This window comes from Antechinus flavipes, chromosome 3 (assembly GCF_016432865.1).
Source record: "Antechinus flavipes isolate AdamAnt ecotype Samford, QLD, Australia chromosome 3, AdamAnt_v2, whole genome shotgun sequence".
Taxonomy (NCBI): domain Eukaryota; kingdom Metazoa; phylum Chordata; class Mammalia; order Dasyuromorphia; family Dasyuridae; genus Antechinus; species Antechinus flavipes.
This window is the reverse complement of record NC_067400.1, coordinates 278,817,588-278,961,766: the sequence shown is the minus strand read 5'-3', so window position 1 is coordinate 278,961,766 and position 144,179 is coordinate 278,817,588.

Genomic DNA, 144,179 nt, shown 5'->3' with positions numbered 1-144,179 from the left:
ATTGTTCCAAAAGATTAAATGATTTACCTAAGGTTAGATAGATGAAAAGTGTCAGATAAAAATGAATTTAAACAGGTTCTCAGATTATATATCTTTACACTATAAAAGAATTTCTCCTGTTTGCTCCTTTCTCCAAAAATTAACACCCTTTTTCAAACCAACTACAATAAAATAATAACAATCCAACATCTGAATCTAATTCTCAAGTATTATATATGGATTATTTATCTAACTATAAATGTATCTATCATTTATTAATCTTTTTTTATGGTAATCTATTTCTAAATTGCCAGTCAGAAGTGATGAAGATGGACTTGGAAATTAAGTCCTTAGATTACAAATCTTTACAATGCACCACAGTGCTTTCTGCTGACTTGAGATTTGTTTCGTTTTTCCCCTTCCCTCCACTAAATAGCTTTTTCTGAGCAAATCACAACAAAATAATATAGATTTATGACATATAAATATAAATATAGATGTAACAAATAATTTCTGTTGTGTGAGGAAGATGCTTAAAGGGTCAAACTCTATTACAAGTGTAGACATGTTTATATACTTCCCTCTATTCTTCATGTCTCCTGTATAATTCTGTTAAAGTGCAGAATGCTGGCCATCTGGCTATTACATTTTGAGCAAATTACTGCAATCTGGAGTTTGGATTTTTGTTACAATAAGTATGGAATTGGGATTCCATGTTTTCTTTTTTAAGCTACTAGGTTGATATGTATAGCTTTGCTATATTATATGCATTGGCTAAAGTTGGCACTCATTTGTGGAGTTTTCATGTTGTTTGGATTCTTGGTGCTTTAGACCATGAAGAGAAAAAAGACTTATTTGTCTTGGGTGTATAATTTCTATTTTGAAGAAATTTAAGAGATTATGGGGATCAGGAAAAAATGTCTAGTCTTTCACATTAATCACATAACTCAGAAATGCTCTTTTTTAGAAAGCACTCTTACATTCACTTCTTGTTCCTGATCTTGTTCTTCTCCTTGTCATTATTATTTTTTTTTATTCTTTTTCTTGTGCTTCATAGTGATGGTAGCAGTTTTAGTGATCATCATTGTTATCATGGTGGTAGTGATTATAGTAATAAACACCTGTTAGATTCTTTCAACTCTACAAGTTATTGCAGAATGTTAATATTCTCTAATAAGTCAATTCATATCTTTAGAAGGAATGTTAATAAATGAAAATGGAACTGTAGATTCTAGTATTCACTAACAGTATAAGAATGTCAAGAATTCTTAAATCCAGACTGATTTTAAAACATAAAAAATTTCTAAGACTAATAAAAAAAATCTTTTTAAAGCTATTTAATGGAGCAAGAAGAAAAACTAGGAAGACATCAATGTACTGTTTGACTTAAATTGTATAATATTCATGGGTGACAAAGAGAAATCAGAAGCCCTCAACTTTCACTTTCAATTTTTTTTTTCCAGTCAGGGAGATTTATCTTCAACTTAAAAAGAGAAAACAAAAATGTTTAAGAATTGAAGGCAATATTAAGTCAGGAGACAATAAGAGATCTCTTATTTGATTTAAATTAGTTTAAACCTTTAAATTTAATTGAATTATATCCCAGAGTTGAATTCTAGGTTCATAATATTGGTCAAATCCATCTCTATTTATACTTCTAGCACTGGAGTTCAAGACTTTATTACTGTGTTGTTGGAATGATTATATCAGCCTCCTATAGAGCTGCACAGTATGTCTCCTGTTTCTCTTCTAGTTTGCACATCTACTGGGGACAAATATTCATAATAGACAGTTTTAATCATATTATTTTCCAGCTAAAAATATTCAGTGGCTCCCTATTAATTGACTTAATAATTAAGTCCATTGTATGAAAGTTATAAAGAAGCATTTAAAGTTCAATATCGGAAAGGATTTCTGACAGAGAAAAAAAGCATGAAATAATAGAAAGATGCTAGTTGTGAGTCAATAGAAATTTGCATTCCCATCTCATCTCTAATGCTTATTAGCCCCTTTACCTAATTGTAAAGTACAAACTCTTCCCTCAGTTATTAAAGTACCTGCATACTATGAGACAAAAATCTAGAAAGCTATCATGAAATACAGTATATCCAGAGAAGAGTAATAGGATCTAGCCAGGGTTATGAGAGGAAGTTGAAGGAAGTAGAAGTAATTAACCTAGAAAATTCAATTTTTCCCATTTTGTCATACTTTGAGGGGATGTAATTGCTGTTGTCAAATAGAGTGTGTAATCTTAGTATACTTTTCAACTAATAAAATTTCATTAAGACTTTTGAGATATCCTGTATATGTCAGATTTATATCTGTAAGAATTGTATTTATTTTGTGGCTATTCAGAGGGAAGAAATTAGTCCATTGTATGAAAGTTATAAAGAAGCATTTAAAGTTCAATATCAGAAAGGATTTCTGACAAAGAAAAAAAGCATGAAATAATAGAAAGATGCTAGTTGTGAGTCAATAGAAATTTGCATTCCCATCTCATCTCTAATGCTTATTAGCCCCTTTACCTTTAGCTTAAGCAAGCCATTGAATCTCTTTCAGTTTCACTTTTTCCTTATCTGTAATATAGGGATACTAATAGTTCTAGTATATTTTTCTCAAGTAATTCTTCCCTGACTCAGGTCTTAGTATCACCAAATGCTAAAGGATAAAGAATGGAGAAGAAAAGAAAAAAAAATGTATACTGATTTGTGGATAGAGTTTAAATATAAGGAACCTGGAGAAAATTGCTGTGCTACCTTAGAATTCTTAAAAGTCAAGAATGGACTACTAATCACATTTCAACTTCTCAGATTAGGGATCCCCTGAACTCATCTACTTGAGATACTATATTCTCTAAAACCATTGGTGTATATAGGAGGTCCTGAATATGTCAAAAGTGTATCCCCTACCCTCAAAATGATGAGCTTGTTGTTTGCATTCCAAGATGGCTTCCCTGTGTGTCATTGAAACTAAAGGCTGATGCCAGTTAGTCTGCATGAGACTGATAAAATATCTGTGTAGCCAGCACCCTTATATAAAAGCAAACCATCATATCTTAATAGTCTACCAGTTCCCAAGGGAAAAGAATGCTGCTTTTATTATTTTACTTGTCCATGATTTCTACTCCCCTTTGGAATGGAATAAGTTATTGGTCACAAGTACTGCTATTTCCTTCCTCCAATGTCACTCCCATTTAGGAGAAAATTAGTGTTCCTCCTCCTCTTTTTATTGTAAATATTCTACTTCTGTTTGGATCATTAACTCCTTGCACTTGGAATTCTATATCAATGTTCATTTCTCTTGTAATGAATTCAATTCTATGTCTCATGAACTTGTAATATACATATTTGTGTACTTGAACAAGAGAAATAATAATTAGCTTCTCATAGCCCTGTATAATAAGTTGCTGTTGTTATTTTTTAATTGGAAGTTCTATGTGTCAGATATTCCTTATATTAACAAGAGAAAGAACTCCTTTTTGGGGGGAAGGGAAGGGGACTTTTAGATGATGAGACACTCCCTATTGTAAAACTTCAAAGAGAAATTGTATGATCACTAGTCAGGAATGTTGCAGAAGACCTCCCTGTATACAATTCAACAGGTTCTTATTAAGTAAGCACACACATACTTTATGCTTTTTCTATGTACCTTGAACTAGTGACTGAAGATATATAGATACAAAAAGGATTCTAGATTAATTTATAATCAGATTCCACAAATGACTATAATACAACAATGACCTATGGAAGAACTTGAGCACATTATGATTAAATGCAAAATGGGTAATTTTGATTACTTTAATTTAAAGAGGTTTTGCACAAACAAAACCAAATGCAGGAAATATTAGATAGGAAGCAGAGAGCTGAAAAATAATTTTTATAGCCAATGAAACCAATGCAGCAAAGATTAGAAGGGAAGCAGAAAGTTGGGGAATATTTTTACAGCCAGTGTTTCTACTAAAGGATTCATTTCTAAAATATATAGAGAAATAAATTTATAGCGATACAAATTATTCCCCAATTGATAAATGGTCAAAGGATATGAACAATTTTCAGATAACAAAATTAAAACCATAGTCATATGAAAAATGCTCTAAATAATTTTTGATTAGAAAAATGCAAATTAAGACAATTCTGAGATACCACTTCAAACCTCTCATATTGGCTAAGATGACAGGAAAAGATATTGCTAAATGTAAATGTTGTAATGTAAATGTAACATTTGTTAAATGCTAAATATTGGAAAGAATGTGGCAAAACTAGGATACTAAATGCATTGTTGGTGGAGTTGTGAAATGATTCTTATTCTGGAGAGCAATATGGAACTGTGTCGAAAAGGCTGTCAAATTGTGGGTACCCTTTTATCCTGCAATATGTCTGTCTGTATCCCAAAGAAAACATAAAGTAGTGAAAAAGACTTACGTGTGGCAAAAATGTTTGTAGCAATCCTTTTTGTAGTGGCAAGCAACTGGAAATTGAATGAATACCCATCAGTTGAGGAATGCCTGAATAATTTATGGTATATGAATGTTATAGAGTATTATTATTCTATAAGAAATGGTGATTTCAGAAAGAAAGGCTGACTTCAAAGGCTATGAAGGAAATAAGAGGGAATAAGGCAGTGGGTACAATTGAAGGAGTTAATCTTAGTAAACCATCTGCTACTTTGTCCTGTTAGAATGGAAGGGAAGAGTGGTATATTAGCGAGTGCACTGAAAATTTTATATATATAGAACAAGAAAGTTAAAGGAAATAATTCAAATGTCCTCAATCTCTGTAAAGTAGAAAGTAAAAGTCATCTTCTGAAAATGATTGGGGAATTGTTGAACTGCAGATTTGAGTATAGAGAATTAGCTTGGAAGAGCTATTGTGAAGAGTATGATGAAGTCAATAAAAAATGACTAAGAATATAACCATATTGCAGTGAGGGCAGTTAGAGATTACTGAATATTGTGGAAGATGAAATCAGATGACAGGTGGGGTCATTTTCAGCTTTTGATTCTATGATTCACAGTTCACCTCATACTAACCTATTGATGTTATTAAGTCACTGACAGCTTTCTCTCTCTCAGATGAAATGATCTCACATTAACCTTTCTTTTTATGTATCATTCTATCAATTTTCAATGCAACTTAAATGACTATTATGAATTTTTTCTTTCTTTTTTTTTCACTAACATTTTAGAGACAATAATTTATCAAAAAGCTGGGGAATTGTTAAATTGTTAAATCAGAATAAACCTTAGAGATTATCTCCCCATCCTCTTCATTTTCCAGATAACTTAAATGAGTCCCAGAGTGGTTATGTGACCTATAGGAGTTCACAGTGGAAATCTTGGGACTAAGAACCAAACTTTCTAACCTGTGATCCTTTATACAGCATCACAATAACCTAATTGGCTGTAGAAGGAGTCTTGTATTTTAATAGTTATCTACAGGGTCTGAAATAATACAGCATATTTTTCTTCAAAGATACTTTAGTTTATCTTGTCATAACTGTATTCTGTCAAATTAAATCTATTAAAAAGAGGAAGGAATGCAGTAATTATCACCTGGGTTGCTAAAAGTGTCCAATCCAACATTTTAGTTTGGGAACAAGAGTGCTGAGCTTTGCCTCTTAACTGCAAATATCATGTGCCTTAGTACTACTCAAGTAAAATTGCTTCAGAATTGCTTCTGAGAGAGATCATTTTTTTCCCAACACAAAAATCCTCTTGAAAATTATAGGTTTCTAAGTTTAGAATAAAACTTGAAACTTAGGAGGAACAAAATACCACTTGGCTCAGAACTCCTAAAATTAATTCAATTCTTAGGTCAACCTAGAAGCAGGAGCAACTTTCATTTTTAGAGTTAAGTGACTGCTTTTAGAGTGTGGTTTCCTTTTTCATAGTGAGTTCCCTTTAAAAATAGAAAATGTTCCTAAAAAATATTTCGTCACTTGGTCTTTGCCCTTAAAAAATTAAAATCATAAATGCTGAGTTCTCCATATTAATTAGTCAAGGAAAAAAATTTTAACTACCTATTATGTTCCAAACATTCAGCTTAGTGCTGATTATACAAAGGAAGCAAAACCTAGTATTTATTCTCAAGGAATCCACTGTGTAATAGGAGAAACAACATGCCAACAACTGTATACACACAAGATATATACAACATGCATAATTACCAATAGGAAAACAATAGTATTGAGAAGAATGTAGAAGGGGGTTTGGAATTAGGTGGAACTTAAAGGAAACCAGAAAAGTATAGTGATAGAGATAATGGAGAAAAATCCAGATAAAGGAGATAGCTATTTTAAAACCTATGGATTAAAGAGATTTTGTATTTTGTGCAAAGGACAGGAAGGAAGCCAGTATTATTGGATAAGCAGAGGTAATAGGATGTAAGAAGAAGTAAGAAGATGAGGTCTAAGAAGACTTGAAAGATAAAAGGAGAACAATTTATGAAGGGCTTTGAATCCAAAGAGAAAGGATTGGGGAAGGGGGTGCAGAGCCAAGCTAGTGAAGAATGGATATGGCTTTCTGTGACCTACTCTGACCTTCTCTCAAACCAATAATAGGTTAAGCCTCTAAACTGGTTTTGGAGAGACAGAACCCACAAATATATGGAGCACAACACATTTCCAGAAGAAGATACTTGGCATGAACTTCAGAAAGTGGTCTGTTTCAATCTGGCAGCTGACAGTTTGCTAAACCCAAACCACAGCACAAGGAGCCCAGGGGAAGTAGCTTGAGCAGGGAGTCAGAATGTTGCAACATCCACAAAGGAATTTTAGATGAGGCTCTTAGGCTACTCTGAACTGGTTGCAATAAGGTCTTAGCATATTTATTATAAAACACCCAAAAGCAAATAGCCAATGAAATAATTCACCAATCACCTCCTGAAAGAGACTCCCAAAATTAAAACTTCAAAGAACATTGTGGCTAAATTTAAGAAATATAAGACCAAGGGAAAAAATATTGTAAGCAGCCAGAAAGAAACAATTTAAACAAGGAGGCACAATCAGGATTATCCAACACCAAGTAGCTTCTACCTTAAAGGATCAAAGAGCCTGAAATCTGATATTCTGAAAGGAAAAGGAACTTGGATTACAGCCAAAAATAAGCTATCCAGCTAAAATGAGCATTATCTTTCAGAGAAGAATATGGACATTCAATGATCAAGGTGAATTTCATCTATTTCTGATGAAAAGACTAGAGCTGAACAAAAGACTTGATCTCCAAACATAGAACTCAAGAGAAGCATAAAAAGGAAAGAACTTTTGAGAACTATATTTCTGTTATAAATATACTTAGAGATAGCAGGTATAATTTGATTTTATTATCTTAATATGAAAAAGAAACTAAAAGTAGAAGATTATACTGGAAAAAAGAGAAAAAAGGAGGTAAAATAAGGGAAATCACATTTCATGAAAAGACAAGGAAGACCTATAATAATTGAGGGGAAAAAGGGAAGGATATGAGCATTGTGTGAATCTTACTCTCATCAGATTTGGCTCAAAGAGAGAATATCAGGCATATTTGGTTTCACAGAGAAACTTGCCTCACTTTAAAGGAAAATGGAAGGAAAGAGGAAATGAAAGGGGAAGGTTAATAGAAGGGAAAACAGAAGTAGTAGGGAAAAGGTGTAAGAAAGGGGTAGGAGTTTTAAAAGGGGAGGGCTAGTTGAGAGAGGTGGTGATCAGAAGCAAAATACTAGGGAGGAGAGAAGGGGGAAAGGAAAAAAAAAAGCATAACAGGGTAAATAAGATGGCAGGAAATACAGAATTATTTTAATTGTGAATGTAAATAGGATGAACTCTCCCATAAAAAGGAAGCTGATAGCAGACTGAATTAAAAGCTAGAATCCTACAATACATTTTTACAAGATACACATTTAAAACAGAGTGATACAGAGGGAAGGTAAAGGGCTGGAGCAAAATTTATTATTCTTCAAATGAAGTTGAAAAAAAAAAAAAAGCAGGTATAAGCAATCCAGATCTCAGATTAAGCAAAGATAGATCTAATTAAAAGAGATAAGGAAGCACATGATATCTTGCAAATATACTCTGTATCTTACTAAAGAATACCATAAATAATGTAGCAATATCAATACTAAGCATATATGTACCAAGGAGTATAGCATACAAATACCTAGAGGAGAAGTTTAGAAAGATGCAAGAAGAAATAGACAAGAAAAATATATTAATGGGGAATCTCAATCTTGCTCTCTGAGAACAAGATAAATTGAACCACAAAATAAAAAAAAAGAAGTTAAGGAGGTAAAGAGAATGTTAGAAAAGTTAGGTCTGATTGATCTTTGGAGAAAATTGAATGGAAACAGAAAGGAGTGTTTTCTTGGCAGTTCATGGATCCTATCCAAAAATTGACTATATATTAGAGCACAAAAATTTCAACATCAAATATAGAAAGACAAAAATAGAAAATGATTTTTTTTTCAGATCATGATGCAACAAAAACCAGATACAATAAAAGACCAGGAGAAAATAGACGAAAAATTATTTGGAAACTAAATAATCTAATTATAAAGAATGAATGGAAAAAATCATAGACACAATCAATAACTTTATCAAAGGGAATGACAATAATGAAACACATACAAAAATTTTTGTGATGCAGCCAAATCAGTTATTGAGGGAAATTTTATATCTCTAAATAATTACTTGCATAAAATAGAGAAAGAGAAAATCAATGAATTGGGCTTACAACTGAAAAAGCTAGAAAAAGAAAAAATTAAAAACCTTAAATTAAATACCAAATTTGAAATTCTGAAAACAAAAGGGGAGATTAATAAAATTGAAAATTAGAAAACTATTGAATTAATTAATAAAACTAAGAGTTGGTTTTATGAAAAAACCAACAAAGTAGATAAAATTTTAGTTTATTTGATTACAAAAAGGAAAGAAGAAAATTAAATTTTTAGTCTCAAAAATGAAAAGTGAAAACTTTCCATCAATGAAGAGGAAATTAGAGCAATAATTAGGAGTTATTTTTTCCAACTATCTGTCAATAAACTTGATAATCTAATTGAAATGGAGGAATTACCTAAAATATAGATTGATGAAGTTAACAGAAGAGGAAATAAGTTTTTTCCAATATTCCCACTTTAGAAAAAGAAATAGAACAAGCCTAAGAAAAAATCTCCGGGACCAGATGAATTTACATGTGAATTCTACCAAATATTTAAAGAAAAATTAATTCCAATACTATATAAACTATTTGAATAAATAGGGAAAGAAGGACTCCAATGGAGTTCCTTTTATGTCACAAATACGGTGCTGATACCTAAACCACGTAGAGTGAAAACAGAGAAAGAAAGTTCTAGACCAATTTCCCTAATGAATATCGATGCAAAAAATATTAAATAAAATATAAGCAAAGAGATTACAGAAAGTCATCCCCAGAATGATACATTATGACCAAATAAGATTTATACCAGAAATGCAGGGCTGGTTCAATATTAGGAAAACTATTAACATAATTGACTATATCATTAACCAAATTAATAAAAACCATATGATTATCTCAATAGATGCAGAAAAAGCATTTAATAAAATCCTACCCATTCCTATTAAAAACACTAGAGAGTGTAGAAATAGACTTTTTAAAAAAAAATGATTAGTTACATCTATTTAAAATCATCAGCAAGCATCATATATAATGAGTTAAAATTAGAACCATTTCCAGTAAGATCAGGAGTGAAATAAAATTTACCACTGTCACCATTACTATCCAAGATTGTATTAGAAATGATAGCTTTGGCAATAAGAGAAGAAAAAGAGATGAAAGGAATTAGAATAGCTAATGAGGAAACCAAATTATTAGTTGTTGCAGATGATATGATGGTATACTTAGAGAACCCTAGAGAATCATTTAAAAAACTGCTGGAAACAATTCACAACTTTAGCAAAGTTGCAGAATACAAAATAAATCCACATAAATTATCAGCATTTTTATATATTACCAAAAAGTCCAGCAGAAAGAGCTACAAAGAGAAAGTCTATTCAAAATAACTGTCGATAGTATAAAATATTTGGGAATTTATCTGCCAAGGGAAAGTCATGAACTATATGAATGCAACTACAAAACACTTTCCACAAAAATAAAGTCAAATCTGATAAATTGGAAAAATATCAAGTGCTCATGGGTAGGCTGAGTGAATATAATAAAAATGACAATACTACTAGATTAATCTACTTATTCAGTGCCATACCAAACAAACTTCTAAGAAATTATTTTACAGAGCTAGAAAAAATAATAACAAAGTTCATCTGGAAGGAAAAACCATCAAGAATTTCAAGTGAATTAATGGAAAAAATATGCCAATGATCATGGTCTAGCTGTGCTAGACCTAAAACTATACTATAAAGCAGTGGTCATCAAAATAATTTGGTACTGGCTAAGAAATAGAGTAGTTGATCAATGGAATAGGTTAGGTTTACGGTCAAACAGTAAATAACTATAGCAATCTAGTGTTTGACAAACCCAACACTTCGGCTTGGGGGATAAGAATTCACTGCTTGAGAAAAACTGTTGAGAAAATTGGAAACTAGTATGGCAGAAATTAGGCACTGACCCACAACTAATATCATATACCAAGAGAAGAAGATGGGTTCATGATTTAGACATAAAAAGTGATATTATAAGCAAATTAGAAGAACATAAGATAGTTTACCTCTCAGATCTGTGGAGAACTAAGGAATTTGTCAGCAAAGAAGAACTAGAACTCATTATTGAACACCAAATAGATAATTTTGATTATATTAAGTTTAAAAGTTTTTGTACAAACAAAAAATGCAGACAAGATTAGAAGGGAAGGAATAAATTGGGAAAACATTTTTACATTTAAGAGTTCTAATAAAGTCACTTGGTGCAGTGAATAGAGCTCCAGTCCTGAAGTCAGGAGATCCTGGGTTCATATCTGGTCTCAGACACTTAATACTTTTTGGCTGTGTGACCTTGGCAAGTCACTTAATCCCAATTGCCTCAAGGGGAAAAAAAAAAGAAAAAAAGAGTTCTGATAAAGGTCTCATTTCTGAAACATATAGAGAATTGACTCAAATTTATAAGAATTCAAGCCATTCTCCAATTGATAGTCAAAAAATATGAACAGATATTTTTCAGATGAAATTGAAACCATTTCTAGTCATATGAAAAGAAGCTCTAAGTCGCTATTGATCAGATAAATGCAAATTAAGACAACTCTGAGGTACCACTACAAACCTCAGATTAGCTAAGATGATAGGAAAAGATAATGAGGAATGTTGGAGGGCATGTGGGAAACCTAGGACACTGATATATTGTTGGTGGAACTGTGAATGCATCTAACCATTCTGGAGAACAATTTAGAACTATGCTCAAAAAGTTATCAAACTGTGCATACCCTTTGACCTAGCAGTGTTTCTCCTTGGATTATATCCCAAAGAGATATTAAAGGAGATTAAGGGACTTATATGTGCAAAAATGTTTGTGGTAGCCCTCTTTATAATGGCAAGGAACTAGAAACTGAATGGATGCCCATCAATTGGAGAATGATTGAATAAGTTATGTATTATGAATATTATGGAATTTTATTGTTCCATAAGAAATGATCAGCAGGATGATTTTAGAGGGTCCTGAAGAGACTTACGTGAACTGATGCTAAGTGAAATGAGCAGAACCAGGAGATCATTATACATGGCAACAGAAATATTATGCGATAATCAGTTCTGATGGATGTGACTCTTTCCAACACTGAGATGACTGAGACCAGTTCCAGTGATCTTTCAATGAAGAGAGTCTTCTACACTCAGATAGAAGACTGTGGAAACTGAGTATGGATCACAACCTAACATTCTTACTCTATTTGTTATTGTTCACTTGCATTTTGTTTTCTTACTCATTTTCTTTACTTTTTGATATGATTTTTCTTATGCAGAAATATAATTGTATAAATATGTTTATATATATATATATATATGATTTAACATAAAAAGCTATCTATGCATGTATTTGGAAAAATAAAATACTATTGAGAACTTAAAAAAAAAAAAACAAAGAGAGGGAATTATATTTTTCTATAAGTATCCACTGGAGTTTATTGACTAGCAAGGGGATGATAATCACATTCATAGTCAATGAAGTTCTCTAGGAAGATGAATTTGACAGTGAAAAGGTGGATACATTAGAATAGGCAGAGACTTGCATCAATAATGCCAACCAGAAGGTCACTGCAATGCTCTAAGTGATAAGGGTCTTCAAGGGGCAGATTTCTGTGTCAAAGGGAATAAGGATGCATAAACAAAAGTATGATACTTGGGCAAAATTGAAAGGATTTGGAACCAGATTAGTTGTGGGGAGAGAGAGAGAGACAGTGACAGAGAGGGAGAGAGAGAGAGAGAGAGAGAGAGAGAGAGAGAGAGAGAGAGAGAGAAGGGTTTATAATAATATTTAGGTTGTAAACATGGATGACTGGGAGGAAAGTGATATACCTGGGAGTAAAGGGAGAGTTACAAACAGGGAAGAATTTGGGTGGAAAGGTAATAAATTCAATTTTGTACATGTGAATTTAAGATCTCTGAAGTACATCTAAAGTAACCAAGTGGAAATGGAAGTCTAAAAGTCAGGAGAGAAGTTTGGGCTTGTTGAATAAATGTGTTATCTACATAACAATGACAGTTGAAGCTATTAGATCACCAAGATAAATGGTTTAGTTTAAAAAAAACAAAAAAAAAAAAAAACAGAAGCCCAGAGAAAAGTGAGTATCCAGGAAGAAGAAAATAATAGTGTGAAAACTATAATGGAATAAAGAATAAAATTTGAGAAAGTCTTTACATTTAGCATTTAAGCAATGACAGGTAAATTTGAATAGACTAATTTCATGTGAATTATTAGGTCAAAAGCCAGAATAGTAGAGAGGATGAACAAAGGAAGTGGAGGCACTAATTCTTTTTTTTTTTTTTTTTAAGGAGGTTAGCCACAAAAAAGAGGAGAGATATGGGATGATATTGGGGTTGAGTGAATCCAGGGAGAGTTTTTTGAGGAGGGGAGGGGTGACATTTTCATAGGCAGTAGATAAAGCCATAATGAGATTTAAAATAAGGGGAAAGATTGGTATGATAGAGGGGAAACCAGAGGAAATATGTTGCAAAATGATAACTTGTACATGTACAGTTTGACCAAAAGAAATTTCCCCCCATCACATGAAAAAGGATTAAGGAGGAGATAATAGTGAAAAGTCATGTGAGATGAGGAGGGAAAAAAGAGAACATTTTATGAATGGCCTCAGTTTTTCTAAGAGAAGAGACAAAGTTTTCACTGAGTACAAAAGCATTTCTTTTTCCCTTACCTAAAAGCCTTTTATAAAATTGACACTTATCAATAATGCAGTTTTTTTCCCCCAGATTGATTCATTTAGGAGTAGACCATGTTGCTGAGCTATTTTAAATCACTAGACCATTAAAACTTCTCTTTATGGTCTTCCTCTCTCTCTCTCTCTCTCTCTCTCTCTCTCTCCCTCTCCCTGTCCAACAGTTGGTTTCCTTAATCCTGTTTCAATGTTTCTCCTTGTCGAGCTTTCAGAACTGCTCTGGATGGTTGTGAGGAGCAGGTAATTAGGAATTGAGAAATGAATGGTAGTGCAAAGTCATTATGAGAGAAAATAGATAAAATTTTATATAGACAAATTAAAATTCTAACACACAGGTCAAGAAGTAAACTGCAGAAGGATTAGATTTAGGGAGATATAATTCATTGCTAGTCATTTTTTAAAGCAAAATAACAAAAACAACTTTGTGAGATTTCAGTGAATTTTGAGATTAGTGTGTCAAAAGGGTCATACAGTTGCCAAATAATCTAATGTAATATTTGACTATATTGATAGGTAAAGTAAGGAAAACTGAGAAAGTGTTAGTCCCAATGTACTGTATTCTGCTCTGATCTTACCACATAAAGAATATTATCTTCAGTCTTGTGTATTGTATTTAGAAAGAAAGCTACAGGAATCTAGAAGGTAACCCGTGTATTGAAAAGCCATATGAGAAATGAGAATGGTTTTGTTTATTGGACATTCCAAACTAAATATCCCATACATATCTCCAAATGAAAACATCCAAAACAGATCTTCTTCTCTCTCCTTCCCAAACCCATTCCCAAACTTGCCTATTTCTGTTAAAGGCACAACCATTTTCTATGTGTATAGGATTCTTCATCTCCTTTCTACTCCACATAACTAATTAATTGACAGCCCTTACTATTTTTCCTCTGAAATACCTCTGGCACCCACGCTTTCTAAACAATTAAATAATTATTATCTTGATTTAAGCTTTTAGTACCTCTTAGCAAGATTGTTATAAAAGCCTCCTAATTCAACTTCCTATCTCAAGTATTTCCCCACTTCTGTCCATCTTTCACATTTTTATAAAAGTGATTTCCTCTAGAATACAGAATAAGCTCCTCTGTTTATTTTTTAAAACACTTCATAACTTTGCCTCCAATAATCTATCTACATTCTTTGGGTATATTTTTTACTCCCACATAATGTGATCTTGCCAAACTGGACTTCTTTCTGTTTTGCATACAGACTCTACAGTTTCTGTGCCTTTATACTGAGGGTTTCTTATGTTATTATTATATATATGAAATCCTGATATGCTCAATTGCTAATGTTTGCTTTCTCAAACCACCATATAATTAAGAAATTTGCATTTATTTGTAATTGTTCTTTATATTTATTCTGCAAAATTAGCTTATTAAGTTCCATATTGACACCTGGGCTTTTAGAGTTTATAAGTTATTTCTTTCTTTTCCTAACTGAAAGAAGAGGATTCAAGATTATGGGAGTTAGAAAACCTAAAAGAGAAAGATAGAAAGTTTATGTCAGGGTATGTATAAATATGCACCAGTATCAATAATTATTTGATAGTTATCTAAATATAATTATAAATTATTGGAGCCCTATTTGGTTTACTGAATAATGTAAGGAGATATCTACTTAGATAGAATTTACTGCTGCTCTGGTAACAGGTGATAAATTTTTTCTCTATGTCCACATCCTTTTCCTCCTCTGCTTCACTGTGGCCTGGAATACTATCTTTATATCTTGTTTATTAACTGCTTATACTTTTGTAATATAGTTTGTTTCCAAGAAGATAAGTTCATTTTTCATTATTTTCTGAGTGTTGGCTATAAATGAGTGGATCCCATTGTTGGAATCCTTACAAACTGCTAACTAATTAGAGTTGATCTAATCTTACAAGAAGATGTTTTGGGCAGAACCTGAAACAAGGTACTAAGTAGAACTAATTAGTACAATGCTTGTGTTTGCACCTTTACTCATTGGAGTTCACAAGTATGCCAGCTTCACAAAGTAAACTTTGTATCTTTGTAAGTTCACACCTCCCTTGAAGCTCTTTGGGCCAGAGAGCACTATGGGAGAAAACCCATAATCCCTCTCTCTCTTTTATCCCACAATTCCTCCCTCTTGGATAAAAGAAACAGACAGAGGCTCTCGGTCAGATTTTCAGCGGAGTTACGCCAGAAGCCCTCTCTCCGAGGCAAGGCAGAAAATTTTCCACTTGGCTGGCTGGTGGCAGAAGAAGAGTTTTCAGAGGATAAAGCTAAGAGTGGAGAGTTCAGTGGACAACCAGATTCATCTTCATCTCACACCACTGTAGTTGGGGGCTGGGCTCCTGCATGCCCCTGGCTGAGACCAAGCTGGTCTGAAAGGCTCACCAGAAAGCTAGCCGAGCCGCAAGTGAAGGAGACAAGAGATTCATTCCATCTCTGTGTTGGTTGGAGGCTGAAGAAAGCAGAGGCAGAAGCTGAAGGACAAAACCTTTGGATTTGGCGACATTCGGAGGGAGCTCTTGGAACCAAGCAGAGAGATAGACCTCTAAACTAACCGGGCTATATTGGAGATAATAAAAGATCTGAACTTTTATCACCTGGCTGAGTTTTGAGAAGAAAAAGCTCACCACATCCCATTATGAAGAGAGACAAAAGATAAATTTTGGACAAATATCCCTATTCTTAACCACCAATCTATCTTTAAGTTTTATCTCTCAAGAAACACAAAGAGGGATTTCACTTTTTTACATTCTTTTCTTCCATATTAGAATGCAAATTCTTTGCAAGTAAAAATTTTTTCATTCATTGCATTTTTAATCCAAAGAAGCTGTCAGAATACCTGGCAAACAGTAAATATTTAATGAATATTTTTATATGATTGCTAATTAATTTAGCTAAAAAATAGAAAAATGCATCTTTGTGTATACACACATATACATCATGATAGAAACTGACAGATCCTCTAGATTGTTCATTAGTTGATCCTTTAGTTCTCATGATATGACTCATCCACCTCCTTTTCTTTGCCATAAATTTTTATGATGAAATCCTTTACAATACTTTCCCCATAATTCTTTAATTGCAATATGTTTTAGGATATTCATACAAATGATGTTCATTTCCATTGCCTCCTAATTGACTCACAGTTTAATTTTGCTATTTTCTCCCCATCCTTTATCCATTCAAAAGTTTGCCCAGGATATACAATATAAATTGATGAACCAACTCAGTGCATTATTTAACTAATAACATATTATTATCTGAACAGTAACCTTTTTATTCAGTTGTTTAAGAGTTGTTTAACTCTTTCTTCTATTAGAGATCTCATTTAGGAAACTCTTTTGACTTTTGATATAATCAGCACAATATCATCAACATCTGGAGAAAATCATTTATATAAATCTTTATTATTTGGATTTTACACTAATATTTTCCAAGAAAATGAATGAAAAACATCTCTGATAATATGCAAACTTCTTTATAAAACAGATTATTAAAGGAAATTGTATGAGTTTAATTATGGCTCCACCACATTTGCATTTTGTTTTTGTTTTTTTCCTTGTTGTGAATAATATTTTCACTTGTGCTAGGTGTTTTGGAATTTGGTTTGGGTATTCCTGTAGGTTTTCCTTGAAGAATCTATTTCAGACAGTGACTTGTTCATTATTTTCATATCTGTTTTTCCCCTTTGCTCGAATACTTCAGGACAATTTTCTTTAATTATTTCTTGTATTGTTACATCAAGATTCTTTTTTTTTTAATCATAGGTTTCAAGTAATCTGATTATTCTTATGTTTTCTCTTTTAGATCTGTTCTCCACATCTGTTTTTTTTTTCCTTATAAGATATTTCACATTGTCTTTTATTTTTTCAATCTTTATATTTACTTATTTCTTGGCCTCTTATAACTTCATTGACTTCCTCTTGCCCAATTCTAATTTTTCAAGGAGTAATTTTCTTTTTTTAAATTGTGGATCTCCTTTTACACTTGGTAGTCCTTCTTTTCATAATCTTTTTTTTTTTCTTGTATTTTTTTTTAAGTATCCTCAGTGTTTCTCATTTGATTTTAAAATTCTTTTAAACGTTCTTCTAAGAATTCTTTTTGGGCAAGTGACCATTTGACATTACTTTTTGGAATAGCACAGGGATTTTTTTGTTTCAGTATTCCTATCTGAAGATGAACCCTGGTCTTCTCTATTCCCATAGTGATTTTCTCTGGTTGGGTTCTTTCTCATTAATATATATATATATATATACATATATATATATATATATAGATAGATAGATAGATAGATAGATAGATATAGATATATAGATATATAGATTAGATATAGATATAGATATAGATATAGATATAGATATAGATATAGATATAGATATAGATATAGATATAGATATATATCAATAGTTTGTTATTGTAATCACCTCTAGTGTTAGGGGATGGAGAATGGTGCTTCTTGCCACAGGTCCCTCTTTGTTCTTTTCTTTGGCCTGGAACTTGTGTTGTGATCTAGTTCAGATGGATCTGAATCAGTCCCTGTTCGGGCGCCAAAATGTGGTGAGCTTTTTTCTTCTCAAAACGCAGCCAGGTGATAAAAGTTCAGATCTTTTATTATCTCCAATATAGCCCAGTTAACTTAGAGGCCTATCTCTCTGCTTGGTTCCAAGAGCTCTCTCCGAATGTGGCCAAATCCAAAGGTCTGGTCTTTCAGCCTCTGCCTCTGCTTTCTTCAGCCTCCAGCCAGCTCCACTCTTCATGTCATTCCGGTGAAATCTGACTGAGAGCCTCTGTCTGTTTCTTTTATCCAAGAGGGAGGAATTGTGGGATATAAGAGAGAGGGATTATGGGTTTTCTCCCACAGTGCTCTCTGGCCCAAAGAGCTTCAAGGGAGGTGTGAACTCATAAAGGTACAAAGTTTACTTTGTGAAGCTGGCATACTTGTGAACTCCAATGAGTAAAGGTGTGAACACAAGCCTTGTATTAATTAGTCCTACTTAGTACCTGCCCAAAACATCTTGTAAGATTAGATCAACTCTAATTAGTTAGCAGTTTGTAAGGATTCCAACAAACCTGAACCCAAGAAGTTTTGTTTCCTTTAAGTGCCTATAAATAGCAGCATACCTATCTCAGTTTTTGCACTTACTCATCATGTGTCGGTTCCTTCATGGCCACATTTGGGCAATAAAGCTGGGCGTGGTTTCTTTTGTCAGCAGAGACTTTTTCAATCTTCCTCTGCTCTGAGGCCTTACTCCCCACACTGATTAAGAGATAAAAATTCCTGTGGCTGAGCCTACCTCCCTAGCCAGGTGGAGCCAGTGGTTAGCCTGAAGGTTTTTACACTTGACACAGGTCAAACCACCATCCTAGTATCTTTCTTTGGATTTTCTTCAATTGTCCCTGAAGGATGGCTGTTCTACCCCAATTTTTCTTTACTTTTCTGCTTTACATTCACAGGAGAAGCTTTTTTTTTTTTTTTTTTTCTTAATTTGTCAGGGAAATCTGGAGAGTTTGGGATTTTCTGACCTATTGCTCCATCTTCCCAAAATCCTCTTAGAATTACATTTTTAGAAGAATATTAATTGAGCTATAGGTGAAAATAGAAAGTAGTACTATAATAGTGGAGGGTTTTAATTTTCTCTCAGAATTAAATAAATTTAACTTAAAAATAACAAAGAAATGAAGAAAGTGAATAGAATTTTAGATAAGCTAGATGTGATAGATAACTGGAGAAAAATTGAAGGAATAGAAAGGAATTCATTGTTTTTTTCATGGTACCTTTCCAAAGACTGATCTTTTATTAAGGCATAAAATTTTTGTAGTTAAAAACATAAAAGCAGATATACTAAAAACATTCTTAAAATTATATTTCTTAAGGGACCATAACTAATTGGAGACTGAACAATCTAATCTTAATGATTGAATGTGTAAAAGAACAAATCCTTGAAACAATCATTAATTTCAATAGAGAATGACAATAATAAGACAAAATAACAAAATCTATGGGATAAAGCAGAAGCAGTAATCAATTAAATTTATATCTCTAAATCAATAATACATCAACAAACTAGGAAAATAATAGAACAATGAATTGGGTATGTAATTAAAATAAACTGAAGAAAGGACAAACAAAAAATCCCCCGAAAATCATTAATTTGAAATTCTGAAAATGAGAGAGAATAATAAAACTGTGTGTAAAAACTATTGAATTAATAAATTAAACTATGAATTTTTTTGAAAAAAAAAAAAAACAGATGAACCAAAAACAAAAAGAGAAGAAAACAAAAAGATGAATAAACCATTAGGAAATGTAAAAGCAAATAAAATAGTTGTATTTTGCCCAATTATATGCCAATTAATTTTTAGATGTTATTTTAAATTTATGAAATAAAACAAACATTTCTATAACATAGTACAGAAATAGTATTTTAAATGAAACTGCAAATCTACTATGTACAACTTGCTATTCATTTTAAATTTGCAACAAGATTATCATATATGTATTTTCCCCCCCTCTCCCAAAAGATAGCTACCATTAAACAAATACACACACATAAAATTATTATATGCATGCTTCTTTCTCCGAATGCAGATAGTCTTCTTTTATATGTATAATTATAATAGACAAAATAAATCATTTGCTCAAAGTTGCTCTTAAAACAATATTGCTGTTACTATATACAATGTTCTTGTGGTTCTACTCATTTCACTATTCATTATTTTGCACAAGTCTTTCCTTGTTTTTCTAAGATCAATGAGTGTAATGACCATGCTAGCACCCAGGACGCCCCAGAATCAGCCGGAGTCAGGATAAGCAAAAGTCCTCAGTCTTTATTCTTGGTCCCCAGATGCAGGATTGAACAGGATGGAAGCAGATTCTCCGCAACCACCTTCTCCTTCATCTACCACCGAGAGTGTGTCCCTGACTAGTTTTACTCCATCCCCTAGTCTCTCCTACAATCCTCTACACACCAATCATTGAGCCAGTATGGATAATGGAAAAGACCATTTTCCAAGCATATGCCCATAGAGTACTGTCCAATCAGTAGTTAGCCTCAAATACTCAGCAGTCCTGACCTCAGTGCATTGATTCAATAGTTTCAGCCCTCTACAAATGAGATAATTATTTCTTATAGCATAGTAATATTCCATCACAATTATATATACCACAAATTGTTCAGTCTTTTTCCAGTTGATAGGCATCCTCACAATTTCTAGTTCTTTGCCACCACAAAGAAAACAACAATAAACATTTAGAAGCTAGATTGTTGTTTTTTCCTTTCCTCCTAATTTTCTTTGGAAAGAGATGAAGTAGGGTATTATTGAGTCAAAGAGTATAAAGAAGTTTAAACTTTAAGGCAAAATTCCAGACTTCTCTCCCAAATGGTTCGATCGTTTTACAATTCCATCAAGAATGAATTAATGTCCCATTTTTTTTTTAATTTCTCTCCAAAATTGGTCATTTTAGTAAATTTGGTAGGTATAAAATGACTCCTCAAAGTTGTTTTAATCTGCATTTCCCTAATCAATCCCTAATCCCTAATCAATCCCTAAATCCCTAATCAATAATGATTTGGAGCATTTTCATATGACTATAAGTTGTTTTTTATTTACCTGTTCATTTCCTTTGATCATTTATCTGTTGGGAAATGGGAAATGGGAAATGAGAAATATATTCTTATAGTTTTGACAAAGTTTTTCATGCATTTTAGATATGAGACTTTTATCTAATAAACTGAACATAAATTTGCCACCCCCCCCACACATCAATTTTCTGCTTTCCTCTTAACTTGACTATATTTGTTTTATTTGTAAATAAAATAAAGTGATTTAGTGTAATTTAAATTATCCAACAAATTTAATAATTTTAGTGAAATATAAGAAGGTTAATAAACATTATAAACTGACTAGATTAAAAGATTCAGAAATAGAAATATTTAAATAGTTCTATTTTAGAAAAAAAAAACAGAGAAAAATCACCAGGATCATATGTGGCTGCAATTGGATTCTAACAAACATTTAAAGACCAACTAATTCCAATATAATATATATTATTTAGAATAACATGAAAAACAGAAATCCTACCAAGCTCCTTTTGTTATTTTTATTATTGATTTCATAATTATTTTTTGTTTTCTTAATTTACTTTTATCAGTGATGTCCTCATCCAGCATGAGTTCATTATTCATCACAATACATACTAAATAAATACTTGTCAGTGAATTGGTTTTCAACTTACAAAGTTAAAATATTAGAAATTTACAGTTGCCAGGAACTTTGGCAATCATATACTGCAACTACCTTATTTTGTAGATGAAGAGATTGAAATTCATATCTATATGATGATTTATCTGAATTCAGATATTATATTAATAGTTCACCTGAGACTAGCATTTTGATTCCCAGTTCAACATGTTATCTATTACAGCACACTGCTTCTCTGAATTCATGTAATGTGAATTCATGTGATGATTTTATTACAATGTTATATTCTAAGTTAATATTTTAAGTAAAAACATATCCTTCTAAAATATGGATCAAATACATTTTAATAACCTTCAGGGATTGTCTGTTCAACCACAAAAATCAGTATCTTAAATTTTGAATCAGTTCTATTGGCAGTTCTATTTCTAAGAAGCTCTCATAATGTGATGACATGCATTCAATCAACATATTTTCAGGCAGAATAAGATATTAATTGCTCAGTTTTAAATTCATTCATTTAAACAATGTTAATAGCTTTTTACATGTTTATCAGTAGAAACTATACATTTGGTAAGTCTAAAATTTATTATTTTGTTCAATTTTTGTATATGAGTCCATAATGACAAGTTAATGATTTGTGGTTCCACCCCTATCTAAACATGTGTGCTTAGGAAGAAGTTTCTTTGAAGATCTCATTTACTCTTAATTTCAATTCATGAACTTTTATTTTAAGAAATATTTTGGTAGCTATTTATGTGGTGAGTTTTCTTTATGTTCACATATATACATATAAACATAAAGAATGTGTTTATATTCACACATATGCAAAAAGGAAATTTATATTCATTTGTATGTATATACACATAGATACATTTGTATCCATGTGTATATTCATGGGATGATTTATTTTGTTTTCTCAATTTATAAATCCTTTATTTCATTGGAGAAATACCTGTCCCAGAAACTACAAAAGGGAGTATCTATGAGATTATACAAAGTCAGCTTAATTGGAGGATAAAGGTGGAGTTTAATCCTAAAGAGAAGATTTAGGTCTTTTTTTTTTTTTTTTTAATACTTAAGTCTTTGCTCTTAGTTCGTGGATGTACGGCATGTATGAATGTACACATATACACATCCATGTATGTATATATTACATGATTGTCATATAATTCCTTGTATATATGAATATATACAGACATGTGTGTATGTTTGTGTGTATTTTCTCTACCTTGGAAAACATGTCAAAAATATTCAAATATAGAAAAGATAAAATATTTTATATCTTAGATGTCAGAGAAAGTTAGTAGGACTACTTATTTGATATTAAGTGATATTACATACTCAACTAAGACTAGTTTGAACAGCTCTTCTGCTTTGGATTTTCTTTAGTCTTTTAACTATAGTCTATGCACATATGCATATATATTTAAAGAAACATTATGCTGTTAATAGAAGGAACAAAGAATCTTCAAAGTATTTTTAATTGCTGGGGCTTTTAGTTTAAACAAATCACATCTCACTCTACAGCCATGTTCCCACTCAAAAATTCAATAATAAAAGATGAAGCCTCCACACATGGAATCATCCATTTCTCAGGATTGCCAGTTTTTACCCCCCTCTATTATGAGAACAAAACAGAACGTTAGTAGCAATACAGAGTTTATGCAGGGTCCCATCTTAAAATGACCTAGAAAGACATATTTTTCCACTACTATGTGTTTGTAGTCATTGTTTCAGGTGATATAAGAAAGAGAAATTTATTCCCTGCCACTTTGTTTGCTGTACTAAAGAGAGAAAATATTGGAAGAGTCAAGAAAAAAGGCTATAAAAGAATCAGAAATGTTTCTTTTATAGGTTACTGAGGTGAAAACTTCTTCTTATAGGAGTATATAACATACCTCTACTCCTACCCCAGTGATACACCATCTTCAATCAGTTCCCCACTGATAGGAACTAATCAGCAATTCACTGAGTTTTTAAAAATACACTTTTTTTATTGGAAACAACTAGATTAGAAGATCAACTCCATAGAAAGAGTCCTAATTCTAATATATCAAGAGTTTTCTTTATAGTCTTATTCTATGTAGATGGGAAAATTGAGACTTATTGCAATTGTTAATTGCAATATAATAACTAGGTAAAAAAAATGGCGAAACTAGAATTTAAGATTACTCCAATTTCAACTTGCCAAGATTAACCACTTGTCTATAAAATCAAAGTATTTCCCTTTCTTTGACATTAGACTAAATTATTCCATTAAAAATCATACTGTATGTACTATATAATACAATAATTGATTCTGTTGGATTTTAAGGGATAAGTAAAGTTGGATTTTAAAGTGGTTAAATGGGGAAGGAAACATGAGAACTGCAAAATGAATGATGGGGGCCAACTAGAGTGTGCTAGGGCATAAATCAATATGTTATATGTAGTTTAATGTGTAGATAGAAATGGGATTGGATAGCAGGGAGAAAGGAAAACAAAGAGAAACTATTACAAAGTACTGGAATACAAAAGTGTGCAGTACAATAGAATATAAACCAATACTAATGATCATTTCCTAGTATACTCTGTGAGTGCATTGATAATGTGCTTATTTTGACATTACAATTTTGAAAAATTAATTTATATAGGTTATTCTAGAATTCAGTGCAGTTTTAAGCTCTCATATCTTAAGCAACTTAAAAATGCACTAGTACTCCAGGATGCCTTGTACTTAGGATTAATTAGAACTAATTAGGAATAGTTATTATTATAACTTTTTTATTTAGTAAAAAAGTGAGGAAAAAAGTGAATCAATTGCTATAGGTCAAACATTATGTCTGTAGGAGAAGTAAAAGTCTGAGCTGTGATTTTCAGTTATTGTCTGAGATTCTTACCATGTAGTCAGCTAGTACACACACACACACACACACACACACACACACACACACACAATAAGAAAGGATTCCTGATATAATGGTAAAAATTTCAGAGTCCAAAGAACAGGATTTTAACCACAGATTTGCAAATAATTAGTTTTATGTCCCTTAGTAAATCATTTTACTGCTCTGGAATTTTCATTTTCTTACCTATTAAATGAGAAGGCTGGACTATGTTTATCTTTAAGGATCATCCAAACTCTAAAAGTGTAATAACATTCTATTCATTGTCCAAATATAGAATTGGTAGTATAATCAAAATCATAGATTTATTTCAGTCAAAATCATGTGTTTTTGTTTTGCTTTGCTTAATATCATAGATTCAGATTTAAAAATGGAAGGTACTTTTCAAATCATTTAGGTTACAATCCTTTTAGTTTATAGATGAGAACCCCAGAGAAGTTAAATAATTTGTCTAAGTCAGACAGTTTGGAGACTTAGTTAAATTAAGGTCTTCTAATTTCATGTCTAGTGTGTTTTTCATTGAACTGTTCTGTTCTCATTTGAAAATAGTATTTTGAATTTTAAAAATTAGGAAGGTGAAAGGAATGTCAAAATTCATTTCTCTTACTTTATTTTGAAGAAACTGAGTCTTAGATGCATTAATTTATTTATCTTATATCACACAGCACATGGCAAACCCATAATTAGAATCCTCTAAATTTTATACTATACTATACAATATCATAGCAGAATCAACACAAATACATACTAAAAATATATCATTTTGTGGAAAACAAAATACACTTTCAAACTACATAAAGAACAAGAGAATTTTTTTAATGCTTCTGACAACAGGAAGCAGCATAATCGTCTAGTGTGTGTTTGCATATTTGCTTTCTAATAATAAAGGTATCCTTGTCTGGGAAGTCTGTCCACTAAAGCAGATTTCAGATCCATCTAATTGTCTGGGACTCCAAGAAGATAAATAATTTCTGTACACTCTACACAGCTAGTGAATTTCAATTAGTCATTGAACCTGTGTATTCCTGATTCCATGTTGTGCTTTTCATCAAGTATTTCACTATGTGGCAAGCTCTTATTTCACACTTAGACTAATTCAGTAGTCCCCTGGTTGTTCTTTTTGCCTTAAGTCTCTCTTTATTCCAATGTATCATTAATTCATCAAAGGGCTTTTTTAAAAAAAGATTCTTTAATAGTATTTTATTTTTCCAAAAACATGAAAAGATAGTTTTCAACATTCATTCTTGAAAAACTATATATGTGAGGGACCTCAAACTTCTCCTCTCAGAATCAGACAAATCTAATCATAAGTTAATTAAGAAAGAAGTAAGAAAGGTTAATAGAATCCTAGAAAAGCTAGATATGAGAGACCTCTGGAGAAAATTGAAAAGGGACAGAAAGGAACACACCTTTCTCTCGGTTTATGTGACACCTACACAAAAATTGACCATGTATTAAGGCATAAAAATCTCACAGTCAAATGCAGAAAGGCAGAAATAGTAAATGCACATTGCATTAAAATTATATTCAATAAAGGGCTAAGGGAAAATAAACTAAAAATCATTTTGAAATTAAATAATCTAATTGTAAAGAATGAGTTGGTCAAACAACAAATCACAGAAATAATCATAATTTCATTCAAGAGAATGACAATAATGAGACAACATACCAGAATGGATGGTATTCAGCCAAAGAAGTGCTTAGGGAGATTTTATGTCTCTAAGTAGTTACATGAAGAAAATAGACAAAAAAGAGATCAATGAATTGGGCATGCAAATAAAAAATCTAGAAAAAGAAAAAAAATTAAAACCCCAATTAACTACAAAATTAGAAATTCTGAAACTCAAAGGAGAAATCAATAAAATTGAAACTAAGAAAACTATTGAACTAATTAATAAAACTAAGAGTTGGTTTTATGAAAAAAACAACAAAATAGATAAACCTTTTCTTAATTTTATGAGAAAAAGGAAAGAAAAAAACAAATTACAAACATCAAAAATGAAAAGTATGACAATCTAATCAAATGGATGGATATTTACAAAAATATAAATTGACTAGATTAATAAAAGACTAAATAAATTACTTAAATTGGCTCATTCTAGAAAAAAGAATTTGAACAATACATCAAAGTTCTCCCTAATAAAACTCTCCAAGGCCAGATGGATTTACAAGTGAACTTTACCAAATATTTAAGGAGCAATGAATTCCAATATTATGTAAACTATTTGGAAAAATAGGTAAAGCAGGAGTCCTGCTCAATTTCTTCTATGACATAAATATGGCACTGATACTTAAATCAGAAAGAACCAAAACAGAGAAAGAAAACTAGAGACCAATCTCTCTAATAAATATTGATGTAAAAATTTTAAATAAAATATTAACAAAGATATTTCAAGAACTTATCAGCAGGATAACACACTATAACCAAGAGAGATTTGTAGCAGAAATGCAGGAAATCTATTTTTTTAAGCAAGAATCAGAAAAACTATTGCCATAATTGACCATATAATAACAAAAACAAAAGAATCAGAAATGAAATGATAATTTTAAAAGATGCAGAAAAAGTTTTTGACAAAATACAGCACTCATTCCTATTAAAAACACTAGAGAGCATAGGAATAAAAGAAGCTTTCCTTAAGATAATAAACAGTATCTATCTAAAATCAACAATAAGTGTTGTTTGTAATGGAGAGAAGCTGGATGGATTTGTTGTAAGATTGAGATGAAACAAGAATGCACATTATCACCACTATTATTCAATATTGTACTAGAAATGTTGTCTTTAACAATAAGAAAAAAAATTGACAGAATTAGAATAGGCAATGAGAAGATAAAAGTATCACTCTGTTGATGATGTGATAGTACAATCAGAGAATCCTGGAAAAATCACTGAAAAATCTGCTTGAAAAAGCAGGAACAGCTTTAGCAAAGTTATATGATATAAAATAAACCCACACAAATCATAAGCATTTCTACATATTAGTGATAAAGTCCAGGAGCAAGAGATACAAAGAAAAATTCCATTTAAATAGTTATAGATAAAAGATGGCCCTTATTTGGGTGAGTACCTGCCAAGACAAACCCAGGAACTATATGAACATAATTACAAAACATTTCTCACACAAATCGAGTCAGATAAAAAAAAAAAAAAAAAAAAAAACTGGAAAAATTTCAATTGCTTATGGGTTGGCTGAGCTAAAATAATAAAAATGACAGTTTAACCTAAATGGGTCTACTTAATCAGCATCATACCAATATAGAGCTAGAAAAAAAATAATAAAATTCATCTGGAAGAACAAAAGATCAAGAATATCAAGGGCATTAATGAAAAAATGCAAAACCTAGCAAAACTAGATATAAAAACTGTATTATAAAGCAATAGTCATCAAAACCATTTAGAAATAATTAAGAAATAGAGTGGTTTACCAGTAGAATAGAATAGAATAGACACACACAATACAATAATCAATGAGTACAAACTCTAGCTTCTGGAATAAAAGCTCACTATTTCATGAAAATTGCTGGGGAAACTTCCAAATAAATATTTCAAAAACTCAGCATAGACCTACATCTCCTCATATAACAAAATATCAAGATAGGTACATGATTTGGATGTAAAGGGCTATACCATAAGCAAATTAGAAGAGCAAGGATTAATTTACCTACTAAATCTTTGGAGAAGGGAGGAATTTATGACCAAAGAAGAACTAGAGAAGATGATGAAGTGCAAAATGGATAACTTATATTACATTAAATTAACATTTTTTACACAAACAAGATTAAAAAAGTACAAAACAGAGAAAAAATTAAATGCAGTGTTTCTGATAAAGGTCCTATTTCTAAAATATATAAAGAACTGTGTCAAATGTATAAAAATACATGTAATTCTCACTTGATAAAAGATCAAAGGATATGAATAGACAATTTTCAGATAATGAAATTAAAACCATCTATAGTCAAATGAAAAAAAATGCTTTAAATCACTCTTAAGTAGAGAAAAGCAAATTAAAACAACTCTGAGGTACTACCTCACATCTCTCAGATTGGTTGAGCTGATAGGAAAACATAATAAATGTTGGAAGGAAAACTGGGACACAGATATATTGTTGGTGGAGTTGTGAAGTGATTCAACCATTCTGAAGAGCAATTTGGAATTATGCCCAAAGGGCTATAAAATTGCATATTCTTTGAACCAGCAGTGTCACTACTAAGTCTGTATCCAAAGGAAATCATAAAGAGGGGGAAAGGATCCACATGTGCAGAATTGTTTGTAGCAGTTCTTTTTGTGATAGCAAAGAACTGGAAAATGAGTAGATGCCTTCAGTTGAGGAATGACTAATTAAAGTTGTGGTATATAAAGATAATGGAATATTATTGTTCTATAAAAAATGATGAGCAAGCTGATTTTAGAAAGGCCTGAAACGATCTACATGAACTGATGCTGAGTGCAACAAGCAGAACCAGAAATACATTTTCCATGGTAACAGCAATATTACATGATGATCAACTATGAAAGCCTTAGTTCTTTTCAGTGATTCAGTGATCCAAGAAATTCCAATAAATTTGGATAGAAAACGCCCTTTGCCTCTAGAAAGAGAATTATCAAGATTGAATGTAAACCAATACATATTATTTTCACTTCTTTTTTTTTTTTTCCTCTCCTGCAATCACATATGTTGGCAATCAAAAGAACTAGGCCTGTCAAAACTATCTATATTATTGAAGGAAAAACAAATGAATGTTTTACAAACCTACAGACTGTCAGGACTTTCAACCAAACCTAAACTCAGTAGAAAACATATGAGAGTTAATATCAAAGATTAATTTCAAGGAACTTAACATGGACATAACTAATATGATTTTTTACATGGACATAATATACATTGTATACCATATGTTCAAGATTCAACAATTGGGGCTCAAAAGAAAGATTGGAGCAGAATTGGGAATGATCTGAGTCTAAAAAGCAAAACTGCCTAGGAAAAGATGAAAATAATAATTATGTTATACAAATGAGGTGCAGAGGAGGATTAGACACAGAGACATTAGAAGGGGGAGAAGAGCTCATAGTTATGAAAACCTACTCACATTAGGAATAAGTTAAGTAGATAATACTACATATACACAATGAAGGGTATAGGACACTCCAAAATCTTTAATGAAATATGGGAGGAAGTGTTCGGGCACCAAAATGTTATGAGTTCAAATGTGGGGTCCCTGTTCTGGCGCCAAATGTTATGAATTCAAATGTTGGAGTTCTTGTTCTTCTCAAAACACAGCCGGTTTAGAGGCTTAGAGCCCTCCAAATATCTCCAAATCCAAAGGTTCTGGTCTTCAGCCTCTGCCTCTGCTTTCTTCAGCCTCCAACGAACACAGAGATGGAATGTCTCTCTTGTCTCCTTCTGGGGAGCCCAGCCACCAACTACAATGGTGTGAGATGAAGATGAATCTGGTTGTCCACTGAACTCTCCACTCGTAGCTTTATCCTCTGAAAACCCTTCGTCTGCCACCAGAGTCGCTCCTCTCGAGGCCAGCTGAACTCTCTTCTGCGACCAGCCAGCCAAGAGAAAAAAAAATGTATTCCCGAATAGCTCTCTCTCATTATATGCGGATCTTCTGAGAGAATGGGATTATGAGTTTTCTCCCATAGTGCTCTCTGGCCCAAAGAGCTTTAAGGGAGGTGTGAACTCCCTTGAAGTTAGAAAGTTTACTTTGTGAAGCTAGCATACTTGTGAACTCCAATGAGTAAAGGTGTGAACACAAGCCTTGTATTAATTAGTTCTACTTAGTACCTTGTTTCAGGTTCTGGCCAAAATCTTCTTGTAAGATTAGATCAACTCTAATTAGTTAGCAGTTAGTAAGGATTCCAACAAGGAAGGATGGGCATGGGGAAGGAAGCAAAGGGTGGGGAAAAAAGAAAAGGAATGGATCCATGGATGAGGGGAGTGTAAGTAATAGCAAAACAAATTAAGGAGCAATATTAAAGCAGAAGACTTTGCAGCAATAGGAAAGAAGGGATGTACATAAATATTACAACAAGGATCAGTAGTAGAATTTATTAGGAAAAAAAAAAGTATGGTTAGATAATAGATCTTAGACAAAGTCAAACTTAAAGATTCAATCGAGAGAAATCTACATTATATGTCAGCCATACTAACATTGTTGTAGAAACATGTTTATATATTGTTAAATGTGTCTGTGTGCATATATATGTGTGTGTGTGTGTATTATATATATAATATATAATACACATATTTAAATGTATTTATTTTGTGTGTGTATTTATACAGACATATATGGATATATGGATCAGTATATATAGATATCTATGCATGTTGCCTATGTATGTGTGTACATAGGTATAAGTAAGTGTGTGAGTCTATGGGTAGGTGTGAATATATATGTATGTGTAAATATAAATATATAAGTATATATATATTGGATGTAGGTGTGTGTTTATATGTATACATCTATATATGTATATATAATTATATCTGTGCTTAACTATAGCCTGCTTGGCAGACATAGCAGGATTAAAAGGGGAAAAGAAGAATAAAGTTAAAAAAAAGTGCACAGCAGAGAAAAAAAGAATTTGCAAAGAAGCAAAGATGAACAAAAATGAATATAATTTCTTCTATTATATATCCTTTCTAGAACTGGTAATTTGTTGTTATATATTTTGAATTCTCTCTGATGTTCTGCTGGGCACATGACAATAGTTTGCTTTGTTTTGTTTTGTTTTCCTTTTCAATTTTTCTTTTTTCTGTTTTTTTTAAAAAAAAAAGAATAAAAATGCAAAAAAAAAATTAAAACCACATAAAACTGCAAACTACAGAAAACTACAAAAAAGAAAAAGTATCAAAAAGTATGATGTGTTTTCCTTCTAAAGTGTTTGTGATTTTGAGGAAGTCAAAGTGATGAATGCTGTGCTCATGGCTGAAGAAAAGAAATCTTTTGATTTTCCATTATAAAAGTGTCATCACTAAGGGGCTTGTATTTCTCTTGGGAAGCCATTTCTACACTGCCCCCCTTTGGCCACAAGATACTAAGGAGAGAATTGTGAGGGAATACAACCAATGGTGTCAGGCACTGAGCTTTAAACAGTGTCAACTGTCTATAAGTCAAGATTTCATCGACCCAGGAAGTTGTAGACAATCCATAGACAGCTATGTCTTCTTGTAATTAATGTGATGGATTATCAAAACATGACACAGTAATGTTTCTTCTTATTACAAATGCTGTGTAAGGTACACCATTGTAAGTCTCACTGAAATTAGCATGTATTTCTACAAAATTGCTTTCCCAGTGTGAAATGCCATTTGTGGAAAAGGAAACTTAAACCTAATTCTTAAATACTGCATGGGGTCTAAGCCACCTGCCATTCTCTGAGTTTAATGCTACTCTCTAAGCAGCACTTGGAAATCTCAGGTTTTACTGTCCAAATATAGTAAGAATCTTTCTCACATTAGTAAAATGAATGTTTTAATGAAATATGCCTCGTTCATATTCTGAACCAGTAAACTATAAAATGCCTTTGTGAGAAACAACTTGTCTCTTTCTCTCCATATATTTATACATATACACATACATACACACTCCCACACCCCTCCACACACACTGTTTTGAATAGGGAATTTACCATTATCTATGAAGAAACCAGTAAATATATAGTTCATTTGACACCTATGAAAATACTCTACCAATTACTGAATCCAGAATTCACTCCATGGTTCCTTATGTGATAAAACTACATTAAAACAACAACAACAACAACAACAACAAGAAGAAGAAAAAAACAAATCCTGGTTAAGATTTCAGGTCCCTGTCTTCATTTTCTGTTCTTCATCAATCTTTCTACTGAATATTTTGTTTGTAGTCTCTCCTTTGACCTTCAACCATAACTATCTATCTCCTTTTCATTCTCTTTATGAGTTTTAATATTCCATAACTGTTTGCTGATCACAAATTATTTCCTTTTGAAGGTTTTTTACTCAGAGGGATGCTAGTGATGTGATATCTTGTTCCTCTATAAGGCCCCGAAGACAAAGAGATTCTTTGTTTGAAAAGTTAAAGAGAAGTCCCTCTTGTTGGTGTTCAGTTTGGGTAATGGCATATCTAAGATTTGTTCCTCTTGGTGTTTTCTAGAAAGAACAGTTTTTGCACAGAATAATTACCTCCTCTTGCATAAGACTGAAGTAACATAAGCAAAAAACACTTGCTGCAGGTCAACTATGCCAACAAAAGCACAAAAAAGTTATAATTAAAATTTCCAGTCTAAAAGGGACCTAAAAGATAAAGCAAAATGAACCAAAGTATTCTCTTACCCAAACATAAATGAAACATAAATTGTTCTTAGACTATCACTTAAGAATTGAACATACTCTTCATAAAAACTTTCCAGGAAATGAATTTACTACCTAGTGACAAAGTTCAATCCATTTAGGAACAATAAAGTAACTTGGTCAAAGAAACACTGGAAAGTTATTGGTAGATAAGCGATAAGAATCCTGGTCTTTTATTTAACAAAAAAGTGTTGTTTTGGTTTTGCCACACTAACAAAAATCACAATATTTCAGACCTAAATCTCCAAAAAAAAAAAAAAAAAAAGCTAAGGGAAAAATTAATACTTTAATTGTTCAATATTATTTCAACAAACAAACAATTATTACATTCTTTCAATGAATCAGATTTTGCTCTAAATTCTAAGAAAATAAATAAATGTTCCCTGCCCTTAAGAAGCCGCTGTTCTATTGAAAATAAAGAGCAAGGCATTTAGAAAGTTTATACACTAAATAAAATATAATGTTCTCTTTATAGATTATTGCTTAGTTATCTCTACTCATGCTCTCAATAGAATTTGTTTATTTTTTAATTAATTTTTTAATGTTTTCCAATTATATGTAAAAACAAATTGTAACATTCAGTAATTTTGAATTATTAATTCTCTCTTTCCCTCTTATTTCTCCTACTTCATTAAGAAGACTTTCCAAAAATATCTTACCTAAAATTGTACACAATAATCCATATTATATAGAGTTCCATAGGTCAATGACATCCCTAGTTTTAGACAATTTGTTTTTCTAATATTGTAAGGAAGCATTGACTTTCCTGGCTATTATAAGTCTGAGTTTTGGATTATTATTATTATTATTTTTTGTTTAGATGATTCTGGTAGTATCAATATTGTATTTATAAAATTGAATTTTGAAACCAAATGTAAAAAATTATGTTTCCTTTTGATTAATTTTATTGGATTTGGTACAATATTATTGTTTGTCAAGACTTTTTTAAAATTCCAATTGTCATTCAATGTGTTAGTTATCTTTCACAATTCTGTTATAGTTTGGAATTGATAAGTATCTATTTACCTATTTATCTATTTAACTAAAGCATTGATAAAAATATTATATAGCAGAAGACCAAGTATAAAAACGTAGAGCATTCCATTTCAGGCCCTCTTGTTTATTTGACACCAACCAATTATTGACTGCACAATGTGTCTAATTTTTCAATTAAAAATCCACTTGGCTATACTATTGTTTAGCCTACAACTCTCTCCCCTCCTCCTTTTTTTTTTTTTTTTTTTTTTTAAATAAGAATAGCCTGGGAGAAAGATAAGGTCAAAACGATTGCATGATTAGAGAGAAAGAATGATATCCTAGGCAAATTAGAAGAATAATGAATAGCTTATCTGTCAGCGCTACAAACAAGGGAAAAATTTTTGAAAAAACAAGATTTATGAAGAAACAAATGTAAAATAGAGAACTTTGATTATATTAAGTAAAAACTTTTTTTGTACAAAGAAACCCAATATAACCAACAAACCAAAATTAGACGGAAAGAAAAAAGCTAAAAAATAATTACTAAGTGTCCCTGATGAGAGAATTGAGTCAAATTTGCGAAAATACAAGGCATTCCTCAGTTAATAGTCAAAAGATTTGAACATTTTTGGATGAAAAAGTCAAAGCTATCTTTAGACATATGAAAAAGCTGAAAAATGCAAATTAAGATAACTCTATAAGATTGGCTACTATGACAAAAAAAGAAAAATGATAAACATGAGAGAGAATGTTGGAAAATTGAGACACTAATGCACAGTTGGTAGAATTGTGAATTGATCTAAAAATTTTTGGGAAGAATTTGGAACTATGCTCAAAGGGCTATAAAACTGTGCATACCCTATAACCTGGCCAAATACCATTACTGTCTGTATCCTAAAGAAATCATAAGAAGGGGGGAAGGATCTACATGTAAAAAAAATTTAAAACAGCTCTTTTTGTGGTGGCAAAAAATTAGAAATTTGAAGGGGTGTCCTTCAATTAGTGAATGGTTGAAGAAACTGTGTTATATGAATGCAATGAAATATGCAATAAGAAATGATGAGAAGACTGGTTTCAGAAAATAACAGACAAAAAACTTTGAATAACTTATATGAACTGATGCAAAGTTAAATGAGCAGAGACAATGTACTGTGTACATTGTACACAGTAACAACAACATTCTGCGATGATCAACTATGAATGACTTAGCTCTTTTCAATAATATGATAATACAAGACAATTACAAAGGACTTATGATGGAAAATACTATCCATATTCAGAGAAAGAATTGAGGTACTCTAAACGCAGCCTAAAGTATACTATTTTCACTTTAATTTTTCATAGATTTTTTCTCTTTTAATCTGTTTTTTTCATATCTGTGATAAATTTCAAAATATGCTTTATGTGACTGCAAATATATAATTTATTTTGAATTGTTTATCGTTGTAGGAAAAGGAGAAAGGATGGAGCAAGAAAAATTTGTAACTCAAAATTTTGTAAAAATAAATGCTAAAAATTATCATTATATATATATTTGGAAAAATTAAAATACTATCTTTTTTGTTTGCAAACAACCTTTTTTATTTTTTTATATTATAACTTTTTATTGACAGTAAATATGAATGGGTAATTTTTTACAACATTATCCCTTGCACTCACTTATGTTTTGATTTTTCCTCTCCCTCCCTCCATCCCTTCCCACAAATGGCAAGCAGTCTTATACATGTTAAATATGTTATAGTATATCCCAGATACAATATATGTGTGCAGAACTGAACAGTTCTCTTGTTGCACAGGAAGAATTGGATTCAGAAGGTAAAAATAACCTGGGAAGAAAAACAAAAATGCAAGTAGTCCACATTCATTTCCCAGTGTTCCTTCTCTGGGTGTAGCTGGTTCTGTCCATCATTGATCAAATGGAACTGAATTAGATCTTCTCTTTGTCAAAGAAATCCACTTCCATCAGAATACATCCTCATACAGTATCATTGTTGAAGTATATAATGATCTCCTTGTTCTGCTCATTTCACTCAACATCAGTTCATGTAAGTCTTTCCAAGTCTCTATTCATCCTGATGATCATTTCTTATAGAACAATAATATTCTATAACATTCATATACCACAATTTACCCAACTATTCTCCAATTGATGGGCATCCATTCATTGTCCAGTTTCTGGCCACTACAAAAAGGGCTGCTACAAACATTAAAATACTATCTTAAAAAGAATAGCATGGATAACTTTTTTTGCCTTTTTCCCTTTTTTTGTGAGTAAAATCTAGATAAGTCCTAAAGCTTTAAATAGTAATTAAAAAGAAAAAGAAATAGTTACTCCGTTTTTATTTGGCCTTAAAGCCATGTCCTCTTTTTGAAATCAATATGTTTGTTTGTTTCTTGGATGTTCACCAAACTGTCTCTTCACTGAGCCAATTTAAAATTTTATCAGGTTCCAGGATTTTGTTTTTTCCTATTAAGGACTTAAGGAGTCAGTTTCAAGTGCATAAGAAATTGCTCCTTCTCAAATTGCTTTATAAGCTATATATGTTGCCCTAGGGATAAGCACTGATATGGAGGCATGCACTTTGTAATAGATACTATCTGTCATTATCATTTTGAGGGTCAGACTTGTCATTTTTTTTTAAATAAGTAATTTTGATTTTGATTTCCTTCATTGGATTCATTTCTTGCCTGTGTGTCAAAGTTTCTCATAATATGCATTAGCTCTCTTCTATTATTTTACTTGTTTTGGAGCTTAATGCTCCTGATTGGTACATAATATTTTAAATCTCACAAATGTCCTTTGACCTAGCAGAAAAGGAAGATTAATGATTACTAATTAAGTACTATTTTCTGCAACTGTAATTAAGTTCACAAGGAAATCAAATTAAGAACTTTGATGGACTTTGCATGCTATTAAATATCTCAAAGTTATTGAAGAACAAATGACACAACTCAAGACAACAATCTTCTTTATGCCAAAAACTGTAACCTAAAAGGACTGAAGTTGCTTTGCTTTATCTAACCTGAAGATTAGTAAACCCTAGTTTTGTGATATGCTGACAAAAAGCCCACAACACTAGCTTTATTCTTAACCTGTAGAAAGAAATTTTTAGTTCTTGGATGTGGTTGTTAATGTTTTCATTGAATCCATTGTAGTAAGAAATTAGCGGCATTCCTAAAAAAAAAAAAAAAAAAAGACATTTATTTTTAATATGATTTATTTATTTTGTGCAACAGTTTGAGTTTAGAATATTTTATTCATGTGATAAACTGCTTAACTATGCCAGTAGACATTTAAAAAGTGACAAGAATTCAAAAATAGCAACTGTGAACATAATTTCAGTTTTTAAAACATTTAAACTTAAGTTTTTTAGTGACTTAAGCCTAAATCTTTATCATTGCTTTTTTGCACATTTTGTAGAAAAGCAAACTAAGAAAATTTTAGTTATTAGAATGCCAGATTATTTACTTATATTGATAGCTGTCATCTTTAAAAGAAATTCCATTAATTATCCTCTTTTTGCATATTTTAAATGAGGCAATTGAGGTCAAGTGGCTTGCTAGGATCACACAGCTATTAAATGTTAAATATCTGAGGCTGGATTTGAATTCAGGCCTTCCTGATTCCAGGATCAGTGTTTTAGCCACTGACTCATCTAGCTATCCACTATTGATTTATTTCTACTGAAAATTTGGGAACTTGTTTCAATAACAATGATAATGTTAAAGACAAGCTGATTCTAATAAATATGTGGTAAATGACAGTCCTAGCCTTTATCCAAATGTTCTGTGTGCTCATTCTCATTTCTTGTTTAGATGCTGAGTTCTAATGATGCTTGCTCTCTGGTAATTAGACTATTTTCTCCATAGAAAAAGATCATACAGTGTAGTTCAAGCAATAGCCAATTCTTTTTTTTTCTGAAACCAAATTCCTTCAAGCTAAGGGCTTCATTATAAGGAATTGCAATGATAATTTTTCTACCACTTTTTCAGGAACTGAAACTCCTTTAAAGGAGCTACATGTACATACATGTACACACAAACACATGTACATACTTTTTTTTATATGTATGTATATGCATATTATAAATATGTGTACATATACTCTATATAGACATATGGAAATAATTCTAAAGCTATATGATTTATACATTTTTGACAAATTCTTACAATCTTGCAGGTGACATGCTTTGACAGCTGAATTGTATACAGTAAAGGTTTGAGGCTTTCTCTTCATATTATGAGAAGCAAATTAATATGATCAATGTGTGTCAATGGTAGAACGAAACAATCCAGATAATCCAGTAGCACAAGGACTTCAAAGAGTGTATATTCTGATATTGGGGAAACTTAATTTCATCCAAGAAGTCATGAATCAAATTTAACAATAAAAATTTTAAAGAATCATAAGAATAACTCATTCAATAAGCATTTATTAATTCTTTATTATGTATAAAACACATGGTCAGGTGCTAAGATTAAAAAATTAAAAAAAAAAAACAAAGTAAAAGTCGTTGCTATCTATAAGGAGTTTTTTTAAAAAATTCTGTTGAATGGAGAAAATAGGTACTTATATGTATAAAGAAAATATGTATAAAGTGAATATTATGTAATTAGAGATTACTATGCTGTGTTAACAACTAGGAAAATTAATAATACCCTACTATCATTGAATGCTCACACTTTTATTGACTACCAGGTAATGTGCTAAGTTTTGTGGCTACAAAGAATGCCAAAAACTTGCTCCCTGCCTTCAGAGTTCACATTTTATTGGGGATGAACTATATACAATATAAAAGAAGGAAAAATCAGAGGGAACGTTCTAGTGATGGTAGAACTAAGAAAGCCGTTAAATAGAAATTGGGATATAAATTGAAATGTGAATAACCAGAAGAGGTGGAAGTTAGGAAGAAAGTGCATTCTATTAATGGACAACTGAGTGTATAAAGACAAAGGAAGGCAAAAAAGAAGGAAGGAAGGAAGAAAAGAAGGAAGGAAAGAAGAAAAAAGGAAAGGAGGAAGGAAGGAAGAATGGAAGAGAGAAATAAAGAAAAAAAGGAAAGAAGAAAAGAAGGAAGGAAGAGAGAAAGAAAAAAGGAAAGAAGGAAGGAACTTGGCCAAACAGCAAAAAAGGCACAGAAATTCACTGAAGAGAAGAACTAAAAAAGCAGATTGGCCAAATTAAAAAAAAAAGAGATACGAAAATTCATTGAAGGAAAAAAATCTGCTTAAAAAAATAAAAATAAAATTGGCCAAATGGAAAATCAGGTACAAAAATTCACTAAAGAAAATATTTCCTTAAATATAAAATTGGCCAGGTGGAAGTAAATGAATCCATGACATGTCAAGAAACAATAAAACAAAGTAAAAATAGTGAAAAAGAAGAAAATGTAAAATACCTTATTGGAAAAATAATTGACTTTAAAATAAATTCAGGAGAGGTAATTTAAGAATTATTAGACTACAAGAAAGCTATGATTTAAAAACAGAGCCTGAATATTATATTTGGGAAAAAATCATAAAACAAAACTTCCCTGTATCAAAAATGGAAAGAATCTACCAACTACATCCTGAAAGAGATCCCAAAATAAAAGTACCCAAGACTATTATAGCCAAATCTCAGCTTAAGGAGAAAATATCACAAGAAGCCACGAAGGGGAAAAATCAATCAAAATATTATGAATTCACAGAATAACACAAGAAGCTCCTCTATTAAAAGACTAGAAGGCTTGCAATAGAATATTCCAAAAGGCAAAGGAGCTGGGATTAAAACCGAAAAAGGATATACCCAGCAAAACAGTATAATCCTACATAGAGGTAGCAAAGGGTGGAAGGAAGAATGAATATTTAATGAAACAGAAGACATTCAAGTATTTTTGATGAAAAGAACAAAACAAAAGAGAACATTTGGCTTTCAAATACAAAACTCAAAAGAGGCAAGAAAAGGTAAACAGCAAAGAGAAATCATAAAGGATTCAATAAGGTAAAACTCTTTATATACCTATATTGGAAGACCATATATTTAATTTCTAATGATAAGATGCTTTTTAAAAAAGTGTGAAAAATAAAATTGCTTGAGAGACCTGGGAAAGGAAATGTATAGTGCTTAAGCTCTTTCACATAAAAGATGCATGAAACAGCTTTTCCAGAGAAAGGGAAAAGGTATGGTGGCAAGCAATATTTGAATCTTACTTTTTAAGGAATTGCCTCAAAGAGAAAATAACATACACATTCAACTGCGTATAAAAATCTATTTTATTCTATAGGAGTGGTAGGTGAATGATGAAATGACTGGAAACAAAAAGTTGTTATTCTGAGCATATCAATTTACTAAGCAATGCATGTCCTGCAATACCAGGTCTACTCCACTTAGACCTTGAGCTTTTTCACAAGAGGAAAGAGACATTTATTCAATAAAATACAATCAAAATCAATTAATTAAAAGGAAAAATATAAAATTAGGTAATCTGATTTCTAATTGAAAGAAAGATTAGGGACTTTTCAAATTTGCAGGGGAGAGTGAATAGGCACAGTTCCCTGAATTCAGAAGAAGAGAGTTCCCACTTCCCCCAAGTATATAGATATGGAAACATAATTTTTTTATTAAAGCTTTATATTTTCAAAACATATGCATGGACAATATTTCAATACTGACCTTTGCAAAACCTTGTGTTCCAACTTCCCTCCACCATCTCCTCCAGATGGCAAGTAATCCAATATATATTAAACATAAAATAAATGTTAAATCCAATATATGCATACATATTTATAAAATTATCTTGATGCACAAGAAAAATCAGATCAAAAAGGAAAAAAAAATAAGAAAACAAAGTGCAAGCAAACCACAACAAAAAGAGTTAAAATGCTATGTTGTGATCCACTTTCAGTCCCCACAGTCCTCTCTAGGTGTAGATAGCGCTCATCATCATGAGATCATTGGAACTGTCCTTAATCACCTCATTGCTGGAAAGAGCCAAGTTCATCAGAATTGATCATCATAGAATCTGGTTCTGCTCATTTCACTTAACATCAGTTAATGTGTCTCTCGAGGCCTCTCTGAAATCATCTTGTTGATCATTTCTTACAGAACAATAATATTCCATAATGTTCATATACCATAACTTATTCAGACATTCTCCAATTGATGGGCATCCATTCAGTTTCCAGTTCCTTGCCATTACAAAAAGGACTGCAACAAATATTTCTGCATCTGTGGGTCCCTTTCCCTTCTTTAAGATCTCTTTGGGATATAAGCCCAGTGGAAACACTGCTGGATCAAAGGGTATGCACAGTTTGATGACTTTTTGAACATAGTTCCAAATTGCTCTCCAGAATGGTTGGATCAGTTCACAACCCCACCAACAATGTATTAATATCCTAATTTTCCCACATCCCCTCCAATAATCATTGTTATTTTTTCCTGTCATCTTAGCCCATCTGAGAGGTGTATAGTAGTACCTCAGATTTATTTTAATTTGCATTTCTTTGATCAATAGTTATTTAGAGCACCTTTTCATATGACTAGAAATGGTTTCTTCATCTGAAAATTGTCTGTTCATATCCTTTGACTATTTATCATTTGGAGAATGGTTTGAATTTATATAAATTTGAGTCAATTCTCTATATATTTTAGAAATGAAATAGGGCACATAATTTTGAGAAAACTCTTTGCATCAATTTGTGGACTTGGCTAAATTTCTAGTCAGCATAACCTAACCTGATTAGAGATAAAGGTTTTTTTTTTTTTTTTTTTTCCAATTTTCACAACTGAATAAATTTCCCACAAGATTGTCATTGGACTACACCCACGACCGAACAGACTGTAAGCTTGCTCAAAAATTGAGTCACAAGATAAAATCAGTGTGGTTCACTCAGTTTCCACAATTAACTACTTGCTATCTTAATCCTCTGCATTCCCTCAATTTCCCTTCCTTTTGATTCATGGGGAAGTGGGAAACACATTTCCCTCTTGAATCATATAAGTATAAGCAAAATTTAAAAGATATTTCATATTTTCATAATCAGAATTATACTAATCAAGTTATAGATCAAACTATTTAGAGGACTCATAATGGATTAATTTTGAGATATGAGATTTACATGTCCCCAAAATAATGAAGAAAACTTAAACATAAACACCATGAAACAAAATAACAAAACTATACAATAATTATGATAAATATTAACTAACCATTTTCTTATCACTTAGTAACCTAATCTCAATATCCATTCATTCAGCATATTTTGAGTACTACCAGATGGCTCACGTAGTTATCTTGCTTCTAATATTTTCTCTTGGAGGGCTAAAGCAAGATGGCGGAGAGTAGACAAGTCTAATATCTCTTTTTTATAGTCTTAAATAGCTTTCATTCCATGTCAGCTATTAAGGGAGCTCTTCTTCTCCAATTCCAAATATTTTTTAGATCCTAAATAATCCTTAGAAAATCCACTAATTACAAAATTTAGTACAAGTTGGTATAATTTTTTAAATTTGGATTTCCAATCCTGAACTTCAGAGAATTTAAACTTTACTTTTTGGGGGGGTCTTAATCAATCAATTGAATATTTAGCTGCACTTACATTTAAAACAATTTAAAAAAATTTTTTTGAGTTCCATATTCTTCCTCTTACTCCCACTCCCAAACCCCGATCAAGAATTGAAGTTTTGTGAAATATTTCCATAAAAGTCACATTGTGAAAGTAAACATAAATGTTCCCCTTTCCCCTCCCGCCCCTCAAAAAAAAAAAAAAAACTTCAAGAAAAATAAAGAAAACAAGAGAGAGTGGGAGAAAAATCATCCCCAGAACATTGCTATAAATGACTTTGCTATTCTCAGCTGTGCAATAATCTATGACTACTTTGAAGGACATATGATGAAAAATCCTATCCATACTCACAGAATGAACTGAATGTATCTGAATACATATTGAAGCATATTCTATTTCTCCCTTTCTCTCTTTCTTTTCTTCTTTGAGTTCGTGGAACACCTTCCTGGTTTTTTTCTGAGAGCATCATTTATCATTTCCCCACAGAAAGATAATTTCATCACAATCACATATGACTATTTAGCCATTCCCAATTGCTGGGCATATCCTCAATTTCCAATATTTTGCCCTGAAAAGAATGCTGCTATAAACTTGCACATATAGGTCCTTTTCTTTTCTCTTTTTAAATTTCTTTTGGGATTCATGCTCAGTATTGTTATTGTTAGGTCAAAAGATATGGCATGAATTTATAGCCCTTTGCACATATATCTTTTGATGATTTATCAATTGGGACATGGATCTTATTTTGTATGAATTTGACTGAGTTCCCTTTATATTTAAGAAATGAGGACTTATCAGAGAAACTTGTCTTCAAAATTATTTTTATAATTAATATTGCTAACTGTATTTCCCCCCTTTTATTCTATTTTCTCTCTCCTTTTACCCTGTTCATCCTCAGGGATGACCTGACCTCTCCCAATATGCCTTCCTTTTTTATCACTCTCCCTCCTTCTTATGTCCCACTCTCCTCCAAATTGCAAACTTCAGGATAAGACAGATTTTTATATCCATATTGAGTGTGTATGTTATTTCCTTTAGAGCCAATTCTAGTGAAAATAAGTTTCTTTCACTCCTTTTTTCCTCCCCCTCTTCCTCTTTACCAGAAATGCTTTTTCTTGTCTCTTTTTATAGCATATAATTTACACCATTCCTCTTCTCCCTTTCCCCTTTTTTCTATAAATTGCTCTCTCACCCCTTAATTCCATTTTAGATATTATTCCTTCATATTCAACTCATATATGTGAGATATATATATATACATACACTTTTTTTAATTGCCATAATAAGGAGAAAGTTCTAATGAGTTACAAGTATCATCCTCCCAAGTAGGAATGTAAATAGATAAATTTTATGCAGTCCCACTTTCCTGATTACCTCCTTAATGATTCTTCAGAGTTCTGTTTTTGAAAATCAGATTTTCTATTCAGCACTGGTCTTTTCATTACAAATGCTTGAAATCCTGTGTTTCAATCAATTTCTCCTTTTTTTCCCCCCTAAAGGATTATACTTAGTTTTGCTGGGTAGATGATTCTTAATTATAATCCTAGTTCCATTGCTCTTCAGAATATCATATTCCAAGCCCTCCAGTTCTTTAATGTAGAATCCATTAAATTCTGTATTAATTAGACTGTGGCTCCACCATACTTGAATTATTTCCTTTAGATATTTGAAATATTTTCTCCTTAACCTAGGAGTTCTGGTATTTGGCTTTAATATTCCTGGGAATTTTCATTTTGAGATCTCTTTCAGGAGTTGGCCTGTGGATTATTTCAATTTCTATTTTACCATTTGGTTCTAGAATATCAAAACAGTTTTCCTTGATAATTTCTTGAAAGCTGATAGGCAGATGATATATTTTTTTGATCATGACTTTTAGGTAGACCAAATCTTTTTAAATGATCTCTCCTGGATTTATTTTCCTGATCACTTGTTTTTCCAATGTAGTATTTCATATTTTTCACATTTTTTTCATTCTTTTGATTTTGCTTTATTGTATCTTGATTTTTCATAAAGTCATTAGTTTCCATTTGCTCAATTCGAATTTTTAGGGAATGATTTTCCTCAATGAGCTTTTGTACATTCTTTCCCATTTGGCCAATTTTCCTTTTTAAGGCATTCTTCTCATTAGCTTTTTGTATTTCCTTTTGGACCACTCTCAATTCTTTCCCTATTTTTTCCTCAATCCTTTTTGATTTTCAAAATTCCTTTTAACTGTTCCATGGCCTGAGAGCAATTCTTATTTTTCCTGGAGGCTTTGGATATAGGAGCTTTGACTTTGCTATCTTTTTCTGAGTGTATTTTGATGTTTCTTTTCATCATAGTAATTTTCTATGGTTATAATCTTTTTCTTTTGTCTGCTCATTTTAAAGGACTATTACTCAGCTTTTAACTCTTTGTTAAAGTTGGGCTCTGTTTCTGGAATGAAGGGTGTACTATCCCAAGCTTTAGGGGTTTGTACAGCTGTTTTCAGAAATCCTTCTAGAAATCTGACCACAAGCACTCTTTTTTGCCCTGGATTGTTAGGAGTGTCTCTGCCCCACTGTAACTATAAAATTTGATGTGCTAAAGCAACAAAGTCTTGCTTTGCTGTGGTGGGTCAGGGCTGGGATCAGTGCTGGCCCGGGGCTGCACGGACACAGCCTGTGCTGGGACTGTGTGCTGGACTCCCACCCTGGTGCCACAGATCTTTTCTAATGACCTTTCAGTTCTCTTTGGTGTCTCTAGGATGAGAAGTCTGGAAGTACTGGCACTGATTCAGAGGTCCCCTATGCTTTGCTGGCCTGGGCCTGGGGCTGGGGCTAGGGTTGGGCCTGGGACCAGGGCTATGCTGACAAAGTCTGCACATGAACTGCATGCTGGACTCCCACCCTTGTGAGAGGGTTTTCTGTTGCTCTTCAAATTTGTTTGTATTTGACTGGGAAATGTTTGACTCCATTTTGGAGCTGTTCTGAAGCTCTAAAATTTATTTAGAGTCATTATTAAAATGAATTTGGAGCGGTTTTAAGGTGAGGTTGGACAAGTTCCCTGTCTTTACTCCATCATCGTGGCTTTGTCTCCAACAAATTACCTTTTATTTAAAATTTGTACTTTACATCAGAATAATAAAAATATATAATCCTTACTTGTCTAACTTCTAAGACTATGAGTAGACATTAAAAAAAAAATTAGTTATCCACACTCAGATTAAAAAAAAAACCCTAAATTATTACTAATTAGAAAAATACAAATTAAAACAATTTAGAGGTTCCAGTTCATACCTATCTGATCAGCTAATGATATAAAATATTGGAGGGGATGTAATAAAACAGGGCCACTAATGCTCTGTTGGTTATGACTGATGTAACCACTTTGGAAAGCAATTTGGAACTATGCCCCAAAGGATATAAAACTATGTATATCATTTGAATGTGATACCACTACTATATTGTATCCTAAAGAGATTAAATATAAAGAAAAGGGGAAAAAAAGAAAAATACTTTTATTTACAAAAATATTTATAGTAGCTTTTTTTGTGATGACATAGAATTGGAAATTGTAGGGATTTCCATCAAGTGAGGTATGGCTGATGAAGTTGTGGTATATGATTGTGAAGGAATACAATGGTACTATAAGAAATGATGAGCAGAATGTCTTCAGAAACACCTGGAAAGACATATAAATTAATGCAAAGTGAAGTAAGCAGAGTCAGGGAAACAGTGTACACAGTAAGAGCAATATTGTACAATGATCATTTATGAATAACTTAGTTATTCTCAACAATACAAAGATCTAAAACAATTCTAAAGAGCTTATGATGAAAAGTGCTATCCCCTTCTATAGAAAGGGGTTTTCTAAAGAAAGGAGTTTGATTACAGATTAAATCATACTTAAGAAAACCCAACAACTTTTTTTGGTCCATGTTTTCTTTTACAATATGACTAATATGGAATGTATTTTACATGACTGAACACACAACATAAGGAACATCAAACTGTTTTTTTCGATGAAGAGGAAAGGGAGAGGGAAAAAGAAGGGAGAAAACATGAAACTCAAAATTTAAAAAAAATTTTCATGGAATTGGAAAAATAAAATATGAAAAAAATATAAGGAGAGAATGGATTCTCAAAATCTCCCTGATTTACAGCTTGTTTCTGAAGAGAGATCTAGGAATTGACCCTTTTGTGAGCTTGGAGAGCTCCAATGCCAATATTACAATGCTATCATTTTCAAACATGTTTTACACATTTTTTTCTGCTCATCACTGTATACCATAAGTATTTCACTGTCCTTTACTCATACAGTGCCCTCTCCTTCACCATCAGGAGCAAAAACATATCACGTAAAAATTAAGGTAATCAAATTTATGTCATGATTGACAGCTTTTACATTACTACAAAACTCAGAAATTATGAAAAATGAAAGACATTGAAAAATTTTATAAAAAATGCTTAACAGTTGAGGTAGAAGGACAACTAATCCCTTACTAATCTCTCCTTAATTTTTACTCTAATCCTTTCCATACAAATCTCTGTTCAGTGTTTTTGAATAAGTTAAACAGAGCTAGAGAAAAAAATCACATTGACACCTCATTATGTCTCCATTCAGAGAGCTTGAAGATAATTTCTCTCCTTTTAACTCACAGTATCAGTCTACCTTCTTATTGTAGCTGTTTTGAATTTCTTGAATTACTCTAATGCCCAGATGAATCAGTTCAGTTTTCTTCCCAAAGTCCTTGAGCATATTCTTGTGATCTCATTTCAAGAAACTCTTCCCAATCCTAAGGATACTCAGGACAGAATGCAATTTCCTTAGGCTTTCAGTGTAAAGTGACTTCTCTAAGGATAATACAATTTATATTTATGCTAGAGAAGATAAGATTAGAAGACCATGATCACAATCACAAAATATTTTAAATACTTACAGAGAAAAATCAGATTTATTTTGCTTAATTCCACAATGTAAAGAAACCACAACATGCATTAGAGAAAGGAAGATTTATCTTAATAAAATTTTCTAAAACATAGAGGCATCCCAGTGTGCTCTTAGAACATAATTACTCCTTACTACTGTATTGTCCCCAATTCATAATGCCATTATGATATTCTATTATATATCAGAGATGATTATGACAAAAGTATGACCTCCTTAAAGCAAGTACTTAGAGTAAGTAAATGGCATCCCACATGTATACATATTATCTATCTACTCTAGAGGGATACATGGAGATATGAACATAGATAATCTTCTGTTTTTTTCCCACTCCCAGCCACCTCTAGTCATATCTTATCTTCTGACGTTCAGCCTCCAAGAGATCTGTTAGATAGAAATCATTGCTTCTACTACAGTTTTTAGCTTTTGTTCAACAACCAAACGCAAACCAAGGAGAATAACTGCACATGTTCCAAATATTGAAACCTTGCCTGAAATAACCAAAGGGTAGTCTTTATTATGGCCCATTACCCTGGGAATTGAATTAATATTTTAGAAAGGATTCATGCTTTAGGAAGGAGTTAGTCAGTATGGTTTGGTGGAAAGATCCAGAGTTAAGAAAGAACTGAATTTGAATCCATCTTTTTCCCTTGACCATTAGTGATTTTACTTTTTATGTCTTTGTTTCATGTGTAAAATTTGATAATAATAAATATAATAATTATCTCAAATTATTATTATGAGAGTTAAATGAAATAATGAATACAAAAACATATATATTTGACCTGGGACTTACTTAGGTTAGCATATTCCTGGGTGAGGAAAATCCTATATACCAATATTAGTTGGAAATTTTCCGCAACTTAAAGTCTTAGGAAATTGTCTAAGGCATTGAAATGTTAAGTGGTCGACCTGAATATACAAACATTATTACCAGAGGCAGGACTTAAAACAAGATATTTTCCTTTGTTTGTTTAAGGCTCTGAGGTCAGTTCTATATTGACTGTGCCACAGTAGTATAAAAAGGAGATGTTATTAAAAGACCTGAGATACTTTCTGATTGTATAAAAATTTGATTTCATATTTCTTTGTAAACTGGATAAAATTATAATTGTAAAATATTGTTTTTTGGATAACTTACAATGAAGAGACATATGCAATAAGAAGCAATATATTAAATTGTGGATCTTATTTAATGAAGACCATATTATTAAACTCACCTCACTTGTAGGTCTTATCCTTTATATCACTTAATAAATAACCTGATGATTCAAGTGTCTCTGGTGACACTAATACTTTAGTGAAAAGTAAATACCAATTGATGCATTATTATTGCACTTATTAGGAGAAATTGGTGCTATAATAAATGTACCCAAATTTGTTGTTTGAGAATAAGGATTTGGATGATAATATTTATCATGCTAAAATGAATATCTTGCTGAGAGAAATACACAGTTTATAGAATTTGAAATACGAAGGGAATAAATTAGATTTCTTTCCATTTCTTTACAAAATGGCCTGAAACCAACCTGCTACCTTTAAATAGGTTTGCCAATTGGAAATTTGATTGTGAGCCATCTCAGTGTTTTGTTTTTCCAATTTAAAAACATACTGAAGGCATCTGCTTTGTAATTTCTCTTAATTCAAAGTCAATAATCAGATTACTGGTTTTTCAATGTTTCTTACTTAGTAATGAATGTATTTTAATTTAAATAAAATAATGATAATATTAATGCTCTATTGCAATTTGTATAGTTTTCAACTCAATAGTTATCTCATTTGATCATTATAAAACTTTTAAGACATTAGAAAAGGTAGCTATTATTATCCTCATTTTATAGATAAGGAAACTGAGGTTCAGAGAGATTATTTGAGATTACAGTATTAGATCGCAAAGGGATTATTCATCTAAGACAACTTCTTCATTTTATAGGTGAAAAAACTGGGGCCAAGAGAATTTAAGTGAGTTATCTACGGTCACGTAGATATTAAATATTAAAAACGGACTTTGATTCCAGGTCTTTGACTCAAGTATCAAAGATTTTTCCACTGTTACCACACCAATGTGTTGCTAAATGTATATTTAGTTAACAATACAGCCAATGGTGTGTTGGAGAAAACTCAGACTGAAGAGTTAGCTTGTTAAATTGTTAAATGTTAGGGGCAGTTAAATGGTTTAGTGGATAGATCATTGGCCATGGAATTAGGAGTGTCTTAGTTCAAATTTGGCTTCAAATCCTCAATGCTTATTAGTTGTGTGACTCTAGACAAGTCACTCAACCCCAATTGCCTAGTGAGAAAAAAAAAAAAGAGAGAGAGGAGCAAGAAAATCATTAAATGTTAAAATTTTAGTGTGAGAAGTTATGCCATATAAATGAATAATCAATATAAAGTAGGATTTAATTTTTTTCTTGAAAATCTACACTTAAACTGTTGCTAATATGAGTTAAGCTTAAATGTATGCATACATACACAAGTATGCTTTTTTAATGAATCCAATTTTCATACATTTATCACTACCCTATATTACTTTTACTTTATAAACATTGCTTAAGTTGGACTTTCAGAGCTAGAACCAAAACGGCAGAGTAGAGAACATGTCATCTGAACTCTCCAAAATTTCCTTTTAAATAATTTTAAATAATGCTTCAAATAGAATTCTGGGGTGACAGAAGCAACAAAAAGTCACAAAGAGACATTTTTTCCCCGCTCAGGACAATTTTAGGATTTCTAAAAGAGAGATCTGTGACATGACAGATAAAGCTGAGTCAGAGTTCACTTAAATGAAACATGAGTGGTTGAATTAGGTATTGGTAACAAAATTAGCAACAGTTTTAGGAGCTCTCAGTTCAGAAAAGTTAAAGGGATTTAGCAACTGGTCAGAAAAAGACTATGGGAATTCTTGTGCTAGCACTGGATGAAATTTCAGATACTTCTAGCAGTTCTAATAATCAGTCTGATTACTGAGGGCAGGAAAAAGCATTTTTGTGCCCAAGGGAATTGAATTCCTGAGACACAGTATCACTTTCAGACCCAAGGGAACAGAGACTCTGAGGAGTAATGTAAATTGTAATCACAAGAGATCAGGGACACTTCTTATTCAAGGACTAGATTGTAGATTAAGAGAATAGTGATCCTCTCCAGATAACATTACCTTGGAAATGCTGAAAAACAGCAGTTGTAAAGAAGTCTGAAATTTGAGACAGGGCTCCTCTATACTCCATGCCTGAAAAAATTCCATTCATTAATATAAAGTTCCAAAGCAATAAACAGGGTATAAGAATGAACAGACAACAACAACAAAAAAAACCTGACCATAAAAAGTTAGTGTGATGATAGGAAAGATCAAGAAGAAATTCAGAAGAAGGCAATGATGAAGACAAAATTACAAGTAAAGCTCAAATAAAAGTGTGAATTGGACACAAATACAAAAAAAAAATCATGAAACATTTAAAAATTATTCCAAAAGTCAAATAAGAATGATAGAAAAAAATTCGGCAGGGAAATGGAAGCAAGGAAATAAAATTATGAAAAAGACATTTAATACCTTGGCAACAGATCAATAAAATATACTGACCTTTAAGAAATATATGGAATAAAACAATACCTTTAATAAAAAACAAAGTTGGCCAAATTGGAAGGAAAAAAGGTACAAAAATTCACTAAGGAAAACAACTCCTTTAAAGAAAAAATGAATTGCTTAAAAATTAGAATTAGGCAAATATGATATTACAACTTCATGAGACATTTTTTTTAAAACCCAGATAACAAAGTCAAAATAATGAAAAATTGGAGAAAAAGATATAACACATCTCATTGAAAAAATAATTGGCTTCTGGAGTGGAGTCAAGGTGGTAGAGAGTTGTAAAGTGAGTAAGCAAGTAAGCTTGAGCTCTTTCTGGCTTTCCTCAGAATCAACACCAGATCAAGCCAATGAACAGATTTTGCAATAACAGAAGTCCCAAATATTTAGAGTGTAACAAATTTCCAACAGAAGAGATCTTGGAAGGACTTCAGGAAAGATATGTTTTAATAAGACAAAGGGGCATGTGGCCCAGTACAGGCAGCAGCACAGAGATACCTCACACAGAGATTCTAGTGTGAATCTCTTACTCAAAATATAGCAGCATTGACTACCTTGACCTAGTTTAGAAGTCAATGGATCAACAGACTAGGTGTGAGACCTCCAATACAACTAGAGAAGGCAAATAGTGAGCCCTGTAGAAACTAGGCATTGATCCACACCTAACACCCTATACTAAGATAAGGTGAAGAATAATACTATAAGAAAATTATATGAACTAAGGATAGTTTGCCTTTCAGATCTGTGGAGAAGAAAGAAATTTGTAACCAAAGAAGAATTGGAGTACATTATTGAATACAAAATAGATAGTTTTGATTATATTAAGTTAAAAAGTTTTTGTACACACAAACCCAATGCATACAAGATTAAAAAGAAAGCAATTAATTGAGAAAATATTTTGTATTCACAGGTTCTGATAAAGCCCTCATTTCTAAAATATATAGAAAATTGACTCAAATTTGTAAGAATTCAAGCCATTCTCCTGTTGATAAATGGTCAAAGGATATGAACAGATGAAGAAATTGAAACATTTTCTAGTCATATGAAAAGGTGCTCTAAATCACTATTGATCAGAGAAATGCAAATTAAGACAACTCTGAGGTACCACTATATAGCTCTCAGATTGGCTAAGATATGAGTAAAAGATAATAATGAATGTTGGAGGGACGTGGGAAAACTGGGACACTGATATATTGTTGGTGGAGTTATGAATTCATTCAAACATTCTGGAGAGCAATTTGGAATTATGCCCAAAGGGCTATCAAACTGAGTGTACTCTTTGATCCAACAGTGTTTCTACTGGGATTGTATTCCAGAAAAATCATAAAGGAGGCAAAGGGACCCACATGTCCAAAAATGTTTGTGGCAGCCCTTTTTGTAGTGGCAAGAAACTAGAAACTAAGAAAATACCATCAGGTGGAGAATGGCTGAATAAATTATGCTATGGAATATTATTGTTGTAAAAAATGATCGGCAGGATAATTTCAGAGAGCCCTGGAGAGACTTACATGAACTAAGTAAAATAAGCAGAATGAAGTAATTGTTGAATACAGCCCCAGCAAGATTATATGATGTATAATAAATATGGACATATGGATGTGGCTCTTTTGAGCAATGAGATGATTCAGGCCAGTTCCAATAATCTTGTAATGAACAGAACAATCTTCATTCAGAGAGAGGGCTGTGGGAACTAAGTGTGGATAACAATATAGTATTTTCACTCTTTTTATTGTTGTTTGTTTGCATTTCATTTTCTTTCTCTTTTTTCTTTTTGATCTGATTTTTCTTGTGCAGCATGATAATTGGGGAAATATGTATAGAAGAAGTGCACACGTTTAGCATATATTGGATTCCTTGCTGTTTAGGGGAGAGGGCTATCTTCAAAGAATTCAAAAGGGATCTTAAAAGAGAGAAGAAAAGTGGATAAAGTAAATGAGAGGTTGGGAAAAGAAACAATGAAATTTTCTGAAGAAAACAACTTGAAAATACAGTTGATGAAATGAAAAAAAAAAAAGAACATATTGAAAATTTTGTGAAATGGTAAAAGAAAACAACTCCTTGAAAAACAGAACTCCTTAAAAAATAGAATTGGTGAAATGGAAAAAAATCCAATGAACAAAACAACTCATTTAATAGTTCAAATGGCCAAATGCAAAAGGAGATTTAAAATTAAAAAACCTAAATGAAGAAAATAATTCACTAAAAATTAGAATTGAACAATTGGAAATAATTCAATGAGATATAAGGAATCTGTAAACAAAATAAAAAACAAAATGAAAAAATGGAAGGAAATGTAAAATATCTCATTGGAAAAACAACTGACCTGGAAAATAGACCCAGGAATGAAAATCTAAGAATTATTGGACTACCTGAAAATCAGATAAAAAAAAAAAAAGAGGCTGGACAACATCTTTCAAGAAATCAAGGAAAACTGGCCTGATACCCTAGAACATATTACAGTTGAGGGAAAAATGAGAGGGGTATGAGCATTGTTTCAACCTTAATCTTATTGGATTTGATTCAAAGAAAGAATATCAGACATTTAGTTTGATATAGAAACTTGTTTCATCCTGCAGGGAAGTAAGAGGGAAAAGAGGAAAGGAAAGGGTGAAGCTAAAAGAAGGAAAAACAGAAGTAGAAGGGGAAAGGAATAAGAAAAGGGAGAAGAGGTGAAAATTTATTATGATATATGAAGACTGAGGGAAATGGTGGTCAGAAAGAAACAACTCACCTGGAAAAATGATCAGGAAAATTTACTTGAAAACCATGATCAAAGATCATATTTCAGAATATAGTCAAGAGAAAAATGCACAGATATTTTAGAACTAGAATGCAAATTAAAAGAAAGAACATGTCAATCCTTACCTGAAAGCGACCTCAAAATAAAAACTACTATGAATTAATACAAATTCCAAAGCCCTCAAGAGAAAATAAATCAAAAACCCAGAAGAAAACCATTGTACCATGGTCTCATATTCAGGAACACAGAAGATTTATCAGATAGGACATCAGATATAAGTAGAGAGTTTGGAATATGATTTTTCAGAAGGCAGAAGACCTAAGTTTACAACCAAGAATCACCTACCCAGAAAAATTGAATATAATTCTTCAAGGAAAAAATATACTATTAATTAAATAAATAATTTTCAAAAGTCCTAATGAAAAGACTAGAACTGAATAGAAAATCTGACTTTCAAATTAAATACTCAAGAGAAGCAGAAAATAGATAAATATAAAAGAGCATCCAAAAAGGACTCAAAAAGATTCGATTATTTTCCTCTCTATATAAGATCATACATGTAACTTCAAAGAACTTTTTCATGATTTCTACACAGGAAAAAAAAACAAATAAACCTATGACAGCTGATTATTGATTATGTTGGGCTATGTAAAACAAACTCTTCCCAAAATGGAAGAGAAAAAAGTGTCCCTTAGAAGAAGGAAAAAGGAAAATAACGAATGGGAACATTATCTTATAAAAAAAGAAATATGCAGAGAAGAACTCTTATAGTGGAGGAGGAAATGGGAAGAATGGTGGGCCACACTTGAATCTCACAATCTAAATTGATTTAAAGTAGGGAAATTTAAATCCATATTCAATTAGTAATATAAATCTATCCATCAGGAAAGAAGAGGGAAGGGATAAGAGAAAATAAGAAGGGAGGAAAGGCAAAGCAGACAACAGAAGGCTGTGGTAACCTTTTGGAGGATGGTCAGGATAAAAAAGGAGAGAAAAAATAAATGAAGAAAATAGGATGAAGTGAAATGTACCGATAGTAATCTCAATTATGAATATTTATGGAGTTAACTCATTCATAAAATGGAAGCAGATAGCAAAATGAATTAGAAATAAGAATCCCAACAATATGTTATTTATAAGAAACACATTTGAAACAAACATATACACAGAATTAAAATAAGACATTGGAGCAGAGTTAATTTTGCTTCAGTCAAAATTAAAAGGCAAAGGGCACCAATGATCTCAGAGAAAGCAAAAGTAATAATAGATCTAACTAAAAAGTGCATTCAGGGAAATTACTTTTTGCTAAAAGGATCTATAGGCAATGAAGTAATAGCAGTACTAAATATGCATGTGCTAAATGGCATAGCATCCAAATTCTTTTTAAGCAAAAGTTAAATGAATGCCAGGAATAATAGCTAGTAAAACTACACTTTGGGGGATCTCATCTTTACTTCCTCAGAACTAGATAAAATCAATCCTAAAATAAATAATAAAGAAGTGAAGGAAATGATTAGAATTTTAGAAAAGTTAGATATGACAGATCTCTAGTAGAAACTGAATGAGAATAAAATGCTTTATTTTTTTTTTAAGTTGTACATGGCACCTTTCCAAAAAAATGACTATGTTTAAAAGCATAAACCCCCTACAACCAAATGTAGAATAGGATAAATATATTAAATGCATTTTTCAGGACATAAAATAATAAAATTTCATTTAGTAAAATACCCATAGACACATAGATAAAAAGTTAAGCAGAAACTAATTAATGTAACTCTAAAAATGAGTGAAAAATAATAGAAATAATTATTCATTATAAAGACTAAAAACAATGAGTTAACATTCTAAAATATCTGGGATGCACCTACCACAGTTTTTGGACAAAAGTTTACATTCTCTCTCTCTCTCTTTCTCTCTCTTTACATATAAATATCAGTTTAAAAAAAGAGAGAGCTGACCAATGAATTGGATATTCAACTTAGTTTATAAAAAACAAGAAAAAGAACAAATTGACACCCCCAATTTAATACCCAAATGAAAATCCTTAAAGTCAAAGTAGAACTTAATAAAATTGAATATAAGAAAATATTCCATTAAAAATAAATTAGGAGTTAGTTTTTATGAGAAAAGAGCTACAACAACACAACAACAATGGTGAAATAGATAAGCCATGGCTTAATTTGATTAATAAAAGAAGAAAAGATGATTAACAGTATCAAAAGTGAAGAGAGTAAATTCACTACCAATGAAGGGGAAATTAAAGTAAAAATTAGAAGTTATTTCACTCAACCATATGCCAATAAATCTGACAATCTAAGTAAAATGGATGAGTACTTACAAAAAATATACATTTCCAAGATTAATAGAAGAGGAAAATATATATTTAACTAATCCTAACACAGAAAAAGAAATTGAACAAATAGTCAATGAGCTACCAAAGAAAAATGTCCCTGAAACCTGATAGATTTATAAATTAATTCTATTACCAAGAAACAATTAATCCCAATATTTTGTAATGTATTTTTAAAAAATAGTTAAAGAAAATGAAATTCCTTCTATGACACAAATATGGTTTTGATTTCCAAACCAGGGAGAACAAAAACAGAGAAAGAAAACTATCAATTAAAAAAAAAACGACTATCAATGAAAAACATAAAATAAAATTTTAAAAAGAGATGACAACAAAACATTACAACAATCACATAATATTGTAATGTTCTGGTTAGTCTTCTGGAGGGACTTTGGACCAGCCTTGGTCTCAGCAGAATAATCACCAAGAGAATAGTCAGGGATAAAGTCCAAAGCCTTTATTATCTCCTTCACAGTCTGTCTTCTTTGCCAGGGGCTGGGTTAGCTTTCTGGGGAATTTCAGATGAGTCTTAGTCTCAGTGGAGGAATGCAGGAGGCAGGAGAGCCACCAGTTAAGTTTTCTCTCTCTCTGGTTGAGTTTGTCTCTAGTTTATAGACTCTATTGCAATTACCTCATTACAGTATACTGAGTATAAACCAATCATTATATTACTAGGGAACCATTATTTGTTATAAGATTAAATCAATCATACTGAACTAGAGAGCTCACATGCTAAACTTGATAACCATTGTCTTATCAATTCCACTGAGTTAACACCTTTCTCCAGAGTTCTGGCCCATTACATAATATGATTAAATAACATTTATGCTAACAATACAGGATAGGTTCCATATTAGAAAAACTATTAACATCATTGAGCATATCAAAAAAATAATGATATTTACAATAATAAACAATACTGCGATGAAGGTTAAAAAAAAAAAAAACTTAAACAAAAAACAGCACACCTTCTTATTAAAATACTAGAAAGCACAAGAATTAGTGGAGCCTTTCTTAAATTGATACTACCAGTTGAAACCAAGAACCATTATCCCAAAATTGGGATAATCTTGAAGCTTCCCAGTAAGATCAGGAGTGAAGCAATTATATCTATTATGATCACTATTATTCAACATTGTACTAAAATAGATGGCTATATCAATACAACAAGAAAAAAGAAATTAAAGATATAGAAAGAAGCAATAAGGAAACAAATTATAACTTTCAAATGATATGATGATATACTTAGAAAACTTAGAGAATTAACAAAAAAGTAGTTGAAATAATTCACAACTTCAGCAAAGTTCCAGTGTATAAAATAAACACAGAAATCATCAACATACTATATATTCCTGAGGAAGCCCAGTAGAAATAAATAAAATAAAATTCCATTTAAATAACTGTAGACAATATAAAATACTTAATATTCTGTCTGCTAAAATAAACTTGAAGATTATATGAACACAATTGCAAAACACTTCACATAAATAAAGGTAGATCTAAACAATTAGAAAAATATTACTTGCTTATTGATAGGCAGAATTAGTACAATAAAAATGATAATTCTATCTAGCTTAATTTACTTATTCATTGTCATACCAATCAAATTACAAAATAATTATTTTATAGAGATAGGAAAAATGCATCAAGATTCATCTTCAAGAATGAAGTGTCAAAAATATCAAGGAATCAATGAAAAATAAATGTTAAGGGAAGTAGTTCAAACTACGTTACAAAGTGATACTCATGACTACAGTGGATACTGGTCTTTATTATTATTATTATTATTTTATTAACAGTGACCATAGAAAAGAAAAAAGGAACTACACATAGGAACATTTATTTATTTTAATTTATATCTATATACAATTATTTTTCTTCTTTTATATATTTATTGAACTAAAATACAAAACATGTAAAAACAGAATGAAAAAAAAAGAAAGAGAAAAAAGAGAAAACAACAACATCAAAATAAAACATCATCATGTACCCAGTAAAATGTCAGAGAAGATTCACAATATATAACAATAAATTTCTATTTCAAGAAAGCATATATAATAACAAAATAAATTATATACATTATATCTTGTCTTTGCTTCCTTATAGCTAATTATTTTGTTCTCTGCTGAGCACATTTTTACTTGCTCTTTTTTCCCCTTTCATCACCCCCTCATTCTCCACTATGGCCCCCAAGCAGGCTATATAGTTAAGCACAGATATATTCAAACATACATACGTGTGTGTGTATATATACATACACATACATACCCACATATACTCAGACACATATACACACATTCATTTATCTGTATGTAAACATGCATTTAAAATATTAATAATATGACAGACATGTAATGTCAATTTCTCTTGATTGAATCTTTGTTTGATTTTGTCTAAGATCAATGATTACTAGCCTTACTTTATTTTTTCTAGTAAATTGTACTCCTGATCCTTGTTGCAGTATTTTTATATATTTCTTATTTCTTATCCCTGATAACTCTTCTACTTTAATTCTGCTTGCTATTACTTAACTTCCCTTCACAAATGGGTCCCTCCCTTATCTTCTTCTTTCAACCTTTCCTTCCCTCTTTATCCCATTCCCATTAATGTACACACCTTATTCCATTTCAATTAATCTAAACACTTTTCTGTAATCCAGATTATGCTTTACCCTTTGCCCATTAATGTACACACCTTTTTGCACTGCCATATACTTTACTTATCCTATTTCTTCCCTCCAACCATCTCCTCTTATTTCTTTATAAAGTTTGGCAGATTCTATACCCTTCACACATACATATATATGGTGTTCTCTATTTAACCTAATCCTGATGTATGTAGATTTTCAGAACTATTAGCTCTCCTTTCTCTTCTCTGTGCTTTCAGAGAGAGAACTAATAAACTCTGATTTTCAATTGTAGCATTTTTTTAAACTTTATTTTCATTTTTATTTTGTTTGCGTTTTCCTTTGAAACTTGGTTAATATGGAAATGCATTTTGCATGACTTAACATGTATGGATGATAGAAATTGTTTCTTCAGAAAGGGATAAGAGACAGGATGGACAGGAAATGGGAGGACAGATTTGGAACTCAAAATTTAAAAAAAAAAATGAGTGTTGACAAATTTTGACATAAAATTAGGAAATATTTAATTACATATTTAAATATGCATGTGTATGTGTGTATGTATAAAAACATGTGAGATATACACACACATATGTGTATACACACTCACACATATACATTTTGAATGTATATGTAAGCTCAGAACTTAAGTCAAAGAATCAAGAATCACAGAATTAGAAAGCTAGAAGTAATTTTGGCAACATCCAACCTATGTACAAAATGAATCCCACTTTAACTGACCCACTATATTGTAGTTCAGCCCTTTCTTGAAGATCTCCAAGGAGAGGAAACCCAATGCCTTTCTAGGCAGTTCATTCCAGTTTAGAAAGTTTAATTATTAGAGGGACCCCCCCCACCACCACCACCACACACACATGCACACACATCAGGCCTTAATCCCCTCACTTCAATATCTACTAATTACTCCTGGTTTTGCTTTCTGGGTTAAGACAGAACAAATCTAATATCTCTTATTTATTATTACCTTGCAAATATTTGAATAAGGTTATCATGTCCCTCCTTGACTTTTTTCTTTTCCATAAAAAATGTGCCCACAATATCAATTTAGAACATAAACCCAAGACACTTTACCATTATCCATTTTGGGTTTTCCATTGTCTTTAGAAATGTGGCACCCTGAATTGAGTACAACATCCCATAGGAGATATGATAAAATCTGAGTTTAAGTGGGTCTGTTATCTTCTTGCTGCTGAAAGTAATGTCTCATTTAATGAAGTCCAAAATCAAATTATCTTTTTTTTTTTTTTTTTTAATTTGGCATAGTATAGTGCTTACTTAGTGGTCACAAGGGTAAATTTCTGTTGGATCACAGTGAAATACATGAATTGCCAAAGGTTACACAGCTAATATTTATGGAAACTAGGAGTACAACCCAGGTCAGGCACTCATAGGTAATGAAAAGTCAATGTAAAAAAAGAGACCTTGGAGAGTGTTCTATTTCCCTGGATATTCTGGGAACAATAACAATGTTAGACTTAAGAGTAACAAGCCTCACAATAAGTATATTTTCAGTTATATTTAATATATTTTAATCTCATTGTCATAAATGCTTTGTTTTCATGAGGTATCTAAGAGAATGTGAGTACTAAATAGAATATGCCCACAGGAATACAGTAGGATGACATACCAGAACATTTACTTCTTATATAATACTATTTAAAAATTAGAGAAGTTTAGTAATCTATTTTCATATTTTTCAACATTGAACTGGAATTTGGGTGGTATTACTAAAATGTCCTTGCACAGAGATCATAGATTCTATCTGCTTTCAACCTTCCCTTCATCTGTTATGCATTTGACATTTTCAATAGAGATGTTTTCAAAGTCGTCTTCTAGGTGTTTAATTTTAACAAATTTGTTAGCAAAGACAGAGCAGAACTGTCAGTAAGATTCCATACTAATATGTAATCTTTCATAGATTTGTCAGTTTCATTTGAAAAAATATCACTTTTTTTTTTTTTGGTCTTTTAGCTAGAATCAAATGTTAGTGGTTTCTCTCAGGGGACTTTAATGTGACAGTGAAGACAATCTTATCTTTTTAACTTTTGCAATGTTCAAATCTCTTACAATGACTGGTCAAATTCTTCAAAGATTCCAAATATATTTTCTGAGGTCTGGACCTTAAGTTTCTATGCATCTAATTGTGGCACTGCAAGTTTTGATTTATTCTTTGTCCTTGAATAAAACATTCTTAGGTCAGAGGAAGGTCTTGAATGAGCAAAGCTTATATTGCCTGATGAATTCCTGCCAAGTTTGGAGGAGTCACAGGTTAAAACAAGTGGACAACAAATAACATAAAACAATAAAATAGAACACTCATATGAAGATCTAGGTATTTTGTCTATACAAATCAAATAACTTTTATCAAATTGATGAGATATGTGACTAATTGATAAAAAAAATCATCTATTAAATTTTATGCATTTTAGTCCCAGGCTGACTACTCTTGCAAACACTTAAACTTTTCATGTGGTCTATGCAAAATATTGGCTGCGTGTTGAAACTTGGTGGGTAGTTCTTAGTAAAAGGAAAAGAGAGAGATCAGTAGGGCTATGATAACAAGTTAGCATTTATACAACACTTTATGTTTTCTAAATCCTTTACAAATATTATCTCATTTTATCCTCACAACAATCTGTCATAGTGGTCTTTTTAATATCTATATTTTATTGATGTATCCACTGAGGCAAAAACAGGATAAATAGTTTTCCCACAGTGATACCTAGCTCACTTCTAATAACACTTCCATTTTAGTTACTTTGTTGATACAGTTATCCTTTCCTTTCCCTATCACAGTTTCACTATATCATGGGCTAACAAATTTTTGGGGAATTTTATGGAAGCCACAGATGATATGCAAAGGCCAGCAAATGACACAGAAAAAGTTTAGAAACTCAGAAATATATATAATATATGTATAATATTGTGTAATATCAATCTAAATTTTAAAATAAGCTACTTTCAACACCTTATAAAAATAAAAGAAAAATAATAGACTTCTTTTTCTGATATGAAAGGAGAGCCAATACATTTTTGGTAGATTTTTCAGACTGAGGGAGCACTATACTCCTAACACTCATGGGGAAAGGATATCTATTTCATACATTGAAATGTTCTTCGGAACATCTGTCTCCCAAAAGCAGTTAATCAAAATTAAACTCTTTCCTACTCTCAGTTTGCTAAAAAGTTAACATCTAACATTCCCTACCAGAGAAACCTGGAAAATCCTCAATTATGCTTAGACATTTTTAAATACTTTAAATCTTTGCTTCTTTTTGCAGAAATAGTAGCTGGTAAATGCAAACTATTGTTGATATGCAAATCTTCCTCTTTGTGGCTAACCTTTTGTCCCGGGCACTCAGAATATGTCTAATTTGCATGATATTTAGAACACTGGACTTGAAAGCAGGAAAACCAGAGTTCAAATACTACCGAGACAATAACCAGCTATGTAATCGTGGGCAATTCACTTAACTTCTCTAAGTTTTGCCTTTTCTTTGATAAAATGATAAAAATACTTTAGGGATTCTAATGTCCACTTAAATATAAAATCTTATGAATTAGATTAAAACCTTCCCCACTATGAAAAACATGTTTGCTTTTTAATATGAATTTATGAATATGTGAATAAGTGCTGGTTTAGCACTTATATGTATATGTTATATATTATAATATTAGTCATGTTGAGAAGAATGTTGGATCTAATTTGAAATTTTTTCTAGCATTACAATGTTTTTACATATGAACATGTGTGCACACACATACACATATTTCTACAAACACACACATGTGTATTCCATATATATATATATATATATATATATATATATATACATACACACACACATTATACGTATGCATGCACACATCATAATGCTGGAAGAAATTTCAAAATAGGTCCAGCTTTCTTCCCAACTGTGAATAAACCACTCAGAGTAGATAGGTACTTTTCTTAAGCCTCCTGAAATGAAAACTAGAAGTATTTTTTCATCACACAATTTAATTTTATCACACTGACAGTTGAGAATTTTTTTTTTTTTATTCCTGACCTAAATCTGTCCTTAGGGAAAATGTAAGCTCATTACTTCTGCTCACTAAAAAAAACTGTCTACTGAATGAATGAATGGATTTTCTCTTTATCTTTGTACCTTGATTAATATTTTTTCTTTCCATTTATCTGTATAAAATAATGAAAACTGGATAATTTAAAAATAGTATTTTCCCCTTCTCTTATATTTTATATTTTGTAATATATCTTTTGAGTTTTAAGTGTGAGTTTTGGAGACAATTCCTTTTTACTAAGTCCTTAGTCATTGACCAAATCAATTAACTATTTACTATAGTTTACTTGAAAAATATTTAATTATTCACATGAAAAGCTAGTATGCAAATTTTATTGATGCTTTACTAAAAATTCCATAGCATTTCAACTTTTAAAACATATTAAAATGTTTAATGAAAATGTCAACAGTATGTTGAAGGGGCTAACCTAGATCAGGGGTCCTTAACCTAGACCTTACAAGAGATTCATACATAAATTTTGGGGGGCATGTATACATAGATTTTAAAAAGTCATATTCTCATATTCACTATAATTTCCTTCAGTGATGAATATGGCATTAAAATATTATTCTAAGAAAATGTTCATGGGCTTTCCATATTGCCATGTGAATCATTGACATAAAAAAAAAAGATTAGAAATCTCTTGCCAAGATGATCTCTAAAGTTTTTTTCTAGTTTCAATCCTTTGATCCTACAAATTCAATTTAACAATTTTATCCAGATACTTCAAAGGATAGAGTTAGCCCCAAATAATGCAGATTCATTAACCAAATAAGGAAAAGATTGACTACCAGTTTTTTAGATCCATGTTTGCTTTCATAAAACATCTAAGACAGCACCATCTTCATTCTGTTTTCTTGTGTCCTGCAAACTATTCATCAAATATATTTTTTGGCAACCATGTATTTTGGCTCTATTCCTAGCCATCTACTCCCAATCTAATTGTCTGCATCCTTTTTCCTATTAGCCAGCTGTGGCCTATGTTGAGTAGGCTGTATTTCTGAAGTATATCAATTTAATTTTTGTTCCTTTCTGGGTCTGTAGTGTGAACACCAACTTACATTCTTTTGCATCCTTAGAAATACATTTTAAAAATATTGTATGTAAAGCAAAAGGGCAAAATTTGCTTTCTACCAATAAAAAAGATAGAGCTGCCAGATGGCTTTATCACTGCCTTAAATCTTCCTAGATTGATGGGCTCTATTCAAATGGTGAACATCAATTACATCTGTTGACATGAAACTATTTGATATGGTCAAATTTCATCAATTTTGGTCAGAGCATAGAAGATTCTCAGAAGTCTGATTAAATACTCAAGGCAGGTGCAGCTCAGGTAAAGGAATCCACATTTATTTTTATTACATAATAGTTTCCAAAGGAAATGGAAAGGGAAATGTGTTTGTATTTGACAGAAAGAAATATATTATTTTCCTGAGAAAATACTTCATGGTTGACAATTTTAGTAATATCATTGTCATTTAATGTGCTCTCATTATACTAAATCCTATTGTACAGAAAGAAAAAAAAAAGGAATATGCATAGTATAATATAAGCCTTAAAAGAATTGCTAGTTCACTTTTTCCTTTTTACATAACAAGTTATTTCCAGTTTTATTTCTGGATGTAACCATTGTATTTTTATTTTTCTTCTGCCCTAATGACCCTTAATCTCTTTCTCCCTTTCCCCTTGATATATATCATTCTAAAAATAGTCTGAAAAGAAGGAAAGTGGGTTGTAGAGAGAGAAGTGTTTGCTCACCATAACGCTACTGTTCTTGAGATGATGACGATAAGTAATATTAACAATACCAGATACTAGTAATAATAAGAAGTAGAAAAAGGAGGAGAAAGAGAAAAGAAAAAAGGAGAAAAAAGAGGCAAAGGAGAAAGAGAATGGGGAAGAAGAGGTGGAGGAGGAAGAAGAAAAGAAAGAGACTGTAGAGTAAGAAAAGGAGGAAAAGGGGGAATAGGAGGAGGAAAAAAGAATAATGATGATAATAATAAAAACAATAACAATAGTATACTATTGTACTAATATGTAAAATATTTCTTTTCGTTTTCTTCTTAAAAGTTGGAGGAAAAAATCTCAATAATTGTTTGCTTTGGATATTTAATTCAGCTGACTTTGATACAGTTTTTCCAATCATATAAAATTGAGTATAGAGATAGAGAATGAAAGATTGGGGCTAAAATTCTCTTTTCATATACAAAGCACAGACATTATGAGTCAATTTTTTTTTCCAGCTAGTTTCTTCTAAAATTGATCAGATGCTTCTATTTCCCTATATTTTAAATAGATTCATAGTATATAGAACTAAAAGGGGCTTTAGAAATTATAAATTATAAAACAACCAAACAGACAAAAGACATATTTGAAGAAGGAATCTAACTAGATCTTTATAGGTAAATGCAATGAATCACCTTAAAAAATTGCTTTCTTTGAATTCCTACTGCATATTTTTATTGAGCTAGAATCAATTTCTGTATATTAAATAACCATAACTTCTACTTGTACAAGTTTAATTCATATAACTGCTTCAGTAGGTTTTCTATTCTATTTGGCTAGCAATTCTGGAATTTAAACTATGTATTATAATATAGTAAACAAAAATAATTAGGTTAAAATAGTAATATAGGTCAACAAAACAAAACAGAAAGAAAAAAATAATTGAACTCAATAACAAATTCTTTTACAAACACAAACTCCATAACTAATAAGGCAAATACATATTCGAAAGGAATTGCTAGAAAAACAATCAAGTCAATTACCTTTCACCAAAAGGCCTAATAAATAAATCTTGAAGCAAACAAAGAAAAGAGAGAATTACAAAATATTAAATAGATAATTTTGATTGCACATCTAATGAGTGAGATTCCAATCTTCAGAACATGATTAGATCTGTCTTCCCTGTCTGGTAGGTTACGCAGTGCCTTTTCAAAATGCAATTCCCAGGTGCCAAAGAAAACTAAACAAACAAAAAATGGAGGTTTTATTCACTTGCTTCTTGCCATACAAAATGAAAGATCATTACTGCCACTTCTAAGTACTCGTAGACTATTGCTGATATACTATGTGGTGATGAAATGACAACAAGATTAATATGTAAGTGGGGGCAAGGGAATCAACATTATTATAATATTTTCACTGGATCAGACTATAAAGCCACTTACACAGAACAAGAAATTAGATGAAGACATTAGGAAACAATAAACCTGGCCAGAAATATGATGTAGTAGTAATAGACAGCAGCTATATCTAAATTAAAGTCATTAGCCTGCTCTCTTTCCACCAAAACAAGAGAAACTAATTTTTTGATATATCTTAAAGTAATTCTGTCCATCAAATCACAGAGGAAACAATGAGGTGAATTTTTATTCTGGAGATTGTAATGAATAAAAAAAGATTGGTTGAGAAAGTTGAAACTGAATAATTCCCAGGGATAATTAAATATTCTATTCAGAATGTATAATGTAGTTGATATTTAGCCCTTTGACTCATTTATGAGTCTTTGTTACCTTATTTGGAGTTTTCTTGGCAAATGTAGTAGGGTAATTTGCCATTTTATTCTCCAGTTCATTTTATAGATTAGGAACGGAGGCAAAAAAAGTTAACTGTCTTACCCAGGATCACACAGCTGAGGCCACATTTGAACTTAGGAAGTTGAGGATCCTGACCTCAGGCTTCGCAGTTTATCCACTGCACCACATAGCTGTTTCCTTATAATGTAGAATAGAAAAACCAGAAATAGTCTGATGTGAATCCTAGATTTAAGAAGTAAAGTTTTGGGACACTCCAGGGACCAAAAGGCAGCTAAAGAAGACACAGCCAACATTGAAAAATGTGAGTGGTAAGGGTAGAGAATAGATTTTACTTTGCAGTCCTTAGGGTATCTGTGTAACAGTACACTAGTTGTCCAACTTCACCAATTGATGAAAATCACATATATATCAGAGATATTAAATAGTGAGACCTGGAAATGCAGAATAACAATGCTACATCTCTTGAAGAGAAGATGATTTTAATTAATGTATTTTCAGCAAGGACGTCAGAAAAAATCAGTACAAAACTGAAACAGACAAGAGTTGAGTTTGGAGAAAAAAAATGGGTCATGGAAAAGGTGAGTTCAAAATAATAAGAATTTCACAAATGAGAAAACTGAGTCAAAATCATTTAAGGAAGGAATAAAACAAATTTTGCAATTCAGACTGAAACAAGAATTGAGCAAATTTAAAAAAATATCCACAATGATTCAGAAAAATGATTAAAGATATAATGCAAAATATCAAGGAGATGAGCATTTTTTTTTTTTTTTTTTTTTTCTGAGCCAGTTGGGGTTAAGTGACTTGCCCAGGGTTACACAACTAGGAGATGAGCTTTTAAAGAAAAAAAAAAAGGAACTTGTATACAGTAGAATAAAACAGAAATATTCTCTATATAAATTCTGTAAATGACAAAGTGATAGAAACAGAAGACAAAAAATGAAGTCAGAAGGAAAAGATAACAAAACAAAATTAGAACAGATAAATACAATAGAAGGATATCAAACCCAAAATATGAAGAAACTTTGATGATAGGTTACTGAAAAATATGGGGTCCCCCCTTCCCAACTTCAACATTTGATGGCCTGATCTGGGGAGAGTCTGGCTTCCCCTGCCTTGATTCCCTTCTTATCAAGGTAATATTCTCATTTTTTTCTCCCACAATCTTTTAGCAAGACACCCAAGCCATAGGAGAAGTCTTGTCTGGGTTGTAGGGAGCTCCATGCTCAGCAAGTTTTCCTGGACTGAGGACACCCAGACTGGGGAATTCTTGCATTTTTGGTAATGTCCCTAAAGGCTAGAAAACCTTTGGCAACCTTTCACCTTCTTTGGGATGCCAGAGAAGAAGGAAGTGCTATAGGATAGCTTTTGGCAATATTTTCTGGCTTTTTGGCAAAAATGGGACAATCCTCTTTCAAGTCATTCTGTGTGTATCTGTTTTTCTGTGCAGAATGTCTGTCATGTTTGTTCTGTGAGCTAGATTAAAATTGCAAAAAAATCCTGAAACATCTGTTGTGGGGACTGTTTAGAAGATCAATAATAGTCCAAGTCACTCTATTTGCTAACTCTTCTCATCTTAGAATTGTAGAGAAATTCAAATACTTCCTCACCTTCAGGGGAAGCAAAACTATAGAGATGGAGTTGGGGAGGGGTCCGTTCTCTTTCTCAATTAAGGGTATATATAAGCTATGAAATTTATGGTAAATTATTTTATCTCTGCCCAGTTTTCTAATTTGTCAAGAGAATTCATAGCATAAAACATGCTATATGAATGGTAAATGCTTTATTAGATATAATTGCTTCATATTTCATAACTTTATGTTTTTTTTTTAATGTGACCAACAGACAAATGATTTCTAAGCAATTTTAAAGAAAGCCTACTAAAGGGATCTATTTGCACTGATAGTGCTAACTGAAGAATTTTCAGCTTTTAGGAAAACAAAAAAGCGTTTTTCTTCTACTTTAAAAATTCTAGTTATCTAGAGTTAGACTTCTGAGAGTCCTGTCAGTAAAAACTGACACCTTTTCCTGCTTCATAAAAGAGAAATGATTTGCGTAGTTTTGGAAAATAACCAAATTGTAATTCAGTTTGTTTAGGCTTATTAATTAAAGTTAAGTCAATTTTAGAATCTGTTGTATCTCAATTTTAAGAATTGTCTTGTTTTCTCCTTAAAACAAAAGGGAAACTTATTTAAAGGAAGAACTAGAAACTAGAGCTAAGACTATTTGGCTATTAGGAAAATTCTAAAATTGTTAATTAACTAAGTTGCTAGAGTTATTGTCTTCATGATTAAGCCTTATCAGTTTACTTCCAAGTATAAAGTGTGAACTCCTTTCCACTTTCACAGAGTGGGGGAGGTATCAAACCACACAGCCCACCAAAGCACTAAGAATAGTTAGGGTGGACAACTTAGCAAGCTCAGCTCCTTCCATGGGGTCTCTGTCAACACTCCTTAATTTGTAAGCTTCCCAATTTTCTTGAAATCATAAGCTCTAAGAAATAAGTCTGTTTAGAATTTATAGTTTGTAAATAAGGAATACATTTACTAAGAATTTATGTCTGTATAATGATTTATCCTTTGCACCATGGTAAGTTTAAACATATAAAACAGGTTAAACAAAATCTCTTATGGGTTTAAATCCTGGTAAACTTTAATGTGTCTAGCCCTAAACTGCCAGTGGTAGAACTTGCTATTAGAGATAAAATTGCTTGGGACTGACTGTAACTGATCTTCTTTTTAATTCTGAATTTGATTGTCTGATCATTAAGTTAGTAGCCCACCCTTCAAGAGATAAAGGATCACCTTTTAACCTGCCTCACTGAAGGCATGAAGAGGGGAATTAAGAAGCAGGTTAATTATGAAAGACTTAGAGAAGTTACCCAAGTTGCTGAGGAGAATCCTGCCCTCTTTTAGGGGCACATTGTAGAGGCTCTAAAAAAAATTCACTAATCTGGACCTCATAGGGGTCCTCAGCATGTGTTTTATTAATCAGTCTGCCCCAGATATTCAGAGGAAGCTGCAGAAAGTTAGCCTTGGGACCTCAAACTTCCCAAACTCAGAAACAGCTTTTGGAGTCTTTAATAATAGGGACCAAAACAGCTGCAGAGTTGCAGACTGCAGGGCCAGAGCAAGAAACAAGAAACAAGTTCAATTTTTAGCTGCTGCCATATCTGGGAACCATGGGGGTTCATGCTTTAGATGTTACAGGTAGGGTTAGAAACTGTCCTCAGAGGAAACTCCCAGGCTCTTGCCTTATCAGGAAGGGCACTAGAAGAGAGACTGCCCACAGGGGTCAAGCTGCTCCCTAATGCCCTGCATTAGGGTCTTCTCAGGACCAGGAGTTTGGGGCTTGACTAGGCTCCCCACTACTCCATCATGATGGCCAAAACACAGGGTAACTTGGATGTGACAGATATATGGGGGCTTTATTTTCTGTCTTGCTCTGGCACTCTGGTCTCACCTGCCCCACCCTCCCACAAGAGTAATGGGGATTGAAAAGAAATTTAAGAACTGTTTTGAGACCTCTCTTCTGCCCTTCCAGTTTGGTGGCCTGTTTTTTAAACACGTTTTTCCTATTATTCCCTCCTGTCCTGCTGTCTTGTTGGGGCAAGATTAAATAGTGAAGTTGAGGACCCAATTTTCCCTTCTCAGACCTTCAGGTGAACTTTTTGTGGTTCTCTCAAAGCCCTCCCATACTCCCTCTGAAATATAGCTGGAAGGAGATTTCTCTGTCTAGGACCAAGGAATCCCTGGACCTGTCACTCGTATCACCCCAGCTTTAGTGGTCTAATCACTATTTTATCCCAGCTCAGATGCCAGGGGACACAATGGTTCTCCACCCTAGATGTTGAAGATGCTTTCTTTTGTATACCATTGCATAAAGGCTCACGATTACTTTTTGCCTTCCAATGGGCAAATCCAGGGGAACATAATTCCCCACTAATGCAAATGGCCAGGATGGGTTAGATGGTATCTTGATCTGCAGCCCCATCCCAGAGCCTTCTCTGACTGTAGCCATACCAACCTTTCTCCCCAAAGGGTTATGAAGTTCTTTATTAAAATCCCACCCAGTCTTATTAGTCTGTTCAGGCTCTGAAAGTTAATCTCTTGGTTCAAATTTAGCCCTACTTAATGAAAGGTGGGGCCAAACTCAGACCTGCTTGCTTTCTCAAACAAACTTGGGTGACCCTCCTTAGAATTAACTTCCACAGCCCCTCTAATTGAGGAAGCCTCTACATTCACCTTAGGTCATCCCCCCCCCCCCCAGAATCCAAATATTTTTGCCTTCACAGAATTGGGGAAAGGAATGACAGTGAACATCTATACTGACTCCAAATATGGTTTTCATATTTTGCATGCTCATGGGGTTATGTGAAAAGTAAGGGGACTTTTGACAGCAAAAATTTTCCTATTAAATATGCAAGGGAAAGAGATTTGCAGATTTGACTGCCCATGATGCTGCCCCTGATCATGGCACCTTTCCTTCTCCAGCTCAGAAGAAAGGGGACACACCCTTTCTCCTTCTAGGTGGTTTCAAACACCCTCAGGCCAGCTTCCAAATCCAGTCCAACTCTTTGCGGAGTGGATAAGACCACTCCTCAAATAACTCAATAAGTAGTGGAGGCACTTAAGATTAGCTTTCTTTATTTCTTGTTATTTAAGAGAGCTTTTGCTCTTAGTATTTTCTCTCTAGATCTCTCGTTACTCCCCTGCCAGTGGGGAGATAATTCCTTAGTCTTTAGTCAAGCTAGGGAACTCCATGGGCACTGGGGGCATTCAAGATTGTTGGATGTGCCCTCAGCATCCTCAAAGCAGCACATATATGACTGAATGCATAATTTTGCAAAGGCTCCTTTCCCAAATGTCACCATGTACTAGCTACTCCTCAGGGAAATAACTTTAACTTGACTATCCATTGTCTCTTGCCAGAAAGATAATAATTGTAGGATATCCATTCCAAAATTATTCTGGCAAACTCACTCATAATGCTTCTACACCACCTTCCTTAAAACTTTTTCATGTCACTTGAAAAAAAAAATATGCTTTCCAATCCTTGTGAAACCTATTTTCACTGGTCAAAAGCTAGGAGAAACAATTAAACAGATCTGTCAAGTATGCCCAGTTTGTGAAAGGGCTGCTAAACTTCCCATCCTGAAGCCTATCTGGAGGTAGGGTACATACTTAAGGAAGGACTGGCAGAAGGATTTTACACATATGCCCCTTCTCAGGGGCTTTAAACTGCTTTTTGTTTTTGTTATCACCTTTACTAATTGGGTAAAAACCTTTCTTGAAAACTCAGGTTTTTGCTAAAGGAGCTCAAATCCATTTAAGATTGATTATTACCTCCATTCTGCATGTCATCTTCTCTACCCAATGATTACCACCTTTTGAACACATTTGCACCCCAGGTCATCTGAGTACTCCTTTCATTATGTATAACACCACTGCTTCAGACACTGCCCCCACCTTTTCAAGGAGACAAAAGCAGAGATTTTGGAGAAAACATTCCTTGGTATTTATCCTCGGAAAAGCTCTTCTGGATAAAAGGCACTCATGATAGCCTCATCTTCCCTTCTCCCATCTGCCCAAGCCAATCTTCCTCTGAGTGGGGTTCCAGGTTGTTGTCCCTGCTAACTCTACTTTTAATTATTCTTTTTGCTCATATTTAGCCCTTGCATTTTTAACCTACTTGTGATATTTGTTTCCTCTAGGTTCCAAACTATGAAATTCCAACTATTTGTTCACCCTGAATACTGTTGGCTAACTGATTTTGACACTCAGCACCTCTGAATACTGCTGCCACTGTCTTGCCTCCCCTCCCCTGCCCCTACTGGGCCCCTGTCCCTATATCTCTGCCCCTTGTCAGCATGAAGCAGCTCCAGAAGACGAGATCTCCATCCCTTTGTTCCAAATGAATTTTGGGATTACTGCTTGAGGGGGGAAAATAATGTAATATGACATGCTAAAACTTGGTTTTGGAGTTTGCCTCAGGAAACTCCTATGCCAAATTTGTCTGATTCTGAATAGACTATTTCTCAATTCATTGGTGACTGATGATCTGGTCAGTAAGAATCAAATTTCAGAGAATGCTGATTTCAAATTTCAGATAATGCTTCTACGCCACCTTCCTTAAAGCTTTTTCATAGTCACGTAAAAAAAAAAAAAATCACCCTCAATTCATCTGGAAATTACTCTGTAGCCCTACCCTTGAACCACAGAATTAACTAGCATTTCTATGGTAGAAGCTGGATAAAAGTATCTCCTTTGCTTCTGTTTCTTCATTGGATTCCCTTAGAATTCAGTCATTCAGTCTGCTTTTAATGGCATCACCATTACTTTCAATAAAACTTTGCCTCTTAAGAAGATGGGTTGAAGCCTGAAAATTCTTTTGAGATACCTTGTGACACTGGTCTGGGACCTCCCTTTCCCAACCTCAACAGTATCATGGTCTAGGAAAGCATACAAAATATGTACAGACAAATATATACAAAACAAGCTATATACAAGATAAATATGAATTAATAGAGCAAAGTCCTTGGAATTAAAAGAGCATGGAGAAGGTTTCCTATAGAAGATAAAATTTTACTTGGGATATAAATGGAATAAGAAAGTCAGTAGTCAAAGCGAAAAAATGAACAGTGAATCAGGTATATGGTACAGGAAGAGAGAATACTCAGAGCCAAGATAATGGAGTGTCTGGTTCAAGAAATAATCAATAGACCAAAGAGGTCCAAAGTTATCTTCCCAAGAAATGTTATCATACTGTAAGAAGTCAAGTCAAAAGGACAAGGATAAGCTTGAATAGTGCATTGTGAATTCAGTCACATTTCTGTCTATGAAGCCTGAGTCAATCCTAGATGCTCCTCTTTAACACATGGTTAGCAAAGTGGAACCAGTTACAGAGTGTTCACATATGATCCAAAATCCACATGGGAACTGCAGAAATCAAGCAAACTATATATAGGCTTGTAAGGACCTGATTCTTTAGCCAGCTCTCCCTTGCATTTGCCATGTGCCTTTGCCTTCATAATGATTCCAGGTGAGAGTTAACTGGTCCATGTTATATCATAATTTTTAAAAAAATCAAAAAGTGCATAATTTAAAAATAAAATTATATCAGTACACTACTTTATATAAATATTCTTTCGAGTCACCAAATCTATCTCAAAAATGAGATCTGCAGGCATGTGGCACTCAGGTAAAGGTCTGATGACTTCCACTTGCCCTATTTCCAAGCTAATTTTTTTTTTTTATAGCTGAAACCTCTAATTAGATAAAGCACTACCTGGTACACCTAAGCCAAGGATCAGGACTGATCCAAACCTGACACAACAACATCAATCTTCTGCCACACCTATATCTTCTTGCTCCATTGTCAGTTCCTTTCATAAAATATCATAGAAGGAGGTAAGGGCAAAATAATGGATAAGAGAGAGAGAATTCTCAGGATTTAAGTATAGACATATATGCATAGATTTCTCTTTCTGCCTTTAGAGTCTCAAAAGAAATAGTCACTGCATATGGGGTGGGATAGGGAGCAAACACAGAGAGAGTAATCAGAATTGGTTATGACCTTCAGATGGGGAAGGATCAGATAGAAGTATAAAGTTGATCCCTGAGATGCAAGAGTAGACACTTCAGAAGTATGTATTTGGGTACAATTTGTAGAGTAAACTGAATCCAGATTTTCAGTTGCAGGGGGACCCAGCTCAATCCAATCAGGGACCATATGCTTTACAATGGCATTTCTTAGGTAGAATTGTCTGGGGGAGCTTTCTTTAAGCTATGTAGAAGATGGCAACATTACAAACATATTAATAATCAAATGATAGAGCAATAAACTTATTTTTCTCAATATATACACATAGATGTTTGTGTGTGTGTGTGTGTGTGTGTGTGTGTGTGTGTGTGTTCATATGAACTTGAAAAATGGCATGAACAAAGTCAATGAACCTGGAATAAAGAGGACAGCTGGGTTGGAAAAAGAAAACAAAACTTTACCTCTACTAACATGGATTAGCATTTGATATCAAAAATATATATGGAATTTACACAAGTAACATGAACACATTATAAAAGAAAATTTATAACCTATTAACAACTCTATGAATTAAATGCTTAATGTAAAAATCAAAACAATTTTGAGGTTTTACTTTTCTTTCAAAGATAATAACAAATGGAAATATTCACTTTTGGAGGACTTCCAGAAAGAAGGGCATTTAATTACACTATGGAATTGCCTGTCCAAGCATTCTGGAAATCATGGAATGATACAGAATGAAGAAAAGTTACTTTCCTCTTTTTTGTTACAGAAATGATTATGGGAGTACAAAAGTAAAGTATCTCATATAAGAACAATATTTTAGTTACATTAGCTGATAAGATTTTTTCTTTCTTTTTTAATTTTTAGGACAAGGAATGATTTATTAAATATGGCATGGGAGAAGGTGACATTTGGAAATTAATGTGATAGAAAAACAATAATTTGAAAATATCATTTAAAATAAAATAGTACATTATGAGAAGTGTCATATCATAAAACACAAGAACAATTGATATTTACATATATTTATTGGAATCTTAGTAAATTAATCCATTAAGTCAAATCATGTCAAGAGCATTTAAGGATAAGATCATAGAGAAGACAACAATTTTTAAGTGGAAAATATCTACACTGATTTCTGTTACAAATGTATTCTTAATTAATCAAAAAATACCAAGAACTGTTGACATACACTCCCAATACTTCATCTCTACAAAATTTTTCTGAAAATAATCTTTGTATTTTTAAAAACCATCTTTGATGAGTCTTGAAAAATGCATTTTACAAATAATTTTCAACAGCTGAAGATAATTTTGTAGTTTCATGTCTGAAGAGTATGGAGGACAGAAGGTTCCACAGGGTGTATCATTTGTTGAGATTTGGTAAACAAAATATTGCTGTTAGGACTCTTCAGCAATTTCACTCTTCATAATATATGGACGTCATCTAAAATTTCTTGAAATATGTAGGAATAGAGATTATTTGTTCAATAGTACTATTAAAATCAACATTATTGTTTAATATGTAATAACACATAAAAATAGGGAGATATATATATATATATATATATATATATATATATATATATATATATATATATATATATATATATATATCCTTTTTATAGGTCTTTGCCACCATCATGAAGGGTGTCTAACACAAAATAGAAATAGAATAGAATTCATACACACACCATTATGCTCTGGATGCCAAAGTTTCCAGATGCTATTGTGGTCATTGAAATCTCAGAAAATGTTAAACTACTAAATGAAGTGGTTTGTTTGTTTGGTTTGGTTGTTTTTGATTTGAGGAAAGATATGGACTTACCTGTATATGGAAATTGCTTTCCAAAGTCTCCTTCCATTGATACAGGCAAAGCATTTTCTCTCAGTTGATAGTCTTAGCAAGTTACTTGGACCAAGAATCATACTTAGGTATCATCCCTGGATTCAGCTGAGAATTATATGAAGAAAACTGGATAAAGAAAAAAAGTGTTTCAAGTTAAATATAAAAGTGGAATTCCAAAGAATGAGTGTGGTTAAACATTAAATGGGATTTCCATATGGATATGTCAAACATTTCAAAAATAAGGTAGAGTTGTCTTTGTTATGATTTAATAGTCTCTGCATTATACCATGACAGCTTTTGCTTTTTAGTCAAAAGCAAATTAATCTATTCAACTCCCATGACCTACATAATAACTGTACCTTAGCACCCTATAAGATTTACAATGCTTTAGCGCTCATTCTATTTATTTTATGTAATTTTCTTCATTTGTGTCTTGAACAAAATTTTCTGTGTTCAAAAAACTATAAACGGACCTCACAAGGTCATTTATTTGTCATTAATTACTTTAGGAAGGAATTTATATTAACTGAATTTACAGCAGGTGAAATGTTCAGGTGTCAATCACGCAGGTTCATTTAATCTACATGATAACATTTCTTTGATGGTTTGGTCTTTTTGCAATTGCTTAAGATCAGCAGTTGTCACAGAATACTGTAATACAGAGACAATTAAATTTTCCCCCAAAGAGACACTATTGCTTATTTTAAATAAATAAATAAAGTCTGACAAATTCATTAGAAAATCCTTTTTTGAGTGTTTAGCAACTATCAATCTTTTAAAAATCTTTCTTTATATCTAACCTGAATTCCACATTTTGCAATTTCTGGTTATTTTATTCTTAGTCAAAATTGAGAATAATGACTTTGTAAGACTCCAGAAGACTATTGTTGTTTTATTCCTTCTGTCTCTTAATCTTGATAAAGATCTTTGTTCCAAGTCTTATTTTACTTTTTAGGCATCTTTTCAACTTTAATATTTCTTGAATGTGCATTTGAACTTTGGGGTTAATGGCAATATGGAAAAAAAATTGAGTAAAATACTTATTTAAAAATAGAACAAATGACAACTTCAGCTGGAAGAAGACACCTGGGTCCAACTGATACTTTATGGAAGAAGTTCCTTTATAATATCCCAGACAAGTAGCTATCCAATTTATATCTAAAGACTTCTAGAGTGAGAAATCATAGCATCTTATGAAGTAGCCCATTTGTCTTTTAGAAAGTTCTACTTATTAATTTATATTTCCCTTACATTGAAACTGAAGTATGTTTCTTTATAAATTCTACACATTGATCAATTTTCTGCTCTCTGAGATTAATCAAAATAATTCTAATCCTCCTTCCACACAATTTAAAATAATAATTAAATTTATTTCTTTTTTTTTTTTCATATTTTTCAGGCCAAATGGTATTCAATTTTTTCATATGATCTACATATGGTATGCAGATTGCTTCTGAGTTTCCTTCATTTTGCCTATCACTCCATTGAGTATATGCTAGCTTGTTAAATGTCCTTACTAATATGTGTCACCCCAAACTTAATTTTAGATAGGGTCAGGGCAGAGGAGAGTATAGCAGGACTATTGTTCCTCTTGTTTGGGGCATTATATCATTAACAATGCTTTTGAATCAATGTACATTTAATCAAAATTTGTTAATTTGATGTGTTTTGGTGTTTCCAAGTTTCTGAAAACAAGTTTACCAAGTCACCAAAAGTGACTTGATTATACCATTTATTTTTACACTTCTGAGAAAGATTTACTCTGAATGACTGGAAATGGAAAGGCTCAAACAAGGCTAGCAGGTTCCATTAGTGTTGCCTAGTGAGCAACATAAGAGGAACTCAGTGGTAATTATTGGTGATGTGGTTCCACAAGGCTTTTCAGAAATGCAATCTAGAACAAAGTAAGGCAGTAGTGGCTCAAGCCTACTAAATTTGGTTTATGAAATCAGTTGGGCCTATCATTCAAAGTCATAGAAGATTTAAGCCAAGTTAACATTGAAAGTAAGTTAGATACAAGAGATCAGTCTGGCATTGGTTTCTCCCTAGAAGCGGTTAGTTAATGAGGAAAAGAAAGAGATTAGATGTTAAATCTAGATATTATCAGTTGTGTGGAATGGAGATAAAGTGAAGAACTTCCAGAAATGTTTAAATTCCTTTTCTATATTTTATTTTTCATTATTTCTATGTCTCTGTGACCTGCATAAGTACGTTTGTGTTAGCCAATATTTACTTAAACTTTAGATATATTTACTTAACCTGAAATGATGACATTTATCACTATTCAATGTTATCAATATTTAGACTATTAGTTGAATGCTGTTAGCTTAGTAATCTAAATTTTGAAGGTCTGTTGGCACCCTAGTCTAACATTCAATTAAGAAGAGAGGGCACCTATTTTTTTTTTAATGCTCCCAAACCTATGATGTAATCCTTTGTAACCAAACTTGTAAAAACTGTATATCTTTCCTAATTTTTAAGCCCTTCTACCACAAGCTTTTTATCTTTCCTTCCTCATGGTGGAATTGCTCATTCTCATGAGAACCTATTAATAAAAAACAAGTTTTCTGCTTTTTACTTCGAGAAATCTCTGAGTAGTCATTTTTGGATAGGAGTTCTAGCCCTCACATCAGATAATTGGGATTTAATTTTTAATTGTTTATTTTACTTATTATTATTATTATTATTTGATGGGAAGGAACCTGAATCATTCTAAAGCAAATAAAAGAAATTCAGTGCTACAGTGATCTGGTATGTTGATTGTAATGACAAAGACCTAGTCATATTGTTGTGCTACAGTTCCCTTTTAATGTCCTGATCCAGTTTCCCTAATTATCTTATTTAGTTGCTCTGCCTCAGGTTAACCTTTCCCTCTTAATGTTTGATGAGATAAAGGTCTACCTCACTTGCTCTGCCTCAAAACCCTGGGCTATAATCATTCCCTCTTAAATATTTGATGAGATAAAGGTTTTATATCTTTAGGCTATAATCATTCCTTCTTAATGTTTGGCAGGATAAAGGTCTATCCATTTTAGACATCATTAGAATATCAGTAACCTCTCTAGTACTTCCCTCCATTGTGTCATCCTAGGGGCCTCCCCCCATTAGGTTATCCCCATCCAGGTATCTCCCTGACTATGTCATTGTTCTTGTTATCCTATAAAAATCTTGCTGTCCCAATACTCAGGGCTGGATTCTTTGAAACAATAGTCTCATTCAGCCCTGGGACCAACTATGGATCATTTGGTACCAGTAAATCTCTCCATTTAATAAACTATTAAATTGGTCTCTAATCTCTGTCTTCCTCAGTTTCTCCAGCATTACAATGGCACTGGGATAGATAGATAGAAAGAACGAATATTGGGGCAACATAACATGCATCACTGTGAACAAGATAAAGTGAGATCTTTCAAGACAGTTGTGAAAATCGAGTAAGGCTTCATCTATTTCAAAGTTTGAGTAGGCCTGAAGGACTTTAAGCATTAAGTCAAGGGCATACTTAAAGTGTCTCCTCCCTGCTATCTTCTTAAGGACAAAAGCCCCTTCCTGCTATTTTCTTAAGGACATACTTAAAGTCTCCTCCCTGTTATCCCCTCCCTGTCATCCCCCTAAGGGCATACTTAACTTCCTGTTATACTCCCTATTTCAGCCAAATATGGGCAACTATGTACTTGTTGGTCAAGTTCAATTTCTTGGACAGTTCCTGAGTTTAGAATGTAAGATCCTCAGCCAATAAGGATGAGGGTCAGTGGTGGGAGGGAGAATTTGCATTAGGGATAAAAGCACCGACCCTGCCCCCTACGGTGCTTCCTCCCCTCAATTGTCTGCTTGATGGGTGGGATACCCGTTCTCGAGAGTATAAATAGACTTTGCTTTGCTTCTAGAGATCTATCCAGTTGTTTTATTAGTGGTTTCTGACCCACACAACTGTCAATTATGGTTTACTTTTACTTCACCCCCTAAGAGGACAAGTCTTGTCTTATTAATTCATAGAAAGATCAATTAAAGCTAAAAGGAATTTTATAATATAATAATAAAGCTCAGTTCACTGAGTTCAAAGATAATATAAGTTGCAGAACTTTACTTATGAATCAAAAAAAAAAAATTCTCTTTACATTCATAGAATTTTACCATTGGAAAATATCCTAGAAACAATCTGATTGAATTCTAGCTGAAGACAGATCAATTTTAATGAATAACAGATTTGACAAATAATCCAAATCTTGTTAAAACAAATCAACCTATAATAGAAAACTTTTGAACTCTTAATCCATTCTGCTTTTGAAAAAACCTGTTAATATTTTTTTTTCTGACACTAAACTTAAATTTCACTTTTTGAGGGAAACTTTCATCTAGTCATTGTTTCTAGTTTTGTTTGGTAAAGACAGGCAGGAAAATAAATCTAATTGCTCTTCTGAATGGCATCTCTTTGAGGCAACCATCATATTTCAACAATTCTTTTTTTTTTTCTTTTGGCAAAATGTTATTCATCATTACATGACACAATCTTCATGCTCTTCATTATATAGTTACCTTCATCTGGCCTTTTCTAACTTAGGAACGCTTTTTTCCAAAAATATTTCTCCTAGAACTGATCACAATTTTCCAGATATGACTGTTTAGAACAGATCTACTCATTTTGTAGGAATTTAGCCTGCCAGTCAGTGTAGTACTCCAACCATATGAAGTCTCCTGCTCGTTTAATTGTAAGTTCCACTAGGGAATTTGTCTTCCCCTTTTTTAATTGATAAAATCTTTATCCCTTTAAAAAAACCAAACTTTTATGAATTTGGCCTACTTTTAGCAGTATAATACAATCTTTGTCCTTTATTTGGAAGTCTATGCCTATAAATTCTTTTGAGATGTCTCATGTTAGAGGTCTTGTTGAGGGATGAGACACCCTAACAGTGTTTGGGGGTTCCCGGCTGATGTTGCAGATTTTGTGAAAGAATTCACAGTCCCAGTTTCCAAGTTGAGGTTTGGTAAAAAGGGTTTATTTACACTGAAGGGTATTCAGTGGGTTCCTAATTCAATTTTATTTAGTTTTCTGTGGCCCGGGGTGTTAAAGGAGTGATCTGAAAATGAATTGAGGGAGTAATCTCCAGGTCAGTTGTAGAGTTTCCAATTGTGAAAGGCAGAAACTAAAGAGTGATCTCCAAGTGAATTGAGGGAGGGAATTATTTTAGGAGTTCCAGGAGGCCAGGGAAAATGGTGTGTGTGGGGTGGGCAGGGAGTTGTGAGCCAGAATTCAGGGTTTTCTGATCCAGGCTCCTCACCACGATCAGGGGACCAAAGAGTCTTATCACATCAGTCTGTAACCCCAATATACTTTTGGGCTATCATCCTGTACCCTATAATTTTGGTGGCTAAACTTAATCATTTTGGTGGCCTGATATGGGAAGAGTTTGATTGTACCTTGTAACTTATATTCTTAGAAATGTTCAGATAACATTATTCTGTTTGTATGGAATGATAGAGGGGCATAAGAGAAAAGATTATTTTTATTATGTTAATAACTATTTTAAGCTTGTTTTTTTTTTTTCTTTTTTCTTTCCTTTTTCAGGGATCAGTCCTCTTAGTCTCTAAAGGACAGAGCTGATGATGAGATTGACCTAATGCTCTGAGAATATTCTCCTCAGTCTTGGGCAATTCCCCACCAACCAAGAAGAGTTTACTTCTGATTAAAGTGTAAATAGAACATAATCTAAATGAATTCCAGCTCTAAAAACTTTAGCCTCTGCCCTTGAAATTATTCAATTTGAGGAGTCTAGATGAAGAAAAGATTCTTTTGTCCCTAGTGCTAGAGGCAGCTGGTACTCAGGATCAAATCAGCTGGAGGAGCTGAAGACTTCTAACCTACATCCTCATTAATGTCTCTACCCCCTCATTGATTGTTCACCAATTAGAGTTATTTAAATCTGTTAATTGCACCCACATTTCCCAAAATCATTTAACCATTCAATGATTTCCATGTTTTTGTCTTTGGTTACTGAGAGAGACTACTGACCATGAATCATTGATTACTTGCTAGCCTCATTAATAAGTTGGTTATTAATTCCTCAAAAACTCTTTCAGATTTTTCTCTACTCTTACCAAGTTTTCTTTCTTTTCAAGAATGAATAGTATTCATGTATATCCCAAATCTGTCCTTTTATCTACAGCTTCTATTCCTTTGGAAAAATTCAAAGCAGATATTTTCCCCCATATATATTAACATTTTTCTATAAAATTTATGTCAATGCATAAATGCTATATAAATTTTTTATAAATTAATTTTTTTGATAAATGTGTTTTTGAATTCTGCTTTGAGAGTCTTAATTTATTCCCCAAGACATCTAATTTCTGACCTAAATTCACTCGCAAATTAATTAAAAAAAAATAACTATGTTACTTTTGAATCATTATGTAGATACTTGCTGTTGTTCCCAAATTTCTGTCTGGATATTCCACATTTCATCAGGTTCTATTGTAATACTGGAGAAACTGAGACAAGACAAAGATTAGAGAGTTTTTAATATTTTATTTGAATTTCTGAGAGGGAGAGATTGTCTGGGGACAGAGCAGAATCCATTTTGCCCCAGGGCTGAATTGTACTTTCTTTTCAAAGAATTCAGTATCCAATGTGAGATTCCAATGAATATTTTTATAGGGCTCTAGTGATCAGGGGAGACAAAAGCAAGGGGTAGAGTCCAAACACTGATGAGAAGGAATTTCCAGGAAGGGACCATCAATCTGGTTATAACAGGTTGCGGGGTGAGGACCATAAATTCTTGATAACTTAGGAGGATTTAGGAGTCAGGATGTCTGAAATAGAAGATCTCTTCCTCATCTGAGATTAAACATTTATAATTTATGACCCTAGAGTAGGCAGCCCTAACTTATATCAGTTCTAATAATCAGAAAGGGGGATTTGCAACCAAGGGGATCGAGGCAGAACAATTCAGATAAACTGAAGCAGAACAATTTAGAGAAACTGAGGCAGAGCAATAAAAGGCAACTGTGGCACAACACTATTTAGTTTTATCTCTCTTATAATTGATAAGGTCTTGAATGGTGTATTAGACAGAGAGAAAGCAAGGAGAAGGCATTGATATTGATTAGTTTAACTCCATGCCCAAGCTCTGGGGTGTTCTCCAGTCAGGAATTCAAGTTATATCAAACCCTTGAGACCCACCCTCTGAAGGGGTATGAAGAGGAGAAGTCTCACCTTGCTGTCAGAAATCCCATTCATGTACCTGAGACTGGATTTTTCCTATAAAATCTACCTGTGGTTCATCCCATGGCTAGTGCCTTCCTTTGGGTCAGTACCCCAGGGCACTGTGCCACATGGAGTCCTCATTACTTCCTCCCAAGCCAGTGATATCTCTCCTAATGCCACTAAGCTTCTCAACTCCACTTTTCCTCCTTACAGCTAACTGATTCTTTTAGGGTGCTAAGTCCCTTTCAGGATTTAGCCTGTGAGATAAGAACATGCGTCCCAACTTAATAGGGTATCCCCTTTCTACTGGGAAATTGTGAGTTCCACTAAGAAGCTTGTCTTTCTATGTTCTCCCAATTTTTCTTAAATATTTACCATTTCTGGTGTCTATTATATCCCTTCATTTTGTTAGTAACCTATTCCTCTAAACAAATCTACCTATTTGCCAAAGATAATGGCCACTGTGAATTCTTCACATGACCAAACCCCAACTTTTGGTGCCTACCATTATCTGGTGTCTACATCAGCCACATCATAATTATTTAATATGCTTCAGCTTCTCTTTGAGATTTAACTAAATTTCTTCTCTGTTTTTACGATCTTTTCTTTTAGTTTATCTACTTTTGCAGTGGTCTTTTATTGATATTTTTCTCTTTAGATTTTTTTTTGTAATTATTTTTTTTGTGTGTGTATTTTCTGACACTGAACTATATTTCCTTTAGCCTCATCTCTGTGGGAAATATGCCTCACATTTTTTCAGGCCCCTTCCATGAGCAATCCCAAATAATGGTGGATGGCTAGAATGGGAAGGGAAATAGGACTATTCCTAACTGAGATTAACAAACTCCTTTCCTTCAAGCTCAATGGACAGCTCTCTGATAGTGCAGCCCCACAGAATGGTTTATTTTTACTACTATTAATTCCTTTTGCCTTTCTCCTGCTACTATATGCTTGGGGGGAAAATTGCTCAGCAATCAGTCAAATTTCCTAAAATTATGGACAATCCTTGTGTCTGGGTTCCTATCATAAGCTTACATAAGTGCATTGCTACCTGCAGCAATGAATGCAATTGGATGTGGGAGAAGTGCTGAGTGGGATCTCTAGTAAAATTTTTTAGGCTTAATTTTTTTTTTCTTTTGAGTTGCCTATAAGTGACCTTCTTTATCTTATGGAATCAACTATACCTACTCTTATCTTTGTTATACCACTCCTTGCTTTTTAGATTTAAAATAGGGATAGTTTGCATAAAAAATCTATGTCAAAATGAATGTTCTAACAGTTTTCAAGTAGAGGTTGGGTGTTCACTTATCAGAAATGGTCAGAAATACTGTAGAAATGACTTTTATATTAGTTAGAATTTGGAAAAGATGACTTTTAATCAACCTTATTGTACTAGCATTCTATAATTTTCATAATAAAACAACCCCATACCATATACCTTTTGGGAAGTAGCTCTGGAGAAGAGTTAGAGTGACTATGGGGAATTTTGTTCTCAATTTTCTTCTCTTTGAATGTGCCTCTGGTATTTCTATTACACCTTTCAAAAAATAATACCTTGATTAATGTTAGAAAAGATAATCATCATAAAATAATTTACATATACCTCTGTGAAAATGCAAATAATTTAGACTTTATAGAAGATCAAAAACAAAGGAATGGGGTAGAGAGAGAAATGGAGAAGAGACAGACACAGAGGAGACTTGTTTACACTTGCTTTCTAATTATAAGTGAATTTTTTTTATTAATTAAAGGGTTCTGATTATAGATACTTGCGTTTGAATTTCTTACATTTCACAGTAGAGAACAAGTTCTTTCAACACTTTTATATGGTAACCCCTCTGATAGAAGCAGAGATGATTAATTAAACTAATACTATATAATATTCAAAATTGAAGTGTTGACAGAATGATAATGTGTGAATTTGAGAACTGTTTTTCACTGATGTAGGAATAAATTTGTGATTTAGTTTTTATCTGAGTTCCCAAAGTACAAATACTCACACATGCCCATTGCTACCAAATTCCTCCTTTCATTCAGAATATTCCTTCAGAATCATATTCCTTAAGATATTTTTTTTCCCTAGCCTGAAAAATCTTTCCATACCCAGAAACATTTTCTAGATACTCTGAGCTTCATCTCAACCACTATTGAATCTTTTATCTGGATTGGCTTAATGGTAGAGCAGGAGCCTGATTAAAGTATTACTATCACTTAATAAGTCCTGAGATAGTCCAACTTCATCATTCTAAATAGTACCCCATCCCTTTGGGTTGATACAATTAAAGCAAAACAAAAAAATAAAGAAGCAAAAGAACCAGAACCTCCAAAGTACCACTTCCCACCAGCTTCACTAAGAGTAACAACAACTATTATTATAAACCTTTCATATTCCAAGCCCCAAGTTGAACCCTAGACATATAAAGACAGGTAAAAACAGTCCCTGACTCTAAGGAACTCATAAGTTAAGGATTAATTTGGATAAATATAAACTATTGTTGAACTCAGAAGAAGGGCTTCTTTCAAAAGATGGAATTTTGACTTAAATTTGAAGGAAAAATGGAGAGGTGAAGAGATAGAATTCCTACCCAGGATGTCAATAGTACAGAGATGATATATTTTGTACAAAAAAGAGTTAAGAAGTCAGTCATATCATTGAGAAGTATGTGAAAAGGGAATAAGGTATAAAGAACTGGAAAGGCAAGAAAGGAAAGATTTAAAAGCTAAACAGAGAATTTGATATTGGATACTGGGGGGATTAGGGAGCCACTGGAGTTTATAATAGGTAGTGATATAGAAAGATTGTATTTTAGGAAGATCATTTTGATCTAGACTAGAGTAGACTGGAATAAAGAGAAATATGAGGTAATGAAGACCATTAGCAGGATATTATAATAGAAAATGTATGAGATGATGAGGGCCCCAAATAAGATGAATACACTGTCATATAGAGAGTGGCCCACATATTAGAACTACTAAGAAAGTGGAATAGAGACTTGGCAACCAATTATAAATGGAGGAAGGGAATGGCAGAGAATGAAGAGTTGAGTATAGAATATAAGTTGTAAACCTGGTGACCTCTACAGTAATGGGAAAATTACAAGAAAGGTTTTAGGGAAAAGAAAATTATGTCAGTTTTCCACAAACTAAGTTTAAAATGTGTGTGTGGAACATTCAAGTTGATTTGTAGAGTGGGCATTTGGAAATGTATGTTACAGGAGCAACCTTCTAGTGGCTGCCGGTTCTAATTCTGACCAACAGAATAGATCCCTTCATTTGAGAGGATAACTATATAAGGAGAATGAGAGGCAGGTGCGTTCTCTCACCTCTCTCCTTTTCCCTCTTGCCATTGCCAATTCACAATCAACATCTGTGTCAGTAAAGGCTGATTTCAATTTCTTCAAGTGGGTTATGATTCACAGTTGTGGGGGCTTTAGGAGAACTGACCTGCCCCTTCACATTTAGGAGTGTGACATAATAAATGTGAGACTGGAAATTAAGGGACAAAGTTGGGCATGATAGGTCCAAGATTCATCAGCATGGAGATGACAAATTATGAAAACTTATAAGAATACAAAGCAAAAAATAATTTAAAAAGAGAAGAACTCTCAGGGTTAACCAATGTGCCCTGAATAATGACCCAGCAAAGGCAACCGAAAGGGTGAAATCAGACAGATAGTAGAAGAACTAGGAGAGAACAATGTCACAAAAATACAAAAAAGAAAAATTTTGTGGAAAAAAAGGGGTGATCAACAAATGACCAAAAAGATTGAGACTGAAAAAAAGAACATTAGATTTGTCAACTAAAATTATCTTCATAGCATCCTATTTCACTTGTATGATATTGTAAAAAATCATAATAAAATGATAAAAGGATGAAGAGGAAAGAAATTGGACTAATTGTAGATGATTCTTTTAAGAAGGTTAGCCATAAAAGATTGAAGATGTAAAATAATAGGTAGCAGGAATTAAGGGATCAAAGGAGAATTTATATATATATATCTTTTACAATGTGTATATAATGTGTGTATATATATACACACACACACACACACACATAGCAGGGAAGCTATACATAGCATAGTTAGTACTAGGGATAGTACATAGGTAGTTACTGAAAATTAGTGAGAGTAGGGATAATGGTAGACTTAAACTGCCAGAAAAAATGGGAGGGAATTGACTCAAGGATATATGGAGAAGGGATAATCTTGGCAGGGATAAGGACTACATTTTTATGGGAGACAGGGGTGAATTAGGAGATAATAGAAGTGTGTACAGTGTGCGATAGTAATAAGAAAGAGGGAATTCACTCTTAATGACCTCATTTTTTTTTTCAGTGAAACACAAGAAAAAGTTCTCAGTTGAGGGACTAGGAAGATTGTGAGCCAAGGGAGAAAAGGGAAGAGATAAGAATAATAATGTGGTGGGTGGCATATTGAATCAGTTAGCAAGGAACAAAAAATTACCATGTTTTAATGAGGTTCAAGTTAAGATTATATGACAAATTTTTACAAGACACAATCAGCATGACTTTGTGATTTTCTTTTTCTATTCAAATAGTATATTACTAGGAACAAAGATAGTGGACTGTAGAAATAATTCAACTTTGAGCTTGAGGGGACAGGATTAGTGATAGAATAAATTAGTGAAAGAAAACTCCAGTATAGAAAATATTAGAGTTGAGCTGTTTCACAGAGGGGTCAAGATGGAGAAGAGAGAATAGTGTAGCCAGTAAATAGGAAATGACTTGGGAATGAAATTAGTGATCACTGTGAGGATAGAGAAAGAAAAGTTAGCGTTTATTAGACAGAAGGAAAAGTAGAGTAACAAAACATTAAAATCATTATAATAAAAAAATTATAAGAGAATTTCAGAATTCCTGAACAGAATGTGGAACTCTTCTGACAAATGGCAAGATGAAGGATATGAACATCTTTGGGTATTGTAGATGTGGGAAAGTATAATAAGCATGGAGAATAAGTATTTTGAGATATTGGGAAGTATTTGGAGGAGTATCAGTTAGTATTTTGAAGACTCCCAGTATGAAGGTAGAAATTGGAAAATAGAGAAAAAACTGTCAGTAAATCAAATTGAGGAAAAAAGGTGAGTTATAATATCTACTGTGTGACATTTAAGAATTGGATAAAATTCAAAGAAGAAAGGTGACTTAGTGAGTGTGGTAGAGGAAGAACCTGGAGATGACAACAGGGAGCAAGGATTATTCCAATTTTCCATGATCAGTAATGGGAAAATGTAATCAGTGCTGTGAAGGAATTCCAGAATGAAGTTTTAAATAAAATAGGGTCAGGCCTCATTTCTAAAATATATAGAAAATTGAAGAACTCAAGCTATTTTCCAATTGATAAATGGTCAAAGGATATTAACACACAATTTTCAGATGAAGAAATTGAAACTATTTTTAGTCATATGAAAAGGTGTTCCAAATCACTATTGACCAGAGAAATGCAAATTAAGACAACTCTTGGTACCATTACACATTCCTCAGATTGACGAAGATGACAGGAAAAAATAATGATGAATGTTGAAGGGATGTGGGAAAATTGTGACACTGATGCATTGTTGGTGAAGATGTGAACTGATTCAACCATTCTGGAGAGCAATTCGGAACAATGCTCAAAGAGTTACCAAATTGTGCAAACCCTTTGATCCAGCAGTGTGTCTACTGAGTCTGTATGCCAAAGAGATTATAAAGGGGAGGAAAGGACCCACATGTGCAAAAATGTCTGTGACAGCCCTTTTTGTAGTGGCAAAAAACTGGAAACTGAGTGGATGCCCATCAGTTGGAGAATGGCTCAATGAGTTATGGTACATGAATGTTATGGAATATTATTGTTATATAAGAAACGACCAACTGGATGATTTCAGGGAGGCTTAGGGTGATTTACATGAACTGATGTTGAGTGAAATGAGCAGAAGCTGGGGATCATTGTACATGGCAACAAGATTATACAATGATCATTTCTGATGGACATGACTCTTTTCAACAATGAGATGATTTAAACCAGTTCCAATGATCTTGTGGTAAAGAGAACTATTTATACCCAGAGAGAGGACTGCAGGAACTAAATGTGGATCACAAAATAGCATTTTCACTCTTTTTTATTTGTTTGCTTACATTTTATTTTCTTTCTCATTTGTTTTCCTTTTTGATCTGATTTTTTTTGTGAAGCATGATAATTGGGGAAATATAGAAGAATTACATGTTTAACATATATTGAATTACTTGCCATCTAGGAGAAAGGGTTGGAGGCAAGAGAAGAAAAAAAAAATTGGAACACAATAGTTTTGCAAGGATGAATGTTGAAAATTATCTATGCATTAAGGATGCCCTAGGCCTAATCCTACTACTCCTTGTACTCCTCCTTTTAGCCTTATTCTCACCAGACTTGCTCGGAGATCCAGACAACTTCTCACCAGCCAACACACTAAACTTTTAATACTAATTTTATTAATTATTTTGATATTAATTTAATATTAATTTCTAAAATGAAACTTTATTCCTATCTCATCATGACTCTGTATTTTCCAACCCATTTCAGTGAACATTCTGAAAAGGCATAAGCAGCTAGAAAGGTCTCCCTTTATTTGTAGATTTGTATCTGCCAGGTACAGCAGCAACCCAAAAGTGAGACTGGTGATAGAAGGCTGATGAGTAAGGAATGGAGAGTAAACTGTGTATGCACAGACCAATATTCCTCCACTGCCAGGTTCTACTACATCAGAAAAATATAAAATAAATGTGGCACTTTACCTTGAAAAATACCTGCAGTTTCTTGTGGAAGTAGACCTCAGAGAGGTTACAGCTTGTGAATTATTATGAAGTCGTGTTATCTAACCTTGCAGTATAATACACATGTTGCACTGAAATAGTTGATAGATGTTTGACAGGTGTGTGTGTATATGTGTATTATGTGTATGTTTTGTAGTCCATTTAACTGGGTTCAGTTTTATATTTCTCAGATGTTGAAATTGCACATAAATAAAATTCTACTCAAATAACTATTTCTTAATACTCCAATCATGTTGGAAATAATATGCATTTTCAAAATATGTGATACAGAAGAATTGATTATATTTATGTATATACATCACATAAATGTACACATAAATGTATGTAAATATTTATATTTGGATATATACATACATTTACATTGCTGTATCAGAAATCTACATCAGATTTCCTTTTCCCCAAAACTTCCCCTCCAAGCAAAGTGCTGTACCTCAAGTTGTATTTGTGAGGCTGATTTTTGTATTTAAGTTTAAGACTTTACATTTATTCCTATTGAGATTCAGGCCATTTTTCTAGCCTGTCAAGATATTCAGTGAAGAGACTTGAGGCATTGAGGATAAGATCTGCCTGTCTCACAGTTTTTCTTCTTGTTATATTTGCCACCTAGCAGGCTTGTAAATCAGTAGATATTCTACATAAGTAAAAAGATTTTCTCAAATGTCTTTTGGATTTGCTTTCATGGGGTTTTCTGGGAGTTGTTATGTTTGTTGCACTATATGTTGCTCATCAAGTATACAAGAAATTCATAAGCGTAGATGCACTTATGAATACACATTACCATGAATATGAAAATATATAGTGTGTTTATGTGTACCACAGAACACAAACTCATCTCTATGCGTAGTAAGATTTATGTTATTTTAAAAAGCTGATAGATTTTTAAAGCCATGTCCATGTAGTCCAGTGACACCCTTTTATACTTATTGTGTAAAATAATTATTCTAAAATCTAAAGATATTTCCAGGATTTGAAACATGAGAAGAGTAATATTATTTTTGAAATGAATCAATGGATGAAAATAGAAGATACAGACCAATGCTTTTAACATCGATTCTGACAAAATACTGGAACTCTCCAAAATAGAATGCAGTTTCTTTAAAGATAACTAATGTGGTTTCCATCAAGAAGGATCAGTTTAAGAAAACCTAATGAAGTCAATTTAAATTATTTCTGAAATGATATATATTAGGATTATCCAGAGAGTGTAACCCATTGAGATTAAAAAAAAATTAAATTAAAATCACAAGAGAATTTTTTACATTTTGTCTTTTCTTATGTTTTAGCATCTTTTTATAATCTTTTTCATCTCTCGAAATCTTATCTTAATATACCTTATTTCTCTTCACAGACTCTTTGACTATACCATGCTGAACTTGTTTTTGTTCATATATGTTGTTCCATTACTATCTCCTTGTTTTCATACAGACAAATTCCTAAGCCAGGAATGAGCTCTCTCTTCACTTTACTGATGCTTCTTAAGTTCACTAGAATGCCAAACAGTACTTTAACACTGTTCCTTGTTTTCTTACTCAGCTCAAGTCCACCATCCTACATGAAATCTTTTCTAATCAGTTGAGTTACTAATATCAACCCAAAATTATTTAGTATTTATTTTATATAGATCTTGTACATAAATTTAAATGTTTTTTCTCCTGATAGAATGTAAACTTCTGGAGGACAAATAATATTTTAATTCTGTCCTCATAGCTCTATATCTAAGATAATGTCTGACTTATAGTAGATATAGATATATAACAAATGCTAGGTGGCAAAATGGATAGAGTACGGGCTTGGAATCAGGAAAACTCATCTTCATAAATTCAGATCTTGCCCTCAGACACTTACTAGCTGAGTGATCCTGGGCAAATCACTTAATCCCATTTTCTCATCTATAAAATGAGCTAGAGAAAGAAATGGTAATTATTCCAGTATCTTTGCCAAGAAACTCCCAATTGAAGTCACAAAGGGTTTGAGAAAACTCAAACGACTGAACAATAATAATAAATGCTTGCCCATATATTGTACTTTTACATATTTTTTGTATGTTATCTTTCTCCATTTTACTAAAGCTCCTAGGGAGATAATGATTTGTCTCTGTGTTCACCTAGCAAATAGTAAGTGCTTAATTAATGCTTTCCAACTTGTTGATTTTATTGATTAACAAAAACTACTAAAGTACTTCATACATTGATGATGTAATTACTGTAAAGTTCTCCCTCCACCAAATAGCTAACTTAACCTGAGTACACAGTCTGTAATATACACAGCATAAAATCATTGTGAGGTTAACAAAAAGATTAACAAAAGAAAATAATTACCTGGGGATCTATCTTTTTGATAATGAGCTAAATTTCTCTAGGCACATATTTTTCTAACTATCACAGAAATCTTAGACTAAGTGGAATATTCTTAATTTTTTCACATTGTTAACATATAATCCTCAAGTCTAAGAAGGGTCCTAAAATGAAATAGAGAGTCCAATATACTAATTAAATGCATTATCTGAGAAAAGACTGGGGAGAGAAACAAGATATAAGGGAACAGAGAGGTAGAAAGAGTTCTTCAGCTTCTAAAAGAAGAGAGAAAAGGGATGAGATAATATAGTTTCTAGAGGCTTTTGGAGAGGGAGGAAGAGTTTAAGGGAGAAGACATCTGTCGATCTAAGATGTGTTTGAAGAGTCCTGAATCTGCAGCTGCTGCTCAAGGATGCCTTGAACTGTTCAAGGCTGATCTTGCCTTTGCAGCCACCTACAAGTTTATCAATTTGCAGAAGATCACTGGTATGTCAAATAGTCCTGAGCCTCAGAAATCCTTCTAATTGTCTGGTTGTTGTGTAACTCCATTGTCCTACTCCCTTGTAAAAAAGGGAAATTCTAGCACAGAATATAGTCATTGCAGAGCTCATGTCATATTGCATATGTGTTAAAGTACTGTTTGGCATTCTAGTGAATTTACGAATATTTGTTCATAATAATATTTCTTATTTTTTTTTGTTTAGTTTTTTAAATTTTGAATTAAATTAAAATTTTAGATGCATGCAATAAAATATGTAGGGTTATACAATTAACACATTATTATGGAAATAAAAATATGATTTATCTCATCTGAGTTCATGGTTTGCCTATAAGTCTTTAGATCTTAGCTTATGAACATAGGTTCTGAGACATGTAAACTTGCTCTACATGATCTTAGGCAAGTTATTTAATTTGTCTGGGCCTTAGGGGGTTGGGGTAGATGAACTTTGTGCTTCCTTTCAGCTATATATTTATGATATTAAAAACCCATTTTTCTACTTGATTCTTATGAACAGAAATTACTACTATTCTTATGAGTTAAAAATGTGAGGAGAGTGCTCAGGCTTCTTGGCATTTCAGAATCTGGATTGTAATGCCATTGTAGCATTTATGCCTATATAATGAAGGAGTGACCTTTGAGCATCAACCAGAGATAAAAACTTATTTATCAAAGGATTCCAGTTCCTGATCATGGACTCACCCCAACCCCTAAGGGTATCCTGAAGGGAATAAGTAACCAGGCTCATTCTGGGAAAGTGGAACAGAGTACCTAACTACTCATAGAATTCTAATTCTCTCCCATTTTTCTTTTCTTTCTTTCTTTCTTTTTTTCTGAATTCACTTTGAAAGAGACCAGAATATATTTAGAAACCTAGTTTTAATTCTAGATCTTATAACCTGTGAGAAATCTTCCAAAAAAGATACTCTTTTTTTTTTTTTTTTTTTTTGGTAGTTAAGGGGATGCACCTTCTAGGAAAAATATAGCAGTAATTTTGAGGCCCTTAGACTTTAAAAGTGCTATTATCCTAACAGTCTGTCAGTGACCCTAAAGTCTACTGGCTTTAAGAATAGTGAAGTATAATCCTAGAAACTTTGCTGACTTCTGAAAATTTGATGATACAATCTGTTGGTTAGTGATAACAGTGTTTCTTAGCCAAATGGACAGGTAAATACCAGACCACTCCTCAGTTTTTCCTTTGGAGCATAAAATTAGCATATCAGTGACCTGAAGAACAAGATCTTTCTTTCTTTTCTTATAAATTTGTATTCCTGCTCCTGATTCCTTGCTAAAATCCTTTTGGAACTTAGCCCACTTCAATTGGAGTTACAAGTACAATAAATTTTGCCCTTTCACTTGGAGATGGGTTCAAACCTGCAAATTCTTTTGAGACATCTTATGACACTAGTCTGTGACCTCAATCTTTTGGGGTCTCCTTTTGGCCCTCAGCAGTAGAATCAGAGGGTAAGAGCTGGGAGGAAACTTAGAAACTCTTACCCTAACTCCCTGCTTTCATAGGTGAGGAAACAGGCCCAGAAAAGCATGTGGTCTCATGACCACATGTAAATCACTGAACTAAGTGGCTTAAAGATTGATCAAAATAGTTTGGTGTTCCCAGAAAGAAACCAAGCACCATAATAAAATCCCCATATGCTTATTTATGTGTACATTAGCCAAAAATATTTGCAATTTCAGTAAAGAACTCCACCTGGGCAGAGACTTTCTCAGCCTAATATCACAGATGTGATATTTTTTTTCTTTTGGAGCTATTAAAATCTCAGCCAAAATATGGGAAATAAACAGAAACATTAGCCCAAAAGGGGAGAATGCTAATGGATTAAATCTCACATGATAATCACTGACAGAAAAAATATTATCTTCATGTATAAAAAGACATAGGGTTTAAAAGAGCTGAATTTTTCCATGATCACCCACTAAATTGTGTTATTTTCAGTTTCATTTTCATCATCTATAAAACCAAAATGCTTATGAGGACAAAATTAGGAGCTACAAGGTTTTTTGTTTTTGTTTTTGTTTCTGTTTTTTTTCTTTTTAATTGGAGAAATGCAAATTACAGAAAAGGAATACAAAACAAAATAGAACATTATTATGTTCCCACCTGAATATTAGAAAGAATTCAAAATATATAACAGCAAAATATAGAATAAAAATATGTAACATACCAGATCAAGAAGTATGTATATTAGTAGAAGAAATTATATTCATAAATGCCCATTGTTTTCTTTATTTCCTTATAAATTGTTCTTTGGTTTTCTTTTGTGCACTTTATTTACTTTATTCTCTTTTCCCCTTTTCACTCCCATTCTCAAGCAAGCTACAGTTAAGAAAAGATATATTCATGTATACATATATAGATTTATGCATAATGTATACATACTCACACATATATTTCATACATGTTTTTTCTGTCCCTGCTGACTCTGGTTAAATCCTGCTCCATAACTTGTCTTGCTATTAAACTCTCTCCAGCCTTTTCTTATTCCCTCACTCTTTGCTTCCCCATCCACCTATCCCTCCCCATTTATTTCTTTGTAGACTTTGGAGAGTGCTATACTCTTCATAGTATATATGTAGTGTTGCCTATTAAACCTATTCCCAATGTGAGAAGGTTTTCTTGAAGAGGGCCACGTCCATCAGAATTGATCATCATATAGTATTGTTGCTGAAGTACATAATGATCTCCTGGTCCTGCTTATTTCCCTCAGCATCAGTTCATGTAAGTCTCTCCTGGCCTTTCTGAAATCATTCTGTTGGTCATTTCTTACAGAATAATAATATTCCATAATAGATGTGAATCTTAAATATATAATATACATTTAGCATATAGAAAAAACATAAACAATTTGTCCATGTTTAAACAGTTTGTCCATGTTGAATTTCTTAAAATTAATCTTTTATATTGGTTTTTATACATCATTTAATTAATTATTTATTTTTTGGTGAAGTTCAGTTTCTGAAATCCTGAAAATCTGCATGCTTGTTTAATGTCCATTTTTTCTTATTCAAAAGTATAGGTAATTTTGCTGGATATAATATTTTTGGCTGCAGGCTTTTTTAAAATTTTTTGCTAGATATGATTCCAGGACCTGTGGTCTTTTATAGTAGCTGCTGATAAACCTTGTAGAATTCTAATTAGCACTACAACTTTTTTAAGCAGGGAAGAATACTTATAAATGAAAGAAAAAATGATATGCTTTTAAATTAGTTCAACAAATAAAAAAACAACATGGTACCATAGGCTGATTTTTAATATTGTTAATTAAAATTTTTAATATTGCTATGTTTCATATCTTTATTGACTTGACTATTGACTAAATGCCTTAAAATATACATAATGAAAATGTTATAAAACAAATATATTTTAAAAGTGTTTTTAGTAAGGCTTCTTTAAATATCCTATATTGATATATGCAATTTACATGTTAACTGGATTAACACATAGCTTTCCTAAATTTCTGATTAAGTGCTTCTTTGATGTTATTTTAATTCACCATCACAATTTTCATCATGAATACTTCCCATGCTATTCTGACTGTCTACTACTGATATAATTATGAATACAACCAAGTGAGAGGCATTTTATATGCTGCTTTCTTTGTGGAGGAAAATGTGAAGAGAATGCTAAGCTTGAAGGAGAGGAAAAGGTGGTGTGATTTTAGAAACTTTTTGGGAAAGAGGACACTCTGGGAATAAGATAAAGGAAGATTTTAGACACTGTATATTTGTAGGGTTAGCCAGCTTTTCAACATGTCCCTGATGATCAGCTTTCCATTGGGTAATATATGGATTTTTTTTCAATGAAAGCTAAAGAGTTCAATCAAAATAGTGTATTCTTTGGTATATAGAAAATTTTTAACTCCTCTGATTACTGTTTGCTTAAATAAATGTGTCTGTTTGCTATTTAATTTTTGTATTTTGTTAAAAAAAATCTATTAAAGAAAGCATTTGTTTTATCAGTTCTGGAAATGTTTAAAATAATTTCTGAATTAAAAAAAAATGACTTTTCAAATAGTCCTTAAAAATTTCAGTGAGATGGTTGAAGTTATTCATTCTAGGCATTTTTTCTTCTTTTTATTAACCTTTAATTGGTAAAAAGAATTCAAGCTGACAACCCTCATAAGAGAGATCATAGCAATGTTTGTCTTGAAGGTTACCAGTGATAGGGAGAAGGGGAAAATAAAATATAACTATATTCCAATGTTCCTTTTAGGCATTGAAGAAACAAATCACCAGACTCTTGCTTCTTGAACTTACCTTCCTTTCCTGACCACAAAATAGTTTATTGGAAATACAGAAATGTCTTCTGGCTGTACTTCTCTCTGCATAGGCAGACAGATTTAAAAAAATATGCCCCTCACAAGTTGTATCAATATATTTATTATAACCCACATGGAATACATATTTTTCATGAGGTCATGTACTTACCACATTAAAGTTAAATAAACTGTCTCTCAGAAGGAAAAAGACCACATCACAGAATTTTTGAAAAGGAATTTATTTTTCTGTAGCTGGAGCTATTATTCCAACTCCTGATAACATTTGTAGGTTAAGTCCCTAGAAGCTAGTTATTACTCCTCCCAAGGTTATAGGAGAAACTGAAGAGCTAATGATAGTTTTCCAATTGTGGGATTTTTCTATGATTTACGAATAATCCTTCTCTTATGTGCTCCTCCTCTTGATTATCCCTTAATATTGTGTGAGACGCAATTCTTACCCAAATTAAAATCAGACACTCTCAAGGTAAAAAAACAAAAAATGGATTTATTAGGATTTCTGGAGAAAGGGCAACTCCCAACAGACAAGGTATCAGTAGAAAAGTGCAAGTGCAAACTGCAAAACACAAGATTTATAGCCTAGAAGTTTCCACCCCACCTTCTGACTTTTTCTCCCATTGTCTGATGAGTTCTAATTTTCTCAGAAACTAAACATTGATCCCAGAATATACTTTAGTTATTAGGTAGTTAAATGCTAATAAAAGGTGTATGTATGGGAAGATGGGGAAGGGGGGGATATTTGTTTGAATAAGATAATAGAACATCTGCAGCTTTTAGCTATAAATCAACTTATTATTGCAAAATCTCAAGTCACAATTAGGACATATGTGAGGACCACATTATTATGAGAGGTCTTCACTCAGTTTATCGAATTCAATCCTTTCTCTTTAGATGCCTTCCATCATTTGGTGACAAACCCCACACATAGATCCCATCAGTGAGGACAAGGTCTGGAATGGGACATGAGACAGTTTTCTGATGTCTTTAGCAATTTCCTTCACTACCTGTCCATTATCACCAATTTTCACACAATAAAAATTTAATTTCCCACAAACTCTACCTTCTTCAGCCAACAAGTAGTTTAATACTAATTTCTGCTGGAGTATTTCTTCTCTAGTCTGAGTGGCCTGGTCTGCTAACAAATCAGTACCTTTGTCGTCTGGTTTGTGATCATTTCACCCATGGCCAGGAGTCTAATGAGACTGTTTAACATATAAATTGGGGTTCTCTATCCCCAACTCCCATCTAGGGCCATCACCCAATCATTTGTATCCCCAGTAATCAGAGTAGGTAACTCTTCACAAATAAAGATGTCTATCAGGAAAGTCAGCAACAACAGAAATGTTAAAAGCAACAGACATATGCATTTAGCAACAAAAAGATGACTAGGACTCACTTACTTATTGAGGATATAATGACCATATATTTTTAGTTAGGAAACGGCAAGATCTTACATATTTGAATTGTGCTCATGGTTGCCCTGATTATAGAAATTTGCTATTAGAGGAAAAAGCAAGGATATGACATATCATTCAAAACTGGTCCTTCAGGCCTCACTCTGAGAGCATACAAGATAAAGCTTCCTTAGCTAATTATATGCACTAACAATTCCATTTTAAGTCAGACTCAGGAATAATCAGATGGATTCTTATTCAAGGGGACATCACTGGGAAACTGAGTCAGAAGGATCCCACCTCAAACAGAGGCCAAGATTATCTTTCCAATTCTTACCCGGATCTGTAACAATTCAGCATCATATTCATACTCAAAAGAGTAGCTTGTGAAATAATCCTTTCAGAGGGTGGATTACTGGCGTGATGATCCATCAGACAATTATACCTAAATTCAAAACTCCAAATAATATCAGTTATAGCCCCAAGAGATTAATCAAAGTTTCAGGTGAATTTAGATCTCAAGGCTCAGATATCCTAAATAAGTATTGACTATAATCTTAGATTGATAACAATAAGAGGTTCATCCTAGAAAGTTCTCAGCTTATCTTCATATTTAAGTAGATAGGTTTTAAATTCAATATCACACTTTAGGAAGTTCAATAACCAATCTACATCAAAACATGTTCAGGTATTAACCATGTTCAGAGGGACAAAGACATAGACCACTGTTCTCAGAATCTCCAAAACAATGGGGACAGCTTTAAAATGACTCAGTATAACCAATTAAAACACATATAATATAGAATATGATGTCCTAATTTCACATTAAAACAACCTATTAGAATTAACATTAATAATTCTTCATCCTAAAAAAATGTTAATTCAACTTCCTCTAATTGAGGTGTCTCTAGAAACTTTTCTGGAAATATAAATCAGAGGTACAATACTAATATTGTTAAATTACTATAAGCACAATTAATCTCCTCTCCTACCAAAAGATTCTTGCAAAGTCAATTTTAGAAGATATAAATTGTCCTTAACAGTCCATTCTTGAGGTTTCTCCACAGGTCTTTTATACCTGGGGTTCTCAGCCTCCAGACTGCAGTCTCAGTCATCTGTAACATCTGCTAAGGTCCTTCCCACTCTGCTTCTTCCAGAATTTAACAAGGACCCACTCTCCTGGAACTGCAAACTATAAAGGTTTTCTCTGGGTCAGCAATACTTGCTTCCTTGGGGCTAAAAGATATAAGGACATTGCCAGTATATGATTCCTTAAAAACTTACCCTTTGTTTCTCTTTTTCCTTGAAATAAAATGAACCAATCTCATATGGGGAAAGTCTCAGGTCACTTCTGGGGATAATTCTAATTCTTTAATAAAGCAATAGGCAAACATTTGGTCCAAGGCAATTTAGTCTCTAACATCAAATTAGTAATCTGGTTCTTAGGAATCTCATTATTTCCTCTTTTGCTGATGAGGGCAGAGGTGTATGGAATTGCCACTCATTTGTGGCCTCCCCATTATTTCTTATAAAACCTTAGAAGTAAAATGTGTTCCTTTAGCAGAATCAGTAGTCTCTACCAATCCATACTTAGGTACAATTTGTTCCAGTATTATTCTACTAACCCTTTTAAAGTAGCAGAATTCAGGGGAAAGCTTCCACCCATTTCTATTGGTGTCATTTCATTAAAATTTAACTTCAATATTTTGGAGTCAGGCTCGCTCCCACTGGAGGGTCATCTCCTCAATGCTTTCTTATTTATTAGAAGACATATTTCACACTTTTCAGATATAATTTGTTCTGTAATTACACATATCCTTACGTGCCAAATTTTCTTGCTTTTATTTATTTGTTAAAGGGAGAAAGCAAGGCAAAACTTGAGTTTCAGAATATAGGTAATATCTAATTAACTTTGGGCAAAATTTCACAAAATTTCTACCACACATCCAGCTGGGCTGACAAAATGTTAAAGCATAGCTAATTCAATTTTTACAACTAATATAATATCCAATATATAGTTTAGAAAGCAATATGGTCTAATTAGGAGATATAAACATGTGACCTTTTTAGGTAAGTTATCAGAGAATCAAAATATTTTTAACTTAAAATCAAATCAAATATAGATTTAAATTTCTAGTAGTAATACTTCAATATCAATGCTCACATATTAAACTCTTACACCAGAATAAACAAGTTCACAATTTTAGCATGTACTAGTTAATAGTAATTATCTTATACAATTTCAGAATCAAAATTCTAATTTAAACACATACAGCTCCAAAATTTAAGGTGGAAGAATATTGCCCTATCAAGTCTGTCTTCAGGGCTTTGAGAAATTGGCAGACTTTTGGACCCCGGAGAGAGGGTCAGAGAAATTTGAACCTAAGTGTCCAGCTGCAGGTCTGTGGCCCAGTTACTAGCCCACCTCCATGCTAGAAATACTGGGGGCTATATAGGAGATGTTGGGGTACCAGCAAAGACACCAGATAAAAATACAACAGACTAACTCAAGTTAGCTGACTGATAGTGCCAAGCAACTTAAAACTTAGTCTCAAAAACCCCAGAATTGGCTAAAATGTTCTAGCAATTCTATAACTTTAATCATTTCTGTAGCCCCAAATTGTCCAGTTCTAGGGCTACAGAAATATGTCATTTGTATTCTTTTCTTTTTGGTGTGAAGTTAAAAACTTTCCCCATTTCAGACCTAATCCTTTATTTCTGTAGCTAAAAAAAAAAAATTGTATAAGTCAATTATGTCCAAAAGAAGCATTTTAAAATCCCAAATAACCAGATCTTTTCCTTTGTAACTTGGCTGACTGACAGAAATATAGAAGACAAAACATAGGCTTTCCCACACAAAAATACAAACTGATTTTCTAAATCAATCAATCTCCCCTTCTGGGCCCCACCTTGGGGTGGAGGGAAAGAGGTGAGTTCTGGAACTGAAGGGTGTTGAAGACTCCTTTGATTTACACCAAGCATTCAGGGCACCTGCCCAAGCAAAACAATAGCATCTAATCCCTATACATTTTGGTACTTCATTCCAATTCTTTTTAAAGGGCTATCTTCCTGGAACATTAGATAGGCTTTTAGAATTAGTGACTTTAGATTGTTCGTTTCCCAAGGTTCGCAGTATCTTATCTTCTTTGATGAAGGACTCCCCCACTCTTACCAAAGGAAAATGGATGCTTACCCCATCATAGCATGAGTTCCTCAGTCAAGTCCAAGGACGACCAGAGAACTCTTCATACGGTGCCTGCCCAAGAATTTGAACTCGGTATGGGAGAGACCCCCTCACAAACACAAAATATCCCGGACGAGCCCCCAAACTGTGGGGGACAGTGACCCTTAACAAATTAAAATCAGAAACTTTCATGATAAAAAGCAAAAGAAGGATTTATTAGGATCTTGCAAGAAAGAACAACCCAAACAGATAAGTTGTCATTAGAGGAATGCAAAATGAACACTGCAAAACACAAGATTTGTAGATCAGAAGCTCTCACTCCCTCTTCTGACCTTTTCTTCTATTGACTGTTGAGTTCTAATTTACATTGAGACTAAATATTGACTCCAGCACTTTACCTATTAGATTCTTAAGTGCTAATGAAAAGGTGTAAGTGGGAAGACAGGAGGGAAATATTTGTTTATCTAAGATAATTGAACATCTGAAGTTTTTAGCTATAGCTCAACTTATTAATGCAAAATCTCAAGTCACAATTAGGGGATAGGTCAGGGCCACATTCTTATGAGAGCTCTTCACTAAGTTTATCTCATTCAATATCTCTTAGCCAATCAAAGTTGAGTAGATTTTAGTTAAAAGCATTTATAAATTGATTAGAACAGTTGATATAGACCATTACCCTAAATACAATGAAAAGAAGTTGTCTCAGACTTAGAATACATAAGACAAAAATTTAACCTACTTCCTGGTTGTTGGAAGTTCTTGTCTCCTTTTGTGGAATCTCCATAAAGCTCCCCTAATTCATCCTTTTTGCAGACCTTCTATTAGTACTGAAAATCTTTCATTAGTAGATCTATTTTATTCTTCATTTCCATGTAGACTCTGTCATCATTTGTTTCCATTTAAGAAACATGCCAATGAGGAGTACAAATCTTCGGGACTTTGCAAAATTTACAAAATCTTCCTCTGATCAAAGGAAGGGGAAGGGACAGAGGCTTTTCTTATCTGTTCTGGCCCCAAGTTGTTCTCCATTCAGAACTTAGTCTGGAATTATTCTCTCCTGATTTGGGTAAAGGACATTGCCAAGCAGAAATTCCCATGTATGAGAAAGTAAACTAGAAAAGTGATGCCCTAAAAAGAATACTGATTATGCAATCAGAAAGTTTGGGTTTGAGTCTCAACACTTATTAGTTATATGACTAGAAGAATTCATTTATTCTAAGTCTTAATTTTGAAATCTATCAAATGGGTACAATATTCTTTTTACCTATTATCTACATGAGCAGATTATAAGGAAAGGGCTTTGTAAATCCTTAACATGTGAATTACAGTGATTATGACCTCTAAGTTCTCTTCCAACTTTCACATTTACATTTTGTAACTCATATAACTTCCTTTAGATATATAGTTATTCTTTCCACATTGTAACTTTCCCATGTCACATGAGTTGGTTGACATAAGAAATTAAATGGGAAATTTTGGGGAAGTTTCATAGAAGCCACACAGAGAACACGGGAAGACTAGCAGATTACACAAAATAAGTTCAGAAACTTGAGAAGCTCCATGTCTCTAAGCCTGTGATGTGAAAGGGAAAACTATATATTATATCTAAAAAATGCTTTGGTCAGAAACTTCCTCCTTCAAACCAACCCCACTTCTACCAATTTACAAAACGTAGTGATTTAAAGGAAAGGTTTTAAACTTAATTAAACAAACATTTATTAAGTTCTTATTGTGCAACAGGTTCAATGTCACATGATGAAATTGCAAAGACAAATATAAAATATTCAAGCAAACGCACTAAAATATACAGATCTGGTTGAATATAAAGATGAAAGCATAAAATTTTAAATAGATATACTGTTTATTGAATAGAGAAGAGGACATGCAGTTAAGAAGACCTAAGTACAAATCCAGCCTCAGCTTTCTGCTAGCTGTATGATTCTTTTTTTTTTTAATTTTTATTTAATAATTACATTATATTGACACTCGTTTCTGTTCCGATTTTTTTTCCCTCCCTCCCTCCACCCCCTCCCCTAGATGGCAAGCAGTCCTTTATATGTTGGATATGTTGCAGTATATCCTAGATACAATATATGTTTGCAGTACCAAACAGTTCTCTTGTTGCATAGGGAGAATTGGATTCAGAAGGTATAAATAACCCGGGAAGAAAAACAAAAATGCAGATAGTTCACATTCATTTCCCAGTGTTCTTTCTTTGGGTGCAGCTGCTTTTGTCCGTCATTTATCAACTGAAACTCAGGTCTCTTTGTCAAAGAAATCCACTTCCATCAAAATATGTCCTCATACAATATCGTTGTCGAAGTGTATAATGATCTCCTGGTTCTGCTCATTTCACTTAGCATCAGTTCATGTAAGTCTCGCCAGTCCTCTCTGTATTCATCCTGCTGGTCATTTCTTACAGAACAATAATATTCCATAACATTCATATACCACAATTTACCCAGCCATTCTCCAATTGATGGGCATCCATTCATTTTCCAGTTTCTAGCTACTACAAACAGGGCTGCTACAAACATTTTGGCACATACAGGTCCCTTTCCCTTCTTTAGTATTTCTTTGGGATATAAGCCCAGTAGAAACACTGCTGGATCAAAGGGTATGCACAATTTGATAATTTTTTTGGGCATAATTCCAGATTGCTCTCCAGAATGGTTGGATTCGTTCACAACTCCACCAACAATGCATTAGTGTCCCAGTTTTCCCGCATCCCCTCCAACATTCATCATTATTTTTTCCTGTCATCTTAGCCAATCTGACAGGTGTGTAGTGGTATCTCAGAGTTGTCTTAATTTGCATTTCTCTGATCAATAATGATTTGGAACACTCTTTCATATGAGTGGTAATAGTTTCAATTTCATCCTCTGAAAATTGTCTGTTCATATCCTTTGACCATTTATCAATTGGAGAATGGCTTGATTTCTTATAAATTTGAGTTAGTTCTCTATATATTTTGGAAATGAGGCCTTTATCAGAACCTTTAACTGTGAAGATGTTTTCCCAGTTTGTTGCTTCCCTTCTAATCTTGTTTGCATTAGTTTTATTTGTACAAAGACTTTTTAATTTGATGTAATCAAAAATTTCTATTTTGTGATCAGTAATGGTCTCTAGTTCATCTTTGGTCACAAATTTCTTTCTCCTCCACAAGTCTGAGAGATAAACTATTCTATGTTCCTCTAATTTATTTATAATCTCATTCTTTATGCCTAGGTCATGGACCCATTTTGATCTTATCTTGGTATATGGTGTTAAGTGTGGGTCCATGCCTAATTTCTGCCATACTAATTTCCAATTATCCCAGCAGTTTTTATCAAATAATGAATTCTTTTCCCAGAAGTTAGGGGCTTTGGGTTTTTCAAACACTAGATTGCTATAGTTGACTATTCTGTCTTGTGAACCTAGCCTTTTCCACTGATCCACTAATCTATTTCTTAGCCAATACCAAATGGTTTTGGTGACTGCTGCTTTATAATATAATTTTAGATCAGGTACAGCTAGGCCACCTTCATTTGATTTTTTTTTTTCATTAATTCCCTTGAGATTCTCGACTTTTTATTGTTCCATATGAATTTTGTTGTTATTTTTTCTAGATCATTAAAATATTTTCTTGGAAGTCTGATTGGTATAGCACTAAATAAATAGATTAGTTTAGGGAGTATTGTCATCTTTACTATGTTCGCTCGGCTGATCCAAGAGCACTTAATATTTTTCCAATTATTTAAGTCTGACTTTATTTGTGTGGAGACTTTTTTATAATTTTGCTCATATAATTCCTGACTTTCCTTTGGTAGATAGATTCCCAAATATTTTATGGTATCAACAGTTATTCTGAATGGAATTTCTCTTTGTATCTCTTGCTGTTGGGTTTTGTTGGTGATGTATAAAAATGCTGAGGATTTATGGGGATTTATTTTGTAGCCAGCTACTTTGCTAAAATTATGAATTATTTCCAATAGCTTTTTAGTAGAATCTCTGGGGTTCTCTAGGTATACCATCATATCATCTGCAAAGAGTGATAGTTTGGTTTCCTCATTGCCTACTCTAATTCCTTTAATATCTTTCTCGACTCTTATTGCCGAGGCTAGTGTTTCTAATACGATATTAAATAATAATGGTGATAGTGGGCAACCTTGCTTCACTCCAGATCTTACTGGGAAAGGTTCCAGTTTTTCCCCATTGCATATGATGCTTACTGATGGTTTTAAATATATGCTCCTGACGATTTTAAGGAAAAGTCCATTTATTCCTATGCTCTCAAGTGTTTTTATTAGGAATGGATGTTGGATTTTATCAAATGCTTTTTCTGCATCTATTGAGATGATCATATGGTTTTTGTTTGTTTGGTTATTGATATAGTCAATTATGCTAATAGTTTTCCTAATATTGAACCAGCCCTGCATTCCTGGTATAAATCCTACTTGGTCATAGTGTATTATCCTGATGACGATTTTCTGTAATCTTTTTGCTAATATTTTATTTAAGATTTTAGCATCAATATTCATTAGGGAGATTGGTCTATAATTTTCTTTCTCTGTTTTCAGCCTACCTGGTTTAGGTATCAGTACCATGTCTGTGTCATAAAAGGAGTTTGGTAGGACTCCTTCAATCCCTATTTTTTCAAATAGTTTATATAACATTGGAGTTAATTGTTCTTTAAATGTTTGGTAGAATTCACATGTAAATCCATCTGGTCCTGGGGATTTTTTCTTAGGGAGTTGATTGCTAGTTTGTTCTATTTCTTTTTCTGAGATGGGACTGTTTAGGATATTTACTTCTTCCTCTGTTAGTTTGGGCAAGCTATATTTTTGGAGGTATTTTTCTATTTCATTTAAGTTGTCAAATTTATTGGCATTAGCTGTATGATTCTGCACAAGTCATTTATCCTGTTTCAATTTCTTCATCTGTAAAAGGAAGGGCTTAGATTTGATGACACCTAAGGTTCTTTCCACGTCAAAATATATTATCTTATGATAAAAGATAAAACATAACTATCACCTTTCAGTGTTTATCATTTCAAAATTCTTTTGAAGGAAAATTGTTATATAATAATAAGTTGAAAGTGTCATTATTTCAATGTAACATATTACATATGTGTATATGTATGTATACATCTATGTAGAGAGAGGCAGAGACACACCCAAAGGTGTGAAAAGGGAGAAAGAGTAAGAGGCAAACAGAGAAAGATAGAGATAGAGACAGAAACACACACACACACACACACACACACACACACACACACAGTGACAGAGAGACTGAGAGATAGAGACAGACAGAGAGACAGAGAAAGAGTTAGAGAGTAAGAGAGGAAGAGTAAGAGCAAGAGTAAGAGAAAGAGAGACAAAGAGAGGCAGAGAGAGAGAGAGAGAAAGAAAGAGAAAGAGAAAGAAAGAGAGAGAGAGAGAGAGAAAGTAAGAGAACTTTTTGATGAGCTGTTATATCATGTTCTTTTGTGGTCTCCTGTGACTGAGTGATTTACATCAAAGATTTACTGACAACTCAGCATTTCTAGTTTGTACTTAGGCTTGAGTGGAAATGTCAGGTAGTTTAGTTTGGATTATTCACTATAAGGCATAGGAGATGGCTTTCATAGAGACAGAGAAAATGTTTTGAAAATTAGCAAAATTTTGGCATTTTCACAGATTGTCTACTTAATTTGAAATACCAATCCTTTATTACATGACACATTATTAGAAACTTTTTTCATTAGTATAGCATGCAGATTCTTTTGTTTATGATACATGCTTCATTTCAGCTGCAAAGATAAGCATGATGCTTATAACTGAAATTGCTTTAAGAAAAACTTAGCACAAAGGCTAAAAATACCATTCAACTGAGACTGGGTGTCAGTGAAAATTTGTGCTCTCCCTAAGCAATTTTATCCAAACTCATGTTCAAGAAAATATTCAGGATTTAAGACAAATCTTACTTTATCTTTTCAGTTAAGCAACAATCATTCATTCATTATTTCATTTTATGGGCATTTATTAAGCGCTTTTAATGTCAGACATTATATGGCACTGGGGATATAAAGAAGTACTTAATACATTGCCAATAGAGTAAAATTCACTAACTTTAATAAATTGAATGAAATGGTAGTCTGGATAGATGACAAAAAATATGCATTGTGGACAAAATTAAAAGAAATGATATTCTATTTGTATTGGGTATATACTGTACAGTAAATAGGTTAAGAAAGGTATGCTAAATGCAAATACTTTCATGGTTTAGTTTGAAGAAAGGATAAAAATCAGTTTCTTTTCTAGCATATAAATTATTTAAAATCAAATATATGCTCCTAAAGTGCAAAAACAGACAGTTGTCTAAAGTAGGCTAAATACATCCTTTGCAATCATGTTTCTATAATTAATTTGCTTAGAAAAATGTTTTACTATATACCACAATAAGGTCAAAATGTATATATAATCTGACTAGAAGATAACAAGACCAGATGCTGTTCGTTAGTTACAGATTCAGCAGAATACTTTAAACAAAGTATAGAGATAATTATATAATTTTAATTCCACTAATTTTAAAAGATTTTATGCTATCAAATTAATTTAAGCAGGATGAGAGTACTTAAATGGGAGAAGTGTTTATACCAAATATCTCTGATAAAGTTCTGATATCAGAGAGAGATAAAGATTTAAAACAAATATACAAAATACAGAATACAGAATATTTATTTCAAAACATACGTACAATTTTACCAAGGATAATTATAAACTCAACAAACAATGAAATCATTATTAATAATAAAAATGTAAGACAACATGAGAACTTATCTTATTATGCAACAAACTGGCAAAGATGTAAAACAAAGATGGAAATAGTCTATGTCGGAGAGTCTTCTGGAATAAACGCTAAATAATTCATTGTGCTTCTATGAATGAGTTCATCCATTTTGGAAAGCAATTTGGAACTATGTTAAAAATCATTAGAATGTCTATAGCCTTTTATTCAGAGACTCTCCTGCTAAGCATAAAACCTAAAAGGTCAAATTGAGAAAGAAAGATCCCACATAGATACTATATTCAAAGCACAAAATGGAAAGCAAATAATTGGAACCAAAGCAGATTTCTACCGAGGGAATAGTCAAATAAAATTTTTAGAATGTGAATACATATACTCAAGTATAAAACATTATAAACATGGGAAATTCAATGTAAGCATTGAAAGGCTTGTATGAATTGAAGAAAATGTACTATGCAGAACTTGGAAAAATATATAAAGGCTAGAAGTAGTCACAAATGAAAACAATGACAAGGAAAAAAAAAAACCCTGAATATTATGTAATTACAATGATGAAGTTAGTTCCTGAAAAGATATTGAAAAAATTCACTTTCTTTTTTTCTTTACATAAGTAGAAAACTATGGTGTAGAATAGTGCCTATACTGTTAAGACATGATTGATGTGATGGTTAGTTTGAATAAACTGCTATTCTTAATTTTAAAATCTTTGTTAGAATGAATGGCTTACTTAGGCTATGAAAAGCAAGAAAGATTTAATGAGAAATGAAGGTGATGTTAAAAAAAATTACATTTAATAAAAATGAGATAAAGGAATTCCTGTGAAATGGGCAACTATTTCTTCTATTTTACTAGTCACATGTATCTGTGTTTATGATAATGCCTTAAAAAAAAATAATCAGAGCAAATGGAAGCCCAGGAAAGCTCACAGGCATTTCTCACATAACTAGCAAATGGAAAATTTATAATTCAAGCTCAAATACAGGCCTTGCTTTGCAATACTACCCTACCAGATCATAATTGATATAATTTATATGTGTTTTAAAACATTATATAGGTTATTATTGTAACTAATTGTATAGGTTATTGAGATCATTTTCCATATTAAATTATAGCAGATTTAGTGCCTCTGTCAAGGAACATGTGTTTAAACATTGGTGTTTGAGGCACTCCTGTAACATTTGGCACTATGATAACTGCTGTGGTCACAGGAAGTCCTCCTCCAAGCCCTATAAACTTCCTCCAGTTGTTTTTACACACCAGGTTAGAATTGTAATAGGATTAGCCTGTGAGTGGGAAGGGCTTGTCTTTACTCCAATTACTTGCAAGGTACTTCCTTCACTTCCTGACTCAGTGACTATGAAAGGGAAGTTGCACTGTGTTTTTAAACTTCACTTATAAAACAATTTTAATTGGATTTTATGGTTCAGAAATTTCTTTTGCATTTTTTAAAGATTAAGAAAAAAAAATGACTTGAACTTGTTGGACTAAGCCAAATTTGGCCTTAGCCATGAGCTGTCAAGTTGACTAGAGTAAGCTAGGGTTGAACTTGACTAAGGTAGCTTGATTTATTTAGATCATTGAAATTCCCTATACTGCACTACACAGATGGTTTTTTTCATTTCCCTGCTACTGCAAATGATATATGAACTAAGCTAATTTTCTTTTAGCCATTCTTTTACAAAATCAAACCTAGAATATTATATTTTAGGGGAATACTTCTGTGAACTATATTAACAGCTCACTACATGTTGATAACCCTGATCTCCTGTCTATGAAGAAATAATTCATTTTATATTTAATTTTTAAAATACAGGTTTTCAAACTAGATTGATTCCATAGAAATACTTCATAACTTGACTTCTTACTGAGCAATTTCACATAAAACATTAATTTCATAGTATAAAAGAATGATGTCTCTCTCAGCTAAGTGAAGCATAGCAAAGAATCATATTCATGGAATTTTTGTGTTGGGATGGATTGTAAAGATCACATAATCTAAAACTCCATATTTCACAGATGAGAAACTTCATGTGACGCACAGTGTCTCAGCTAGTTAAGAGTAGTATTGGGAATAGAACTGAGATCCCTTGAATAAAGATACAGTGATCTTCCAACTATTTTGAAATATTTTATCCTTTTTTCCCCCTAAAAGCACCAAGGAGAAAAGTGTTTGTGGAAATCCTGAAAAAGGATAATCAACATGCTTTTGATACTTTTAGGTGTTAGCACAAGTGCTCCTAGAGAGTAACTAAGAAATTCCTAAATGTGATCAATATTTTATGGGCTCCATTCTATTAACTTTGGTATTTATTTAAGGAAGGATTTTTGTTTTAATATTATATTATGCTTGATCTCCAAGAAGCAGAAAATCTGTCATACATACTTCAGTGTTTATTTGCTTCCTATATTAGAACTTATTTTGTGAAGCCAAATTATGACTAGGTTGTGACAATGCACTCTTCAAAGACAGTAGTAGGTCATCAGTTCCTGCAAGGCCAACAAAATTGGACTATGGGAATTTAGTGGGGAGAGAGAGAGAGAGAGAGAAAGAGAGAGAGAGAAGGAAGAAAGGAGGGAAGGATGGAGACACAGAGAGACACAGAAGCAGAGAAAGAAGAGACAGAGAGACACAGACACAGAGACAAAGAGACAGACAAAGACACAGAGACAGAGACTGAGACTGAGACATAGAGAGACAGAGACACAGAGAGATAGAGACCTAAATAGAGAGATACAGAGACAGAGGAGGAGGGACAGAGACACAGAGACATAGAGAGAAACAGAGACAGAGACAAAGCCCCATAGAGAGACATAGAGAGCTAAAGGTAAATTCAGAGACAGAGATACATTCATATAAAGATGCATATATTCGTTATATATTTATTAAGTGAATTACTATTGTTCAGTTGTTTCAGTACCATTTGGTTATGACCCGATTTTTTTTTTTTAATATAATGAATTTGTTTTCCATTTCCTTCTCTACCCCATTTTATAAATGAGGAACTGAAGAAAACAGGATTAAATAACTTGCTCAGGGTCACACAGTTAGTAAGCAACTGAGGCCAAAGTTGAATTATAGAAAATGAATCTTCCCAATTCTCAAATTTTTATGATATCCACTAGGCTACACTATGCCATACATTTCATTTTGGAAGGAAAAGACTAAATCAAACTAGTTGCAAGCAGAGAGCAAAATAGAGCCTTAAATCCAGCATGTGTACTTATGATCCCATGAACTGAATTTTTAGAATTTTAGGAGAAAAATGCAAATAAAGATGTTTTTAAGGAGAAAATGCTAAATCAGGGACTATATCCTTTCACCAGCAGTTCTAGAAAGCACTTTTCCAGCTCTCTCTGGGACTGGGATTTATAAACTCAAATAATCATGACTCTTAGGGAAGAAGCAGCTGGACCAGGGTGCTTATTTGCTTTTTCTTTTCATCAAGTCAACCCAAATGGATGATTTTATTCTGACAAGAGTTTGCCTCACAAGAGCCCTAAAAAACCTCATATATATGTTTGAGGTTTTTAAATAGCTCAACCAGCTTACATACTGAGAGAGAGGATATTAATAGAATATACACACCCCCACACCCTTACACATGCACATACACACCAGTGATAATATATGAAATACAATTATTTTGTCTCAGTATTTTTATTGTTAAGCTTTATTTCCAAGGGCTATTAATTTACCCATATAAATTGCCCCTACAATACAAACTATACTGAACAGATAACATGGGATGTGGGAAATATCATTTATGCCAATGAGGAAAATTAGCTAATTTTCAGCAAATAACTGCTATAGCAGTATCCTGTTACATGTATGCACTTTTATCTTCCACAAAAATGACCTTTAATAAAAGTTTTCAATTGAAAAAAGGCCGATTGAACAATTAGGGGACCTGTATTAAAATTTTAACTTCTCTACTTTCTGCTTCATTAACCTTGTGCAAGTGACTTAATCCCTTTGGTTCCTCAGTTTTCTTTCCTATAGATAATGAAATTGGACTAGGTTATCTCTAAATTCTCCATCTTTATACCTATGATCTTAGAAAATGGATTTAGTTTTGTTTTTTTTTTTTTTTCAGGTAAATAAATTGTACTTGCCATTAGATTTTATATTTTATACTTCTTGGGTATATTAAAAAAGTAACATTAAGTAAAGAGGAGAGGCCTTCATTATTTTAAAATCAGTAAGCTTTTTCAATGCCTTGAACAAAGTTGTTACTGAGTCAATAAGGGAATATACTATGAAATGAAAACTCTAATACATTTCTATTCTGAAATTAAAAAAAAAAAGAATCAAATAAGGATGAACATAATGGAAAACCTGCAAACCACCTTAAGGAAATGAAACATGTACTGCCTTTGACTTCCTACCCTTTTCTGTTTATTTAGTTTATTATACTAAAAATTGGTTTCAGAAGAGGGACAGAGTTCACACAAATTGTCTAGATGTTGACATTTATTTGAACTCATCCAACAAGACAAAATTCAAATTTAGCATTTTTATTTGATATTTATTTGGTATCTGGAACCTATTACCCTAAGTGACTTACAGAATAGTAGAGGAGTAGGAAGAGATTTTTAAAAAAGCTTAACAAAGATATATGTATTCAATAAAGATATATGTTAGGTTACTGCATATTGAAGATCAATTTTTAAACATTTGATAATTTTCTCATCTATGTTAAGATTGAGAATTCTAGCTAATCTGAATAGTAATAACATGAATCAACAATTCCCAGAAGCTGGCAAATGCTCATCCTCACCAATCTCATTATCGGGCTTTCTTTATTCTAAAATGAAGTAATTCCAAAAATAAATTACCATAAAGTTTTAAATCATTTCTCTTTACTGATAAAAGAGGCCACAATGAGCTCCCTGTTCTATAAATCAAAACCTCTTTCCAGCATTTCCTTGCCTTTCCTTCTTTGCTCCCTTCTCTAATAAATATCAAATGCATTGTTCTTGCCAAAGCTAAACTTTCTTTTCTATTCTTTTTTCTTCTTTTCTTTTCTTTTCTATTCTTCCAATATCTTGTAAGAACTTTCCCCTTCTTACTTTCTTCTCTCCTTATCAATTGGCTTTACTCTTTATATGCATGCCAGGATCTACTTTATCTTTAAAATATCCTTTGCTTACCTCTCAAATTCTTTTTTTCCCCTCAAATTCTTTCATGATGTCATTTCTTTTTTTTATTCTTTATTCTTTAATAGTGAAGCTCCCAGAAAAGACTATAATCATTGTCTCAGTTTCCCCATGTAATTTTTACTTCTCTTCCTCTTGTCTTCTGGAAGTTGATTCCCCAAATCAAATGAAACTGCTTTCTACAAGTTTAACATTAATCTCTTAACTAATTACAATTAGTCAAATTATTATTATTAAGCTATTATTACTAAATAATCAAATGATTTTGTGTTGGTCCATATCCTTTCTGAAGTTTCTGCAGTTTTATGCTTAATTGACAATACCTTCTTCCATATCTACTATACTGTCCTTTCTCACCCATTTATCTAAACATTCCTCAATCTGCTATGAGATTAAGATTGTCTCCTAGTAATTCTACAAAAATTACTCTCACCAAAAATTTCCAGTGGTCTCTTAAAGGTGAAATTTAGCAATGTTTTCTCAATTCTCACTCTTCTTGACCATTGTGAAGCATTTGATACTGTTTTTATTGATTGATACAATAGGTACAGACTATTTTCTGCAATTTTTTTCAAATCAGAATGTTCCTCAAAATAAGAATTCCACATGAAATAAAGTAATTGCAGGCTGTCTTCATAAAATGAAACATGAAGAATTTTAAAGAAGTAACAATTTGATGTACCAAAAACAGAAAAAGCTAATCTCTAATCCCCTCAAAATGTTTAGTCAAATCTAATCTTCCAAGAGTCTTCTAATGGCTCTCTCCCACAGTCTATCATATCTGGACAGTGGAACACTTGGACTTATGCTTTAGAATCCTTTATAATACCCAGTTGATACTGCTCTGGCCTCTATTAATACACATATCTTGCCACTGCTCTCATATCATCCATCTCAAAACCCCAAATTACTCAGGAGACCCTCCTCCTTAAAATAAACACATATTGTGCAGAATGAGTATATTTATAGAAACTTGATCTTTATGAATTGACTGCATTTTGCACTTCATCAATGCTCATCCACACAGGTAAGTGGGGAAAGTGCCAGTGGGTTTATATGGAGGCTCCAGAAGACCAAAGAAAAAGACTCTATTCTGACCATGTCCAGGTTTGTTTTCCCCGAAATTACATACTGAGATGAATGAAAATTAACTTCCCTAGTGGGGTAAGGAGGCTACCTGATGTGGCTTTGGTTGCTCATCCTCAGGGGATTCACCATGAAAGGAGGAAGATTCAAGAAAAGAGTGCTAGAGAAAAATAAGATGGAGAAAAGACTAAAATTTTCAAAGATTAGAAGAGGAAGAAAGTCTGTTTAAGAACTTGAGCAAAAGCAAATAAAATTTTAGAGTAAACATGAATAATAGAAGAGAATGTGGCCTGCAGGAAATTAAAATACATCCAAACACCTTTGAAAAAATATTGTAAGACAAAGGAAAATTAATCAAAACCTGATTAGACAGAGAATCCTACAGATTCTTTATAAACCACATAAAACTGTAGCATGTTTTTTTCAAATAATTAAGCAATTGAGAGATAGAAATATGGAGACTGAATGTAAATCAACACATGCTATGTTCACTTTTTTCTTCTTCTGTTTTATTTTTCTTTCATTATTTTTACTTCTTGTTTTGATTTTTCCTTTCACTATTATTCATAAGGAAATATGTAAAAATTAAAAGAATTTACATGTATAACCCTCAAAAATAAATTAAAAGAATAGTTGAGCAATAACACAAATTATGAAAGCAGAATTGATGGCCTACGTAACAATTTGCATATTAGAAAAAAAACTCATTAAATAAAGAAACAATGCAAATATGCATAGATAAAAAAATTATCTGAAAGAAGAGAAGCAGTAAATGAAACATTAAAAAAACATAATCTTTATACTAGCAAAATATTTTTACCTCAAAAAAAGATAAGTAGAAACAAGTTAAGGATTATAGATATCCTAGAAAACAAACAAAAAACCCAGGATAAGTCTGAAAACTTGAATACCATGATGCAAGAAATAATATAAAGTAACAGACAAAAATTCCTGAACACACACATACACACAAACACACACACACACACACACACACACACACACACACAAAACCAAATGCCGAAGGAAAAATAATCCATATATCACTATAAGAAAAAAACAAAAATCAACAAAAAATAATAAATCAAACTACATGATGCATAATAGTCAAATGCATGATTTTCAATAACAAACAAAAATGTTTATAATTTCTGTTTGTGTGATGTTGCTCTCTCTTGATTCTCCTTCTATCTCTCTGAATGTTCCTTCACAGTTTCTTTTCCTGGATCTTTATCTGTGTTATGTTCAATAACTGTAATTGTTCCCTGGAGCTCTGTACTGGACTCTCTTTTTTTCCCCCCTCTCTTTACTTTTTGAATTGATGATCTCATAAATTCCCACAACTTCAATTATCTTCTCCTTGTAAATAACTTCTGGAATTATGTATTCAACACCAGTTATTTTCTTATATCTGTTTTCAAATCACTATCTGACTACTGGGCATTTCTGTTTGTCATTTAGGCATCTTAAAGTGAATATATCCAAAACAAATCTTCCTCCACAAACCTCTTCCATTCCAAGCTTTACTATTATTGGATAATACCATCCTTCCAGTCACCATGGTTTATGAACTCAAGATTATCCTTGACATATCTTTTCTTTTATTTAATGCTGATGTTTTTTCTCCATATCTCTTGAGTATACCCTTTCCTTTTACTCACACTGTTAATAACCTAGGGCAAATATTCTTTTGTTTTCTTGTCTCATCTCTTCCCACTACAATCTATCTTCCAAACAAACAAAACCAACAACAACAGATCGATTTTCCTAAATCACAGATCTGACCATATCAATGCACAAATCAATAAACTTCAATGTCTATCTATTATTTCTGAGATCAAATATAATGTGCTGTTTTTGGAATTTAAAACACTCTGCACCCTGACCCCTTTCTATCTTTTCAGTCCATTACTTCAATCCACAGATGAAATAGTTCAGTCATTTTGGTTTATTTACCTCTGATATCCATCTCCTGTCTCTATGCCTTTGTACAAGTTGTCCCCCATATTCAGAATGTTCTCCCTCTTTACTTTTGACTCTGAAAATCTCTAGCTTCTTTCAGAACTCAGACCACTGCCACCTTCTACAGAGGGAGAACGTGGAAACATGGAAAATTATCCCACATAATAGAGTCACACAAAGAAGAGGTTTTACAATAAAGGAAGAAATGGAGACGAATAGATAACATTGAATTTCACTTTCATCTAGCAGTTCAAAGAAGGAACAATATATATACAATTACAGTTTAGTGTGGAAATTCATCTTACTCAACAGGAAAGTAAAAGGTGAAGGAACTAAGAGAAAGGGATTTGGTAGTAAGTGTAAGATAAAAAAGGGAGACAGTGATTGAAATCTAAATACATTTTTGAAGAGGAAACAGGGTAAAAAAGAAAAGGATAAATAGGAAAGAATAGGGCAGAGGAAAATATACAGTTAGCAATCATAACTGAATGAGCTTTTGAAGAACTTATGCATAAAATGGAAAAGGGTCACATAATGGTTTAAAAAAACAGAATTCAAAAATATATTTACAAGAGAAACATTGAAAAAGAAAAAAAACAAATGCAATTGTTTTTGCACTTGGTGATAACCCCCCCCCCCAATTAAAGGGAAAAATAATTTTCAACATTTATTTTTGTAAGATTTTGCATTTCAAGATTTTATCTCTTCCTTTCTTCCCTCTCCACTACTCAAGAAAATGATCAATTTGATATAGGTTCTAAATGTAAGATCATCTTAAATATATTTCTACATTAAATCATGTTGTGAAAGAAGAGTCAGAACAAAAGGGAAAAACTGAGAAAGAAGAAACAAAAAGGAAATTAAAAAAACAGCGAAAATAGTATGATTCAATCTTTCTTCAAACTCCAAAGTTCTTTCTCTGGATGGAGATAGCAATTTCCATTATGAGTTTTTTTGGAATTGTCTTGAGTCATTGTAGTACTGAGAAGAACTAAGTCTACCAAAGTTGATCATTAGGCAATGATGCTGTAACTACACATATTGTTCTTCTAGTTCTGCTCATTTCACTCAGCATCAATTCATGTAATTCTTTCTAAAGAAAACACAATTTTAATAGGGCACTAGAGTAGAATCTATAATGCTCCACCTGAAATAAAAATGGCAGAAGCAATAATCACAATCTCAGACAAAGCAGAAGCAAAAATAGATTTTGGTAATTGTAATTTCAAAATTGAACATATATGCAGGAAATGGCTTAGCCAAAAAAAAAAAATTTTCTTTAAGAAACAATAAATGAATTAAGAGAAAACAGATAATAAAACTATTCTCTTGGTGGGACTCAATTTATCCTTCTGAGATCTAAACTAATCTAAGCTTAAATAAGAAAGGCTATCAGGAGAGGAATAGAAATTTAGAAAAGTTAGAATCATAGGTCTTTAGAAAAAACTGAATGGTAAGTGAAAGCACAGTACTTTATTTTATTTTATTTTAGTCTTACATCACAACATTACAAAATTGACCACTTTTTAGGGCATAATACTCTAACAAATCCAGAAAAACAAAATATTAAAGGTAAATGTACCCTTTTCAGACCATAATATAACAAAAATAAAGCACCTTTGAACCATAAATAAATATTAATTGAAAACTAAACCAATCCTAAAGTATGAGTAGATCAAAGACCAAATTATAGGAACAATCAGTAACTTCATTAAAGTTAATGTAAAAAAAAAATAAAATATACTGGAATAGAGGATATCAGCCAAAGCAATACTTAGGGAAAACATCATATCTCTACATACTTACATCAGTAAAAACAGAGAAAAAGAGCACATCAGTGTATTGAGCATTCAACTGAAAAAAGAAGCTGGAAAAAGAACAAATTGAAAAATTCTCAATTAAGCATCACATAGAAATTTTAAAAATCAAAGGAGTGCTTAATAAAATTGAAACTTAAAATGAATAAGTAAAATTGAAAAAAATTCAATTTATGAAAAATTAAAGTAGATACGTAATTGATTGCACAAAAGAAACAAAATACAACTTAGTATCAAAATGAAATGATGAATACATAACCAATGAAGAGAAAATCAAAGCAAATATTAGAAACTAATTTGTTCAATATTATCCTAATAATAACTGATAATATATGTGAAGTGAATGAATGTTTACCAGAAAATACTCAGATTAACACAAGAGGAAACAGAATTCGTAAATATCTTAGAAAAAGAAATTGAATAAATCATTATCAGCTCTCTGAGAAAATACAAATTCACAGGACCAATTGTATTTGTAAGGAGATTATATGAAATATATAAAGAGCAATTCATTTTAGTGTTATGTAAACTCTGGAAAAAAAATAGATAACAAATGAGTCCTACTGAATTAATTTTATGGTATAAATATTGCTCTGCATTATAAACCAGCAAAAACAAAGAGAAAGAAAGCTATAGAACAATTTCCCTAATGAATATTGATTCAAAATATAATTAATATACTAACAATGATATTAAAGCACTATATTAGAAAGATCATACACTATTTTCAAATTGGACTTGTACCAAAAATGTAGAATAGGTTCAATATTAGGAAAAACCGTAAGCCTAATTGATTATATCAGTAATAATAATAATGTTTATTGCTATAGATTAAACTTTATCTTCCTAATCATAATAGGGACTAGACCTCTAATTTCGTTCCTATCTATAGGAATATATCAAAATAGGAAGATATCTTTTCTAAAATGTAAAGAATTGCCTAGAGCAGAGCATCTGTTAACATTCTGAGTGAACCAGACTAAATCAAACTATAATTAGGAAGTATTTAATAAAACACATAAAAATATAATATAATATAATTATGTAGTTTTCTAAGTCAAATGCATGTATGGTTTAGGTTTTTCTATCTCTATTTGAGTCTGAAACATCTAGGCAGTAGAACCTGGAGCAATCCAATCATTTGTTAAGAGTCACAGGTCCAGTATGGGTCAGACAAAGAGCTTGACTATGTCTTTTTGGCTCCCCAGCAACCTTTCACCCCCACAGTTTTCTCTCAAATGTTTGTCTATTTAGTATGTTAAATGTACTTTCAACTGAACCAGGTTCTCTTTACTCTCAAGTTTTGGAATTTGTATACCCAGGTTTATTTCAAACTGCTGTTTCCTTCAGCAGTTTAGCTCAGAGTGATGGTTTTTATTTTAACTGCATACATTAACATCAATAGAATCTCTTTACTTTAAAACCCATTAACAAATTTAGAGTTGTATACTTTCTAAGTCAAAATGGGCATTTTCAGGTAAAATTATCTTCTCACTATCTCTACCAATATTGCTTTCATGGGCTCAGTCAAAAATTATGCAGCTTCCTCAGAGTCCTGCTTTCTCTGTTTTCATATTAAATTTTCTTTTTTATTGTGAACTTAATGATCACCAGGTTACAAAAACATCTTTATATGAAAATCCTGTTTTCTCTGCATAGCCCTAATATACTGTGCTATGCATTTTAAAACTTTTGACTTTGGACACATATTTTGTTTTTGTTTTTTTCTTTTTTACATATTTAAAGATAGCACTGAATAATTTACATAAAATTATCAACTTAATCAGATAAATTAAAATATTCAGAAATTGGCATTTCCTTATATCTTGCTCAGAAATCATTAATCTATCAGGGAAAATACACATTCATTTTATTGAGAGGTGACTTATGAGTTAAGGACTGGAGTATGATAGTTTAAGTTAGAAAAATCAGTTTTGAAATCCTGCCTCAGACACTTTGAGTTGTGTGACACTACAAGTCACCTAATCTTTTTGAGCTGTTCATCTATAAAATAGGAATATTAATAACACTTACCGTACATAGATGCTGTGAATATCAAATTAAATTTTGCAATCAATGTGCATTCACTCTTCCAGATCAAAGCCAGAATTACTCATGGTTTTCCTGATATTCCCAAAGACCAGGAAATCTTTAATGCTATCAGGTGAAGCACCCATTCTTTTGTGTCATGGACTCCAAATACCTTATGTTCACCACCAGCAATCAATACTCTTGGTTCATTTAACCAATTGCTTAATTAATTGGCACTTACAAAGGAAGCTAGGGATTGGAAGGGAATAAGCATTTCTTAAATGGCTATTAAGGGATAAGTACTGTTTTGTCCTTGTTGTTCACTAGTTTTGTCTTTTCTGACTCTTCATGATCCTATTTGGGATATTTTTTGGAAAAGATACTGGAGAGTTTTGCCGTTTCTTTCTCTATCTCATTGTTCAGATGAGGAAACTGAGTCAAACAAGGCTAAGTGATTGCCTAGGGTCACACAGCTAGTCTGAAGATAGATTTGAATTAAGAAACATAAGTCTTCCTGACTCCAAACTGTGAAATCTATTCACTGGGCTACCTACGTGCCCTCTGTACTAAGTACCTTACAAATATTGTCTCATTTGACAAAGGGATTTTTCTTTCAAAATACAGGAAGAGAATCTTTTCCAAACATATGAACACACTTTCCATTATACCTCTTCCATTTCTGAAAAAAGTGAACTCAGACATAATCCCTGCACAGCATAACAATCATTCCAACAAATCCTCTTCTTATGTGGCCTGACCAATGGGTAGATATATCATTTAAATATCTATTACTGCTGGATTGGATCAGGCAGATCACTTAGTTCTTCTGTGTTTGCCATTAGATTTCTGGCAAATCCTAGCATTGTCTTAGGCTACTGATTTCTAGATTTTAAAAAATTCACAATTATAGTCATTTCAAATCTTTATTACAAAATAGATGAAAGAATAAAATCACAGAGGCCAAGAAAAGAATCTGATATTTGTCAGCTATGTCTTCAGATGGGAAGGACCAAGGCCTTTCGCCTTATAGCTTTGTCTCACTTTTTCAAATATAACTAGACAGGAAAAAGGAAGATCAACAGTGATTTTCTGAATAGTTTTGTTCCAGCTATGCAGGCAAAGGAAAGTCTGTATTCTTATTACATGGTCAATAGACTGGAACCAGCTACAGAATGTCTGCTCAAATTCCAAACTGCGAATTGGGTACTTCCATTATATATCATCATGAATGTCTGGAAGCAGATTCCTCAAGTTCTTCTGAGAGGAGGATTTCATCATTCTGCCCAAATATTGCAGAGACAAAAGAAATAAAATGGTTTATAAACTTTAAAGTATTTTTAAAGTATTTTGTAGATGAGAGCCATTATTATAATTTTATTCAGAAATATATACTTAAGAATTCCACCATAGTTAACAAGGCAAAATCTTTAATCCTGAGGCCATATTTAAAGTCTAGACTGTCTGAGTCCTGACTCTGTGCTCCATCCACTATACCTTCTAGATATATAGTGTGTTTGTGTGTGTGTGTATGCACAAATCATTTATGTAGAATCCCAAAATAAATAAATTAAATGTTAAATGATTTTTGTTCCCAAAATGCATTTTCGCCCCAAATACTTTTAATATTTTAGAATAAGCAAGGACCTTAAAATGATCTATTCTAATAACCTCACATTAAAAATGAAGAAATAGTGGGGCAGCTAGGTGGTACAGTGGATAGAGCACCAGCCCTGAAGTCAGGAGGACCTGAGTTCAAGTATGGTCTCAGACATTTAATACTTACTAGCTGTGTGACCCTGGGCAAGTCACTTAACTCCAATTGCCTCAGCAAAAAAAAAAAAAAAAAAAAGAAAAGAAAAGAAAAAAAAAAAAGAAAAAAGAAAAAAAAAAAAGAAAAAGAAAAAAAGAAAAAGAAAAAAGAAAAAAAAGAAAAGAGAAAAAAAGAAAAAAGAAAAAAATGAAGAAATAGGGTTAAAAATATAAAAGAGTCAAATAATTTGAACTCTTTTAAGTTGGAGTATTAAGCACTAGGTCAGAGAAAGCAAAAAGATAAAATAAGACACAATCTCTACCATTACTAATTTAAAAATTTAATAAAGGGAATAGTTTCTAAAATTATAAATAGAGTCATCTCTGTTCAAAGCCCAGAAACTAGAAAGTGAAGAAAAACAAAATCCTTGCTAAAACTCGATATATGTCAAATTTTTGGTTGTGGCAAAGAAAAATTTTATAATAAAATAATAATAACAATAGCAATAACAATAATAATAAGCTACTTCTCATTAAAGTAATATGTATTTAAAGTGAACAGGAAATTAATGAAGCTGAATTTCCAGTGTTTATCCCAACTTTGTTGACTGATTCTGGTGATTTTATAAAATGTGAAAATATAAACTTGGCATTTTCCACTGTTTTCTTCATGGTCTGAAACTCGGTCCCATCAATGTAGTTACTTCTATTGTCAGCATCTCAGTCTATATGTAGAGGAGTTATATTCCAAATATTCTTTAGTTAAGACCATTGGTTTGTCCTCTGCTTATGTTTACTCAGGATCAATATTTTTTTTTTTTTCATTTTGGCAGTTAAAGCACTCTAAGGAAAAAAAAAAGCAAAATAGTTAATTGAAGAGAAAGATATTCAGGAAGTAATATTTCATTGTCAGTAATCTTAATCTTGCACTAATAGCTTCCAAAAACTAATACTTGAAAAAACACATTTGACAAATACTGCATTACAGTAGAATGTTTTTTGAAATACATTTTATATCTACATTAATTCAAACAAATGGATGTACTACATTACAACTATCAGCCAGTCATACACTTAGAGCACTTTAAGTGAAGAACTATGAATTTTATTTTCTCTATCAATCTATCATTTCTATCTAAGAATTATTTTATGAACTAACATTGTAAAGTTAAATTGTACAGGTTAACACTAGATTAACTATCTTGGAGTCAACTGTTCCTCCCATTTTTTCTTTTCTTTTCTTTTTTTTTTTTTTGAGGGCTTATCCCTTCTTTACTTAATCAGAGGAGCTAGAAGAAAAATAAAATGGAAAGCAATCAACTCTGTCTTTGACCTTTACTAAGTCATTCTGAAAGCCCATGCTAAACCAGTGTTTCTAAGATTTTAGATCATGTACATTATAGAGTATCAAGAGTACTGAAGTTTATTTGCATAACTTTTAGTAAACCCTGTAAGTGTTGTTCTCTCTTTCTAGACATAATTTTCTAGCTTATTCATTTACCCCAATCCCTTCTCATCCAATTCTTTCTTTTCACCTTTTTCCTCTTCAACTCATGACTAAAGAGTTAGACTATTATAAATGAAGTGGAAAAAAAATGGAGCTATTTTTAGATTGGAAGATTTCACTCTTATTCCATCATTCTCAAAAGAATGGACATTCTGAACTATCTTTATAGTAAAAAGTTTATCATTGTAAATAATTGTATTTAATTATATGAAAAAAAGTAATCATTGCTGATCAAGTAGGAAAATCTCTAAAGACAACAAAAGTCACGTTTTCATATAAGGGAATCTTGCAAAAAAAAAATAAAAGTCATTACCTTTGCAAAATAGTTATTAAATGAAGCCCATTTAATAGAGTTAATTTTCCCAGGCCATTAAATTATATCCATCTAACTCACTTTTATTCAGACAGAATACTTGTTGCTAGTGTTCTAATGGTTCAGGGAAGTTGTGGGGGTAAGGGAAAGAATGTAAGACCTTCTTTAATTTCATCATATTACACTAAATTTTGTTTAAGATTGAATAAAACAGAATAATTAGTCCTGTAATGTTCATTGCTTGTATTTCCTTAATGCTGTTTTATGCAATATTAGAACTCAATATTCTGTGCAATTGCTTAATAATCTCTCAATTACAGATTTTTTAATTTTCTTATTTAGGGCCTTTTGCTGTCCTCTAATAAAACCAGAAAACATGTTAAAACAAATGATGTTAATCTTTCCTATCAGCATACACATTTCAATAAAGCAGTCATAATAATGGAATAGGAATCACATTTAATTGATCCCCTTCAGAGAATGATGGAAAGGGTGATTAAAATAAAGGATATCTTTAGATAACAGAAATAAAAATATAATTCTAGGAATAAAATAGTATAAGAGAATTGTTATTATTTACCATCAGATATTTTCCATGCCAAAATATCATCTTTATATTTAGTTGTAATGCCAGAGAAACTGAGACAAGATAGAGATTAGAGAATATTTAATAATTTATTTAAAGGGAGTGATTTACTGGGACCAAATGGATCCATGGTTTGGTCCTAGGGCTGAATGAGACTGTTATCTCCAAGAATCCAGAAAATAATGTGAGTTCTCAATGACTTATACACACGAGGCTCAGACCCAGGCAGGGGCAGATGCAAGGTCAGAGGGTGGGGTGAGCCTCTGGAAATGGGGGAAAGCATTTTGATAAGATATCAAATATTCTGATAAAGAGGGAAGGGAGTTTTTGCAGGACTGAGCTTTGAGAAGCAGAGAGACTGAGTCAGGACTGGATCAGGATAATTAGGGAAACTGAGAACTGTGATATAACATAATTACTTTAATATACTATGCCATTACATGAATTTGTCTAATGAAGAGGACTCTGTAAAACTTTCATCGATGACAGTTGAACAAAAGAGTCATTTTAATTTTTGCTGCTATGTTGCTTTTTCCCCTACATTTCACAAAGAGATCGCATGAGGTTTTCTGTATAGAAAGGAAAGAAGGAAAGAAAGAAGAAAAGAAAGAAGAAAGGAAGGAAGGGAGGAAGTCAGGGAAGGAATGAAAGAAGAAAAGATGGAAGAAAAAAGAAAAAGAGTAGAGAAAAGATGAGAGGGAAAAAAAAGAATCAATTAGAGGATAGATCTTGCTATGTCCCATACTTGGTGCTAAAAAGGAAAATGAAGAAGAGTCCCTATTCTTAAGGAGCTCACATTTTAAAGGGGGAAAGAATACTGGAATCGCTATTTATATACAAGGGAAAAAATAAGGAATTAAAGGTAATGGGGGTTGAGTTGGAAATGCAATATGAAGACAAAAAAATACCTCTTGTAAGCGTCACATTTGTGTTTATTCATAAAGAAAGTCAGGAAGTCAAAAGATAAAAGCAAAGAAAGAGAATAATACAGGGATTGGAACAATTAATGAAAACGCAAAGAATCAAAAGGTTAAATGTCATGTGCAAGAATAGTAGAGGCCAGTTTCATTGGAATATAAATTATGGGCAGGGGATAGAATACTTCTAAGGTAAAAATGTACTAGGTTTCAAAGTGATTTAAATAAACAGATTTGATTCTACAGAAAGGACTAGAACTTAAGGTTTTTTTTTTTTTTTCTGGAGGGATGGGAGGAGATATACTTTTGGAGCATCACTTTTACACCTGAATGGAGGATGGACTGGGGTGGGAAGAGGCAGGGAAGAGAGACCAACTAGTTGGCTATTGAAATGATCCAAGTCTACTCTGCCTAATCTACAGCCTCTGGTAAGAAGAATGAAAGTTTCCTCTGACCTAGAATCTGCCCCTAAGGGAAAGCCATGGAGTGATTTCCAGCTGTACTAGAACAAAGCAGCTTCTAACTACTGCTGCCAGGGTGATCTCCTCATCAGGGATATGCAAAACCTACAATGAAACAAGGAATAAGCTGCTCTTTGACTTCAGGTTTTTCATAGACTGCTGCACCAATCCTTTGAAGAATTAGAAAGAGTCTGTGGATAGTAGGATTTCCCTTTCTTGCTGTAAAGTTTTCTGCGAAATCCCCAGCTTTCCAAGGTAAGATGACTCCCAAAGTTAGATGCTTCTATTTTATATTCTACTTTCTCCAGCTTAATCTCAAACCTACTCTGCAAAGGACAACTTGATGACTATTTAGTGATGAACATTTTCCTTTTTATCATATGTAACACATAGCAATGATTCGGAACTATTTTAGGTCATCATTTAAATCTCTTTCCTTTTCCCTTCCCTTCCCTTGCTTTCCTTTTCCTTTCCTTCTCTTCTTTTTCCTTCCCTTCCCTTCCCTCTTTCATAAAACCCTAAATATTCAGATACTCAACTTATTTCCTTCCCATGATTTACCCCTCTATTCTAACAGTCAATTTCAAAGATCATTTTACTTTCACCATCTAATATACTACCTTCATGTTCAAGGATTTCAAAATTCCTTTCCATGTTCATAATCTATTGCCTTTATACTTCTCCCTCTGTCTTCCTTTATCACTCTGTTTTCATCTACATCATGTCTTCAAACTTTCAATTCCTAGTTTTCTCCTAGGTTATCACCCCTAAACTAGCCATTTTCTTCTCTTTTCTCATTGTGACACCTTGTTTAACCAGTTTAGCTCTACATTGTTCACTTGTAACAAATCTCTTGAATATTCAAATATTTCAAATTCAATGTTTGAACATCTCTTTGAATAGTTCTTTCAGAGAGAGACAGAGACAGAGAGACACACACAGAGAGAAAAAGACAGAGAGAGAGGTGGGAAGAGTGTTAAGGACCATGCCTAGATAAAGAGGCAGGTCAATTTTCCAAGAGCCTCCACAGCTGTGAAGGCTTGCACTTGAAAGAGTTGCAAAGCAGCCTTTACTAATGCAGATGTTTCTTGTGGACTGGGAATGAACTAAGTTGGAGGCAAGAGAGAAGAGGAGAGAGTTCAGACAATGAATGCTTCTTAGTCTCCTTGTATCATCATTAACCTCTCACAAGAAGATATCCATTCTACAGATCTGAGTTAGACCTCTAATAGCTACTGGCAGGTGGCTTCCATATTGCAAAAAGAGAGGAAGACACACACACACACACACAGACAGAGAGATAGAGAGAGACAGAGACAGAGACAGAGAGAGACAAAGAGACAGAGACAGAGAGACATAGAGAAAAAGAGACAGAGAGACAGAGATAGAGAGAGATAGAGATTGTTCCACCAATACTCAGCTTTGAATTACTCTTACCATTTACTACCTTCATTTTTCTTCCTATTGAAGGAAGCTAAAGAAAATCATACAATCATTCTGACTGGGTCAATTACAATTTTATTAGACAATCTCAACTGCCCCTTTAACAGATTGAATCATCTACAGAGGTACTGGATCATTTTTTTCCCTCAGAAGCTGTCAATTAGATGCTTTATCATAGCTTTTTGCATATGATATTGTGTTAATTTAACTATGGATTATACTAGATAACCTCTTGGATTTCTCCCAAATTTCAAATTCTGTGATTCTATGATGATTATCAAAATAGTCATTATCCATGAAAATTGATATTAACATATAACATCATCATTCCCCAATAGAAAATAAATAAAATGATTAGAACATTTTTTTCAGAAGTAGAATCATGAACTATGAATTAACATATAAAAACATGGTCCAAATAACTAAGAAGAGCTATACAATGTATAATAACTCAAGACAATTTCAATCCTACACTGATAAAGTTGACAAATATAATTTGAATGCCAAGAAATTATACATAGTCTGGAACAGACATTTATTTTGTGATAGCTATAACACTTGTTGACACAAAGGCTTAGCATAATATATTGATGGGTGGGAAAGGAGAATCATTTTCAAATTCATGAGGCTACAATTTTTGAACCTTATATTTTAGTTCTTATATATCAGATCAAAATGAGGGGAAAAATGATCATCTCCTCACCTGGAAGCTATATGCTATGGGTGGTGGTAGGGAGGAGGAGAAATTAATTAACTTAGAAAAAGAACTCTTCTAGATGTTATATGAAACAAGGTCATCTATTCAAATGGGAGAGTAAGAGGGGATAGGATTAGAGAATGAAATTTACAAATAAGGATGTTGTCATAAGCAGTCTCTAAGAGAACAAATGCTAAATACTAGATGAACTTGCCCCAGAATGAACAGAATAGATGCTATCCCTTCATTTATAGATAGAGAGTGCTGAGTATTTACTAGAGCATCTCCCTTTTATGAAAGAAAAGATTTTTTGAATCACTAATGCAATGTTCCAAGGGGATTAATTTGGTAGGAAATTAACTGCTTCACCTAGATACACTATCTTTTAAAATTATATATGTGCCAAATTGTGCTAAAATAATTGGGTGGCTGAGGACATCTGCTGTAATACATTCAGATAGTTAATATTCAATTTAGATTAATACTGGGCATAGGATCAAAAAGATTCTATAAAAAAGTTATTCTTTATTTTTCTACTGTTTTGCATGGAAAAATATTCTGAAAAAAGTAATGCAGAGAAGCTTCAGTGTACAGATATGTGTGTGTATGTGTGTATATATATATATATATATATATATATATATATATATATATATATATATATTAGGCAAGAATACCTTCCATAAAATGTGTATACATGATTACATTATATATACATGTGTATATACACTAATATTTAAGATATATAATATATGCTATATAATGTACACATGTATGTGTCATATACATAAGTGTGTACACACATATGTATTATATGTATTATATATACATACATATATGTATTATATATATTACATGAATAAAGAGAAAGATGGACTGGATTGCTTTCAGTTTGAGGGTCACAGAGTACTATCATTATATGATATGATCTTATATTATGATATAATTTAGCTTAATTAGGATTGCCAATTTATATTAAAAACTTATCTACAGGGTCTGTACTCAATTAGCTAGTTGGTCAGACTATGATTTAATGCGGTCAAGGTTTTCAAGAGCAGTCTTTATCAGAAACAGCTAATTCATTTTGTTCCATTCCATGAGAATGGACTGAAGCCTAAATCCTTCTTGATTATTATGAGGATTGGAGCAGGAGAGTCAATATGACTCTGATAACAATGATAAAGAAATCACTCAGAATATTTTCTCTTATGGAGATTCAACAGCATTCTCTTGGTACATGGAGAATGTACTTTTTGTTTTGAATATTTACAGGCTACTTAAAAATGTAATTATTGATCATACATGAGTCACATCAACAAATTAATATATTCCCTCAAATGAAAACATCCAGGAAATTTGGTTTTTATTATAATTGTAATGTGATTTTATTTTATGCTACAAAGATATTCTTCAGTAGTTCTGTGAGAAGCAAATATCTGTATATCATGTTTTTTTTTACCCAATAATGTATGACAATATATAAGAGAACTATTGCAGTCAAAAATGTCTGTCATAAAAACACAGTAAAAATTTGAATATACCAGGATCTAATTAAAGAATCTTAATTTATGGTGTCACCTGGTGGTAAAAAAGCAATAGATTGAGAAGAAAAAAAATATGATTTCTACTTCTGATTTTACTTGTATGTCCTTGGGTAGAATATATCAACTCTGGGCCTCAGTTTACTTATATTTAGACAAGAAGATTATACTCAATCTCTCTCAGTTCCCTTTACTCATATTATTTTTCACACTCTTGTTAAAAATGTAGTATCAATTACCATTTCTGTTATGAGCTTTGAGTGCTTTAGGGATCTAAGTGTTTAATTATCTACACACAATTATGTCTTTGGACTGGAAAGTCTTCAGGGTCATCTGAAAATATTATGTCCAGATCTCAAAGCAAATAGTCCCTTTATTCTGAAAGTATTATTTCCATAGTGTGTGAAATATGAACAATACATGGTTGGAGAAGAATATATAGTTTTTATTTATTATTTATTTTTAATATTCTCTTTCAAAAGAATAGTTTTTTTTTTTAAATGCTCTTTATTCCTTGATTTTCTTGTCCCATTGAATGTGAATGAAAAGGCAACAAATGTGCTATCAATTATGCTGGTGAAGTCATGCAAGATAAATGTCCATATTATTAGTCATGTTAAAAAGGGCAAGAAAAATGCAATAATAAAATTTTAATCTGCAGTTATACTCTATCAGATTTTTTTCTGGAGGTGGATAGCATTTTTCTTCAAAAGTCCTTCAGAATTGCCTTTGATTATTGTTCTGATCGAATAACTAAGTCATTCTTGGTTGATCATCTTAGAGTCGTTCTGTTACTATATACAAAGTATTCTTGGTTCTGTTCACTTTACTTTGCATTAGTTCATATAAATCTTCTCAGATTTCTCCAAAACAATCCTACTCATCCTTCCTTAGAACATAATAGTATTCATATCATATCATAACACAATCATATACTACAACTTGTTAAGCCATTCTCCAATTAATGAGCATTTTCTTAAGGTATAATTCTTTCCTGCCAACAACAAGCTGATTTAAATATTTTGGCACATGTGGTTCTTTTTCCTTTTGCAATGATCTCTTTGGGATACAAATTTGGTATTAGTGTTGTTTGGTTAAAGAGTATGCACTCTTGTATAGACCTTTGGGTATCATTTTAAATTGCTCTTTGGTAAATTTGGTTCAGTTTATCACTCTACCAATAATGCCATTAGGATCCTAATTTTTCCACATTCCCTCCAAATTTGTCATTTTTCTTTGTTGTATTTCAATTTTAAGTATTTCTTTTAAATAGCATTTTATTTAATTTTCATTTTAAATTTTATTCTATTTGCTTTCACTTTATGGGTGAGGTCATCTTACATTCATAGTTATGAATACTATGTATTTCACTCCATTCTGCTTTCCCTTTTATTTCCTTTTTTTCTATTATTACCCTGTCTGTCCTCAAAATGTCTATTATAATTTTGAGTACTACTTCCCTTAATCCACCTTCCCTTTTCTCATGCCATTTCTCTCTTGCTTTCTCATTAGGCAAGATAGATTTCTATACATGTGTGTATATTTATATTCTTCCCACTTTGAACCAATTCTTATGAGAGTAACATTCAATCATTGCTTCCCCCAACCACCATTTTCACTTCTACCATAAAAGCTCTTCCTTGCACTCTTCTTTTTGAGACATAATTTCTCCCATTCTTTCTTTCCCTTTTCTCTTCTCCCAGTGTATCACTCTTTTTTCTTTTCATTTAAAAAAAATCAACCCACAGTCAACTCACACCCATGTTCTCTTTTTATATTTTTCTAAGTTCTATAATAATAATAAAGATTTTAGGAGTTATAAATATTATCTTCCCAAGTTTTTTTTTTTTTGCACTATGCAAAAGGAAGGAAATGTTACTGATGAGCAAGTTATGAGATGTGAAAGTCTTCAGTAATAAATCACTATTATTTTTGCTGTTGTTTCCAATTCCATTCTTCTGAAAGACTCCTGCCATGTCTGATAGTTTATGCCTATTCTTGCATTTAAACCACACAGAGGAATAATCATGATAAAAAAGGCAATAAAAATACAATGAAAAACATTTATTTAAACTGTATTTAGATTTCATCAATTATTTCTCTTGAAGTGGATGTCCTTTTCCAGCACCTTGATGATGAGAGTCACCAGGTGTTCATAAACTTTTTCTTTGACTTTATCAGAACTTCTTTTTCTGGGAGCATTGTACCTTGACTCTAACATAATAGTATCATTTTGATTTTCTTCAAGAGTAAAAGACAATTAACCAATTATCTTCCCATGTAGGAATGCAACACAGTTTAACTTTATAGAATCTATTATAATTTCTGTTTCATGTTTACCTTTTTATACTTCTCTTGACTATTGGATATAAAAGTAAATTTTCTATAATATTTTCATCAAAAATGCTTAGTAATCCTCCATTTTCTTACTTATTCATTTTCCCCTGAACTATTTAATTCAGTTTTTCTGGGTAGGCTATTATTAGTTGTAATCCTAGCTTAAAATTTTTTTTTAATATCACATTCCAAGACCTTGATTTTTTAATGGAGAAATTGTTAAGTCTTATGTTATCCTGACTGTAACTCCATAGAATTTGATTTTTTTTTTTTCTGGCTTCTTGTAATGTTTTCTCCTTGACTTAGGTATTCTGAAATTTGACTGTATTATTCCTGGAAGTTTTCATTGTGGTATTTCTTTCAGGATGTGATTGATAGATTATTTTATATCCTTGTTCTAGAATATCAGGGAAATTTTCATTGATAATTTCTTAAAATATGATTTCTGGACATCATCATCATCATCATCATCATCATTATTATTATGACAACTTTCATGTAGTCCAATAATTCTTAAATTGTCTTTCCCTAATTTATTGTAATTGTTTTTCAATGAGATATTTCACAGTTTCTTTTCTTTTTTACACCTTTCTTTTAACTTTGTTTTTTGTTTGTTGATTTTCATAAAGTCATTAGCTTCCATTTGCTCAATTCTAATTTTTAAGGGATTGCTTTTAGTGAGTTTTTTATCTCTTTTTGCATTTGTACAATTTTTTTTAAGTTTTTCTCTTTAATATTTTTGGAGGCTTCTTTAAACAAACTATTGACTCTTTTCCACAATTTTCCTATATTATGTTTATTCCTTCCCTTAATTTTTCCTGTACTTCTTTTTTTAAATTAATTTTTTGGCTCCTCCAGGAATTCTTGTTTGACTTCTCTCCAATTTACTTTTTTTGAGGGTTTTTTCCGAGATATTTTGACATCTATATGAGTTTCTACATTTATTCTCCCTGTTACCATAGTAACATGTTCTTTTTTGTTTGCTTGCTTTGCTTTATTTCTTGACTTTTAACTTTATGGTAAATTTGAGCTATACTCACACAAATGAAGGAGTCAATGTCCCAAGTTTCAGGTTTTCTGTGCCACTATTTTTAGAGGTAAGTATAAGGTTCTATAAGTTTCTGGTAATATGATCCAAGAAGAGGTGAAGTCATTAGTGCCCTGAATTGTCCTGTGGTCTTTACCTAGGAAGGGACCTTGATTTCTAGCAGCCTCAAATTTTAGCGTTCTTTTCTACCTTGGAACTGAAGTCTTAACCTCTGCTCCTTTCTAAGAGACAATGAACACTCTTTTCCACCCTGGAATTCTAACCAGGGCTTCTGCTTCTTTGCAGCACAAGAGATATAGCTCATTTTGACCCTGGAACCGTGCTTATTACTTCTGCTTTCTTGAAACCACAAATTCTAGTTTTCCCTTGTTCTGGAAGTGAGACCAGGGCTCCTATTCCCTTGTGAGTGACCACAAGCATTTTTCTCTATTCTTTTACAGTGACCAGAGTCCCTGTTCTCTTGGAATATTCGTGCTAATGCTGCTCTTCATCATCGAACTGTAATGCACACCTAGTGAGCAATAGAATAGAATTGTGCACCTATATCCTCATCCTGACCAGTTGTCTGACCCTCTTACCTTTTCTGGGTTCAGAGCTCCAAGTGGAGGCACTGTTGCTGTTGCAATTGCTTCCAAGGTTTACTGCTAGTATTACTCAGGTGTTCGGCCTGATTTATAGATTATTCATCACCTATTATGTGCCAGGTACTCTGTTAAATACTGAGGCTATAAAGAAAGGTAAAAACAAGTAAGACCAAAAAAATGAAACAAACAAGCAAAACAGTCTCTTCTCTTAAGGAACTCACAGTCTAAGGAGGAGATAACTTACAAACAAGTATACACTACAAAAAATATATTTATACATATATATGTGTATTTATATCTATGTATGCATATACTAATACACATACCAATTGTACATTAGATATTAGGATGATAATTTGTTCTATTCTTAAAAGAGGTTCTTCTCAATTAATGGTTCTATAAAAATTAAGTAAGTCTAATTACCTCACAATAATCCTGAGGAGATATTATTTGGTCAAAATGGTTTTAGGGTATTAAGCATTGATTAGATGATGGGGAAAAGTTAATTTATGTAATATAATAAAGGAATATATTGAATAAAAGTTAATGAGCTTCAGCATTGGAGAAATGTCCATGGCCTTTCAGAAATATCTCTAGAATTTCAAACAGAAGCAATACAACCTTTCTATAGGACTCCAAACCAGTAGGGTAAGACTGAGTTGATAGGATTCTCTCATACTACACATGCATCATTGTTATGAACTTTACAAACATCAAAAACTGTGATGATTTCCATATGCAAAGAAAAGAATAAAATGATTGTATATGAAGTATAGATTCACTATTAAACAGCATTTTTTCTTTTAATAAAATATGTTTAATGTAGTAATTAACCAAAAAGGTGCAAAACATTTTCCAACTTCAGATTGACTTTGAGAAGTTTAGATTTTTTAAATACCATAATCATGTATGCTTTTATTTTATACTTTGTCATGTTATGATTTGAAGTTATGATTTCCCAGTTTACTCTAATATCTATCTGCTATGTGATACAGATAAATGAGCTTTATGTAAAGGAACCATTCTATGGATGACAACTTCCCATTGGTTCTACCAAGTATTTAATTTTTGTTCCCTTTCTAGAAGATGTAACATGTAAATGTTACTGGTGGGGAATTTGGTTGGCTTAAAAGGAAGCTAAACATACCTTTTTATTCTTTATCTTTATGCAATCTGATTCACTGGATATTAATTCCTGCAACATAGTAAGTGCTATATAAATTTTAGATATTATTAGTGTTTTACTAAGAATAATTTCCCAATTCTTTTCTTCAGCTATCCCTACTTCCCTTAATCAAAGCCTTCATTCCATTTCTAATGCAGTCAGATGGAATTTGTGAACAGGCTCATAAATAACAATGGAAGTAAAATTCTCAAGGTTAATTACCTCAGATGGAAAATATTTTTTTTCCTAAAATAAACTTTTTTCCTCAGTATTACTTTTTCCTCAATATTATTGTGCCTCGGAGAAGCCATGAAGTTTAGACTTGTTCAGTTTTTTTTTTTTACTTGATATGGAAAATTAAAAAAAATTATCACAGGCAATTATTAAATTCTCATGTAGCTCAGGAGACCCTAGCTGGGGAAAATAATCTCAATATAATCTCATTCTCTCCCTTTCTTTTACCCCTCATTATCTCATCTCTTTTCTTATCACATACCCCATTCTTGATATTTCTCTTCTAGATGTAATCAAATATAAAATTTCTTTCTCTTTAAAATAACTTAGTACGTTTTTAATCTTTGGCTTCTTACATGACAAAAAATTTTGTTTCCATTAACAGAGTATTATTCCTCACCAGACATTACTTTGTACCAGGGAGAACTGCCTGGTTACATATAGCTTAAATAAAAAGAGCCAATGAAAAGTTTTGTGTGTGTGTGTGTGTGTGTGTGTGTGTGTGTGTGTGTGCATTCATTTTAAGAGTTATGACTCAGCTAATATTTCTATAATTTTCTTATGAAAAGTGACTCTCTGAGAGGAAGGCTAGGATAAATTTTATGTAACTTAATTCTTTGACTTGTTTCTCCTATTTAGGTTATATGGAAAATTTTATCCCTTTCATTTCCTTCATTCCCAAGAAAAGTTTTATTCAAAAGTTAATTAACACAAATAAGGCTTACAAAAAGCAATGCTACTCATCAATGGGAAAACTTTCTCCTTTATATCTGTAACAAAAACAGTGATTTGCAATATTTACCACACTGGGCCTTTGAGAGGATACAGTATAGATTTCTTCCCTCACATTGATGTTTACCATCCCCAATCTGTTACCCCTCAGTGTTGCTCGTTTCTCATAGCTATGGATCATAGCTATGATCTCAGTAGATTGTGCTCTCTAGTTCTATTTTGCATATTTCTCCTTATCTGAACATTTCTGTAGTTCTCTTAGGTTCTAACAGAACTTACCAGTTTGCTTCCCCAGAAGAACATTTTTCTTTTTTATAGCTAGTTGGTAGGGGAAAGAATTTAGCAATGTTTACAGTTTTATAATTTACCTTAGTACCAGAGTGCTTCCATTATTCAGGAAAAAAAAAATTATTTAAATGTTACTCCTGACATCAGATCTCAAAAACAAAACAGTCTTTGGGGGCTCCAGAATTATTTTCCCTTATGTCTTATAAGCATATCTTTCACCAATTCTACGTTGTCTCAACAGGATGGATTTAATGTATTTTATTTCCTCAAATACATATATAGAAGGTTTTCAACATTCATTTTTGTAAAAATTTGTATTCCAAATTTTTCTTCCTCCCTCCCTTACTTCTCCCCTCCTCAAAAAAGCAAGCAATCTGATTTAGGTTAAATACCTGCAATTCTTTTAAACATATCTCCCTATTTTTATGTTGTACAGGAAAAATCAGATCAAAAGGGGAGAAAAAAAAAACATGAAAAAAACAAACAACAAGAAAGGGTGAAAATATGCTTTGATCCACATTCAGTCTCCATAGTTATCTCTTTGGTAGCATTTTTCATCCTAAGTCAATTGAAATTCCCTTGAATCACCACATTGCTCAACAGGATTTATTACTATTTTAATGATATCTGTTTTAGGACATTCAGACGATTTATTTGTTGGAAGGCTTAGGAATCTCATAGGATCATAGAAAAGTACCTATTCTTTCTATTTCTTTGTTCCTCAATTTCACAGGAAATCTGGAAATACTATTCAAATGACCTTGTATACTCAACTATTTAGAAAATGGAAAAGTGAAGAAAGGAAACCCATTCTCTTGCTGTAAGTCCCAAAGCAAGAAAAATAGAAATTGTAAGTTTTTTGCTATTTTATTCTGATTTCTCAATCTTCTGGCCACATGGCTTTACTTTACTAGGAAACTTCCAAATATTACTACTACATTGATGAGGACAGCTTAGTGGTCGAGAAAACAAAGGGTGATACTTGAAATAAGGATTATCCAAGCTTAAATCCAACTTTAGATACTGAGTAATTATATAACTCTGAAAAAGTCATTTAACTTTTTTGAACTCTATTTTCCTCATCTGTAATATGGGAGAGGGGATATGTGGATGCGATAGCCTCTAAGCTGCCTTCTAAGCTCTAGATCTTCATGAAACTATGTTTTTTCCCCCTTCTATTTTTTCTATTTACAATACTGTTCTTACTTTACCTCAAACATCATAGAAAAATTACTCTTCCATCATTCTCTCCTCATTTTTGGTATTTCAAAGTATCTTGCATCCTACTAAGGGAAAATTCAAGAGTAATTTCATTCTTTCACTGTAGAAATCAAATAACAGTATGGTGTACTGGAAACAATGCTAGATTTAGGCTGAGAAAATCTATTTTCAAATATCTCTTTTACCACAATCTACCAGTTTTACACTGGACAAGTCCTTGAAATGCTCTGTATGCAAGTTTCTTTATCTATAAAAAAATAAATTGAGGGTTGTGGTAGATAAAGTCTCTTTTAGGAAACCTAAAGGCCCATGCCTTCCCTCTTATAGGCAGCTTTATGGCCAGGTAGAAATAAAAAGCCCAATGAAGCCCAAAGAGCTTTTTGGGGAGATGTCAACTGCTGCTAGTGTTGAATTATACTCTCCAAAACTATACACTTAAAAAACCCCTTCATTCATGGACAGTTCTTGAATGATCAGAGAATGAAATATTCTTCTGTACTTCTTGATTATATTCCTCCAAAATTACTATCCACTGTATGTGATTTCTAGGTGCCATCAGTGTTTTATCATGGCAAGATTGATTGAGCTCTACTTTATGTAATTTTTTTCTACGAAACTCCTATGTTAGCCCTCATTTACTATTTGATATTATTAGTTATTTTAAAACATGAATCTACAGGCAGTTTTCCAAATTAAATTATAAAATACTTAAAGGCCAAGAATGCTCTTTACAATTCTTTGCATTTGCCAAACATGGTGTTCCTGGGGTGGCTTGTGCTGGTGGATCACTTGAGCTCAGAAACAGTCAGTTGCAATAGAACTAAAAATTAAGTGCGTGTGAATGCATGAATTCTAGCAACCAATCTGGTAAGCCTCTCAGCTACCTAAGGGAAAAAAAAAAAAAAAAACTTACCAAAGAGAGTAAATTAAAGCTTCTGTAAATTAATATTGGTATACAGACTTTGAGTGACATGAATTAGTAGACTGAGCAAGATAAAAAGTCCTCTATTTTTACAGGAAAATAAAAAAAAATTGTATTTATTGGACTATCTGCAGAAGCATTGGAGTGGAAAGGATGGTAGATTGGGAGGCAGCAGGGACCTGACACTTAAGACTTACTAGTTCTACATCACTGAAGTTACTAAATCTTCCTAAGCTTTAGTTTTCTAATTTATAAAATGATCATAATAAAATCACCCCCCTTATTATCACTCTTCTACCTAAAGGGGCTATCATGAAGGATACAAGGAAATCATTATGTAAAGTGCTTTTTGTAAAAGTTAAGGCACAAAAATTATCAGTTATTATCAGCACTTTGTCAAGCCCATAGTAAAATCTAAATTAATATTCATTGATTTCCTTTAATATTACCCAATATAAAATGCCAAATAAACAGTTTTTATCTAGTCTTTCTTTCTAGAGGAACCTTTCTTTCATACAACGTTATCAAATATATAGACTGGATCACTGTCCATTCTTAAAACAAATGTTCACATATAAAATAAGGACTAGATATGGTTGAATTTAATTTAATTTAGTTACTTGGACTAAGAAAAATAAATATCTGAGACAGCTGCATCTGTTGTATTATTTAGAGATAACCTTTCTTACATTGTATCACATCTAGAAGTGACATGTTTTCTTGGTTCTTTTGGCATAAAGAAGTGTCAGTTTTTCTTGGCAAATTTGATATCATTTATCTAATGCACTTCAATTGAAGGGCCTAAAGGTTTGACCAAATTTAAATGTATAGGAAGTAATTTAAATGTATAGAAAGTAGAAACATTCAACATTTTCTTAGCCATTTAAAATGAAGTGCTGACTGTGTTGAACATTATGTCATTTTGGTCATCCCCAAATGAAAGAGAAATGAATAAAGAAGTGAACTTAAAAAACAAAACAAAACTTAAAACTAACAAATTAATAATATCCAAACAGAACAACACATAATTTTCTGCTTCAACAAATATATATGTGTATATCTATATCTACATATCTATATGTCAATCTTTTGGGGGTATAGCATACACATAGAAGAAAATATTTAAAAAACTTCTCCTACTAATATAAAAATTCCCCAAATAGTTATTTCATATTAAGTCATAGAGTCAATGCTACTGGAAGTTTTAAAATTTTTTTCCTTCCATAGTTTATCTTTTTAACAGGAAGAAAAGATATATACTGAAACGTTATTAAAATTTGCCATCATTATTCATTGTATTTCAGCATATAAATAATTTCTTTATGAATATTTTTATATGTGGAGGAATTTTTTGATATTTTAATGGCCAATATTAATAAGGTGTAAACCCATTATTATATTAAATTAGTAAAATACTAGTAAATTAGTAAAATTAAATTTTACTAGTAAATTCTGATTACATAATTCTAATTTTAAGAATGGATGGATTGATTCATAATTTTACTAGCAATGAACTAGTATATTCTTCTTTCTACCACTCCTTCATTATTTAATGTTTCATTTTTTTTACCACCTTGCTCATTTGATAGCTTGAAAGTGATGTTTTAGAAGTGTATTAATTTTCATTAATCTCATAAAACTTTTTGGAGAACACTTGATAGTTAATTTTTTCTTATTTTGCAAACCATTGTTAGTCTTTGACAACTTTTTCATTAAGGATTTTATATATATATATATATGTATGTGTATATACATATAATATATTATAGTATATATATAATTATATGAAGATTTCTTTGCACTACTTGTATATTTTTTATTTCAAAGTTTTGTCGTAGATATTAAATTACTAATATTTTCCTTTGTTCATATTTCTCTTATTATTTTACTTGTATAGATTTGATTTATGCAAAACTTTTAAAAAGTTTTTTAATCTTGATTTTATTTCATATTTTAATATTTGCTATTTGCATGGTTAGTTATTACTTTTCTCTTTACATCTGTAAAAACTTTAGTGTCCTAACTTTGTTTTTTATTTATATAATTTTCCCATTAGAGATTTATCATAATTATTGTACAATATGCTTGCCTAAATGTTTTCTGCTGACATATTTTTGGTTTTCCCCTGAAAATATCATGGAATATAAAGATGTGTTTCCTGAACACTTTGTGTTCTTATATTTGTTAGGAATCTGAATATTATATAGATGTGATGCTAGGATATGCTTATATAATTACTTCTCTCATTATTTTTGATATTTTAACCAGAATAAAATAGTTTTGATAATTTCTCTTTGTTATATCAAAATTTCAACAATCCACAACTGTATATTTTTTTCATTTTTTGACATTTTGACCCTTTTTTTTTTTTCTGCATGAATTGTGTTATGATTTTGCCTAATCTTATAATGCATATTCTTGATCATTCAATTGGTACAGTGCTAAACAAGGTGGTTAATTTTTATGTTATCTTAAATTTTACTATATTCATTGCAGCCTAATCATGAGCATTAAGACCTATATAGAGATAAAGTACTAATATCCTAATTATGAGTGGATTTAAAAAATCCTTGAAAAATAAATAATTGTGAGGAGTGAAAAATATACCAAAATGTATAGGGTGTAGCCAACAGGATCCTTAGAAAATAGAATGAAAAATTTTAAGAGACTACAGAATGGTTTTGAAATTAATCCTTATTCTGCCCCCAAAGAGAAAGAGATATTGGTTAAAAAATTAGTTACATTCTAGTTAACCTAAAGAGATTCATATGCCATAAAAGTATCCATATATGGATATGATAAATATCCATATAATTACAACTTCATCATGCTCTTGTATTAATTTTATATAGTGAGTTGAGATTCTGGAATTAACCATTAAGAGGATTTAAAAAGAAAGATACTGACCTTAAAGGGGACTGGGAAAACAAACAAACAAACAAACAAACAAAAAAACTTTTACAGAAGGGAGAATTTTAATCAGAACTTGGAGGAAGCCTGGCCAGTAGGCAGAGATGGGAGAAAGAAAAAGTTCAGAGAAGATGAAACTTCAATGAAGATGCTTATAATTAGAATAGGGAAAGTCTTATTCACAAAACACCAATGATCCACCCATCCCTGAATGGTTTACTATGTGAATGAGAGTAAAATAGAAGACTGAAAATTTAAGGAACCAGTTAGTAAAGGGTTTTAAAAGACAAACAGAGAAGTTTATATTTGGTCTTGAAGGTAACAGGGAGTCACTGTAGTTTATTAAATGAAGTGATGAGATGGAGCAGGGTCTAATATGGTTAGACAAATATTTTAGAAATTGTGAGGAGTGGATTTTAGCACATAGGGGGGACCTTTGGAGATGGAAAGCTCATCTGGGAGAATATCGCAATAGTTCAGAATCGAAGCATTGAAGATTTGTTTGAAGGTAGTTGTAATGTGCAAAGGGTCTTATATGAGGGTTGTCAGGCATTAGAATTGCTAAAAATAAATACTAGGAAGATTTTCACTGTATATTTGTATGCATAGAATTATCACTGTCACATCTTAAGAATAATATTTTGGCAACTATGTGAAGGAAAGACTAAAGAGAGAAAAGTTTGGAAAGTTAGAGAATGAAAGTAAGATTGTTTGAATACCCCAGGTAAGAGATGATTAGGGCCTTAATTAATATATTTGTCCTATAAATAGAAAGAAGGAAGATGTGAGACATGTTATGCAGGTATAATTGATGGGATTTAGATGTTGCATGTTGATAGTATAAATGTTATTATCATAAATATTGCATAAGGAATTTATATGTGATCTAGGAGTTGGATATATGATTTCTGAATTCCATTCTTTTTTTCTAAATTTTTTGTAATTCGACATGCATGGAGACACATACTGCCTTATGTGAGATGGTACATATAATTTCATTTCAAGATTTTAAAAAATTAGAAGCAATTGCCAAAAGTTGATCATTGGTATTGAATTGATATATTATAGAAAGATCTTGTGATTATTGTTTATCATCATTTCAGAAAGAAAAATACATATAATTATGAGAACAAATTTTGTGTGAATCTAAACTCTGGTAGCTCCATCCTTGTAGAAGGATTTTCTACAAAGCAAAGTCAGGATTTCTCACTCTTCCTACCATTCTGGAGTTGACAAGAGCTAGTTATGAAGAAATTGTCTAGACTAATAATATTTGGAAGATCTTCTGAGGGTAAAAAAAAGTTTTCATGATAATTTCTCACCCTACCTTTCCCTTCATCTTCTTAAGAAATAGGATTTTTTTCACTGCAACTTTGGAATACTTCTTTATGTTGAAGGACAACAATAATAACAACAACAAATAATAAAACAATAACAACAGTAATACTCATTTTAGAATTACATGAATATTTAAAAACTAAGAAAAATATTCTATTAGTAGCCACCTCCTAGCATAATTATAAAGTACATGTAAATGTCACTAGATTTATGAATTGAAATAGCTTTTTATTTACTTCTGGATAAAGTCAATGAAATGGTGATGGCTTAAAAAAGAAACCAACATCCCTTCATTGATGATATCCAATTTAATGTAACCAACATTTTGTTGACAAAGAAGTATTGACAAATTGAGTCGAGTGGGTTTGTTTGTAGAAGCAGACACAACATCACAGATTGCAAAAATTACCATGTACTTGGAAAGGCAGCATATGATGGTAGGAATGATATGCCAGATGCTTAGTATTATTCATAAGTTAATAAATGACAAATCCTCGTGCTACCAATAAATGTCTCCAAAATACAGTTGGAAATAAATTTAAAAAAACTGTACTTGAAATGTAAATTTAATATAAATAATATTTTAACTACAATCCATAAAAGAAAATAACGGGGACTTCCGGTTAAGATGGCGGAGAGGAGGCTCACAGTTGCATAAGCTCCGCGCTTTCTCTCACTATCCACTTCATTACAAGCCTCTGAATCAATGCTTGACTGAAAAAAACCCACAAATAGTTACCAAGAGAAGCCATCCTTGAGATCCGCCAAGAAAGGTCTGTCTTTACTGGAGGGCTGGGGCGGTTTTAGATCGGGCGCAGGCTGAGGGCAGCGGCAGTGAGAGCACGGGAGCAGACTGGAGAGGGGGTGGGGAGTGATCGTAGCCGTCTCTGCGGGGAGAGCTTTGCTACAGGTTTGGAACCAGCAGCAACTCAGCTGCCCAGCAGAGAAGCTAAAAACACCGGGGCTGAAGAATACAACCCCAAACAGCTGGAGTCTCTCAGGACCTGGCCGCCCCCTCCTTCCCCCCCCCTCAGTGACTCAGCACGCTTTGGGATCTCAGAGCACAGGCGCAGCACAGTCCTGCTAGTGCCTCACTGCTGCCCCCTGCAGTCTGTAGAGGAAGCTCGATAACACACCCAGCCCCCCCCCCCAAAGAAAGACTCCAGTTTTTTCTGTTTTTCTTTGGTAGTTTGTCTCTGATTAATAGACAGAATGAGCAAGAAGCTGAAGAGGACTTTAACCCTTGACAGCTTCTATACAGATAAAGAGCAGACTCTAAATCCTGAGGAGACTAAAAACAGGCAGTCCCCAGGTGAATCCCCAAAGGAGGAAATCATCTGTTCCTCAGCACAGATGAACCTCATAGAAGTGATTAAAAAGGCTCTCACAAGGGAGCTAGAAGAAAAATGGGAAAAGAGTCTGGAGAAAGTTAAAGAGAGAGTGGATAAAGAAGTAAAATCCTTGAAAAATAGGATTAGTGAACTGGAAACAGAAAACAGCTCTCTAAAAAACAAAATTGGCGAAATGGAAAAAAATTCCACAGAACAAAAGAACTCAATTGGACAATTAGAGAAAGATTTTAAAAAAGTGAGTGAAGAGAATACTTCACTGAAAATCAGAATTGAACAAGTGGAATTGAATGACTCGAGGAGACAAGAAGAATCAGTCAAGCAAATCCAAAAAAATCAAACAATGGAGAAAAATGTGAAATACCTTCTGGGGAAGACAACAGACCTGGAAAACAGATCCAGGAGAGACAATCTGAGAATCATTGGACTCCCAGAAAAACATGATGAAAAAAAAAGCCTGGACACTGTCTTCCAGGAAATCATCAAAGAGAACTGCCCAGAAGTCATAGGAACAGAGGAAAAAATAAACATTGAAAGGATTCATCGATCACCCACTGAAAGGGATCCTAAAATCAAAACACCAAGGAATATAGTGGCCAAATGCCAGAACCCTCAGGTGAAAGAAAAAATATTGCAAGCGGCTAGAAAAACCCAATTCAAGTATCAAGGAGCCACAATAAGGATCACCCAGGATCTGGCAGCATCCACATTAAAAGATCGAAGGGCCTGGAATATGATATTCCGAAAGGCTAAGGAACTTGGTATGCAACCAAAAATAACTTACCCAGCGAGAATGAGCATCTTTTTCCAGGGAAGAAGATGGACATTCAACGAAGTAAGCGAATTTCATCTATTTCTGATGAAA